The sequence below is a fragment of the Castor canadensis genome, chromosome 6, assembly GCF_047511655.1.
Source record: "Castor canadensis chromosome 6, mCasCan1.hap1v2, whole genome shotgun sequence".
NCBI lineage: Eukaryota > Metazoa > Chordata > Mammalia > Rodentia > Castoridae > Castor > Castor canadensis.
This window is the reverse complement of record NC_133391.1, coordinates 34,467,224-34,589,119: the sequence shown is the minus strand read 5'-3', so window position 1 is coordinate 34,589,119 and position 121,896 is coordinate 34,467,224. Positions and strand designations below refer to the sequence as shown.

Here is a 121,896-nt window from a genome sequence, read left to right as displayed (position 1 = left end):
GCCCTCTTTCTTCCTCTACTTTCAGCCTCCAGGAACTATCATTCTACTTTCTTTTTCTGTGACTTTGACTACTTCAGATGTCTTATATAAGTAGAAACATACAGGTAATTAATTTTTTTTTTATAATTGGCACATATGACTTGTCAAAAGCACATATCAGAATTGCATTCCTTTTTAAAGGATGGATAGTATTCCATTGTACGAATATTTTAAAATCCATTCATCCATTAATGGACACTGGGATTCTGCCATCTTATAGTTTCTGTGAGTAGTTCTATGACTATGGGCCACTTTCAATTCTTTCGGAAATACTGTTGACCCTCTATATCTGTGGGTTCTACATCCATGGGATCAACAAATTGAAGATGGAAAGTATTTGGAGAAAATTCTAGAAAGTTTCAGAAAGCAAAATTTGAATTTGCTGCATGCCAACCACTTTGCTAAATCCACACTAATGACATGCTGTGCAGGCGTACGCTGCTGTAGGCTCTCAACGTTGCGCAGATTCTCACTTTCCCTCCAGCACTCTTTCTTGAGCATGACTCGCCTTGAGTCTGGTTTGCATTCTATGTAGTTAGGCCTATGATGGTTGTATCTGTATGCCCTTTTTTACTTATCATTATTCCTTAAATAACACAGTTTAACAACTATTTTCACAGTATTTACATTGTCTTAGGTATTATACATAGTCTACAGATGATTTGAAGTATACAGGATGATGTTCTTAGGCTCTATGTAAACATTACACCATTTTATATACAGCTCTTGACAATCCATGAATTTTGCTATCTGCAGGGGTCCTGGAATCAATCTTCCATGGATATTGAGGAATGATAATACACACAGAAGTGGGAATGCTGAATCACAAGATATTTCTACATTTATTTATTTATGTACTTATTTATTTACTTATTTTGGCAGTACTAGGGTTTGAACTCAGGTCTTTGCACTTGCTAGGCAGGTGTGCTACCATTTAAACTACAACCAAGCCTTTCACTTTTAATTTTTTAAGGAAACTTCATAGTATTTTACATAGCTGCTGCACCATTTTACAATCCCACCAATAGTGTGCAAGGGTCCTGATTCCTGTTTATCTTCACCAACATTTATTATTTTCTGTTTTTTTAAACACTGGTTATCCTGACAGACATGATGTGGTATCTTGTTGTGGGTATGATTGGCCTCTTTTCCACAAGCTTGGTTGTACATGTTCTTTGAAGAATGTCTGATCAAGTCCTCTGCTCACTTATTAAATCAGGCTATTTGATACTTTTTGTTGAGTTGTAGGATTCTTTACACATTATGAATTTTAACTCCGTATCAGTTATAGGATTTAAAAATGTTTCCTCCCTTTCTACTGATTGCCTTTTAGACATCTCTTGATATCTTAAAGTTTTTATATTTGATGTAGCCCTATTTTTCTATTTTTGCTTTTGTTACATGCTTTTGATGTCATATCCTAGAAGTCATTGTCAGGTCCAACATTATGAATTTTCTATGTTTCCTCCTAGGAGCTTTATAGTTTTATGTCTGCATATGAATATCTGGCTTTCCTAACACTGTTTGCTGAAGATTCTGTCCCAGTTTAGTGGTTTTGGTTTTGTTAAAGATCATTTGACCACAAACAAAAGGGTAAATTTCTGGATTTTATATTGTATTCCAAGCGTTTGCCTATCTTTATTCTAGTACTACATTGTTTTCATTATTGTTTGAAGTCAGGAAGTGTGAATCCTTCAGCTTTGTTTTTTTTTTTTAAATAAATTTTTATTAGGATATGTTCATTATACAGGGGGGATTCGTAGTGACAATTTGGATTAGACTTATATTGTACATTATTTATTGTTTCCATTGTCTCCCCCTCAATCCCCTCCCCACCTCACTTAAAGAAATTGCTTAGTATTGGTACAAAAACAGACAGGAAGATCAATGGATCAGAATAGAAGATTTAGACATAAACCCACCCATCTATAGCCAACTGATCTTCGACAAAAGAGCCTAAAACACACGATGGAGAAAAGACAGCCTCTTCAACAAATGCTGCTGGGAAAACTGGATATCCACATGCAGAAGACTGAAACTAGATCCCTGTCTTTCACTCTGTACCAAAATCAACTCAAAGCGGATCAAAGACCTTGATATAAGGCCTGAAACTTTGAAACAACTCCACAAAGCAGTAGGAAATACACTGGAACAGATAGGTATAAGGAACGACTTCCTAAACAGAATTTAAAAGGCTTAACATCTAAGACAAACAATGAACAAATGGCACTGCATTAAGCTAAAGAGCTTCTGCACAGCAAAGGAAACAGTCACCAGACTCAAGAGACAGCCCACAGAATGGGAGAAAATCTTTGCCAGCTACTCGTCCGATAAGGGGCTAATATCCAGGATCTACAAGGAACTCAAAAAATTCAGCCCCCAAACAATGAACACCCCAATGAAGAAATGGGCACATGAATTTAACAGGGAATTTGCAAAAGAAGAGGTACAAATGGCCAGTAAATACATGAAGTGTGCAAGTTCCCTGGTAATAATAGAAATGCAAATCAAAACTTTGTTCTTTTTCTAATGAAGTAAAAAATTTGCTACTAGGGGTCCCTTGGAATTCTACATACATTTTTGGATTAATATTAAGTGATACTTTACTGTACATTTTGCTCTGATTTTTCCATTAAAATGTGCATTGAGGTAACTTCCCATATCAATATAATTACCCATGTTAAGAGAAATATACTCTTTGGAATACATTATACTATATGTGTGTAATAGAATTAGTAGGTTACATACTTAAATTCAATTACATTTTTGTTATTCTACTTATTACTTTGTGAGTATACTTATTATCTTTGAGGAGTTAGTCTGTAAGATAAATTACTAAACATAGAAATATTGGCTCAAAGATAAATACTAGGGTATAAGTTCCACAAGGGTTTATTGTTGCATCCATAGTGACTAGAACAGTAACTTATATGAGGTGCTTAATAAATATTCATGTAGTGATAAAAAGGAAACATATGCATACAAATTTTTAAGCTATAATTCTTAAACTGAGTCTCAAGACAATGAAAGACATTTTTCCAGCAGACTATATATAATAGATACTGCTGACAGAGCATCTTTCTCCCTGGCCATCTTCAAACTAATTGTGACTGTTTAACATAGTCTGGCCAATGAGATGCAAGTGGAAAACTGCCACATAGGGATTATGGGAATGAGGCCTTATGCTTTTTTAAATAAAATGAGAGAATTTTAGTGGCATACCATTGAATGTCCTTTCTTGTTCTTTCTACAAGGAAAGTAGATGTACTGTTTGAAATGTCAGTGACTCTGTCTTAAGAAGGCAAAGCAGTGAGTATGAGGAGGAAGGTCAGCTTGCTGAATAATTCAAATGATAGGAGTCTGGGTACTTACTGGCATTGGGGGGCTATTGCATCAACCTTGGAATAGCAAACTATGGACTTCTCTATTTGTTTAAGAACTGTTGGTTGCTTTTCTGTTATTTATTGCCAGAGGAATTTCTAGTTGACTCACAGACAACTGCAAAATATATTCTGGATAGATAAGTCAGTGTGACCAAAGACATGAGATTGTGACATAACATGGGGTGTTAGGCAATCTGCAAATAAAGGAAGGAGTTCAGTTTGGTTAGGACTTCGGGATAAAACTAGAGAGAGGGAGTTGGAGTCTTGTGTGCCATAAGAAGGCATTTGTATTTAATTCTGGAGGCAATTGTCAGGCAATGAATTGAATTACCCACGGGTGAAGCAAGATCACTCTGCAGGAATGCAGCGTAGGCATTGGAGATGGGCAACGGAGGAGGCTGGGACACAGTTCAGGGAGCTATTTCAGTGTTGAGATGAGAAAAAGTGAGGGTCCCAAACTCCAGTGACAACAGTAGGGAGAGGGAGAAATGTGGGCTTGAAGAATATTTGACATGACTTAATTAATACTTTAATATAAATAGGTATATCAGAGAGAGAAGTTTTATTAGTGTATTTTATCACATCTAACACACTATCAATATAAAGGACATTAATATTTCGAATTAACATACATTAATAATATGAGGCGATTTCATTGTGGTAATTTCATACATGCATACAATCTACCTTGAACAAGTTGATCCCTCCATTATGCTCCCATTCCCATTCCTCCTTTCGCCTTTTCTCAAACAGTTTTTGGTGGGTTTCGGAACGCTGTCTTCATGTATACATGTGTAATGTACTTTGATCCCTCAATAACCTTTCTTTTTCCTCTCATCTCCCTCTGATCCCCCCTCCCAGGGAGTCCCCCATATATATTCATGTCCCATCATCATTGTCGTTGTCATTGTCATCATGATTTTAAGTCTAGTTTCCACAAATGAGCAAGAATATGCATTGTTTGACTTTGAACTTGGCTTAGTTCACTCAGCATTGTGATCTCTAGTTCCATCCATCTTTCTGCAAATGACAAAATTTCATTTTTTCTTGATGGCTGAGTAATATTCTGTGGTGTATACACAAACATATACCATATTTTCTTTACCTATTCATCAGTTGTTGGGCTTCTCAGCTGTTTCAACAGTTTAGCTATTGTTAAAGCCCTTCAGTAAATGAGAATATGCAAGTATCTCTCCTGTGTACTGATTTATATTCCTTCAGATAAATGCCTAAGAGTAGTATGGCAGGGAGGGATACCATTATTGAATGTAACATTTAAAGGAGAAAAATACAATATAAATAAATTATGATATACTGATACAAAACATGCTTTGATTTCATAGATGTAAAAAGATTTGCATCAAAGAGCTAGTGAACATTGGCAATAGCTAATATTTATAGTTAGTATGTGTCAGGCATTGCGATAAACATTTTGCCTTGATTATTTCACTTACTGCATTCAAAACTTTCTGAAAAAAATGGGATTTTTCTTTCCCAGTTGAGACAATAAGCAGAAGTTGACTCTGTTTCTCACTATAGTAAATGCATGGGTGTTGCTAATGACACAAAAAAAAATCCTGTATTTGAGGATTTTTGAACCGGCTATTGAAGCTACTCAGTAGGGAGCTGGGTTAAATGTCCTTCCACCTATGGTATGGGCTCAGATGCTGCCTGGGAAGAGGAAGTGGCTGGGACTGCAGCACTCCTCTGTGGCACTCACACCCAGAGCAGCAGAGGAGCCACACGGTGAGTTGGCATTGGGGACGTCAGTGTTCCTCTCTGCCTCTTTGGTGGTAGTACATGTCCAGGGGTGGGCCATGAGTGGAGTCATGGCTTTTTTCCTGATTCCTTTAGTCACAGTGCATGCTGGGTCCAAGATCCTCTCTGCACTGTCTGTGCCCACCTGGGGGCAGAGCTTGGGCTGGAGTTGAGGAGTGTCTCAAGGCTCTCAGAATGTCCTTGTGGGTGGGGCAGCAGTAACAACTTTGGAATTCCCTATCTGTCCTGTCAGAAGCAAGCTGCAGAGTGTGGTACAGTGGAATGAGCTTTTTCTTGCTCCTGTTAGTACTGAACCTAACTGGGCCTAACTGGGGGAGGTGGGAGATGCAGAAAGGACAAACGATAAGCAAACATGCATAAAGCTGGGGCCAGGTGTGTTGGGTGCTTGGATGGAGACACACAGCAGCCTCATTGCTTTTTTACTTCTCTTTACTCTGCTTCTTTTCTTTATCTTTATTCTTTAAGGCCTTGCTTCTAAAGTCTTTCTTTAAAAACTTGCTTCTAAGGTCTTCTTTTCTGTTCTTTAAAGTCTCTTTCCTTAGACTTGCTCTGTCCCATGTTTTCTTTAGCTTTTCTTTAGCATAATCTCTCTTAAAGTCTTTGCTCTCAGACTTTCATGGTCTTACATTCCCTTTAATCTCTCTTAAAACCTTGGCCCTTAGACTTGCACTGTCCCATGTTCTCTTTAGCTTTTCTTTAGCTTAGTTTTTCTAAAGCCTATGTATAAATGTCTTGGTGCAAAAAGCTTCTCTGGTGGAGACATACCAGCCAGCGTCAGCGTCAGCCAATCAAAATCCCCAATCAAAAAGCCTCAAGTCCTCTTCAGTGAGTCTTTTATACACTGTAGTAAACAAGGAGGTTTAGAAACAATTCTTGGGGAGGGGTGTGACATTGTAACAAGAGAAACCTGTGTTCCTGCTTCTCTGAAGGGAAACAACTTAGGAAAAGCAGCTGTGCTGCATCTGCAGCTGGAGAGGTGCCAAACTCAGCTTGTAGCTTATTGGGCACAGCTGTGGTTATGTCAAGTTCTCATCTGCTTCTCAGAATCGCTCCCCACGGTGCAGTGGGAAACTGCCTGCATGCCTGCCTTCTGTTCTGGCACTTGCATGAGTCCACCTGTGGCTGGCCGCGCTCTTGGTCTCAGAGGGCAAGCACTCTAATAATCTGGTTCTTGAGGTGGTTCACTTTATTTTTCCCCATGTGTCAACAGCTGTTCAGTGAAGCACAGGGCACCCAGCAGGCTTGAATCACAGCTACTATGCTGGGTTACCCAGAACTCAAAAATGTGATTTCTCCTTACTCCCCAGCAACTTTCCTGTTAGTAAATGACATTTCCTTTATCTGATTATTCATGCCAGCCAGTCTTTGGATTTACCTTAGAGTTCCCCTTTTCTACTATTTTCTACCTGAAGCTTAGCAACAAGTCAAAAATTTGTCTCAATTTGCATCCTTGTAATCTGAAACACCATAATCTCCTGTTAGATAGGAACAGCCTCCTAATTTACCCATTCTCTTTAGAAGACCCCCAAATAAATCCTTTAAAATGAAAATGTAATTATGTCATGCTCCTGGAAATCCTTCAAAGAACTCTCTATTATGCTTCGAAAAATCCAAAATCCTTATTAAAGTTTACAAAATTATGCAGGATTCTCTACTCCCAGCCATGGACGGACTTCCTCTTTTGCTACCCATCCCCCACCCTACTCACTGTACTAGGTTCACACTGGCTCCTTTCTATTCCATTGAATGCACTAATGTTGCTTTTGTCTCAGGGACTTTGAATTCATTGGTTTCTCTTTCTGGAGCACTTAGAATTATGTACATTTTTCTTCACTTTCTTCTTTCTTCATCTATTTCTCTGTTCCAGTGTTCTTTCACAAAAGCCTTCCTTGGTCACCCTATCCAAAATAGCAGCTGTTTGCCCATTGTTTTCCCTTGAATTTTTATTCTTCCTGGCCTATGACTATAAGTCATAGATCATGTATAAAATATGACATGTATAAAATCATGTTTTATATAAATATTTCTTTCTTTCTCTCTCTCACACACATGGACACATACACATATACACATAGTATGTACAACATGTATGCATACTGGTACCTAGAAAAGTACCAGATTGTTTCTATGGGGTGAATTCAGCTATGACATATTGTAAGAACTTTTGCAAATGTCACATTATATCTCCAGTACAACAATAATAAAAAGAAAAAAGCAAACCAATATATAAAAGAGTATTGTGAATTGTCAAATGTTGGTCTTTTTTTTTTGTCAGTACTAGGGGTTTGAAGTCAGGGCCTCGTGCTTGCTAGGCAGGCTCTCTACCACTTGATCTATGCCCCCAACCCTGGTCTTTACCTTTACTTTTTCAAATGTGATTCCAATGTCCACAGACTTGTTGTCTTTTCTAGCACTGTGTTATGTACAAAACTGATAAGCATTCCCTTTGTGTGTTGAGTTAATGATAGAACATGTAGAACTGAAAAGGCTAAGTATTAAATAGGAAATGAAAATTTCTAGTAGAGAACATTTTCCAAATTAAAATTTATTTATTAGTCAGCAACTAGCTACAATAATTCAACTGTGTATTAATTTATGAATTCACTAACAAATATGGGACTCACAGTTTTCTAATTTTTGCATAAAGATAAAATGAGTTCATAAGATTGTCAGTATCATGTTAGACAATTGCTACATCTTCATCCTGAGCTACTAGAAATTGAATCCTTTTTCTTCATCTATTCACCCACAGCATTTATTAAGTGCACAGACATTTATGAAGGCAAACAGCTCTTCCCCAAAATGAAGCAGGGTTCACTATTTTTTTTGTGAACTCATGTGGCTGTAAAATATTGGCACACAGCACAGATAGTTGTGGCCTGCACTCATGAATACACATGCCATTCAGGGTGGCAACTGATGGTATGACTTTTCACAGCAAATTAAACAATGATAGTCCCAATGATATTGAAAAATTTTCAGAGTACATAAAAACAGCAACATTCTTTTTCATGAACTGGGTATAGTGTTAATATATCAATGTTAGCAAAGGTAATCCAAATGAGAGGTAATCCCACCTATGAATGTTGAGAAATACTTTAAATAAAAAGTTGGTAAACAAAATACAGTTGCACATTAAAGAATTAATAAATTTTACAATGTGACAAAGTTGATTTTATTCCATAAATATTGAAAGACATCTGACAAATCAAATACCCACTCTTTATAATAATTATCAATGGATAGTTCTGACTGTATGTAGTATTATGTAAAATTATACATGTGTAAACATTATCTTCTCCAGAAAGCCAATACAATACTTGATAAGAAAACACCATTTATAATGAATCAGAAATAAGACAAAAATCTATCTCCACTAATCTTTAAGTTTGTACTAGAAGTTTTAGCTAACACATAAAAACAAATAAATACAGATATTAACTATAAATGACAGGTAAAATTGTCACTATTTGCACGAGATGATTTTATTTCTAGAAACCACAAGAAAATAAAATATTTTATAAACAATGAGAGCTTCATCTGGACAGAAAATTTATGTGGACTGTATTTTTCAATGCATCAAGATATTTACCTGACCATGAAGACTACAATTGCAAAAATCATTATACTCAGCAAGTACATTTCCAGGAATTCAATCTACACTTAGTCTCACACATTTACAAAATGCTGGCTGTCCTGGGTTATTCATTGCAGCATTGTTTGTAGCCCAAATTTATTCAGTAAGGAGCTAGCTAGCAAACTATAGGGTGTGCTTACAATGTAAAGCTACAAAATTGTGAAATAAAAAGATGATACTCTGTGTATTAATGTGGATATGTTGAAAATATGTTAAGTGCAGATAAAAACAGTGTTTCTATCACTTTTTGTGTTAAGGGGCAAATAAGAATAATCATGCTTGCTTGGGTATCAGCAAAGAAATTTTGGCAGGCTACATAAAACACTAAGTACACAGATTACATAAAAGGGAGGAAGTGGGAATTGGGCAAATGAAAGATGAAAATGAGAGGATGCTTTTTATTGTGCCTTTGTATATATTCTAGTTTTTAAGACATGTGCATACTACCATTAAAAATATAAATTAGCCAGGTGTGGTGGTTCATGCCTGTAATCCCAGCACTCAGGAGGCTGAGGCAGGAGGATTGTGAGTTCAGGGTCATCTCCAGCTAAATAGTAAGTCCCTGTCTTGGGAAAAAAAATTAAATAAAAATTCTGAAGGAAATGAGGCAAGTTACTTCTGAAAAGTTGGTTGAGTCCTGAAAATTCTCATTCATGATATCTGAAAAGTATATTTAACTGTAGAATTTATAAATCCATAATGAAAATAAAATTGTTCATGGTGACCCACACTACAATGCCACTTTAAGGAAACAATAAGCTTATTTTGAAATCATTTATGCACTTCCTATACATAAAGTGTGCTGTAATTCCTGATGATAGAAAACCCTTAGAAAACTTAGTGAAGGACAGATGAGTAAATAAATGACACCATTCTGTACCAAGTGTCCCGAAAGAGTTGAAGGTGGAATATTGGAGAAAAGGAGAGGAGGACAACAAATCTCACAGTGGAGAAAGTTCCTGGGGATAACACCTGTGGGTCTCAACTTGAAAAGAAAAGTGGGATTTATTCAGATGATGGAAGGGAAAGAAGAGAGAACATGCGGAAATATGATAAAGCCCCATCTCATTGAGGCATGGCACACCTGTCAAGAGCAGGTGTGAGGAGCAAGTGAGAAAGAAATGGGAACAAAGAAAGGGACCATGGCCAGAATGTATGGATCTCGGGGATAAGATGGGCACCTTCACTAAAGGTTCTAAAATAAGGAGGTCATGTGATGAATTTTCTGCTTTAGTTTTATTATCTACTAACACAGAAGGAGGATTAGCAGGAATCCAGAAAAGAGACAGGCATGGTCACTTATAAGTTATTAGCTCAGTATAAATAAAGAAACCCAAAAGTCTCCATTACTGAGAATGATAAGAACAAGCAGGATTAAGAACCTGAGTGACAGAATTTTCAGGTATTAAGTGAGATGCAGAACATCATCATTATTCATTATTTCTGTAAATATTTGCTGAGAACCCAGTGTACTTGTCACTACGGAGGACAGATTCAGAATAAAACAAGAGAAGGTTGCAGGTCTCATGGAGTCTGCATTCTAGTGGATGTAGTCCAACAAGAAACATCCATGTGTACAAAAAGAATTCTTAATGAATACACTGGGAGATTAAAGCAGAGTATTATTACAGCAAGTGACTGAATTTTTTAGATTGGTGGTTCAGAGAAATGCTCATTGAGAATGTCATATTTAGAATGAGATTTGAATGACAAGAAGAAACTATGTTAAAACAATATTCAAGCAAACATAAAGGTGGCACTTCTGAATGAGAACTTGGCATATTCTAAAAGTGATATGTAGGCTAACATTTCTGGAACACTGGGAAAACATAGCAAGTTATAAAATGAAGCCAGAAAGAAAGACAGGGATGGAATCACATGGGACTTTGTAATCGTAGGTAAGGAATTTGGAATTTGTGTCCAAGTTCAATGCGAAGTTAATAGTGATTGTAAACAGAGAGCTGACATGGTCAGATTTATGTTTTAAAAGTATTATTTTGATTATTGTGGAAAAAATTAATTACAGGGGACAAAAGTATTTCAAAAGTCAGAAGGCTGTTGAAATTACAAGGAAAACATCAGAGGCAAGCAAATTTAGGCTGTTTTGTAGGTGTAGCACATAGAGAATATTGGTAGATTAGATTGTGGTGTGAGAGGAGGAGAGGAGTTAAGGATTTTATTTTGAACAGCATGGATAGAAGGGGCTAACAAAAATTCATGTAAGGAGGAGTTGGAGGAGGAGAGATTTGGTGGGCGAGGGATTGCAAAGCCAGAGTTCTGTTTTGGGCTTGTTAGGTTTAGGCTGCTTACTGGATATACAACTAGAGAAATAAAAATGTTGTGCAATATATACATGCATCTGTATTCTGCAGGTCCAGAGTGTGGTGATACTGAAGGACAGATGAGAATGTTCCCCTGAGGGAGTGATCAACTTTGGTGACAACTATTGGGAGGTCAGGGTAAGATAAGAGAGTAACATAAAAATATTTAACAAGTGGTTCTTGGTTAATGAACCAAGTTATTCTTACTCAGTCTTGACTGACCTTGTCTTTATAGAGCTTCAAGTTTAAGGTTAGGCATGGTGACTCAAGCCTATAAATCCTAGTTACTTGGGAGGCAGAGATTAGGAAGATAACAGTTCAAGGCCAGCCTGGACAAAAAGTTTGCAAGGCTCTATCTCAACCAATAGGTAGACATGATGGCACACACCTGTCATCCCAATTACAGAGGGAAGCACTAGTTAGAGGATCACACTCCAGGATGACCCAGGCATACCTATCTCATAAGTAACCAACAAAAGTAGGGCTAATGGAGTGGTTCAAATGGTAGAGTACTTGTCTAGCAAGGATGAGGACCTGGGTTCAACCTCCCAGTATTGCCAAAAGATTTTTTTAAAAAGAAAAAGAAAGAAAGAAATAGAGCTTTAAGTCCAGTGAGAAAACCAGTCAGTAGATTCATCAATAGATAAATAATGACAAATGTTTCCAGTAGGTCTTACTTATATCTCAGAAATTCAAATATCGTTTCCTAAGGAAGTCTTTTCTGATACTCAACTAGCCTCACCTCATCCTACGTCTGACATACAGTCCTTTCCATACTAACATTTGTAATGACTAATACATTCAGCCAGTCTATATATTTTAATTGGTGAATTTAATCTGTTTGCATTGAAGGCTATTATTGATAAATAAAAACATACTCATGTCATTCTTTTTTTTTCCAGTTATTTTGTTCTTTTCTTCCTCTCCTTTTGTACATCTTTGTGGTTTGGTGGTTTCCTGATTTGACAGGATATGATTCTCCATCTCTTTTGGGTATCTTCTGTGCTGTGGAATTTTAAACTTTTGCATGTTTCATGATGGTAGTTATTCATCATTGTCCTTTAATGAATCATTTCTTATAGGGCTGGTCTGGTGCTGATTAATTTTTTCAACTGTTGCTTGTCACGGAAAGTTTATTTTGTCCTTTATCGCTGAAGGATAACTTTGCTATGTATAATATTTTTGGCCTGGCCATTTTTTCTCCTTCATAATTTTGTGTATTTCATCCCACTTTCTCCTAGATTATAAAGTTTCTGTTGAGATATTTGTCATTAGGGGGATTCCTAATAAGTGAGTTGATGCTTTTCTTTGGCTGTTTTCAGAATTCTTTCTTTATTTTGCAGTTTTGACAGTTTGACTGTAATATGTTTTGGAGAGTATCTTTTTTGTCCAAATCTCGTAGGGGTCTTTTGGGTTTCCTGGAATTAGGTGTTTATTTTCTACGACTTGGGAAGTTTTTTTTTTTTTTTTTTGGCAGTTATTGAATTTTTTTTTTATACTTACCCCTTCTCTTAACCTCCTGGAACACCCATAATGTTCACTTAATGATTTTTCATAAGTTTCTAAAGCATCTTTCCTCTCTTCTTCTTTCCCTCCCCTTCTTCTTCCTCCCCACCTCCTTCCTCTCACCCTCTCTCGAGTTTTGTTTTCCCCCCAAAAACCCCTGTCTTCATGCTCAGAAGTTCTTTCTTCTGCTTGCTTGTTCTTCACTGAATACTGCTTTAACAGTATTTTTAATTTATGGAGTTCTTTTGATTGGTTCTTTTTTATGATTTCTGTCTCTTTTCTGAATTTCTCATTCATATAATGAATGTGTTCATAATTTCATTGACTTATTTGCTATATTGTTTTATATCTCAACAGGTGTCCTTGAAATCATTCTTCTGAATCTTTTTAAGGCAATTTGTTGAGTTCTTTTGTAGTCTCTTGCAAATTAGTTATTGTGTTCCTTTGGGGGCATCAAACTACCTTGTTTTTTCATGCTTCTGTGGCCCTACATTAATTTTTGTGTATCTGGTGGGTCAGATTCCTCTACCAATTTTATAGAATGGCTTTTGTGGTAAATGATTTTCTCCTGGTGAGGTGTGACCTGGTGAGGTGAGGGTGGTTGGATATTCTCTGTTGGTTTTGGTTCCTATTGTGTACTTTAGTGCAATGTCTGTGTAGCTTCTTTAGCTATAGTCAATATTGGCAATATCTGTGTGTGCCTCAGGGGCCTAAGTTGCAGGTGTTGTGAGATTGTATCATCAGCTGGGGTGCAGCTCCTTAACATGAGTCAGGTTTTCTGGCAGCTTTGAGAATGGTGCACTTGGCTGTGACTATAGTACCTCTCAGTTTCTAAGAGTTGTGCAAGGCTGGGCTACCATGGTGGGCCTGAGTGTGACACAGCATGCCCAGTAGCGGGATGGGGCTTCTGTCAGTGTCTGAAGGGTGTATGAGGGCTTCATTGTATGAGTGTGCCCATTTGGGGAAGCTGCTCACATCTGAGCCCTGTCCAGGAAATCTCATGTGACTTCCAGGGATACCCAACCAGAACCAAAGCCAGCAGAGAATAAATAACCACCTGTTCAGGGAGGTGATCTGTCCATCTTGGGACTGAGGGTCAGTGGGCAAGGACCAAGTGTTTGCTTCTCAGGGCCTCAATGGTTTGACCTTCTGAAAATGGGCTGCTCAACTGCTTCTTGTTGCCACAGGACAGTTGGTGAGATTGCCAGATTGTTTTCTGGGGACCTTGGCTGGCTGAGACACTCAGGAAAGTCTGGTTGGCTATTTTCTGGGTTTGTGCATAAGTGGGTGGGGCCACTAGTACTCTTCCCTGGGCTTTTGTGGGCAGACATGCTCAGCTTTTGTGCTGTCTGGCTATGTTCTAGAGCCAGGAGCCAGTGAATGGGGCCATCAGGCTGCTTCCCAGGAGGCTTGGCAGGCTGATTCACTCAGGGTTGGTTGCCGAGTTTCTTCTCAGGGCCACGGTGCATGGTCAGAGCCATCCAGCTGCATATGAGGTAGCAGCGGGGATGTCTGGAACTGCCTAGTTGCTTGCTAGAGCCAGGGATTGGTGGGCAGCGTCACTTGGGTGTATTTGGAGTAGCAAGTGGGTGAATATGACTATCTGACTGACTTAAAGGGGCTACTGCAGGCTGAACCACTACAGGCAGGCCATGCAGTTTCTACCTGGCAATGTGGGAGAGCAGGTAAAACCTCCTGGCTGGTTTACAGGGCTGGAGCAATGGAAATACTGGAGTGGGCTGCCTGGCTGCTTCACAGCCTTGGGTGAGCAAGGTTTCAAGATGACTCTGTGCAGAAAGAACCTGGGTAGAGAGGGCACAGTATAGGCTGGGCTCTTTCTTTAGGGCAATGTACAATTTGGTAACCTGGCAGCTCTCCAATGGGCTCAGGGCCTGTGATGGCCTCAGTGTTCTGCAACAGTAAATGCCTCAGGTGTTTGTGGCATGAGTGGGGACTTGGTGCTTAGACTTTCTGAGCCAAATGAAGTCTGTCTTTGTTTAGGGTCGATCATTAGCAACAGAACAGCAGAGGCTGTGTCTAGAGTTTAACTACTGTACCTCTTTTAAACTATTCTATTCTCTACTTACTCTAATCATTTCAGTCACTTGTCAGGTCTACTTTTGACACTTTTGCTTAGGATATTCCTTCTCAAGAAATATTTATGACATATTTCCAAATGCTGTTTGGATGAGGTGCAGTGTAGATGAGGGAGAAGAATGGTAGTGGAGAAATGCACCCCTATTAGTTAATGGGAAATTGTGCAAGGAAGACCAAGGAAGACAGAAAATTTAGTTAGAGTTCTTGTTTCTGTTTCCTGTACTTTGGTCTGGAGAGGGACAATTATGTTAGGTAATAAAAATAGGCAGAACAGAATCCCATTACTTCTCTTCTAATTTGGGACTCTGAATGTTGCCCTCTATCAGTGTAGACTGTAGCTCCATCAGTGTCCTCTAGGAGTGCAGTGTGGGTAAGTAAGAGAAGGTGAGAAGTTAACTTTCCCAGGACACTCAGTGCCTATGTGTTGTCAATGAACCTAACAATTCCCAGAGTTCTCTGGGAGGAACACAAAGACAACTGGGTTGAAGGTGAGGACCTCAAATGAGCCTGAACCACAAAGCAACAAGCAGACCATTCAGTCTAGGCTCTGTTGGAACAATAGCCATATTATTGGATGTAGGATGAAAAAGAAAGTTAGGGGTTCTATGGCAGCTGAAGTGAGACAGAGTCAGCCAGAGGGGACTTTTGGGTCTTGATCATGCTGACAGAAACCAGCTGTCTAAAGTTTCCAACAGTGCTGACTGGCAGGTGAAGAAAAGCCAGATTGGCAATAGTCAAACAGACCAAGGATGCTGATCTTTTCTACTTGGAGGAAATAGAGACTTCTGCTTTGTAGATAATGGTTTGGAGAGGAGCTGAGAAGAGATGGGGAAGAAATCTTACAATTATTGTTCTTTACTAACTTTAAATTTGGATAAGGCTAAATTTATTTTCCCTCATTGACCAGTAACTGGGGACTCTTGAGGAAGACGATAAATGACTGAACAATAAAGCAGCTATTCTTTACACATCTGGGTACAATGTGAGTTGAGTGTTACCCCATTATATACTTTGACATTTTTATATCCAATGCCTTACATCCAAAAGAATGTTTCTGTGAAGGTGGGGGTCTTAGGTCTCATGTTAAATTAATTATGTTTCCTGGTGATTACTTATTGTATTTATAACAGTTGTCCCAATGGGGGGAATATTTCAAGAGTAGATGATAAATGAAAGAAAAAATGGACTAACAAAAATAGTCTCTTATTGTTGGAGGGTATCTTAAAGAATGGAAAGGTAGCATTCAGCAGGACAGATAAAGATATAAGGAAAAGACTCAAATAGACTCTCGAGGAAAGGGCATTCGGTGAGACTCGTGGTTCTTAAGTCTAACGAACTTATTGTTAGAAAATAGAACCCCTCTGGGATGCTGTCTGCTGTCAAATCTTGGATTCATTTTTCCTCTGTTGTTTCCAATGGGAAGTTTGTTTCCAATTTCTTTGAGTGTCATTACTGGAAATGAAGGTCCTATGTGTGTATTTTTAATTTATATGAATAGTTTAATGATATATGTCTTGCCTGTTTCTTACTATTTTCAGTCATTGCTAGTTTAGTTTTAAAAGAATCTTCCTTGTTTTCACGTACGTATTTTATTGGTTGTACCTTATTAGAAAATAGCACTCTTTGGTGATTACCTTCCATATTTAATATTTTCACTTCCCAAATGATAGAAACAAGATAGTGTCCTTTGTACCACCACCACAAATTATGCTTTGATAAATGTCTTTTTACATATTGCGTTATACTTAAATAAATTCTTTTGGGGGATACATACATGAAAGTGGGATTGTTGAATCTGAGACATGTACTTAACTGACCAAATATTGCCAAAGTACACCCCAAAATGACCACATCATGCTATAATCCCATCAGAAGTACAGAAGTATCCTGAGATTGCCATCAAGGAGCTTTGGTTGGATTTTTTTTTTTTTTTCTGTTCACTGTGTTAATTTGACTGTTCTCAGGACCTTTGTCAGTAGGAGTCTTCTGGGATGAGGATCTGCTTCACAGTTCACAGATGGTGTTTCTCTTACCAGGTATATGGATGCGTGTGGCTTTCTCGAGGCCCTGAAGGATTCCTACTTGGTCACTGAATGGGTCTCTAGGCAGGTAGCACTGACCCTAGACTATAGCTTGAGGCAGTAGAAATCAAGATTTGGGATTGCTTCAGGAACTATTGCGAGACCGAGGTCTGCAGGCCTGCCTCTGGGCTCATGGTAAGCATGACTCCTGGAAGATCCCTGGGTCAGTAGACTTGTTCTCAGACCAAAGATGAGAAGGGCCGGAGTTAGTTTATGGGCTATTGCAAGGTTCCCATGACTGAAATCAGCAGACCTGCTTGCAAGATTGCTTATACGCATATCTCCCAGCAGGCCTCTGTGAGGGCAAGAATGCTCTTAGACTGCACCTAAGGAGAGCTGGGACTGAATTCAGGATCCGTTTTACCTGAATGTGAAGTAGGACAAAGAAAAAGGAAATCAGAATAAATGTAGCATAAAGTTTGCAAGAAGAGAAACCTATCCCTTCGTATGGAACATTAAATCTGAAAAATAGTAAAATTTTTCCATAGCTGGCTAAATTTTTGACAATTTTTTTATTGAAATAATATTCACATAACATAAAATTGACCATATTAAACTGCGCAGTGCAGTGTTGTCAGGGTGCTTGTGATGTTATTCAATTATCACCACTCCCTAATTATAGAATATTTCCATCACTCCAAAATGAGACCACATATTTGTTAGCAGTGTTCCTCAATTTTCAGAGTGGAAATGAATGGTTTGCTCATTCCTTTGTAACCGTAATGTACTGTTTTCTTGAGAAAATGAGGACACTGAAATAGAGATCTTCTTACCTCAGCCTCCCTAGTGCTAGGATTACAATTATGTGCCATCATGCCAAGCTGTATAATCTTTCATTTTTATGTATTAACCTATTCTGAACAATTTCTATAAATAGAATCATAATATATACTGCCTTTGGTAAGTAGCTTTTTTCAAACAGCATAACCTTTTCAAACTACATCCATGTTGTGCCATGTATCATTACTTCTTAGTTTATGTAAGTATAAATATTCATTGTATGTACATACTACACTTTGTTTATCTATTCATTTGCTGATAGATATGTAGGTTCTTTCAATTTTTTGTGTATCTTGAATAATTCTGGTATGAACATCTGTACATACTTTTTTTTGCCTGAGCATATGTTATCAGTTCTCTTGAGAATAAACCCAGGAAAGAATTGTGGGTCCTCTGGTAGCCAGAGTGTTTTCCACAGTGACTGAACCTTTTTAAATTCCTACCAGTAATGTATTCACATCTTGTCCATATTTTTACCAATGTCTGTTATCCTCTCTCTTTTTTAAAAGTTATAGCTACAGTAGTAAATGTGAAAGGGTATCTCATTATGGTTTTATTTACATTTTCTTAATGAATAATAATGCTGAATGCTGAATGTTCTCTAATGAATGGTGTTTAGTTTTAATCAAGTGTAGTTTTAAAAGTTCTTTTGGGGTGATTGTGCTTTTGGTGGTATATTTAAAACCTTATTGCCTGACCCAAAGTCATAAAGGCTTATTCTTATATTTCCTTCTAAGAGTTTTAGCTTTTACATTTAGATTTGTAACACATTTGGGGTTAATTTTTGCATATCATGTGAGTTAGGGGTCCAATCTGAATCATTTGCATGTGAATATCCAATTGTTCTAATGTTATATATTGTAAAGAGCACTTCTCTTTATTAAATGTTGTTGATACCCTTTTCAAAAATTGTTTGAAAATGCATAGATTTATTTATGGACTCTTCTTATATTATCTTTATGTTTAAAAATATAATTTTTAAAAATATAAAATATTTAAAAATATTGAAATGGCAAACTTGTAAAACCTCGATTCTTAAGCAAATATAAAAAGAACACATGCTAAAGATTTAATTTAACATACTAATGAGTAATCTGTAAAACATTGTTGTTAATTCAAAGAGCATGCAAAAAGCTAATATATTTGCATGCTATTTAGTAACAAAAAAATGTTAAATTAAGAATAATTTATTAGCAATGGAATTTTATGCAGCCATGAAGAAGAATGAAATGTTATCATTTGCTGGTAAATGGATGGAATTTGAGAACATCATTCTGAGTGAGGTTAGCCTGGCCCAAAAGACCAAGAATCGTATGTTCTCCCTCATATGCGGTCATTAGATCAAGAGCAAACACAACAAAGTGACTGGACTTTGATCACAAAATAAAAGAGAGAGCACACAAGGGAGGGGTGAGGATAGGTAAGACATCTAAAAAAATTAGCTAGCATTTGTTGCCCTCAACGCAGAGAAACTAAAGCAGATACCTTAAAAGCAACTGAGGCCAATAGGAGAAGGGGACCAGGAACTAGAGTAAAGGTTAGATCAAGAAGAATTAACCTAGAAGGTAACACACATGCATAGGAAACTAATGTGAGTCAACTTCCTGTATAGCTATCCTTATCTCAACTCACAAAAACCCTTGTTCCTTCCTATTATTGCTTATACTCTCTCTTCAACAAAATTAGAGATAAGGGCAAAATAGTTTCTGCTGGGTATCGAGGGGGTGGGAAAGAGAGGAAGGGGGCGGGGTGGGTGATAAGGGAAGGGGTGGAGTCAGGGGGGAGAAATGACCCAAGCATTGTATGCACATTTGAATAAAAAAAAAAGAATAATGTGTTAGGAAAGCTGGGCATACACACCCATAATCTGATCATTTGGAAGTGAGGCTGGAGGATCACAAATTTGAGGTCATTTGGGCTATACAGTGAGACCTTATCTCAAAAAAAAATGTGCTTTGTATAAAATTAGTTAATTCAAAGCAAGGCAAAATCTAGTGTTATTTATTCCAGAAATTTCTAGATAAAAATTATCTGCAGTATTTAAAAAAATTTTACTTCGACAAATACTTTGTTAAAATAGGCAGCTAGTTTAATCAATGAGACTCAGTATGAATTATAGAATATTTTACAGAAAAAGTTCAGTTTAATTTACACAATTTGATAAAAAAGAAAACATTCTTTTTTACTTTCAATTTTTTCACATTCAGCTGCTCTGTTTGTGGAGAGAACATTTTTGGGCCAAGGGTCATTCAACTGTATTGATGATGAAAAAGTCTTTATGTAGTTAATAGATTAATGGGTTTTTAGTGATGAAAGTTCATTTACTGGACATGGCAAGTTTCATGCTGTTGATTTAGTATATACATCACATCTTGGCACAGATTTTTCTTATGCCAAAGCTTGTTAAACAATAACTTGAATCTTTGACTTTAGTACCTAGATTATTGTTTGTTTTAACGTTATCTCACTATCATTCCTAAATTTTATAAGAATAATACCAGAAATTATTAAGTGAAAACATAAAGATGTCTCTCAGATTATTATTTAAACAACAGCAGATCCTTTATGCTTTTAAAATCATTAAGAATAAAAGTCTTCAACAATGCTTCTAGTTTGAATTAAATAATGATCAAATATTACTTTGGAGTTGGACTAATAGGTTAAAGCCTGTTAAAATCATCTGTTTCTCTACTCATGCACTGTAGTCCATAAATATTAATGACTCAGGTATTTATTTTTTGTTATGAGTCATCTTTTTATATTTTTTATGACTTCAGGAGAAACAAACAAGAAACGTTTTCCTGGAGAATCTTAACAAAAGATTTTTTGAGATAAATTCTAAGTATGACAGAAGGCTAGAAATGAAAAACTGACCCCACATCTCAGATTTTATTTTCTTTTTTCTTGTTCAAACATTGGAAATTATTAAAGACTTAAATACAATATCTGAAAAAGTAAAACTACTAAAAGGAAACAGGGAAAGGTCTATGGCATTGGTTTGGGCAAGGATATTTTTGATTTAAATTCTAAACACACAGGCAATATAGCCAGACAAATGGGATTATAGTAAACTACAGAGGTTCACCACGCAAAAAAAAAAAAAAAGAGAAGAAAAGAAAACAATGAAGAGAAAACATACAGCATGGGAGGAGATATTTGCTCTTCATCTGACAAGGAGTTAATATCCAGAAATACTTAAGGAACTCAGCACTCAGTAAAACAAAACAAAAAAAATAAACAAAACAAATAATCTGGACTGGAAGTGTGGCTCAAGTGGTCCAGTGCCTGCCAGCAAACATGAAGCCCTTAGTTTAATCCTCAGTATTGCAAGCAGCAACAATAAAAAACCCCAAACCAATAACCTAATTAAAACCTTGACAGTGGTCAATTCTTTTCCTTTCCTTTCCTTTTTTTTTTTTTTTTTTTGGATGGCACTGGGGTTTGAATTCAGGGCTTCAAGCTTGTTAGGCAAGTGCTCTACCACTTGAACCACTCTGCCAGTCCTTGGACATTTCTTGAGAGAAGAAATACAACAGGCATATGAAAAGTGACCAACACCATTAATCATAAAGAACATGCCAATCAAAACCACAATGAGGAATTGCTCCCTGGTCCCTACATCAAATGGTTTCTGGAGAAGTTAAAGCCTGAAGGTATTGTCTCCATTGTTTCTTCTCTTGGATCTGTTGGGAATTGAGAATCTGGAGTCCCAGGCTTCAGTCCTCACGATAGAACTTCCCTTCACCTCCATTTCCCTCACACTTTCCTTGTACTCCAGAGAGCATTGAGGTGGGGAGGAATGGATGGTTGAAATTTGCAGAGCTGTGATTTTGAGGGACAAAGGAACTATAGTTGTTGATTCTGGCTCTCATGAGGGACTTTACCCTAGCAACTGCCTGTGGGTACTTTCTTCAGCCAGGGTCTTGCCTGGCTTGCAGGGTTTGGGACTGCCCCTCCCAGGCCCCAGCAGGCCGTATGCTGCCACCCTTGTGTGTATGCCAAAATGTTCTCTTTTTAGGTGCTTTAAAAAACACTTAAAACTAGCCAGGTACTGGTGGCTCATGCCTGTAATCCTAGCTACTCTGGAGGCTGAGACTGTAAGGATCATAGTTCGAGGTCAGCCTGGGGAAATAGTTCATGAGATCCCATCTCCAAAATAACCAGAGTAAAATGTAGCTCAAGTGGTAGAGCCCCTGCTTTGCAAGCCTGAAGCCCTGAGTTTAAAAAAAAACCAACAACAATAACTAAATACCATTTAAAGCTGGTTGTGGTGGTACACACTCATAATCCCAGCACTCAGGAGGCAGCGGCAGGAGGATCAAGAGTTTGAGGCCAACCTGGTCTACACAGTGAGTTCAAGGCCAGCCTGAGCTACATAGCAAGACCCTCTGTCAAAAAACCAAGGGCTGAGGATATAGCTTAGTTGTAGAGCATTTGTCTAGCATTCACAAGGTGAATTGTAGCATTCACAAGGTGGGTTGTAGCCTTAGCACTGCCAAAACAAAAACTATATTGGAGAGTATTTCAAACATGTACAGTAGTAGAATAGATTAATGGCTACAAATATTTATAATTGTCAACTTTATTTAATTTTGTTGGAGGTACTGGGGATTGAATTCAGGGCCTTGTGCTTGCTAGGCAAGTGCTCTACCACTCATCTGTCTTTTTTTTTTTTTAAGAATAGAGGCTTGGAGCATGGCTCAAGTGGTAGTGCGGTTTTTAACTCAAGGCCCTGTACTTGCTGGACAAGTGCTCCACCACTTGAGCTATATCCCTAGGCCCCCAAGCTAATCTTATTACATAGTTATTTTGAAAATGCCTTTTCACATTTGGTTTATTTTGCATTGGGAATCAAACAGTGTTCACATCATTGGTCCACACTGATTTTCTGTTAACAAAATCTTGTTTTAGCTTGTCCTAGAGGGAGGCAGATACCCAGGGCTTTGAATTTCAAGCCCGCCCTGGTGTCAGCTCTTTTGATGCCCTTGGAACTTCCCACCACTGTCCAATCCAATTTGAGGAATTCTTCCCTCCCCACCTTGCAAGGGCTTCTGATAAAGGTGTGAGGGTGGGGTTGGGGGTGGAGTCTGGGCAGCACAGATGTACTGAGTGAGCCCTCACTGAATCTCTCCACAGGTCTCCACCAGCTCCTGGCTGGCTTTGAGGACAAATCAGCCTATGCACTCTGCACCTTTGCTCTCAGCACTGGGGACCCAAGCAATCCTGTGCTTTTGTTCAGGGGCCGAACCTCGGTGTGTACCCACCTGGATGCAGTTCTCTGGTGTGCAGCCAGAGGGCTCTGCAGTCCACACCCAGGGTCTTCTGGGGACAGAGTTATCAGGGCCTTCCTCTGAGACATCTCTGATCACCACAATTAAAACACTGTCTATCCCAAAACCTAGTTGACCTCTGAGGCTGGTGGTTCAGCTCCTGGTCTGATACACCCAGATCTCTCCACTGTAGGCCCCTGTAAGAAGCAGATGTACAAACTGGGCACCAGTGGCTCACTTCTGTAATCCTAGCTACTCAGGAGGCAGAGATCAGGAGGATCGAGGTTTGAAGCCAGCTCTGGGAAAATAGTTTGCAAGACACTGTCTTGAATAACACCCATCACAAAAAAAGAGCTGGCAGAATGGCTCAAACAGTAAGAGCACCTGCCTAACAAGTGTAAGTCTCTGAGTTCAAGCTCCAGTGCCACAAAAAAAAAAAAAAAAAAGTACAAACTGAACGTAACTGCTACAAAAGCTGTATTTACATCCCATACTTCCTGCTCAAATCTTATCCATCTGTCAAGGGTACAGCCTTCTTTGACTATCTCATAGCCTTTTACTCATAGCTTGAACTCAGGGCCTTCACCTTGAGTCACTCACCAGCCCTATGTTTGTGAAGGGTTTTTCGAGATAGTGTCTCACAGAACTATTTGCCCTGGCTGGCTTGGAACCACGTTCCTCCTGATCTCTGCTTCCTGAATAGATAGGATTACAGGTGTGAGCTAGAGCCACTGGTGCCTAGCTACTTTGTTTCTTAATTGTTATGCCTGTTTGGCTTGTGACATCCATTGGAGGGGAAAGCTGGGCTGCTTGTGACTACTCCAGTGCTGAGAACACTGCAGGCCCACTGTAAGAGCTCAGAAAACTTGTGGAATGGGTGAGGCTCAGAGTAGTTAACTGACTTTGGTCACACAACTCCCCACTAGCAGAAATGGAATTTGCCTTTGGTTTTGCATGACTTGGCATTTATGTGGTTAATCTCTAACACCCACCACTGCCCCTTTTTCCCCCTACCATGCTGGGGATTGAAATGGGCTTTCCACATGGAAGACAAGCACTCAACCACCAAGATACAACTCCAGCCCTATATTTTTAATTACTTTTTGTTTGTTTGTGGTACTAGGGATTGAACCCAAGGTCTTGCACATGCTAGAGAAGTGCGCTGCCACTGAGCTGTATCTCTAGACTTTTAAATTTTTTGTTTTGAGACAGGGTCTTGGTAAATTTCCCAGGCTGGCCTCAAATTTGTGATCCTCCCGTTATCAGCCTCCTGAGTAGCTGGGATTGCAGGTGTACCACACCCAGCTTTAGATTTTTTACTCTGATGACATGAAGTTTTACAACATTGGACTATAGTTTGTTCTTTGTGACATTTTCATTTTGGAATTTGCCTGTCATAGCCAGTATTTCTTGAGTTCATTGCCATGTTGGCCTCTGCTAAGTACTTTCTGTTAGGGTGTTTCATTCACCTACTAGAGGCTCCTTCGTTTATTGTTACATGCTAAGTAAGTGCTCTTACCACAGAGCCATATCCCTAGCTCCTTGTCTTGTGTTTTGAGAAATGCTGTAAGTATAGACCTTATCCTCAGAATTCAGGGCCCTTAACTTCCTATTAGAACCACATATTTTTGGTCAGTTTTTCAAACTTGACCCATTTTTCTTCAGTGAGGTCACAATTTATTAAAAGTGTAGAGAGGGAGTTTGGACCCAGAGGTTCCTTCTCCTTGCCTCACTCTGCATGTTACTTAGGTATTCAGGAAGCATTTGCAAGTACTGTAGACCCCTTGAACTACATTTTGAATAAATTGGGTTTAATCAAATTCACAAACTAACCAAACTCAAATTGGCCTCCAAATGCATCTCCAGTTACCCCTGTCCCCCTTTCCTGTGGCAGGGCCAGATTGTGGTGCCCCGAGGCTGCCGAGACTTTGGCTGGGACCCATGCTTTCAGCCTGATGGATATGAGCAAACGTAAGGAGCCCCAGTTTCTTTCCTTGGTCATGTCTTAGGTGGGCATCCTGCCCATGTGCAGACATGCGGATGGGAATGGGGAAGGCTCTGAGGGCAGCTCTGGTGGGGTGGACACAAGGAATCTATGTGGCCCAGTCCACAGCAAGGTGGAGCAGGCATCCTGGGTTCTGCCTTCAGCTGTGTGACCAGTGACTTTCTCTCTCTGGCCTTGACCTATCAAGATGTTTTGTGAGATGACTCTCTAGTTCCCTCATCTGAATTGGAAGATACTCGGTTTTGCAGCCTCTGGTGAATGCAGTGCCACATGTTCTCAGTGTTTTATACTGATCCCTCTTATTTACATGACACATAAAGGCTGTTACTGGAATTGGGCTTTCCAGGTTGGAGGGGCCTTTAGGAAATGTTGCATGAGGCCTCATGGTAGCCATACAGGGCTGAGGACATTGTGAAGTAGCACTGTCTTAATGCTCTTGGGTGTCAGAAGTGTTGTGTATCTGCACTGTCAGATTGGGTGGCCATTGGCCACATGTGGCTAGTGGCTATGGTACTGGCCAATGAAGGTCTGAAGCCTATGGGCAGGGTGTGACTTCTCACCTCACTGATGGGCTGTTGGCCTGCTGCCAGGGCCCCCCTCCCCAGTGCATTAGAGAAGACTGCTGTGTTTGCTTTTGTCAGGCCCACTGCTTCCTGTCAACAGATGACAAAGCTGATCAAACATGCAGCTCATCCCTGTCCCCAGCTTCCCTTAACAACTTTTGGCAACTAGAGCAAGTTTACTATCCTGCCATGCTCATTAATAAGGGTTTCTGTCTACAGAGGAATTTAAAACTGTCCAATTAAATTTTACAGGCTGCTAGGAGCTGGTGGCCACTGCCCTCCTTTCCTGGGACTCCTTAATCTTTGGGCTGCAGGGATGGACTGGGTATGCCCCTCCTCCAGAGGTCTGGGCTTCCTGTTCTCTGAACTGCTACTGTACTCTTTAGGTATGCCGAGATGCCCAAGGCGGAGAAGAATGCCATCTCCCATCGCTTCCGGGCCCTGTTGGAACTACAGGAGTACTTTGGCAGTGTGACTTCTGGGCCTGGAGGAGACCACTCAGGCCGGGAGACTGGGGAGAGCTAGCCTGAAACCTCCTGGGTCAGGCAAGCATCCCTCCAAGGACATCCATCAGGAGGTTCTCCTTGGTGGGGGTGTCAGGCAGCCTCACCAGCCTGATCTGGAAGAACAGCTAGTTCTGCTTAGAGGGACTCTGGGCAAGTTGATGCCTGTCTCTTGCTTTGGGAATTCAGTGATTGCTCCTGCAGCCTCCAGGCCTGGGATTCTAAGAGGACCTGAAGTGTTAAAACCAGCCTTGGCAGGATTGTTTGGATAAGAACCTCACAGTCTTTGATGTTTGGTGGTTGTTTCTTTTTTTTAATTGCAGCAAATGAAAATTCTGGAAGGCACATGTTTCCAAAATAAACTGAGCCCTGCCCCAGGCTGATGGAAAAAAAAAAACAAAAACAATTAAAATGTCTAATATAAAAGAGACAAGAAAATAACAAATGCTGGTGTGGATGTGGAGAAAGGAGAGCTCATACACTGCAGGTGGGAATATAAATTACTACTACCATTATTGAAAATAGTGTGAAACTTTCAAAGAAATAAATGTACTTTATATTTATTACATGATTCACAAGAGCCAAGAAATGGGATTAATCTATGTCCCTACCAACTAATGAATGAATAAAGACAGCATGTTACATATACACAACTGAATACTATTCATCTGTAAAAGGTTGACAACATGGTTGAGCCTAGAAGCCATTGTGGTAAGTAAAATAAAGTCCAGAAGACAAATACTGCGTGATGTCACTCATCTGTAGAGTCTAAAAAAGTCAGTCTCATGGAAGTGAAGTAGAAAGATGGTTACCAGAGGCTGGGGAAGGCAGAGGGATAGTGAGAATAAGGGAGATTGGTCAACAGGAACAAGGTAAAAGATACTGATAGATAAGAGGAATGACTTCTGGTGTTTTCTCACACAATAGAATGACTGACTTGCCAACATCAGACTGAATACTCCAAAAGAGCTAAAAGAGAGGACTTTGAATGCTCTCATGTTAAAAAAAATTGTAAATGTATGAGGTGATAGACACACTAAATACCCTGATACAAAATGTGTACATGTTGTGAAACCCTATGAATATGTAAAATTAAAAACAAAATGGACAGACTTAAGATGGTGGATTAGAGACACACAACACTTTCTTACATCTTCACACATTCGAAACAGATGAATGGATAATGGACTACGTATATGAACAACAGACTATTATTTAGGTATAAAGAAGAATGAAATTATAACATTTGCAGAAAAATGGGTGGATCTAGAGATCCTCATGTTAAGTGAATGAGCCACACTCAAAGTGAAATACCATGTTTTCTCTCATACAGAATCTGGATCCATAAATACAAGCCAATCAAGATCTCAAGAGAGGACTACTTGGGGGAGAGAGACCAGGGGATGGGGTATATGGGAGGGAGTAAATAAGATCAAAGTGCATTATATGCATGCATGGAAATCTCATAATGAAACCCCTTATTTTGTACAATAAATTAATAAAATAATAAATAAATAACAAAAATGAAAAATTAAGTTGAGTAAAAATGTATTAAATCCAAAGAAAAATTTCTTGTGTTCTCCTTATTCCACCTAATCTTTTGAGATCCACTTATTTGCTCTGATTTGAAAGACAAGAATGAACTAAGTAAATTAGGCCAATTAATAAAAATAAATAATTAAAAAATTAATTATCATTATTGTTTTAACTTATGGGGTAGAGTGGGATAATTGGATATATGTATACAATGTGCAATGATGAAATTGAGGTAGTTATATAATTGTAATTGGTGATGATAGTAGTTTCCAAAGCCTCCCATAACCAAGTAACACAAAGTAGGTGGCTTAACACCACTAAAATTTATTCTTTCATAGCTGGAGGCTAGAAGTCCAAAAATCAAGGTATTGGTCATGAATACTTTTAACATTCCAAACCAAGTCCATGCTCTTCTTAAAGTCCTAGTGGAAAATCTGTTTCATTCCCTTCTCTTAGCTTCTGTTTTTTCCATCAATCCTTGGTGTTTGCATGTTTGCCTCCATCATCACATGGAAATTTCCTGTGTATCTTTTCACATTGTCTTTCCTACTTATGAATATCTCATCCCCAGTAGGACACTAGTCATATTGTACTAGGTGACCACTACACTCCAGTATCATCTCATCTTAACTTACATCTTAATTACATCTACAAAGACCCTATTTCCATGTGAGGTTATAGTCACAGGTACTACAGGTGAGGACTACAATTTATATTCTGAGGCAATATAACTCAAACTGCAATGGGGATAATTTGTGTTTTCCTTTTAGATGATTGTTGATAGCTAGTTTTGAAAGATAAAAGTAATGATTTCCCCTTAGAGCAGATTGAATGTATAAAATGTACTTTTAAACAAGTTTTGCTTAAAGTCTTAATAATTCTTTTGGAATTCTACTTTAATTTGTCTATAGTGTTTAGTGTTTCCAAGTGTACCTCTTTTAAATAGCTTCTTTAAGTGGTGGTAAAAGTGATACCAAGATTAAAAACATTTTTCAGATAAGAAAATATTGATAAAGAAAAATAAAAAGAATTATGAATGTCATAAATTTATTCGACATACAAAATTTAGGAATTTCCAATTTCCTTTCTTCTTTCTTTCACTATATTTTCTCCTAATGTCTTTGTTCTTCATTTTGAAGACGTTTGTCTGATGAAATCTCTTTCCATTTTTAAGCATTTCCTTGCTTAGATTCTAAATAGCAGAAGAAAACAGCAGAAGAAATACTAAGAAAAGTTCTGTGACCTACTAAAAGAACACATTTTCATATTCAAATATAAATACTCAATTAAAATAAATTTAATTATTTTTAGTGATGGGGATGATCTAAGTTTTTATTTCATATTTTAAAATGGTGAGTTGGAAAATTCTATACTGTCAAAAGACTGACCCTGTCAGCTTCCTAAAGGAAAGCCTTATAGATCACATCTCTTAGGCTGTGCTGTGTGGATAATTACAGTGACATGTAATTATAGTGACCTTAACTAATATATATTTAGAAATATCTTAGAAAGGTAGGGGTGATCACAGGTATAGAATGTAAGGTAAACACAAGATGATATATGTGACAAATTCTTGAATTTACCTAGAAACAAGTCATTCCAAATACCAGTAATTACAATTTACTAGCACTTCTTTTTCTACTGAGATGTTCTATGATATATTTGGTATAATTCAATTCATAAATGATATATTAGGGCTTTGTAATGTGGAAATGAGGCACTCATCTTAGGAGGCAGCTTTAGTAGAGAAACGAGGGGCCTATTAATTTTCTTTAAATTGGTACTAAAGTTGACTGTTTATACTTTACCAGCACTGCAGGGGGCACTGTATTCTCCAATGGTGAATTCATCTGAAATACAAAAATGATTGGCCAATAAGCAGCTATTTGTAAATAACCTGTATAAATAAAGAAAAAAAAGGCATAAAGTACAGCTGCAGAGCTAATGAAAATGGGTTCTATACTAAGTTATCTGGAATGGGGGAGGAGACTAAGAGAACATTGGGAGTAGGCACAGAACTGACGGGTGCTTGTGTGTAATTGTAGGACTTTGGTAGTGCCTTTCCATAGCTGCATTTTCCCATAGGAGCTGTAGTTTTCTCTCTGGTCCTTTCCTTAATCTAAGAAGGGGATAAAATTTAACATTATAGTATACTATAATGCTGGTAAATTTGAAGTTCAAAAGCATAAGCAAATGGAAGAATTTCCCAGTATGGTACAAAATTTCTCAAATTTCATGAGATTATCCAAACGAACCTCAAAATCAGATCAAATTATAGGTCCTATATCACACATTGATACTAAGATGTGATTTCTCATTTATTGCTGTTCTCATCTTTCTAGAGTAATCAGCTCAGAACAAATGATTTTATAGAGCAATGCGAATAGAGCTGATCAAAGACTGCTTTATGATCTATTTTTAAGATCAGCCATTTTAAGAATGGCTCTAAGACTTGTTTAGGGAAAGCAAGAGAGGTTAATATACAAGAACATGATTATCCAGTGACCATAAACTCAGTTTTTCTTCCAGTGAAAAATAGTAGAGTTTTGTTTTAGTTAACATGCCTCTTTAGTAATTTAGTCAATTTTTCCTATCAAAATTCCACTCACCTGTTTCATAATAATCATAAGCTTTTACTATAGCTGGTTTTAAATTCTTTACTTGAATGTCTTGTTCCACCAAGAAGGAGAAACTCAGGATTTGCTTTGTTAGCTGGAGAGATAGGAGAACTGAATTGAAATCAAAGCTTAACTTATCTACTAGTTACTATCTTTTCTTCTTAAAATATCATCAGCCCCACAATTGTGCTATCCATCCATATAAAAACCTTGGAAAGAATGGGACATTTTTGACCTGCCCAATATACCCAATGACAACTACAGGAAGGACAAAAAATTCTATGGATACTCAAATGTACTCAGTTGAGCCCTGTTGACCAGTTCAGGTCTCATTTCCCTTTGTAGGTTTTTCCCTTTCTCACTTGTGTCTATGAAGAGCACTATTTGGAATCTCGAGGGGCTTGGCTTGTAAGAACCTCTATTAGTTCTTACAGATCTTGTATAGTCACCCAAAGTCTTACTTTTTCAAAGTAGACTAGAACGTGATTGTTGCTCACTTCAGTCCTCTGAATGCTAAGCTGACTTTGAAGCTGTTGAGAAAGAAGATAAACCAGAAATATGGAGTGAGAACACATTATACTGGGAGCAGTTTTCAAATATTTATTATCTTCATGGCCTCTCAAGACTATCCAAACTATTAATTTATATTTCTTCTGTAAAAGAAGAATAATTATTGAATCCTTGCTTTCCCTTTCTCTCTCTCCATAGATTCATACATGTACTATACATATATGCTACAAATGTATATACAGATACATATACATAATAGCATATGTACATGTATACCCCTTGATTTTCTCTATATGTATAGTTGGAAGGTAATTCAATACCACTCCACAAACCTAGATGTCTCATGGCCTTATGGAGCATAACTCACTGTATTTTTGACTTATGCCTTATACTCAATACCATATAATAATAATATCAGTTATTTAAATCATGGAAGCATACTTTAGACATTTTTGAAGGAGTATATCAATAAAACTCTTGAAAACTATACCAATAAAATTGAATTGGCATCCATAAGTATCAACATTTATCATGACATTGAAACCTGTAAGAGATTTAGGCTTTACCTTTTTCACCGATGCTTTCATAGGTATGAAGCCTGATACCATCTTCACATCAACAATGACCATGTTGGAGCTGGGTCGTTCCCCAGTGTAACTATGAAGTCAAGGTGAAGAGATAGGTTTTTTTGATAAAATTCCTTGGCATTGTTTGAAGAGAGAAGTCCACCTTCTTTATTGCTCTCATCAATTTCTGTATCTACTATATCTGTGTTGTGGTAGTTTGGACAAACCACATTTCAACTTCATTTTTTAGGTATGGAAACACCACATTCTCAACATTAGGCTTTTTCAGTAAGAGTGAAAAAATTTGATTGTTAATAAATACTACAAGATGTTCCTGTTCATTATGTATGTATGATCTTAGACAATAGAATTTCCTCACTGAAGAAAATCAATTTTACCATATTCTACAAAAGGCCTAGTTGTGGTTTAGGATTTACCTAATGTTGATGTGAATGTGGAATTTCTTCTGAGCATCTATTCCATCACAATTTTTGGGAAGTGTATCAATCTGCAGAGTGAAGTGTGCTTTCCCTTCTTTCTTGGGGAGGATGTTGTATCTTAGGGATGTCTAAAAAAATAACAAGAATAACAAATCCTTTATCTTTGCACTCAAAGAATATCACAGTCTCTTCCAAATAATTCATTCCTGCCCTCAGCACACATCTATTTATTTATTTAGAAATTCAGAAGTAACCCTGAGACTTTCTTTCTCATTTGTGGCATCCTCTAGACCTTGGCAGTCTCACCTGGAGGTACACACATCCTGATCCTGACACTGTGGTGCTGTAGTCTCCTGGAATTTCTGGCAATCCCACCTCCTGCAGCAGTAAGCGGTTGGTATCATCTATATGGAATTCTTGAGAGAAGGTCTCAGAAGATTTGATGGTGACCAAAGCTGCTGTCTTACTTTTAGTGAAAGTTGCTGCACCATATTTGGAGAGGGCTTGGAGAGCTACCACTGTATCCTGAAGAAAAGATAGGTATAGAAATCACAGGAGAGGATGACAATAGGAAAATCACACTAAATGTAAGACATCAATACTACTATCCTCCAGCACACAATGGACACTGACAGTTCAATAATTTGAACTAGGTTGAAATCTGGTTATTAATGATAGGTATTTTGATGCAAATGAAAAAGTCTTCTCATCAGATTATAATACACATATGGAAACAAGACCCCAATATATGATGCAAGCAGAGAGTATTGAAATAATTTGTTTATATAGCAATGTTTGTTACAAAAGTCATAGAAGGAAAAAAGAAACTATGTGCTAAATACTAAAAGAATACTGTAGAAGGTAAGAAATAAAGATTATACTTGAATCATGACAAGTGTTCATGAAGAGAGAAGTATCAAGGACCACCTGGAATGTTATAGGGGAAGACATGGAAATGGCAGTGAACCAAGTCCAGTTAAAGCAAAGGGATATGTCTAATTATATTTATGATTCATATTTACTGGGTAGAGGAAATATTTTGGACAAAATATTAGATAATTTTAGTCTTTGGAGAAAAGATTTATTCAGTCCCATGAAGGCATGGCTACAGCAAGATTGATCAGCCTGCACTGTTAGGGGTTCAGTAAAGAGAGCAGATACTATCATATAGAGCAGTAATCCATACATAAAATAATAAGGCTAGAATCTGGTGATGGAGGAAGGGAGAAAGTATAAATTAGAAATACCAACTGTTCAGGTATTTAATTCCTAGAACATGGTTGTATCTATGTATCTGTTACTATATTAATTTTTCTCTCTTAGAGTTTCTCCACAGACCTGAGTGGAGGAGAAGCCTCCATTGGGGTTTTGTTGCTTGATGATCCATTTCACAATACGTGATGCCACAGACAGGTCCTCTGAAGATGGGGTAGGCAGGCCAGTAAGATAGGCCAGGAGCACATAACTTGTCATCTCCACTTCAGCGGAAGGAGCCCGGGGTTGAAAATAGAATGTTGTAGTTTCCTGAACGTTCCTAGGACGTTGCCAGTGGATTGAGTCCTCTTTGAAATAGAAAAGAATAAAATATTTAGCTAGAGAATGTTTTCAAATCTAACCCATGAGTGATGATTATAATTAGAGCTCAGATAATGAAATGACATAAATAAAAAAAAAGTGTTAGTCACCATCAATCAAATCTTTGCCAAGTAAGTAAGTTAAGCTTCCAGACGACCACAAGGAGTCTTTGTGTCTATTCAAACTTGCATTGTACTAAACTTTGGCTAAATAAAACCAATAATTGCATTGGTAAAATGGTCCATTTTACCTAGAGGAATTAAGCGATGGATCAATGATAATTCTTATTGTAACTGCAATTGAGGTAGCATGAAAGCTGTGAGTTTAACCAAGGTGCTCCCCCTTTACTGATCATTTGTGATATAAGTATATTTTACCATACCAGCTCTTACCTTCTTTTATAGCCTCTCTGCCTAGTGATTCAAGCAGCACACTTCGCTTGGCCTGGTTCCTTGCCAGGGCAAAGGCATAGGCCAATAATGCCTTGGTATAGACATGACTTTCTTGGGTCTTTGAGATGGAGTCCCAGGCCATTTCCAGGCAGAAGAGAGCATTGCGGACAATGCTGTGCTATAAAGAGGGCAAGATCCAATCCTAAAATACCAGAATAAGACAAAGGAACTGTCTCCAGACTAACCCCAAATTAAAAATCCCAGTGTGTCAATGCAACATTAGAGATCAGATTAGAGAATTAACCATTCTCTGTGGCCTCCAAAAGGACTTAGTCCTTTATATTCCAGTGAAATATACTCAAATTAAATACCATGAAAGTAATGGGAAATCATTAATCTGAGATTTTCATTCCTTACATTTGTGAAGGAAATAGGGGGAAGTGCTTGTACATACAGTGACAGGCAGTGGCATCTCCAGCAGGGCAATGGTGATGTATGCAGAGAGTGTCACTTCATCATCCACCCCACCCTGGAAGGAGCAGAGGCAGAGGTTTCAACAACTCCAATGTTCACTAGCCAGTGTGAACATTATGCTTCCTCTTCCTTTCTCTTTGCCATCTTCACTAGGTAGTTTCTTTTCTTGTGCATTTTGGTTTATTCCCCACTTTCTTTTTCTACCCTAAAATTGTGGAGTCTGTTCAAGTCACTTTTTCTCATTTTTAATAATATACAAGGTTTGGGGGATTTATTTTATGCTATTTTCATTCAATGAACTACTGCTAGTTTATTGCCAGATTTCTGGGGGATTAGAGCCCACCATTCTTCCTCAAATCTTTGTCACTAGAACCAATGCATTCATAGAAACATCATTTCTTCCAGCATTTCACAATCTTCAGTGACCAGAGCAAAATTAAGAGAAAGCATCACCTTCATGGCATTGTTTAACAGTGATCCAGAACGCTGAAAACAACCACTTTCCGTTTGCCTCTGTGAGAGCCAGGTGAGAGCATTCATGATGTATGCACTCTCCACAAAGATGTGTGACTGAGCTTGAGCAAACGACTTGAGTACAAATGCAGTGAGCCTGTCCAGCAAACAAAGAGATTGAGACAGGAAGGCCACCTCGCTTTTGGAGCTCATGTTGTGTGCTGCCCTTAGACACTGATCATTGCCAGTCAGTGGAGGCCATTACTGGGGGCTGAGCAACTGATGGGGAAAGGATCCTTAAGATTTGAATATTGCCTATTGCAAACATCTGGATCTTTATTTTTAATCTCTCAGCTTTATTGATTTGCCCAGAGTTGATGGCTTTTCAGTCTTTTTATTCATTTATTTTTTATTGTTGTTCTGGGTGGGGGTACATTGAGGCATTTACAGAAGCTTTTATAAAATACCAAATATATCATACTTGAATTCTCCCCCTTCATCATTCTCCAATAGGCATCATTTTTCCATTCACACACATGTGTATACAATATTTGCACTATATTCACTCTTTTACATCCTTTCCCCACCTCTTTCCTCCTCCCACTGGTACCAATCCCCCACCCCCAGACAGGACCTGTTCCACCCTCCTGTTCTCTAATTTTGTAAAAGAAAACAAAATGACATTTTTTGTTTGTTTAAGATAGCTACCCAGGGTGTTTCCTTGTGATATTTCCATGTATATATATATTATAACCTGAATTGGTTCATCTCTTTTATTTTCCTTCTTTCTAACTTAGTACCCTTCTTACGGTGGTTTCAGTATGTTTAAAAACTTTTATTCATTCTGGTATAGATTGTAAAACAACCATATTCACCTTCTTAACTTCCTTCTTTTACCTTCTCCCTCTCATATGTGGTTGGTGGCTCAAATGATAGAACGCCTGCCTTCCAAGTGTGAAGCCCTGAGTTCAAACCCCAGTACTGCCACAAAAACCTCAAAGAATTTTCTTTTTTCTTATGAAACTCTTGCTGGGGCCCTAAGACTCTCCACCATCAAAAGTGCATTTCCTGAATGACTTTTTTTTTTTTTGCCCAACAGTCACTTTCCATCCTCTCTCACTTCTTCTTAACATACAGTGTGGAAGTTTTTTTTTTCATTTTACACAATGACACTTTTTGCCTTATATTTCCATTTGAGGGGATTCCTATTTTACAACTATCTCCAGTGCTACCAGAGCAGATAAGTTTTTAGAAATTATCTAGTTAGATTAATAAATATGTGGATTTAAAGACTAACCATCTTCCATGGAAGAATTTCATGCATTAGAAAATAGCTATTTCTAAATTCACAAGATATCATGGATCAACTGATAGCATGTGTAATTGCATCTTACCAAGTGTTTCCCGGAGTTCTACCATCACGATCTCCAAAGGTGCTGTATGAACCATCAGCATGCTTATAATTCAACTGTCTTTGATATCCTGAAAAGGAAATTTTCAGAGACTTCTGAAGTAGCAGAGACATCAGAAAAAATTATTTTTTCTTTGATACTATTGAGGAGTCATAGTGCAAGTATTGCTTATTAGGTGGCTGATGATACATTGAAATTTCTTATCATATAGTGGAATATCTCATTAGAAATCAGAAACTATGACTATCAAATCTTAATGAGAGAGAAGCCAATTTGAGTTCAGTAAAAGATATTCAGGAGCTCCTTATTAAAGATTCTTCTTTTGATGTATTCTCTCACCATTGATGAGGTAGCTGATGGCTTTGGACTTGATCTTCTCTGTCAGCTGTTGTGTTTCATTTAGATAGTTCAGGACATAGATGTTAGGGACAAAAAGGACCATATTCTGTTCTCCGCAGCCATAAGGCATCTGGAGGAGATTCTGGAGGTTTTGCATTGCAGAGCCTAGTATATCACCTGGGAAGTGAAAGTTATAAAAAATCAGAGGAACAAAGGGCTAGTTTGTGCTGGGTAAGGAAAATGTGTTACTAGATATTTGAGAGGTCACATTGTTTATGGAAGGACAACAAGCACAAATGATTATTAAAAAAAAAGCCCAAGAAGTGGAAGGCAATGCAAAAGGTGAATAAAATAGATGGTTCTAAGGTGTTCAAGAAAGTAGAGAAGGAACTGAATGGCAGATGATAATATTTTTTCCAATGTGACATGTGGTTGATAAAACTGAATTATCAATTATTTTCAAATCTTCTAGGAAGTGTTGTCATCTAGTAAATCATTTGAAGATGAGGACAGAGAGAGGTGATTCTTCTTAGTTTTTAGAGCACATCACAGCACAATACTAGCATACCATCTGTTCAACCCCATTTCTAATTAATACAAGTACAATCTTTAGTGTGGTGCTCCTCTTCTCAAACCAATGCCAAGTGTCAGGGACTTCATTAATTATGGATGGTGAGGCCCCATGCCCTTCAATTATGAAGAGGGACAACTGTTTCTCTTGGTCTGAGACTCACCCAAAACTGAATATGTTGCCCTGGCAGATCCTTCAACCACGTTTGGAGGAACTTTCAGTGACAACTTTTCTGGCAACCCGGTATCTAATAAAAGAAGATAAATACATATAAAGGAGGGAAATAAAAAGAAATGTTCTATTTTTATGAATCTTTTCCCTCTACATGATTGAGATCCAACATTTCATTTCACTTGGACATTATATAGTTTCTTTAATGCAATTCAAGTTTCTCCTAAAGCCATGATGGATTTCTCAGCAAAGTTCTTATTAGTCATGTATTTCTGTGCTATATTTTTATAGCATTCATTAAAAGCATAAACCTTATGGTATACTTACTTCCTTTTCTTCACAGCTTATATTAATGTCTACAGTTGGCAGTGTTTTTACATAATTACATTCATTCTATTAATATGTACTAAGTGTGTGATCTGTGCCAAGTTCTGTTCTAAGGGCAATGATGCTGCAATTTTCAAGACAAATTTCCTGAGCCCCTTGGAGGTTTCACTTTAGGTAAATAAAGATATATTTAGTATATAGCTACTAGAGAGAAAATGAAAGTGTTTATATGTTTATATGGTGACATAGTAAAGCAAGGCCAGTCAGGAAGTGCAACATGTGGAGAACAGGTTTCTTGTCAAAATATTCACTGGTAAAAAAGTCATATGTGAGTAGAGACTGTAAGTCAGGGAATAAGAGCTATAGATATCTAGGAAAAGGTGCTTCCAAGAAAAAGGAACCAAAAATAAAAAGACTTCAGATATTGGAGTGTGCTAGGTGTGGTCCAAGAGGTGGAAGGGTGTCAGTGTGGCCTGAACAGAGAGACTGAGGGAGAGATTAATAGTATATAAAATTATGGAGGTAGTGAGGTTTTGTAGGTAACATTAAAAATTTAGCTTTTAATATAGAGCAATATAGGAAACCTCTGAAGACTTGCATGGAGGAAGGACATGATATGATTGATCTAATATATTCTTTAAAGGATCCCTCTCACTATAGGGGAAGAATGGGAAATGATCAGGAGAAAGTTTTGAGATAGACCAGCAGAGAAAGGACCAGAGTAGAATGGATACGGTGAGAACCGTATAGAGTTTTGAAATAACTTGAGAGTGGAGCCAACTACATTTGTGAGTGGATTGTGTGTGGACTGTAAGTGAAAAAATGTAATGTATGCAACTTCAAAAGTGTTATCCTCTGCAAATTGAAGAATAAATTGTTATCATCTGAGATGCAGAAAACTTTTCCCAACAGAAGGAAGTTGTGGGGACCAACAGAACTTCAGTGTTTTGAGCATGTTAGTTTTGAGATGTATATCAAACCTGCAAGCTTAAGTACACATGATGAGTGGGCATTTATGTATTCACATGAATTTGAGATCAGGAAGGAAGTGTGCATGAATGATGTAAATTTTGGGAACTCTAGTAGGTAGTTGTTTTTAAAGCTATGTGCCTAGATGAGATTACCGAAGATGCTTCCATAGGCAGTCCTTGACTTATGATGACTTTGCTTTGGATGGTGTGAAAGTGATGAACATTCAGTAGAAACAGCTGGTTCTTCAGATGTTGAATTTGACCTTTTCCTAGACTAGTGTATGTATTATGATTCTCTCTGGTGATGCTGGGCAGCCTTAGCAAGATTCAGCTCCAGTGGACATAGGATCACAGAGGAAACAACTGTATTGCTTAACTATGATGGTCCATAGGTTAGGTGTATTAAATGCATTTGTGATTCATGATATTTTTAATTTGTGATGTTTGTTGGCTTGTAACCCTATACTCAGTTCAGGGTTACCTCTATAGGGAAGAGTTTTGTGAAAAAGAGCATTGTCTTCAAGATAATTTTAGATGGCAAATGATCAAATTTTTAAATGGTAATCTCTATATGATTATATTAATGGTATTAGTAAAACATTATTTTTATATGTAGGTTAATGACCTACAGATCCTCCTTAAATATATCAAAGTACAAGCCTGGGTACACTTAAACTGACAGTATTTATATGACTATAACTTGATAATATATAGTATTAGTGCTACATAGATATTTCAGTATTTTGAATACAGTTTTAAGAGAAGTTTGGGAAACAAAGATGTATTAGAAAGAATCCTGTCATAGGTCGACAGCTCAAGCCTTCATTATTAGTTGAGAGTTTTCAGACAAGTCTTTTAGCTTCTCTTCTTTATCCTTAAAACATGACAATAATAGTAGCACCTTCAATGCTATTTCTTTTTTATGTCTCTGAGAAAATTCAGCCCAATTGAAAGAGATTTTTTTTAATCAGGAGAGGGATATTCTTCATTGAATGTCTTTAGATTTATTCATGGAAGAGTGTAAGGGTTTTTGTTTTGTTTTGTTTTCAGAGAAAGGCATGTCTCAAAGGACATTTATTCTACAATTATATAATCTAATAAATGAATTAACATGTGAATTTAATATATTTTTTATGCTTACCTGATACACACAACAGTGTGTTGAAAGTTTCTTCCTTTTCTATTCCTTCTGGCTATGTATTGAAAGAAAAAATAGCAGGAAAATCAATCACTTTAAAATAGAGAAGGAAGTATTAGTGAATAACCAAGTTGTAGACACACCCATACCCTTGGGAATGAAATGCCACTGCCGCACGTGGATTAGATAATAGTATGGTATGTAACAGAACCTTGGAAACTCAGAGTATGTTCACATACCTCAACTATTAAGGGCTTTACTACAGTATCCTTTTGTAGAAGTTCTGGGGTTTCAGTCACCTCATTGCCACACAACTCCTGAGACTGCAGGGCTTCCACAGTAGCTGTGAAATTCACCTTCCCTGGTGAGTGAAGTTTTTATGGAATTAATCAATGATTCTATATTAATGGTTCCTTCTTTGAAGAAGTTTCCCCAATATATCTAATGGCTTTCTTCTTCTTGATCAGTATTGAAGGAGGAGGAAAAGCATGTATTGAGGTCAAAGCAAAACAAATCAAGTTATTTCTGCATAAGATAGAATTTTGTGAAGAACTTTACCACTCACCCAGAGAGTTTGGGGTCACAGCCCAGGACAGGGTTTTCCTCCCATTTCCACAGACACAATGAGATTCTTCATTTTCCTTTACTGGGATGACCAGGAAGGCAGAAGAGACCTCCAGCTGCACACTGACCTGTCCCCACCCCAAACACAAATTGATGACAGGATGAAAGCAAAGGATCAGCAGTAGGGAAGAAAAGTCGGGAGGGATGGTACAGACTAGTCCACAGCCTCTAGATGGGTTTACACAAGGTAAGTCCTATCTAATACTTTGCAGTTTAGCTGTTTGCAATAAGATAACAGAAAAACTGACAGGAATGAGGCTAAATGTCCAGGACTTGGCCTTGTGCCAACACAAGGAATAGTTGTTTCTTTAGTCAGAGTCTAAAAATTCAGTACTCTAGCTGGGCATGCAGTACATGCCTATAATTTCAGCAATCAGAAAGCTGAAGCAGGAGATTCATGAGTTCAAGGTCTCAACAATGAGACCCTATTTTAAAAAAAATTAATCAGGTAGAAATAATGTCTGAGTTTAGGAATATGCAGATAGGGAATCCTGAACTGAAAATAACCTCTACCTTGGACCTGTCAGGACGTTTTACTCTGAGTACCCATTCCTTTGCAAAATTAGGACACATTGCATTCGGCTCTGACTTAATAGTATGTTCCTCTGAAACCCTCAGTAATGAACGATGATGGGGCTCCTTCCTTGCACTCCCACTCACTTCTAGAGAAGTGCCCTTACCCGAATGCAGTGGGACAAATAGTTGAACACAGTGGCTTTGAGGGTGAAGGCTTCTCCTCGCACCACAGAGTATGGGAGAGTGAGTTCCAAGAAGAAGGGCTGGAAGACTTGAAGAGAGATTATGGGGGAAAGGCCAAGGCCCATGGTTCCAGACAAGCAGAGTGCGCTGGCCTTCCACTCCGTGATGGAGTCAGGGACCTTCACTGCTAACTCACTTTCACCTGACGAACTATGAGAGGAAAAAGATTGGTGAACGAGTCTCTTTTGTAGCACAAATCAGAGCTGTTCCTACAACTTGGTAACTCAGTAACCTAGAATGGTAAATACTAAACTTGATCTAAGGTTTGGTGCTTCTAGTGAGGGTTCTGGTAATTCTCTTTCTCTTCCCTTTCTTACTTTCCTTCCTTCCACCCTCTCTTTCTCTCTCTCTCTCTCTCTCTCTCTCTCTCTCTCTCTCTCTCTCTCTCTCTCTCTCTCTCTCTCCCTCTCCTTTCCTTCCTCCCTCCCCCTCTATGTCTTTGTAGTATTCTCTCCCTCTCCTTCCTTTCTTTCTTTCCTCATTCCCATCCATCCTTGCTCACTCCATTTCTCCTTCTGTACCTTCTTTCTTTATCTGGTTTTCTCTTAGGGGAGAGGACAGTCTCTTGCTTCCTATAATTTTAGTTATCTCAGGACCAAATTAGAAAAAAAATTGCATTGTTTAACTATTATTAGCAGGAACCACAAGCCTACATATTTACATGAAAAGAACAAAGCAGAAATAAAAGGATCAGGAACCAAGGACAGTACCAAGGATTCAAATCCTCACCTAAACTAAATTCTAGGCAACACATAACTTACTTGAGTACCACCAAGTCCCAGATCCAGGTCTCAGGGAAGTACTTCCGGACTGTCTCTCTCACTTGCATGGCCTGATCTTCTTCTCTGGGTATCACTGGGTAAATCCTTCCTGGAGCATTTGAAGCTATAGGTAAGGGTTGTGGAGCTGCTATGAGAAGACAGCACACAAGCCCAATGTGAGCCTAATTTTCATCACCAACTTCTGACAGTTGCCTAAGGTTTTATATATTTGTGTATATATATAGTATATTTATATATTATAAATATACTATATATAAATATATCATATGTATATATTCAGGGGACATTTATTACTGGGGCAAGTTACCTTACCATGTTGTTATTTTGTTCATTTATCTATTTGTCCTATAGAAAGGTGAGAGGCAAATGATCAACTTATTAGGGAAGGACAAAGAGTAATTCATACACACTTGTTTTACACTGAAATGATTATGTTTTCCATTGGCAGTGAGAGTCAAGCAAGAGGAATAAATATTAGTTCTAAACAAGATTTTAGAAATGATTTAAGAGTGAATGAGCTATGGAGGCATAAACATAAACAAATAATAGGATGTAGTAAAGGTGTTCCTTATAGACCATAGGGATCCAATAAAGAAAGAGAATCAGCTTCACTTTGGCCAGAAAAGATGTTGACCAGAATTCCTGGTGGATGAGAAGCAAAGGAGAATGTGGGAAGCATTCCAGGGAAAGGACTGTCCAAATATACTCACAGGGGTGGGAAGAGATGGTCCAGAGGGACAGTAAAAACCTTACCTCTCCAGAGTAGAATGTCTATTTGGGGGTATGTTTAACATAGTTGAGTAAATAGTTAATGCAATTATATAGTAAAACACTGGGATGGCTAGGACAAATAGATATGTTAAGGCAGGATTTAGTTAACTTGATAAAAAGGTGTTACTGCCAGCATCAGAAGATAAAAATATAATACTATGTAATTCTTATATATCCTTAATGTTATTTTTATATATTTATTATATTATTAAGTCTTTAGTTCTGATCTGTGGCGTATCACTTTTTTAGTATAATTATATATATATATACACATATATATGTGACTATGAATATATATGGCATATAAAATGATAGAATTAGACATGCTTTTTTAAAACCTTAACTAGTGTGTATATATATATGCGTGTGTGCATGCATGCATGTGTATATATTTTCAGTGCTGGAGATCACACCCATGGCCTCGTGCATGCTAGGCAAGAGCTTTACCATTGTGTTACATCCTCAGCTCTTGTTCTATGAATTCTGAAAGTAAGGAGTATGTCTGAGAAATAAGAGACATGAGAAATGTTTAATGGTGATTAACATTTCACAGTATGCAGGTTAGATTGAAATGAAGAAAGACTAGAAGCAAGCAAGGTAAATTAGAATGCTTTTCCAGTAATTTAGTTATGAAATAATGAGGGATATGTATGAGATGATGTAACTGAAAACAAAGAGGAAAGAATGACTAGCTGACAAAACCAAATGAAAATTTTGCACAGAATATTCCAGTGTATTTGGGAAAGAGTCTAATGATGGTACTATGAGTTTTTAGGCTTTCTGGATCATACCATTGCCATATTTTCTTTTAGAACTGAAAAAAGTATATACTTGAATGACATGAAATATACAAGTGATATACAAATATAGAATTGGATGGCATGAAAATTGATTAATAGTACTTTTCAGGATTTTTTAATAAAAAATGGGATCATAATTAAATTTTCTTAATTTCATACTTACAACCCCTCAATGACTTTGGTAGTCATTCTGATTTTAGATATGAAAAAATTGATTCATTGAAATGCTCAATGAATTTTGGAATTTCAAAGTCACATGGTCATAGCAGATGGGGGATGATTAAAATTGTTCCTTTGCTCAGCAAGCACTATACAGGATTTTCTTTCTCTTGGGGAAATATTCACATTCACTCTTCTGTTTTCAACAGGAACTTTATGCCTTGGGTTCCCAGGTAAATTATTTACTGTATTAGAATATGTGTCCCTTCTTTTTTTATTATTGTTGTACTGGGGGTACACTGTGGCATTTACAAAAGTTCTTACACTATATCATAGTTGAATCATTCTCCTTTATCCTTCCTCTCCCCTTTCCTGGAATAGTTTCAACAGGTGTCATTTTTCCATTCACATACATGTGTACACAGTATTTGCACAGTATTTACCCTTTTATACCTTCTCCTCGTGTCTTCCCCCCTCCCACTGGTACCAATTTCCCAGAGAGGATCTGTTTTGCCTTCCTGCTCTCAATTTTTGTAAAAAAAATGACTTTATATTACCACCCTCATTTATTGTTAGAGAAGCCATAAAAGTTACATGCAAATCTGTTCCTTCTTTTCCATGGCTGTGACTCTGAAAGATACAGTGGAGATGGTGGAATCAGCAGATGAAAGTAGACTGGTCATTACTGACTCACTATTTGGTAAGGAGCTATTCTGGAGAGATATGGGATACTGGACTCACAAGTAGCTTTTGTGTGAGCAAAAAATACTAGTGATTATAAGATTAGCCACAGAGATGTGGTGCTTGTTAGTGTCTGATCTTATAAGTAATTCAGGTGTTGAATCTATGGTAGATTGGTAGATTGGATCTGAGGTAGAAAGACTATTGAAGGCTAACACAAAAAAGCAACCAATTATGGAGAGAGAGAGAGAGAGAGAGCGAGAAAGAGAGAGAATATTACTTGTTAATAACTTGCTAAAAAAGTTGCCTCCGAGTCATGAGAACCAATGTATAGAAAAATCATTTTTTCCACCCCATCCTAGTAAGGCATCACTTTTCCCTATTATTGTAGCAGATAAATAAATCAGACCCTTACCTGCTCCTATTCCATATTCTCCTGCTCCATAGCCTGGAATCAGCCCTCTATGTGGCACAGGCGGTTGACAAAAAAGTGGCTTATTGACTTTTGCATTGGTAAAAATATTTAATCCTATAGACTGGAAAAAATATGACTTATTAAAGCATAGTGGTGCAAATTTAATAGAGCTGGAATTCACTTCTTGAATTTGTATTGAACTTTCGTTGTTTAACACGTTTGTCATAGGATCATTATGAAAATTTTGCACACTGAGGAGGAGAATAATGTAGTCACAATGGGTGACATTCATCAGGCTAGTAATATTCTTCTGATTTGTATTTTTAAGTAGTGTCTGGTATACTGTGATGCCTCTGTAGTGATTTTTATTTTTGCACCCAAGACTGAGTATTTTAGTCCTAGATGTTTTCTTCATTTCCTTTTCCTCATAAAACAAATATTTGCATCTACATATATGGATAAAGAGACAGATGGGTAGAAGGAAGGATAAATAGATCTCTTAACTTTATTGCAGAGTATTTTTGTTGCTTTTTTCTGTCATTCGAAATGATAGGGTTGTTTCTTCACAATTTAGAAAGCATTTATTAGAAGATATGCCTTTCCTTGACTATCTGTAACTAACTCATCCATTAGGGAATTTGTCCTTCCTTTTTTTTTTCCTCAGTCATCTGATTTCTTGAGTCTACCTGTTCCTCACTTTCACCTTCAATGTTAGTCACAGATAAATGCCTCTTACAGTCTTGTGTCAGAGTCACACATAGGAAACTGTGTGACTGGGGCACAGTTGTCAATCATGGTTGTGATATGAAATAGGAAAAAAGGAGTCAGAAATAAAGGCTTAAAAATTAATCAGCTAGTTAATAAACCTAAAGACTGTTCATTGCATTCCTCTGCCCCTTATTCATGATTCTGGAAGCTCCAGAAGAGAGAGATTTAAGTTATTCTCAGCTAAACTGTTAACCTCTAGCAAAAGAATGACATATGTTTTTATTCAAAGCAATTTGGAAGATTTTAGTTGTTTTTAATAGTGAGATGGCTTAACTCCTGGATAAACTTTTAATTCTGCTTAACTATAGCTAATCCCCAAAATGCATACTTTAAAAAGAGCATGACATTTATTTTGTTAATCTTTTTGTAACAAAAGGTTACTTGCAGTTTTCCTGTAATAGTGCTGCCCTAAACGTGAGGGCCAAAGTATTGCACATCTGTACTCAATCATTCATTCCTACAACAAGTACTTATTACGCAAATGACTAAATTGATAACTGCCAACAAGATACTCATACATGAGAATCTTAAGAGTCACTGAGAGATAATTAGCTTAAAAATCAATTTGACTAAGGTTTGGGGCCCTAAATGTAAGCCACTTGCTCCTTAAGATGCTGGAGAGATTCATGGGGGAAAACTGCAGATGTACAATGTAATATATACCTTTGATACTCCAATTTTATTCTGTTAATCATTGTTTTGTTAGAGCGAGGCAAGGATCACACACATTCTAGAGCTTAGAAATCCATTGATTCTCCATCTTAACAAAGACTTAAAAATCAATTTGATTATTCTTGGGGGGAAGAAGAATTACCTCAAAAACACTGTAAACATAATCATCCCTCAGGTCCTGCTTTGGTGTGTATATGATTCCATTGTGAATTATTTCTTCTGCATTGATGCATTTTTCGCCATCTTCATTCAGTTGACCTCCAAATTGATCCCTAAAGTGAGCCTTTACTGGTAACAAATTATAGACCTGTAAAGTTTGAGAGAACAAAGGGAAACTCTTTTCTGTTGCTTTATTTTAAATGTTATTAAGTTCAATATGGGATTTAAAAGATTGTGGTGTTTATTTAATATTGATAAAGAATAAAACAGAGAATCATGGAGAGATATTAAAGGTCACAGATCCTAATCCTTTTGTACAGTAGAAAGTAAGACTTAAAGAGATAAAGTGAATTGATCAATGTTGATCTGAATGTAGAAGAATATAATTAGTAGTGTTTGGGAAGTTTTGTGGGGGAGGAGATAGAGTGGAAGTTGGATAATGGGAATCAAAACACAGACAGAAGTAATAAGTGTTAGTGTTCTATAGCACAGTGAAGTGATGATAGCTCACAATAACCTATAATACTACAAAAATAACTACAAGAGCATATCTTGAGGCTCCAAAAGCACAGTAATGATAAAGAGACTGGGAGGTTAATTTCTTTGATTTGCTCAGTAAATATCATATACATGTACATGTGTATCACACTATACTGTATAAATATGGACAATAATTACATATAAATCAAAAATTTAGAAATGTTTAAGGAGGTGAAAATGCTAAACTACATAGATTTGATCATGATTTTTTTTGGACATACTGAGTTTTAAACTTAGGGTTTTGAGCTTGCTAGATAGACACTCTACCACTTGAACCACACCCCAACCCAGACTGATCATGATACACACATACATAAGTATGTATGTATATCAATTAGTCAGAATGTACTACATAAACATGTACAATTAAAATAATGATAATTAATTAAAAATATCAGAACCCATTTTAACTGAATAACGATAAAATCCAAGTCTCTGCCTCCCAGATCAAATGCCTAATTTTAAATGAAATCAAGCTATCCTTAACTCAACTAGCAAAAATGCTTTTTCTTTCTTATTATGCTTGTGTCTTCCCTTCAACAAAATTAGAGCTAAGGGCAGAACAGGTTCTGCCTGGAAGCGAGGCGGGGAAAGGGGGAGAAATGACCCAGACAATATACGCGCATGTGAATAAATGAATAAAAAATGCGTGGAAAATAAAATAAATAAATAAAAAAAGAAATTGTGGACCTAATAGAGAGGTATAATGAAAGAATAAAAGTCACTCAGAGTATGTTCTTGATACATTTTCTTTTCCCATTTTATATGATTAATGTCTTACTAAATTTTGTTTTTGTCAATTATTTTAGGACCACGGATAGCTTGAGAACAAATTAGATGCACAGGCAATTTAGACATAAGTCAGCTCCAAGGCAGTTCTTACTGTAAAACTACATGATCAGCTACAGAGAGCTCAGATCATCAGACACATCCTGGGCTCCCTGAAGACCTCATCTGGCTTCTGTCATTTCCTGTCTGACCTTCATCATGACCCCTTAACTGTTCCTGTGCTTTCATCCTAACATCATACTCTCAGCAGCAAACATGATCTTTGTAGATATCTTCATATATCAGTCACACTCCAACCCAGATTGATCATGATACACACATACATATTATATATATCAATTAGTCAGAGTATACTACATAAATATGTACAATCAATATATATATAAGTATATATATATATATATATTTATATCTCCACTGCCTTATGTAAAGCTCCTTGGTGATTTACCAACAGCAACTCTACACTATGTGAGCAGGGGATGGAAGCTCCTTTTAATTTTCTATGCCACCCACAGCCGCTACCATCCTCCTTTCTTGCCATTACATATCAGGACATTCTAAACTCACTCTGATCTCAAAGTCTTTGGGCCTGCTTTGTAATGCTCTTACTCCTTTACTTTCTTCCAATCTAAGAGGAGTCCCCTAATTCCTAGTTCAAAATTTACTCATTTTTATCTCAATGCCCTGCTTATTCCTTTTATAGATGGCACTTATCAAAGCCTGAATTATCGTATGTTTGTTTTTTTGTTGCTTGTTTGTGAGTGTAAAATGATCAGAGGATGCTGTGGGTTGTTCATCAGTAGTTATCCTGGTCTCAGAAGTGCCCATCCCAGGATCAAGATGCAGTGCATACTTGTAAAATAAATAAATGGACCATGGAGCCAGTAAACTATAGTGTTTTTTTTAGAGTGATTCATTGTAAGAAACATTTTAAAAGACAAGTTTGGAGAGTAATTCTCTTGTCTCCACTCTGGAAAACCATTAAGTGCTTGATTTCGGAGAAAGCTGAAAATCTGCATTTTTCCATACCTTGAAAGGCAATGGGTTAGGAAACAACGTTGGAAGAAATCTGGTTCAAATTCCACCTCTAGAATATATTGTTAGCATGTGCTTTCCATAATTCCTTATGTCTTAGTTATGTTTTCTTCATTCATAAAAATCAAGTGATAATACCTACCTTAAATTATTATTAATTTATTCACCCATTAAAAGTGTATTAAACAGCTGGTATACATAAGGTCCTGTGCTAGGCATGGGGAATGTCACGGAAACAATATTGCTCCCTTATTGAGACTATAACAGAAAATAAAATGAGATGATTTATGTAAAGTCCTTTGTCCAGTTACTGTTGTGGAATTTCATTGTGCCTGTCACTCTGAGGAGCTTGTTATGTGAGCATTTCGAGATATCCAAGATTGAAATGGGACTTACTGACTGTGGTGAGAGCTCAGCTTCAGGCTTTATTAGCAGCATACTCTGATCTATTGCACGGAGGGCACAAAGAGACTTAGGCGTGGCTGTGACCTGCAGATGGGTGTCCGAGGCTGGCAGACTTTGTGCTGATGAAAAAACCAAGTGAACCTGTAAAAAGAATCTGATTACAGCACCAACTTTATGAATATTGCAGTTTGAAATCTCTATTCTACTCTAGGCTGCCATGAGTCTCTTCTACACTTGCTGTCTCATTTTTTTATCTTATAGAAAGATAAAGAGATGTCTTTTCAGTCAGGGATGGTGGTTCAGGCCTGTAATCTCAGCACTCAGGAGGCAGAGGTTAGAGAATCACAAGTTTGATGCCAGCCTGGGATACATGGTTAGTTTGAGGCCAGCCTCGCCTACATAGTGAGATTCTGTCTCAAAAAAAGAAAAAAAGATGAACTCTCTCAGGAACCAATAACATCTCTGAAATAACCTAGAAATGTGGTTCCAGTTAGCTCATGGTTCATATTCCTTGTATGATGTGGGAAATGTAAATTCATTTTTATCACATTGAAATAGAATCCTGTACAGGATTGAAAACCCATAAGCTAAGAAAGATACATACACTTCTGTGGCTGACCTACTTCTGTGCACTGTCTTTGTGATGAGTGTGTGTACAGCTGACATCTCCTCCAGTTGGCAATCAGGCTCACAAGAAATTCTAAAGCAGGGTATCTGTGATAACCGTGACTGGGGATTTATTGGATCACTAAGAATTAAAAAATCTACTATGCATCCTAAGAGGTAACTGTTTCAGAATTTCAAAGAACTTTGAACAAAGAACAAAAACCAACAGAATAATAGAAAATTATATGCAATTTTTTTTAGAGATTTGATTTGCTTTGACTAGTAGAAATTCATTGGTTTCTTTTTGAGCTTAAAACTGATTTGGATTGGAATAAAGTTTCAGGATGTTTAGCTAAATAATTTATTTCTTCCAGTTCTGGGCATTGAACCCAAGACCTTGTGCTTGCAAGACAAGTATACTTGGGCCACACTGAAGTGGTTTGTATTTTGTTTTTGAGGTAGGATCTTGCTAATTTTGCCAGGGCTAGCCCTGAATTTGTGGTCCACCTGCATCTGCCTCCTAAGTAACTGGGATTACAGGAACGAGCCACTATGCCTGGCTAGCTAAATAACATTTGATTTGTGTTGGTTGAATTTAACTATAACAATCTTACTAGATGGGCAAAAGTACACAAATCTTTATGTCTCTAATTAAATACATTATTAAAACTGTGGAGAATTCTGTTTTAGAGATATTCTTATTTTAAATCAATTTAAATTCATTAAAATAAGTTTTTAAACATCCATGTCAAATGAGCAAGTAAATTATTTGGGATTATAGTTAACTGAAAATGCTATAAACCAAGAAAAGGACACGTTGGAAACCATAAAGTATTGTGCAGATTTGAAAACTGAAAGAAAAATTTAAGGCATGTTTTGACAAAGTGTTACTTAGCTATATTAATCAGTATAATCTTTAGTTAAGAATTATATTTAGTTGATTTGGAATTGTCAAAATGAATCCCCCCTGTACAACAAATATATCTTAATAAAAATAAAGGAAAACAAAACAAAACAAAAAGAATTGAGAAAAATAAACTATTTAAACCATTACATATTTAATGTGTGCAGTAAATTTTTTGTTTTTAAGGGAAGGGATTTTAAATGGTAAACATTTTTTTTCTTTCTCAAAAAAGATTGAAAAAACTTATTTAAAGTGTGTCTGTTTGAGTCTCACTTGGAATCCTTCTTCATATTCTTAGTTCACTTATTCTGTCAGGATTTCTAACTTCTAGGTTTGTTAATTAGTCACTTTAATGGATCCATTCTTTTAACTTTTTGTGGTAGTCAATAGTCAACTTTCTTCTGAGTATTGCATAGATCTTCATTTATGTTACATTTTTGGAGTTATCTTCACCTTTGACAAATGACAAGGCAAAAGGTATTTGATATGAAGAGACAGAATATAACTTCCATGGTTTTTACTTCTATGAGGAAATTTCATGGTGTTATAAAGGGATTGTCATTTGTTTTGCAAAATCAGGATGGACTCCGAGAAAAAATTTTCATTTCTCTGATTATAATTTGTAATACCTCTTTTAATTTCCAGAGTGTAAAGAGAATATTGAGTCACTAGAAAGAAACTACTGCTCCCCTGCTAGAAAGATCAAGGTGTGCTGAACACAGTGGCACAAATGACCCTTCCGAATCAACAGCAAACTCTCCATGACTAACATTGAAGACACTGAAGCAGGAAGCAGAACCATCTTCTCAGTTGGTGTGAAATACACAGAAGATCCAAATAGAACAGATACTGTGCTCTTGGACACAATCTCCAAGTTTAATAGATTTCTTAGGTGGAAGTGAAGAACGTTAAGAGTTCATTGTATATTTTTCTTAGATCATTTATATTTTAAAAATTATATAATGTAGATTTAGTTTTCATGTCAGAAATGTTCACTTGCCATAAACATACAGTAGAAACACAAAATATCACTCTCAACTTTTGGAGGAACTTGGGAGGAAGGTTTTAGGACTACTGATAGTTTTTAATGTATGCAACTTCCTTAATGTCCACATTTCAAAAACAAAGAAGAATTAAAGGACCAGCTTAATCTAAATCACTCACCTTGTTGGCAAAACAGTTTTCAATGTCAAGTTTCTGAGTGTCTGCAACAATTTCTCCATCAGGTAAAATAGTATAAATGAGTAACTCAGCAGTAGGAGCAATGTCTGATTCCACTTGAAAGGTGAAGGAGAACACCCCTTTCACTGCAAAAAGTTCAAGATTATAGATTAGGAATGCTATTCTCACTTTTATTATTTAAGAAAGGAGTTCTTAGATTATTTAACTATTCACAGTTGGAGCATGCCGCAGAGTATGTAGTCAGATTTAGTAAATATATACTGCATTAATGTATTTTAAAAAAAATAGGTTTCATTGTCTCTTCTGCTCAAGAAGAAAATAAAACCAGTGTGTGTCTCTGTTTCTAAATTAAAAAAAAATATTTAAGAGAGTCAAGAGAGGGCCAACCTAGTTTATTATAGTCAACAAAGTTATCCTTTAGAATGAAAGGAAAATGAAGACTTCCAAGATAAGAATTCATGACCAGCATTACAGAAAATACTTAAAAGGACTCCCACACCCAGAAGATGAAGCAAAATAAACATAATCATGAAGAACTTTTGTAAATGTCACAACGTACCCCCAGTACAACAATAATAAAAAAAACCAAAAGTATAAAAAAAGAGAGTGTGGGAAAGAATGAATCTCACCAGAGTGGTAGATAAAAGAATGGAAATTAAGAAATAATCAGACATAATTAATTTAGTAAGGCACCAAGCCTCTAAAATGAAAAAAGAGAGAAGAAAACAAACAAATTGTTTAAAACCACCAGAAGAAAAACAACACAATCACTGGAACTATCACATACCTTTCAGTAATAGCCCAGAATGTAAATGGTCTTAATTATCCAATTAAAATAAGCAGACTGGCTGAAGGGACTCAACAATTCATTGCCTGCAAGAATCTTATCTCACTCACAAAGGCACACACAGACTGAAAGTGAAAAGATAGAAAATGGTATTCCAAGCACATGGAATCTGAAAGGAATTAGAGTAAGTGCATTCATATCAGACAAACAGAATTTAACCAAAATCAGTCAGAAGAGACTGGAACTGAGGGCATGGCTCAAGTGGTAGAGTACTTTCCTAGCAAGTGTGAGAAGTTCAAAACATAAAACACAAAAAACATAAAGAAAGCATACTCTTTTTTTTATATATTTGCTTTTTTATTATTATTTATTATATATATTGTATATATATACATAGTATATATAGATATGTGTGTATATATATGTACAGTTGTAAATTACAAGTATCAAACATCAAAGCATTCAATTTTATAAAACACTTGTGAAAGTAAAAAGATAGACCCCAAATGTAAATTAATTATTGATTTCAATACCTCATCCTCACCAATAGATGACAAAAATTAACAAAAAAATCAGAGTTAAATTATAGTATAAATCAAATCAACATGACAGACAACTACAAAATATTCCATCCAACAGTGGTGGGGTACACATTCTTTTCATCTGTACATAGAACTTTTGCCAAATTAAATCAAATTTTAGGCTATAAAGAAGGTCTTAAACAAAAAATTGAAATAATTAGATCATAAATGAAATTAGAATTCAATAACAAGAGAAAGTACAGAAACTACACAAAAATTTGGAAACTGAACAATGCACTTTTGAATGATCAGTGGGTTATTTACTCAATCAGAAAATGAATTTAAAAATTCCTAGTTTCAAATGAAAATGGAAATATAATACACCGGAATCTGTGGAATGCAGTAATAGCAACCTAAGAGGGTATTTTGTAGGTCTTAGAAAATAGTAACAAAACAAATCTAAAATCAGTAGAAGGAAAGAAATAATAAAGACCAGAGCAGAAATAAATGAAATAGAAAAAAAATGACAAAGGACCAATGCAACAAATAGTTGGTTCTTTGAAAAGATAAACAAAATTGACAAACAGCTAAACTAACAAAAAAGAAACAGAAGGAAGATGCAAATAAATAAAATTGAGATCAAAAGAGGATATTGCAACACATGCCACAGACATTCAAAGATATCACTAGGGAACATTTGGAAAAAAATATACACCAATATACTGGAAGATCTAGAAGAAACAGACAAACTCCTGGAGTAATATGACTTGCCAAAATTGAACGAAAGGATACAAAGAACCTAAATAAGGAATAGGATTAAGTAACAGTAAAAGTCTCCCAAAAGAAAACAGGAATGAATAGATGCACTGCTTAATTTTACCAGATATTTGAAGAACTAACAACAATGCTCCTCAAATGTTCATAAAATAGAAAGAGAAGGAATCCTTCTAAACTCATTGTATGAAGTTAGTAGTACCCTGCTGACAAAAACCTGACAAGGACACAATAAGAAAGAAAACTGTAGACCAATATTCTTTCTTGATGAACATAGATGAAAAAATCCTCAATAAAATACTTGCAAATCAAACTCAATAGCACATTAAAAAGATCACATGCCATGATCAAATTGGTTTCATTCCAAGGATACAAGAATAGTTTAACATAAGCAAATCAATAAATGTGATAGAGCACATAAATAGAATGAAGACTAAAAATCATATTGTCAGCTCAATAGATGAAGAAGAATGCTCTGATAAAGTTCAACGTCTCTTTATGATAAAAACCCTGAATTAAAAGCTGTGTGTGATAGATCTTTAGCCAGCATCCTACCAACTATGGAGTAAATGACAACATTTCTTCTAAAATCAGGAATGAGACAGTGGTCCACTCACACCATTCTTGTTCAATATAGTACTAGAAATTTTAGCCAAAACAATTAGACAAAAGAAAAAATAAAAAGCATAAGATTGAAAAGGAAGTCATGCTTTCTCATCAACAAAATCGGAGAAAAAGAGAGAGGAACAAAGAGGGGGAGAACAGAGGAGGTGGTCCAAACAGTGTATACACATGTAAGTAAATGTAAAAATAATAAAAGAAAGGAAGAAAGAAAAAAATTTTGGTTTTAAAGTAAAAAAAAAAAGATTGAAAGAGAGTAAGTTAAATTATCCCTAAAAGCCTTGAGAACTCCACCGAAAAACTCTTAGAACTGCTTAACAAATAAATACTATAACAGGATACCAAATCAACCTACGAAATCTGTAACATTTCTTTCCTCAAATAATGATATTCCTAATACAGAAATCAAGAAGGCAATTCTGCTTATAGTAACCTTTAAAAAACGGAAGAGCTTACATGTTCCTGATTGGAAGACTCAGCATTGTTAAAATGGCCATTCTACCAAGACTGATCAATACAATACTCATCTAAATACCAATGACATTATTCACAAAAGTAGAAAAAACAATCCTAAAATTCATATAGAAGCACAAAAACTTCAAATTGCATCTTGAGCAAAAAGAGCAATGCTGGAGGCATCAAAATACCTGATTTTAAAATATACTATAGAGAAATTAAAACAAGAAAAAACAGTACATGAGCTAAGGTATGCCACTATATTCTACCAGCTTCCTCATCATTGAATGATAGAAGATTCCTATAATTTATAACTAGGTTCAAATTACAACATTGTTCAGGATTTGGCAAGATGAGAGGGCAAAACATAGAAAATGCTTACTGTTTCCTTGTTCAATGGACAACACATGGATTCCTGATCTGAAGATGCTTCCTCTTGCTTTGAGCTGAAGACAAATGGAAATATTTATTATTGCTTTAAAGTTTATATTTATCTTTCTTTAAATATTCACAATACATAAAAAACTCTTACTGCTTTAATTCAGAAATTATTCTTGATCACAAAATTTCTCTTCCAACATTTTCTTACGTGTGCATTAATATACTTGAAATAATAAATATATAATTTTGCAATGTTCTGTTCTTTTGTTTAATATATCAAATTTATATATTAATATTTAATACCGATCTTTCAAATTTATATGTTTCTATTAATATTTTAAGCATCTACCATATGCAAAGCAAAATAGAGTGAAGGCATATACATAGATGTAAAATATGTTTAAGTACTTCTCTATTGTTGCTTCTTTTTTTTTTTTTTGGTGGAACTAGAGTTTGAACTTGAGTTTTTTTTTTTTTTTTTTTTTGGTGTTTGCAAAGTAGGAGCTCTACTGCTTGAGCCACACCCTTGGTTCATTTTCTCTGGATATTTTGAATATGGGGTCTTGTGAACTATTTGCCCAGGTTGACCTTGAAACTTGAGTTTCCTGATCTCAGCCTCCCAAGTAGCTAGGATAATGCATGTGAGCCACCATGCCTGGTGTTTTTTTTTAGAGACAGAGTCTTACTACACAGCCCACGCTGGTCTCAAACTTTTGATCCTCTTGTCTCAGCCTCCTAAGTGCTAGGAATGCAGGCTGCACCACTAGGCCCATCTTTTTCCCCCTTTTTGTAAAACCGCAATTGTATGGTGCATTCTGTACATACTGTATACTGAAGTAAATAATGTAACTTTATTTAATTTGCATAGTAGTTCTGTGAAGTGGGTATTAACAATATCTCCAGTATTCAGGTGATATGATTGATATTTCTCTTTACAGATGAATTTTAGTAAATTATTCAAGGTCATATGACTAGGAAGAAATAAAACTGAAGTTTAAGCTGTCTTTAATATTCTATTGTTTCATAGAAGTAAGGAAATGTTACTAATAATTAATGTTTCAGTGGTGGCCAAAACATCAATGATGAATTAAAGCTTAGTAATTTCTTAGGGAGTAGTCTCTTTTCCAGCATAAAACAACAAAATTTCTATATTAACATTAATTTCTTGTAAAACCTATTACTTTAAGTGGAATTTAACAATTTTGGGTTGTGCACAATTAGTCAATGACTCCTATGCTTACCAAATAATAGAAGGTCAACTCTTTTTCATCCTTCAGGATCTGCTCATTCAAGATGTAATATGCCCGAATCGCCTGGGTTTGCCCACAAGTCAAAATACCATGAACAAGTTCAAGATGAACATAGCTCTTGCTTGGAGAAAAAAGACGATTTATAGAATGCTGTGCTTGTGAATGATATTCATCGAGCCACCAATTGTCAAAACACATGTTATTCAGCTTGTAAGTAACCTAGTAGAAAAATGAACAGGGTTTTTGTATTTAATAGCCATATCTATCTATCATCTGTCTATCTATCTATCTATCTATCTATCTATCTATCATCTATCATCATCATTTTATCAACTATCTGTCATCTGTCTAATCTATGTAATCTATCTATTATCTAATAGAATCATGTAAAATGGCTGCTCTCTCTCTCTCTCTCTCTCTCTCTCTCTCTTGCTCTGTCTTTTGGTGGGACTGGGGTTTGAATTCAGGGATTCAAGCTTGCAAAGCAAGCACTATACCTCTTGAGCCATGCCTCCAGTCCTCCTGGTTATTTTGGAAATGGGGTCTGGTGAACTGTTTTCCCGGCTGGTCTTGAACCACAATGCTCCCAATCTCAGCTAAGATTCTAGGTGTGAGCCACCAGTGCCCGGCTTCTGCTCTCTGAGATATAGCATAATCTATAGCCACATTCTCCTTAAAATCATTTAGGTTTTTTTTTTTTTCCCAGTCTTGCCTCACCCTCAGTCCTCCAAGTGCTGGCAGGCTGGCAAATCTCATTTAAGCCTTTGCTGTACTGATTCATTTATTCATTTGCTATTGAGATCAATTACCTTTTCTTAATATCCTTATGGTTGTAAACTGCCATAAGAACATTTGAATGTTTAGCACAAACTAAAAATAGCAGCATGCCAAAGAAACTGAACAAAATCAAATTGGCATCAGAATTATAAAAACATTAAAAATTTCAAGGTAATACCAAAATGATCTATCCAATGTCTCCTGGTCAAGACCATGTTTCAAGCAGAGACTACGTAAAAGTTTTCTGACACAACTTTTTGTTTCTTATGAATTAGATCTCCACATTGCTTAATTTACATGTTATTCCTTAATTGCCTTTCCTTTTATTCCTAGAGTTCACATGATTCTTGTGCATCCTTCAGCCCAGCGATCTCTGTCTTTTGGGCTCCAGATGCCCTTTTCAACTTACTGTGACTGCTGTGAAAGAAAATGTGAAGTTGGTGGTATCAATGGAAATTTCTGCCAACCCATGTTCATTAGTCGTAAAATTGGAATGGTATCCAGCCATGTCAACCCTGACAACTTTATTGGGGATTGGATCATCCTTCTCATCAAGGAGAAGAACCTAGAAAATGAAAGCTTTAGCTGGTTACAGATGTCACGCAGCAACGGCATCTTCCCCTCTGTTTCACTCACCTGTTTACCTCTTGCTCACTATTTGTCATTTATTGAAGATCTGAGAATCGTAAGGAAGACTTGTTTTGTGAGCTCTGAACTATGACCCGTCTTTTAAATATTTCAGTTCATAATTTTGAAAGCTAAATGCTATTTTATTTTGCTGTTAGTTTGAATTTAAAATAATAATTGTATATATTTCTGGGGTATAGTGTGATGTTTCAATAAACGTGTGTAATGTAGAATGATTAAGCAGAGGAGGATGAGGGAGGGAGACAGTGGAGTGAACCTAACCAATGTTCAATGTTAGGCTATTCAGAAATGTCTCAATGAATCCCCCCTGTACAATTAATGTATGCTAATAAAAATGAAAAAATATAATGATTAAATCTAGCTAATGAGCATATTCATCATTTCATTAAGCTTATGTTTTGCAGGGAGATATTTGAAATTTACCCTATAAGTTATTTTGAAATACTATCATTGGCTGTAGTCACTCTATCTTAAAATCTTTTTAACATTTTCTCTTTGAATATCTTCTGGGTACTCAAATATTTGAAAGTGGGATCACGAGCTTATCTTCCCAAATTTTCTCCATCTGTAGAGTTTTCTGTTTCAGTTTATTGTGCTTCTGTCTAGCTGATAGTTTACTCAGGAATGCTGAGGGCCCTTCTTCAGTCGTTTTCCCTCTGACATGCAGATTGCTAACTCATTGCCAGGTGTTGTTTTCTTCTTTGTCAAATATGTTTTAATCCTATCTACTTCTCTCCAAATCTGCTGTTAACCATTCTGGCTTTCAACAGCTTTGTAGTTAGTCTTCTGCTATCTGCATCTTGCTTCTTCATCATTGCTCCAAAGCATTCCTACACAGCCTGAGCTCATCTCATCATATCACTCTCCTTAAAGCCTTCAGTCACTTTTCAATCCAAAATTTATCCCATGCCCTAAAAGGCCCTTAGATCTAATATGGCTTATCAGTGGTATCCAGTAAACTCAGTTATAGCTTTTATCTTATCTGCAGTCATGTGAACACCATTTGGGTCTATGTTCTTGGAAAACTGCTTTACACCTAGGGTCTTGGCCATTTTCCCTTTTATCTTCAATTTCTGGCCAATTTATACCAATCCTTTGAGCTTTCTCATGACCTTACCTCTGCTTCAAATGGCCAAATCACATGTCTATATTTACTAATTGCCTCCCAATTTGATAAGAAATACCGGAATAAGTGAAGAAAATGTAAAATTTAAATTCAGACATGAAATTTAGCACTTAAATATTTAATTGTTTTTGGTGGTACTGGGGTTTAAACTCAGGTCTTCGTGCTTGTGAGGCAGGCACTCTGCCGCTTGAGCCACGCCTCCAGTTCTCAGCTATGAGATTTAAAATATACAGTGAGGACATTGCTAATCAACTCTCAATTTAAAGATTAGTTACTACTAAAGCAAATGTTTAAAAATTGCTTAGCAACCTTACATCTCCTACATAAAAGAAAATGAATAGTTTACTAAAATGGATTATCAGTCCTAAACTTTTCCAATATTGATATTATCAATAATAAACTCTAAAGTTGAGTAATGAAAAGAACTAACCATTTAGATGAAAGATTAGTGCTATAGTTTGGATGCTAAATGTCTCACAAATTCCCATGTGTTAAAGGATTCGATCCCAGGGTGGTACTATTGGTGGGTAGGATCAAGTGGGAGGTGCTTAGATCTTTGGGAATATATCCTCAAAGGAGATCATGGGACTCTTCCTCTTCCTCTTTCTCTTTTGCTTTCTAGTCATGAAAAGAGCAGTTTTGTTCCATCACGTGCTTCTGCCTGATGTGCTGCTTTATCAAAGGCCCAAAGCAACAGGGCGAATCAATGGACTGGGTCTTCTAAAATTGTGAGCCCAAATAAATCTTTTATTTTTATAAGTTAATTACCTCAAATATTTTGTTATAGTGATGGAAAGCTACCACAATTACATTGTTATTCTTTCTATGGAAAATTATATCACAAAAACATTATATGCAAAGAAGGAATCAAATAAAATGCAGCCAAACCACACAGAAAAAAAATGTGTTTTCAGAAGAGTGTTTTGAAGTTAATAGAATTGTGCTTTGTTTTTCTGCATTTTGTGATATTTGATTTTAAAATTTGTTAATTTGTAGTCAGTCATTTTTATTTAAAACATTTTTAAGTTTATTTAAATTTTTCTTTTTTATGATACATTTTGATTTCATGATTTAAAATTTTGTTTTTTAAAAACCTCATGCCCCTAAATATGATTATGTTGAAAAAGACAATGTACCTGTCCAAAGAACGGGAGTCCATGTCTGTAATGTGAATCCACTTTAGTAAATCTCAGTCTGCTTAGGGTATTTGTGATTTCAGATGATCCATAACCAGTTAGTTCCAACCCTGAAAAAAGTTCAAGTTGAACAGCTGTATGTATTCCAAACTCCTTTCCTATCTCAGCTTTACTCCATCATAAGAAAATATCATCTACTTTCCCTTTCCTTATTCTTTCCCTAATTTCTCTCGCTTATACTATAGACGCTATTTGACAAGCAATTTGATATTAACCTCATTTTCATATAAATCATTATTAGTATCCATCATCCCTCATTCTTGTTTGAGCAAGTATCTGACTTGTTCCACCTATATCCTTAAACTCGCATCTGCTCTGTGATATTGCTTCCTTGTTCTTTCCCTTTTTCGTCTCTGTTTTCCCCTGTGACTTTCTGCTTACAATTAGATCCTTCACATTCACCTTGGTTGGAAAACATGCTTAAATTTCTCTCACAAATACTTTTCCAGTAAGACTTTTCTTTTCACAGCATGGCTTATTCAAAGCATGACCAACACCTGGTCCTCTTCCATTCAATGAAGAGTAACCTGTATCTTTTTCTGATCATCAAGATGCCATGCTACAAAGTCCAAAAGATTCATGACTTGCCTCCGTATGGTCATCTCATCTCAGACTTCGTCATACATGAACTCTGTAGTACTTCATACTTAGAAACCACTGAAACTCTTTCACTGGTTGCATCTAAGAAATTGTACATTTTTTTCTCCTTTAGTACATGATTTCTAATTTTATTATTCTTATTTACTACTATATAGTCTCCTAAATGCAGTTGTTTCTGGTTCTTGGGGTCCTCTTTGTCCTGACTCTATCCTAAATTAATCCATGCTAAATGAGCTTAAAGCAATTGTATATACTCTTTAGACTTGGACACAAGGGCATAAATTCAGATTTACTTCTCACATTTCTACTTGGCTATAGACCTTTTTTCTTTAAAAATTATCAGCTGAATAAATTCACATTTTGATACTTTCAATTACAATCACTTATCTTTGGCACATTCTCATCACATTAGTTCTTTTTCATCTACTCTTTATCTTGGTTCATTACATTTTCTTTTCTCAGTCCCCAAATTTGTAATCTTTGGGTTCATCTTTGAATGATTTTCTGATGTATCACATTGTAACACATGTCTCATTTACCTTTTCTTTTTCATGTCTTCTAGAATTATCTTTAAAAAGTATCAATTTACTTAGTACATGCTCCTCAAATAGATCTGAAAATAGCCAATGCTTTTCAGAATCATGTCTAAACTCTTTACTGAATGGTTTCTTTTCCCCCACAGCTTAGCACCAGTCTATGTTTTCAGGTTCTTCTGAGAATGAGCCCTTTTATCTATGCATGTCCTCTTTTCTTCATCCATATCTAACCTTTCAAAATATTACTCATCCTATGCAAATCAATCCAAGCATTAATTTACCTTCTAAAGCCTTCTTCTGGCACTCTATTAGGATTGATAATTTCTCTTCATATCCATTTGTCACTTAGTTTTTATATTTCTTGTGAAAATTTTATCTTGGATACACACACACACACACACACACACACACACACACCCCTCTTCTATTTGCTTAATTCTTTGAGGACAGACCATGAAAATTTTGTAATCTAGAGATATGAAGTGTCATGCAATGGAAGTTTGATACATGTTTATTGAATTAATAAATATTTTAAAATAGTACACACCTGTTCCCTCCTCTCTGACTGTGGCTTCCACTTGTATTTTCATGTCATAACCTCTTTGCCTTAGCTGAAATATTTTAGTTTTTATGAGTTGTGTGAAACATCCTTTGTTGTCTGCCTGAAGGGAAAAAGAAAGAAATCTGGAGTCCTCTCATTTGCTATAAAAAAGTCATTTATCAGTCTATTGAAATTTTTTATTGGCCATGAAAATAAACTTTGCAGATGTTCATATTATATTTTTGGTGCTTACCCTCAGCTTCAAAAATGTCCTAAAATTCTTCATTAATCATTGAGTTATTAGTTGCCAACTTTTGCCTCCTACTTTCTCTTCTGAAAATTGGCCCCCCTACTGCCATACTTAACTCCCTAGAGTTTCCACATGTGCCATGATATTTTGCAATTACATATTTTTGCATATCTTGCTTCTCAAATGATAACATTCTTTCTCCCATTCTTACCTTGGCAAACAGTTTCTACTCCTCAGAACTCAACTCAGGCATAGCACTTTCTATGAGGCCTCTATAACTATTCCCTCTAAATATTGACTATGGGATGTATGTTCTTAACTATATTTTCTCATGTCTAGGACATTAGTAGGTGTGCACATATTCGTTGAATAGATGAATTCTTGTAGTGATCAGGTTTCCAAACTCAATGTTGGTGTCCATGTTTTAATAAAGATTTTTTTCATTTTGCACTTGTTTGCATGAGAGAATTATTATTGTTTTGTTATTACATAATAATATTAATCATATTTATTTATATGTAGATGTCATGACTCACTTGACAATAAAAGCTTAATACTACTCTTTCTAACATGGTAAAGGTTTTTGCAGTTAGAGTCTTCTTGTGATTATCGTATTGGTCAGTGTTAATCTCAGTGTTGGTCAGCTTGGTTTTCACTCTGGTCTCTTAGTTATTTGCTCACTACAGCTTTGCTAATTTTCATTTCTGTATGCATGTAGTGCCTGTTCTTACTTCCACACTATGGAGTTTTACATATCTTTTCTTTGCAATCCGTAATTTAGGTATTCCGTTTTTAATGGAACATATTCTATTACTAGATGTTTTCCCTAATTTGTCTTATTAAATCTCTTCTTTGGTAAAACTAGGGACTCCCATCTGTTGTCTTTCTAAGTCTTCCTCTCTCATCTGAAATCCATTTAGTATTCCTCAATATGCAGTTTGGAAATGCTATGTCATTTGATTCTCATACTAGCCTAATTCTTTTTTTTTTCATTCATTCATATGTGCATACAATGTTTGAGTCATTCCCTTTACCCTCTGCCCCCTCCGTTCCCCCTCACCCCCTCCCTCTCCCTTCTACCCCCTCTCTTCCAGGCAGAAATTTTGCCCTTATCTCTAATTTTGTTGACGAGAGAGTATAAACAATAATAATAAGGACAAAGCATTTTTGCTAGTTGAGATAAGGATAGCTATGCAAGGAGATTCCTAGCATTGCTTCCACGTACAAATGTGTTATATTCTAAGTTGATTCTTCTTGAACTGACCTTTTCTCTAGTTCCAGATCCCTCTCTTCTATTGACTGCTGTCCTTTAAAGTTTCTGCATTAGTTCCTTTCTAGCCTAATTCTTGACACCTGCCCCATCCTTGCATTATTTGTTGGATAAAAACTGGCTTTCAATACTTTATACTTTTATATTTTATACTTGGCATGTTGATTGCTCTTTTGATGTACTAGGGATTGAATCCAGAGCCCTTTACCACTCGAGCCATACCCTCAGCCATTGATTGCTATTTGAAGGAAATTATAAAATTGGCCAAATGAATACAATTATAGATTCATGAGTCCATTGCTCAACTGGGCTCCTGATACTACCTTACAATTTATTCCTTAATTTGCAGTTTTGCTTGACGACTGTTACAAACATGCTCTCTATTGTGTTGTATTTAGTATTATGACTCATGAAAAAATACATCTTGTATTAGTGCGCTGGGGGTGTTTTCCACATACCTGTTGGCTGAATTCTTCACAGATGTTTTGGGAATATTTTCCATGACAGACAGAACGGTATCGTGAATATCTTCTGCATGCATTAATTCTTATGAGACCAGGGACAGTCTTTCCATATGTGTATCTATAACAATAAAGTTATACATAATGTTACAAATATATACTTAATGTAATTACTTAATGTAGTTAATGTAATGTACTTAATGTTACAAATACATACTTAATGTAAATTATAGATGTTTTATCACTTGATTTAATTCATTCATACAGCCATCTTTTTCACCTAAAGAAATTGTTTTACCTTCCATGTCATTTTTCTCTCTAGAAGCATGTATTCTAAGAGGCTGTGCCTTAATTATTTAAGTGGGAAACACATTCATAACTCTAAGAGAAAGTACTTAATGAGTCTTTTCAAAATGGCTCCAAATGGAAAGTTAGCAATTTAGTTTTTCTCAGATATTGTCTCCCTCTCATTGAGTTTGACATATTTTAAGAGGATAAGTTAGATGAGAAAGAAGTAGTTATAAAACAAAAATGTGATTTATCAGTGTTATCATAATGACTCAATTTGATTCTGCCACACATGATGGAAAGGTAGGATGCAAGCTGAAATCAGTTGGTTGTTTCTTAAAGTGTGCTTTGTGGACCACCTCCATTGAAATAACCTCTAATACATGTTGGGATGTCAGATTCTTGAGTCTTGCTTCAGATTTGTGATTGGAATCTCTGCAGGTAGGGTCAAGGAACTCATGTTTTAGCTAAGCATTTCCAATAGATCTGGTGTATTCTGAAGTATGAAACCTATTGCCTGCTCAGCTATGAAGTCAGTGAGGTTTGGCCATGTGGTCCCTTGGTTTCCTCTGGTATAGTTTCCCCTTCCCTAATTCATGTAAGTGATAATAAAGCAATAAATAATTTACTTAAGTTTCAATTCATTTTTAATCTTATCTTTAGATCTGGATCAAAAGGCTTTCCCTCAGGCTGAAGGTGTGGATGAAATGGTAGAGTGCCCACATAGCAAGGGCAAAATTCAATTCCACCAAAAATAAATAAATAAGCTATCCCTCTGATGGAGCGATTTAAAGCATCAAGGCTCCTGAGTGGGATGAAAGCATAATATGTTTTTCATGCTACTTTCAAAAGCTAGAAGGAAATTTTCTCTTCTCTGTTCATATTGAGGATGTTTTAGTTCATTAAAAAGCAATCAAGAACCAGGTGCCAGTTGTTCACGCCTGTAATCCTAGCTACTTGGGAGGCTGAGATCAGGAGGATCATGGTTTCAGTCCAGAATGGGCAAATAGTTACTGAGACCCCCCCCCCCATATCCAAAATAACCAGAGCAAAATGACTGGGAGGTGTGGCTCAAGTGGCGTAACACTTACTTTGCAAGTGAGTAACTGAGTTCAAGCCCTAGTCTCACCAAAGGGGAAAAAAATGGAAATCAGGGAAGAAACAATTGTTTTTAATTCTACTATGTATATCCTGGATTTAAGGTGGAGCATATACCTAGATTCTTCTCACCTGTTTTCCATGTCTTTTCAGTTTAGGAAGTTAGGGTAATAAAGGACACAGAAGAATGCAGAAGGCATGAGTGTGAGTGCCATAGTTGGATGGCGAGGTTTAGCTTAGCTCTGAGTCTGAGCTTCATGAAGTTAGATTTATTTTAGATTTCAGAGCAGTACAGAATTGTGGCAAAGAGTTCACAGTCTACGGTCACTAAATTCAGTCTGCCATTCACTATGTGCAGTAATTTGGGCAAGTTTTAAAAATCCTCTATATGTTATATTTTAAGAAAGAATAATAATTGTTCCTATCTTACACTTAGCATAAGAATAACATTCTAATAAGTCTAAGGCACTTAAAATGCTATTGCCATTTTAAATGTCCACTGATGCTATCACTAATAGAAGTGTCATATGCTATCATCTTTGCTCCTTTGTGGGAGCATAAGCAAGCTAGAGAGAGCTATCCTTCCCCTTATTAAAATAATTCAAAAGCCAGTAACTGTAATTTAAAGTATATTGTCTCCAATAGAGTATGGAGATAGAAATGAGGTGAAAAAAATGTAACTCACAAGCCACAGACGGATACCTCAAATTCTTCCTCTAGAAAAGCAATAGTCTTGGGCATTTTTACTTGGACCTCAAATTTGGGCAAAACTGTTTAGAACAGAAGAGAAAAAGAAGTGAGAAAGGGAAGGAGATCTTGTAAGTATTAGTAATGTATTCCATTACAGAAATTTATAACATAGGATCACATGACCTGACTCTAACTATAGCAAGGAACATCTGGAACAATATGACAAGAAAATGTCACTCATTGCCATGGGTAGTTGGCATTGTGTTTACTTGTTTAAGCTGGCAATACATTTCCTAAACTTTCCTTCTCTGAGTTTGTGTAAGATTTCAGAGACAGCATGGGGAGTCCCTGCAGATCGTCATAGTTGGATGTGGTAACAGAGAGACCAGCATGTTTGGATGTCTCTTTCTCTGCCTCTCTCTCTGTCTCTGTCTCTCTGTCTCTCTCCCCCCCATATCTTCTCTTCCTAAATGCTAGCTCTGCTGACTAACAGAGATCCCTTAGGCCCACCACCAGGCACCTGGCAGGGGTCGGGCATACTGTACTGATAGCAGTGCAGAGGCAACAGCCAGCCATTATTCACCTGCATGGTCCACCCTGGCAGCTAGAGATGCCTGTGTTCCCAGAAACCTTGTAAATTCTGATTAATCCATCCTCACTAATGCTCAGAAATAGCTGGTACTCTTCTCTAGTCTATCACCTGTCCCTGCTGGAGCCATAGTTTTCTACGCTATCCCACGGTTATGAAACCTTATTCTGTGATTTTTATGGCAGTTCTGGTTAGTTTTGGGCATCATATTTTTGATTACATTCCTCAGTTATGGCATGAAATATTTACTTACATTAGAATATTTACATAAGGGATTAACTGACAAGATGGCTCTGATGTTTGATTTAGTAATTGCAGTTAATTGCTAAATCAACTGTCTTGCAGCTTAGTTGATTACTTATTGGAAGCACAGTTTAGTTGACTACTAAATTAGCATGATTTAGGAATCATAGTTGATTAGAGCAGTGTACTTATCGACTAGAAAATGATTAAATAATCCCAAGAAATACTGTTATATCATGCAGATAACAAGGCACATAATGTGTATGGTTAACACAATGTTAACATTTTATGTTTGAATAGGGTCAAAGTGGTATTTTCAGATATTTCTTGCTTCTTATTGGTTCTGTGATCTTTGGTAAGTTACTAACTTTTCCAGTATTTATATGCTTATTTGTAAAATTAATACCATAATAGTATCTGCTTGAGAGAGTTGTTATGAGGATTAAATTAGATACTGTGTGAAAACTACTTACTAAATATCCAGGTAAAGAAGATAGATTACTGATAGTCAATTATTGTATGTTAGACCTTTTCTTGTTACCTATGTGTAAAAAATAATCTCAAACACTCCAACATCATAAATGACTTATACATGTAGAATTCTTACCGTATTCATTCACTTCAAAGGAGTGCTCTATTCTTTTCCCTGACTCCTTCATCACTATGAGCTTGTAGGAACCCAGAATGGGTTCCACTGACAGTGGGAAAGAGAGCTGGCTGAGTCCTCCTTGCAGTTTAAGATTTTGCCATTGGAAAATTCGACTCCTTTTGGGATTCTAAAGACAAAAATAGAGATTCCAAGATGGCGGCTAAGGGGAGGAAGCAGAAAGCGTGCCTCCTAAAGTAAAATCTTAGAGAGATGCTGGAGATATACCTTACAGGAAAAACCACCAAAAAGAGGCAAAACTTTGACTCCTCCACACCTCCAGCCTGTGCATAACATCTCCACTCCATGTTAAACAGAGAAACCAGGAGGGCTCCCACGCTGTGGCCAGATGACAGTGCCCAGACAGCTTGGGAAGAGGCGGATCACAAAATGAGCTAAGCAGTACGCAGTACTCTCACAGACAACCCTGGGAGAGATCAGCATAGCCCCCTAGACAGACTGATCCCCACCCGGGGAAAAAGAGAAAAAAGCTGAATAATAAGCAATAACAACAAAAAAAGACACGTAGCAAAGAGGGCGGGGTGCCCTGAGTGCCAAAGTGGAGGGGGGGGAAATCCCTCACAACAAGCCAGCTGGAGAAGGCAGGAGTGGCAGCACACATCCAGCAACCAGGAGCGGGAAAGCTTGTAAAAGTGGCGGTGGGAGGAAAACTCCACAGGAGAGGGGGGAAGACCCACTTCTTACGTGAGGTGTAAATAAACACGCAGGCCTGAGAAAGCGGGTGCAGTGTCACCTCCCCCAGTGTGCTTGGAAAGGGGAATGCTTGTAGCAGTGGCTCACGCACAGGAGAACTCTGAGTAAACAAAGCCTGCGGGGCCAGGTGAGTGCTAAGCTCACCCCAGAGATCTGCATAAAAACGCCTCCAGACTTTTTTTTTCTCCCAACTTTTGATGAGACAACAACCGAACTACACCTGCATGCTGAAAAACTTACTGAACCTGTATTGCATTTCAACTTGGGACACTTGGTGGGGTTTTTTAGTTTTGTGTTGTTTTGTTTCTTTTAGTTTTTTTCCCCTTTGATGAGACAATGACAGAACTACTTCTGAGACACCATCTCCATGATTGGAGGCTGAGGGACTAACACCAAAATTATTAAGACTGAAACTTCATTGCATTTGAACTTGGAGATTTTTATTTTTATTTTATTTATTTTATTTGTTTATTTGTTTATTTATTTATTTTTATTTTTATTTTTCAATTTTTATTTTAATCCTCTCTCTGTCTCTCTAATGCCTGTTCAGTTTATTGATGATTAGTACACTGTCTCTCCCTGTTTACATCTTTGAAACTTTTTTGTTGTTTATTTTGTTTTTTCTACTTGTTTGTTTATTTGTTTTTTCCTTTTTCTTTAATTTCTTTGCTTTCCATCACCTCTCACCCTTCCATTCTGAATATCACCATTGTTATTATTACAAGCTAGAAAATACTTAATTGCACACAGTAAAGGGACAATGACAACACCAAGGGCAATGATGGGAAGACAGAAAAAACAGGGAAATTAGCTTCCTCATAGCAAAAAATTAGTGCAGAAACCAGAGGGAAATGAAGAAAACAGATACTCAGATCCACACTCCAACAAAATGAAGATAAACTATGCCAAAGAACCCAATGAAGCCAACAAGAATAATTTAAAAGAAGAAATACTACAGGTACGCAATGAGAATTTTATACAGATGATACTGGATATTGTCAACCAAAATGTACGAAGACACTCAAGAAATTCCAAGAACAAAAATAGAGAAATTGAAAAAGCAAAAGAAGAAATAAAGGAAACCATAGAAGCACTGTATAAACACCAAAGTGAAACAGAGAACATGATTAATAAAGAGGTAAATGAACTCAGTACAAAAATAGACAACACTAAAGAGGAAGTGACTCAGGATATGGAAAACTCAGAAAAAACAATGAAACAGAATTGCAAAACAAAACGGAAGGCCAATCCAGCAGAATAGAACAAACAGAAGACAGAATCTCAGAACTCGAAGATGAAATGGTAATTAAAGGAAAAACCAAAGAACTATTAATTAAACAACTCAAGACCTGTGAAAAGAAAATGCAAGAAATCACTGATCCATCAAAAGACCAAACCTGAGAATCATAGGCATTGAAGAAGGAGAAGATGTGCAATCAAAGGGAATGAGTAATATATTCAATAAAATAATAACAGAAAATTTCCCAAATCTAGAGAAATCTATTCCCATAAAGAAGTAAGAGGCCTCCAGAACACCAAATAGACCACATCAAAATAGAACTACCCCATGGCATATCATAATTAAAACAACAAGTACAGAAACTAGAGAAAGAATATTGAAGGCTGTAAGAGAGAAAACACAAATAACATACAAAGGTAAAAGGTAACCCCTCAAAAACACAGCAGACTTCCCAACAGAAACATTAAAAGCAAGAAGAGCGTGGGGTGAGATCTTCCGGGCACTGAATGAAAATAACTTCAACCCCAGGATACTCTACCCAACAAAACTATCATTCAAAATAGATGGAGCAATAAAAGTCTTCCATGATAAGCAGAAACTGAAACAGTATGTGACCACAAAGCCACCACTACAAAAGATTCTCCAAGGGATTCTGCACACAGAAAGTGAAACCCAACTTAACCATGAAAAGACAGGCAGCACCAAACCACAGGAAAAGAAAAAGCAAGAAAGTAGAGAGTAACCTCAACTTAGGTACACACAAACCTTCAAATGACTAAGACAACTAAATGACAGGAATCACCACATACCTATCAGTACTAACGCTTAATGTTAATGGACTTAATTCACCCATCAAAAGACACCATTTGACAAAATGGATTAAAAAAGAAGATCCAACAATTTGTTGCTTACAGGAGACCCATCTCACTGAAAGAAATAAGCATAGGCTTAGGATGAAAGTCTGGAAGAAGATTTAAAAAGCCAATGGTTCCTGAAAACAGGCAGGAGTAGCAATACTTATCTCTGGCAAAGTAGACTCAAACCTACATTGATCAAATGAGATAAAGAAGGACATTCCACACTAATAAAAGGGGAAATAGACCAAAAGGAAATAACAAATATCAATCTGTATGCACCCAATGTCAACACATCCAATTTCATCAAACATACCCCGAAGGATCTAAAAGCATATATTAACTCCAACACAGTGGTCATGGAAGACTTTAACACCCCATTATCATCAAAGATAGATCATCCAAACAAAAAATCAATAAATAAATCCAAGATCTAAAATATACCATAGATCAAATGGACCTAGTTGATGTCTACAGAACATTTCACCCAACTTCTACACAATATACATTCTTCTCAGAAGCTCACAGAACCTTCTTTAAAATAGATCATATCCTAGGGCACAAAGCAAGCCTCAGCATATATAAGAAAATAGAAGTTATACCGTGCATACTATCTGATCACAATGCAATAAATGTAGAACTCAATAATAAAAGTAAAGACAACAAACATGCAAACAGCTGGAAACTGAATAACTCATTCCTTAATGAACAATAGGTCATTGATGAAATAAAAGAGGAAATTAAAAAGTTCCTGGATGTCAAAGAAAATGAAAACACAACCTACCAGAACCTATGGGACACAGCAAAGGCAGTCCTGAGAGGAAAGTTTATAGCCATGAATGCAAATATTAAAAAGACTGAAAGATCCCAAATCAATGACCTAATGATACATCTCAAACTCCTAAAAAAAAAAACAAGCAAATCCCAAAACAAATAGAAGGAGAGAAATAATAAAAATAAGAGCTGAAATCAATGAAATAGAAGCCAAAAACACCATACAAAGAATTGATGAAACAAAAAGTTGGCTCTTGGAAAAAATAAACAAGATCGACAGACCCCTGGCAAACCTGACTAAAATGAGGAGAGAAAAAACCCAAATTAGTAGAATCAGGAATGCAAAAGGGGGGATAACAACAAACACCATGGAAGTCCAGGAAATCATCAGAGACTACTTTAAGAACCTATATTCAAATAAATTGGAAAATCATGATGAAATGGACAGATTTCTAGATACATATGATCATCCAAAACTGAACCAAGAGGATATTAATCACCTGAATAGATCTATAACACAAAATGAAATTGAAGCAGCAATCAAAAGTCTCCCTAAAAAGAAAAGTCCAGGACCTGATGGATTCTCTGCTGAATTCTATCAGACCTTTAAAGAAGAACTGATACCAACCCTCCTTAAACTGTTCCATGAAATAGAAAGGGAAGGAAAACTGCCTAACACATTTTATGAAGCCAGTATTACACTTATCCCAAAACCAGGCAAAGACACCTCCAAAAAGGAGAACTATAAGCCAATCTCCTTAATGAATATTGATGCAAAAATCCTCAATAAAATAATGGCAAACTGAATGCAACCACACATCAAAAAGATCATTCAACACGACCAAGTAGGCTTCATCCCAGGGATGCAGGGGTGGTTCAACATACGAAAATCAATAAACGTAATAAACCACATTAACAGAAGGAAAGACAAAAACCACTTGATCATCTCAATAGATGCAGAAGAAGCCTTTGATAAGATCCAACACCATTTCATGATAAAAGCTCTAAGAAAACTAGGAATAGAAGGAAAGTACCTCAACATTATAAAAGCTATATATGACAAACCTACAGCCAGCATTATACTAATGGCGAAAAACTGAAACCATTCCCTCTAAAATCAGGAACGAGACAAGGATGCCCACAATCTCCACTCCTATTCAACATAGTACTGGAATTCCTAGCCACAGCAATTAGGCAAGAAGAAGGAAGAAAAGGAATACAAATAGGTAAAGAAAATGTCAAAATATTTTCCTATTTGCAAATGACATGATCCCATACCTTAAAGACCCAAAAAACTCCACTGAAAAGGTCCTAGACACCATGAATAGCTAGAGCAAGGTAGCAGGATATAAAATCAATATAGAAAAATCATTACCATTTCTATACACGAATAATGAACAAACTGAGAAAGAATATATGAAAACAATTCCATTTACAATAGCCTCAAAAAAAATCAAATACCTAGATGTAAACCTAACATGGATGTGAATGACCTCTACAAGGAAAACTATAAACTTCTGAAGAAAGAGATTGAGGAAGACTATAGAAAGTGGAGAGATCTCCCATGCTCATGGATTGGTAGAATCAACATAGTAAAAATGTCTATACTCCCCAAAGTAATCTACATGTTTAATGCAATTCCCATCAAAATTCCAATGACATTTATTAAAGAGATTGAAACATCTACTGGTAAATTTATATGGAAGCACAAGAGGCCACGAATAGCCAAGGCAATACTCAGTCAAAAGAACAATACTCAGTCAAAAGTCAGGTATCACAATACCTGACTTCAAACTATATTACAAAGCAATAACAATAAAAACAGCATGGTACTGGCACAAAAACAGACATGAAGACCAGTGGAACAGAATAGAGGATCCAGATATGAAGCCAAACAACTATAACCAACTTGTCTTTGACAAAGGAGCTAAAAATATACGATGGAGAAAAAGCAGCCTCTTCAACAAAAACAGCTGGGAAAACTGGTTAGCAGTCTGCAAAAACTGAAACTAGATCCATGTATATCACCCTATATCAATATTAACTCAAAATGGATTAAGGATCTTAATATCAGACCACAAACTCTAAAGTTGATACAGGAAAGAGTAGGAAATACTCTGGAATTAATAGGTATAGGTAAGAATTTCTCAATGGAACCCCAGCAGCACAGCAACTAAGAGATAGCATAGATAAGTGGGACCTATAAAACTAAAAAGCTTCTGTTCATCAAAAGAAATGGTCTCTAAACTGTAGAGAACACCCACAGAGTGGGAGAAAATATTTGCCAGCTATACATCAGACAACAGACTGATAACCAGAATATATAGGGAACTTAAAAAACTGAATTCTCCCAAAATTAATGAACCAATAAAGAAATGGGCAAGTGAAGTGAACAGAACTTTCTCAAAAGAAGAAATTCAAATTGCCAAAAAACACATGAAAAAAATGCTCACCATTTCTAGCAATAAAGGAAATGGAAATTAAAAACCACACTAAGATTCCACCTCACCCCTGTTAGAACAGCCATCATTAGCAACACCACTAACAACAGGTGTTGGTGAGGATGCAGGAAAAAAGTGGAACCCTCATACACTGTTGGTGGGAATGTAAACTAGTACAATCACTCTGGAAAAAAATTTGGAGGCTACTTAAAAAGCTAAACATTGATCTACCATTTGATCCAGCAATACCACTCTTGGGGATATACCCAAAAGAATGTGACACAGGTTACTCCAGAGGCACCTGCACACCCATGTTTATTGCAGCACTATTCACAATAGCCAAGTTATGGAAACAGCCAACATGCCCCACTACTGATGAATGGATTAAGAAAATGTGGTATTTATACACAATGGAATTTTATGCAGCCATGAAGAAGAATGAAATGTTATCATTCGCTGGTAAATGGATGGAATTGGAGAACATCATTCTGAGTGAGGTTAGCCTGGCCCAAAAGACCAAAAATCATATGTTTTCCCTCATATGCGGACATTAGATCAAGGGCAAACACAACAAGGGGATTGGACTTTGATCACATGATAAAAGAGAGAGCACACAAGGGAGATATGAGGATGGGTAAGACACCTCAAAAACTAGATAGCATTTGTTGTCCTCAATGTAGAGAAACTAAAGCAGATACTTTAAAGCAACTGAGGCCAATAGGAGAAGGGGACCAGGAGCTAGAGAAAAGGTTACATCAAGAAGAATTAACCTAGAAGGTAACACACATGCACAGGAAATCAATGTGAGTCAACTCCCTGTATAGCTATCCTTATCTCAACTAGCAAAAACCGTTGGTCTTTCCTACTATTGCTTATACTCTCTCTTCAACAAAATTAGAGATAAGGGCAAAATAGTTTCTGCCAGGTATGGAGGAGGTGGGGGGGAGGCAGAGAGGGTGGGGGAAGGGGGAGAAATGACCCAAACATTGTATGCACATATGAATTAAACAAAAAAAAAAAACCCACAGGCAAAAAAAAAAGAGAAAAATCCAATATAAAACAGGGGTTGCAGAGTGGCTCAAGTGGTAGAGCATCTGCCTAGCAAGTGAGAGACCCCTGAGTTCAAATGTCGATACCTCCAAAAAGAAAAAAAAAAAAGAAAGAAAATTCTGGGCTGGCAGAGTGGATCATATGGTAGAATGCCTGCCTGGCAAGTGTGAGACCCTGAGTTCAAACCCCAGTACCTCAAAAAAAAAAAAAAAAAGAAAATTCAGGAAAAAAAAAGGTGAAAATATTAAGCATTTGTAGAAACAATTTAAATATGTAACTTTTGCGTAGAGAGGCAGCTTTTCAGATAAGAATGGCATTGTAAGTTAGATGATAAATGATTGGCAAATTGATACTGAAGGTATTATCAACATTTTCTAAGAATTCTAGTTTGAGAAAAGGATAGTAAGTTTTCGGCTATGAGATACTGTATATATATTTTATTTGGGTACTTCTTTTTGATATTATACATATCTGTTTTGGCCAGAAGTATTTGAAGAGTCAGTAAATTACATCATCTCAAGGAATCTTACTCCTTCATTTACATCTTATCCACATTTCTAAAGAATTTGAGATAGATAGGGAAATAGCACTTGTTTAGTTCTGGGGACAGGAAGGAGAAAGGTAATTAATGTAACCCATAGTGTTCCTCATTCCTACTGAGCTGTACAATATATTACCTACCTCAATGTGAACAACTGGGAACTGAAAAGAAAGAGAAAAATAGTATGAATGTGTGATACAGTCTAGAAAGAGAAAATCAGGACATCAGCATTGATAAAGTTTATGAACCAGTGGAATTAGGAATACTTTACATTTCTTGTCTAAACTAGGAAATGCTCCCTGTTTGAGTTACAGCACTTTGGATGCTTAGTTTGGGACATGAATCTCTTATGAAGCCATGTCTTTCTTTTTGTGAAATAACATACAAATTAAAGAAACCCAAATGAATAAAAGATCTAAATGATAATTGTATTATTGTTTTGCAATGGTATTTCTTTTGTAGATGGTATTTGTTTAGGAGAGAAATCAAATGACACTTCTTTTGTTCAATAAGAATAATGGGAATTTCTAAGAGGCCAGCTTCAAATGAGTACTTCAGTTACTTCTCAAATGCACTTGATTCCAACCATCTACATTTTTCTGGCAAGAATACTCATGAGATCCTTTTATGAAATTTAAGTATCTCTTATGTTGATCTTAGGTTTTCCAAATTAATGGGCCTTGTTTTCCTATTTCCTCAACCACACGCACTCTGAGACTCACCGTTTCATTCAATGGGTGAAAATTCACATCCATGGAGACAATGCGGAATCTCACTGAAACACAAAGATTTCCCCCATGAAGCCCCCAGTGAGAACCCTCTCCCCCAAAGTTGCCCTTGCTCATTTGGTTCCTCATACCTGTTTGTCCTGGTTTGTATATGGGTTTGTCTGTCTGGACAAAGACTGGGTTTTCTACTTGTATTATGTTCATTGGTTTCCGCTTTATGAAATGGTGGGTTGGCCCCTTTACCTGCACAGTAATGAATACTGAGGAAGATGGCATCTCTGGGATCTGCAAAACAGAAATGAGTGAAGGATCTGCCCAGACCCACTTCTGAATGTCTTACCTTTTATGATTTCTGTTTTCCTGGTAAGTCCTGGAGAATTAGTAAGGGACAAGGTCAAGAACTCTATCCTATGTTTTGTTGCTGTGAGTGTGTAAATGACACTAACAATTCACTAATTCAATTGAAGGTGAAAATATAATAAAATGAACTAATTCTTTAATACATTCATGACAGTAAAAGACATGGCATCCTTGCAATTTCCCCAAAATATGAGAGTATTAAAATAATTATTATATTTCATTTTCCAAAAGTCAATAGCAGGCATCATCAGAAAGGTGTTGGATAAGCCACTTGACCTTAAGAATCTCAGTATTTATACAAACAATATCATGAAAATTATTGATCTGAGAAGTTCATTTTAAGGCCAGGCTAAATCCTTTCTACAGCTACTATTACCTTTCAAATATTGCATTATATCTTTTGTAAGTATTATGTAAGCATATGTGTAATATGCTAATATTCTTAGAGTATTAATTTGAAATTTACTTTGTGTTCATCATTTTTCCTTCATTATAGTTTCTTTTTAATTTTTGAGAGTTGAAAAAATAAAGTATCAATTAGCACACTCTTTTTCTATTGATCCCCTTGAGTCTAGCCGGGATACTGACAGTGAAAGGGCTGCAGTAGAAGGAGTTCTTCTCCACCACCAGGTCTGTGAGGAGGTTTCTGCTTTGTGTTTCATACTCCAGAATTATGTTGAGTGTCACTGACTCATTCAGATGATTGAGGTTGACACAGGCCTTTTCAGGAATCCCAGCATACAGTCGTGATGGGACCAACACCACATATTGTCTGTGGAGAAGAGGACCAATTATGGAGGGGTTCAAAAAGCATCATTATTGTGGCTGGTTCTTAGACAATCCTCATATAATCACCAATCATAAAGCAGAGCCAGATTTCAGCAGAACCGTGTTCTTTAAGAGCCAACATAAAAGACCTGAGGAACTCAGAAAATCCACAATTAAAACACTGATGTTCCTCTCATACATTGTGGAAATATTCACAGTTAAGACATTAGAAAACCTTGAGTAAGCAATTCATGAGTTATTCTATATTTGGGATAGAAATTCCAAATTTACAAACTATGAATTAATCAATGAGTCATCATTGAAGGCATTAAAATATCTGTCTGTATGTGGCCTTAGGTTTCATGTGGACACCACAAATTTCTTTGTTCCAGGAAACAGAAAAACTACAATTAGCACATTAAAAAAAAGCTGAATTGGTTTTCACTTCAGTTTAAGAAGAAACCTTTGCCCTTTCTTCTACGGTGACTGAAGCCAACCTAAGCTGAGAAAGGCTAATCACCAGACAAGTCCACATATTTACAGAATAAAATACCACTCTTCCCTATCTCTGTTCACATTTCACTCACAGTCCCCAAGCATGCTTGTACATATCTCTCTCCTCTCTCTTTCTGAAGGCCCTATCTGGAAAACTTTTGTTTGCTTCAACCGACTTACCTCAAAAACAACTTTTCCTGTGCTGAATTGGTCAATGCCCCTTTTCTTATATCAGGTCCCATGAAGAGTTGGCTTTTCTTTGTTTTTTTTTTTTTTTTTTAATCATGGAATCCTGCAGTGCTTCTTTGCTTTGGGGCAATATTTTATTTTCTGTGCCCCATCTCTTTCTTTTCTTATACTGTGAGATATTGAGGGAAGAGTCTGAATTTGGTCTGTATATTCCCCAAACCTTATGCCAGACCCTAAAAGTTTGCTAAAGAATTGAGTGAACTGACACACAAATCCTAGTTTGTCTGGAGGTCATGCATCTGCCTTGGCCATCCCTGACTCGGGGAAAACACAGACACCAAGTCACTTCACAGTGACTAGAACACTCAGCCCATTTATGAACCATTAAAAAATTTAGTGTTTTTTATTGTTGAGCTGGGGGTGCATTGTGACATTTACAAAAGTTTGTACTTGAATTCATCTCCTTCACCATTCTCCACTACCTCCCCATTCCTGGAACAATTACAACAACTATCATTTTTCCATTTACACACATGTGTACACAGTATTTGCACCATATTCACCCTTCTATATGCTTTCCCCACTTCCTCCTCCCCTACTCCCAGTGGTACCAATTCCCCAGATAAGACCTGTTCTGCCCTCCTATTCCTTGATTTTTGAAAAGGAAAAAAAGTGACATTTTTGTTTGTTTAAGGTAGCTACACAGGGAGTTTCCTTGTGACATTTCCATGTATATATTTATTATAACCTGAATTGGTTCATTTATATTTTTCTTCTTTCTACCTTAGTCCCCTTCTATGATTGTTGAACAGGTTTAGAAATTCTATATTCATTCTTGTATAGGAATACACAAATTGTTCTTTTTTTGAGAAGGAATTTTACATTATTATTCCATAAAGTTTTGACAAGTGCCCCTGCTTTCTGTCTCTGCACATTCTAGAATTGGAGTATGTCTCCTTCCACATGAGTGATAAAAACTTACTGATTCTTTCAAGTCCTTTTGATGTAATAAAATTGCATAGGAAATCAAGAAACAAAGATCAAGAAGTAGATAGGATAAAAGGAGGATGACCTAATTTTCTGAAAATATTGCTTACGGTTTTGCAGTAGCCGAAGCATCTCTGGGAAGAAGCAGAAAAAGTAGAATCAAGACAGGCTTGGGCAGCTGAATTCCAAGTTGACTCATGGTGTAAAGAGAAACAGAAAAGAATGGGAGCCCAAACCCTTGATTCCTTGAACTCTGATCTTGTTACAGAGTCACTGGTTTTTATTTTACCTGATGGGCAGTGAAAGTAAACTGCCAACCATTTATTTTTGTAACATATTAACTACTTCACTATAAAAAAATCAATTCCAGATAAATTTGAGGGCCATCCATATTCTTTCATCCACCTTTTCAAATTTTCCAAATGCTTGAAAAGTAGTAATCTGAAGCTGATCTAGGTCATTAACCAGAACTTTAATATTTTTAAGGAAAAAAAGAAATAAATTACATGATTTGATGAAATTAATAGTCTTGACTTTAAAAATGCAATAAATGCAAATTTATGTTCCAGATCTTTTCTTGGTAAGCCAGAGTATATTATGTTTATTCACCCAAAATTCATGCTAAATGACTCAATAAGATAAGGAAATTAAATGTATCACATAATTTTAAACAAAATAAGTTTGGAAGCAGTTCCTCTACCATTTAAAAGTTAACATTTTCTTATATTTGTTTATTATAAAGAATATAGCAGTTCATTTGGTTGTAATATCTCATGTATGCATATTTATTGTTCTTAGTTTACTAACCATTAAGAATATAATGCCCAATTTATTTAATTTATTCTATAAGGAAATGACCCCTATTTGATAAACAGTCATATTTCATTTTACCTGAGTGATATGAAATATTTTACCAATAGTGGTTTACCATCCTGTTTACTTTTTAAGGGATCTTGGGATATTAGAATCTATTTTTATGGAATTATGAAAACAAAAAAGAGCCCATTGTTACATTAATATAAGTAGATCAGTACAAAACTAAAATTTGCATGTTTTCAATAGAAAACTAGTTTAAACTATGAAATATGATATGAAGATAAACATGCACTTCTGAGTATGAGGAATACTTTATTGGGCTCCCCTCTAAACTGAAGCTAAACTGACATATTCTTTTTCTGTAGTGCTGTGGGTAGAACCCAGGGCCCAGTGCATACTAGGTAAATGCTCTATCACTGAGCCCCACTCCTAACCCCTTGATAAACATTTTTGAGTATTATAATGTAAGGGGTTTAATGGACTAAAGTAAAGTATACCCACATGGGCCTACACTGAGAAACCCCTTTAAACATCAACTTAAATATTAATAAAAATTGACAGGATTATACGATATGTACTGTATATGTGTGGGGTATTGGAGGGGAGGGAGAATGAAGGAGATTAAGGTGAGAGAATATGGTTGGTGACTTTATATACTTACATAAATAGAACAAGGAAACCTCTTGCAATTGCTTTAAGTGGGGTGGAGAGAGGGTTGAGGGGGAGAGAAAATGGGCATGATGTAATATACAATTAGGTCTAATTGAATTGTCACAATGAATCCCCCATGTATAATGAATATATCCTAATTAAAAAATTAAAATTAAAATTAAAAAAGGTGACAGAGAGGTGAAGCTGATACATGTGACAATATTTGGTGAACTGTGAAACTACACAAGACATTATAATTCCAATGATGACAATAAACTATGGTGAAAAAGTCCAGTTAAATGAAAGAAACTATAATAACACACTGTGTTACTCTTTATAGTCCATAGGTGCTTACTGGATGAAGGTGGGATGCTTCTGCTTCATTTGGCTCTATCTTGCACTAAAAACTGTAAAAGCATTATTACCTCTGGACAGTTCTAAACCAATGTCATTTCCAGAGAAGTGTGTTTACAGAGCATTGAGCAATTGTGAGTGGGTTGAAAATGAAAAGTGTCCTTGTCACCTTAGTGTACATTGGGGGAGATAGAGTTAGAATCACTGGCATACATGCAGTGAAACTGAAGCTCATATGAACAGATGTAACATTAACAGTAATAGCTTTGACTAAAAAAGAAATAAGAATATTGGTTCTATTAATTTATCATAATAACTTGCGCATTAATCCTGTATATTTTCTTTCCTTGTGTATACTTTGCTTAGTTGAGAGCAGGCTGGAAAAACTGGGGACTTACAGAACACGTTTCCTTCCTTCAAGTACACCCTGGCACAGACTCAGAGAAGCAGAACAAATTATAAAAAGAATATAAAGAATGTGAAATTTTGTCTTACTAAAAGACTCATGTTTGGAGGGGCCTTGTCCCACTGAGACTATGACTATGCAATAATAAGGTGCAGTTACTATTCACTGTGCCAGTCACACAGTGTATGGTAAAGAAAATGTGAAATAGATACACAATGGAGTATTATTCAGCCCTTTAGAAGAACAAAATTATGTCATTTGCAGGAAAATGGATGAAACTAGAGATTAGCAGGTTAAGAAAACTACCCCAGACTCAAAAAGACAAATATCACATTTTCTCTTATATATAGAAACTAGACCTTAAAAAACATGACTATTGTGGGGGCAGTGGAGTAGGGAGGGAGAAAGGAGAGAGTGTTGGAGAGAGAATATAATCAAAATACGTTACATGTATGCATAAAAATTCAACAATAAAACCCATTAAATTGTGAAAAAAGGAGGGGGGAAGGACAGAAAATAAGAAAAAGTAATAGAGGGGGCAAATTTGATCCAAGTGCATTATATATATGTATGTATGTAAAGATCACAGTGAACTCCTCTGAATAATTAATGTATGCTAATGAAAATGTTTTAACATAAAAATTTAGTAACTGTTCAAAAAAAAGACTCATGTTTAATACTACACAAGGTCAATATTCAGAGATCAGCTTGATGGTCTTCTCAAATGAAATGTAATTCTTCCAGTCGTCTGTCTTTATTTGGGACCACAGGGGTACTTCCTTTAATATAGATCATTAAAAGACTCCCTAGTAGAAAATAATCTACCCAGAGCAGTCTTCTACCTCTAAGCCATCAATGGAAGTTTTGCCCAGGATGCTTTGTTTCATGCCTCCATGCACATTCCCAATCTATACCTCCCCAACTTGCTGCCTCTCTGCCTTTGGTACTTAGCTACTCTAGGCACCTTGCTTTCCTCTTGAACTTGAGTCTCTTTCTACTTCATATAAAGCCTTCTTTGTGCTTTTTGTTACCTTCTGTACTGCTCCTCTGCAAATGTTCACTTAGCTAACTTCCTTACCTCCTCTCCCCTTTGCTCACCTATCAACTTCTCAGTGTGCTCTTCCCTGACCCAGGCTTTTAAAATTACAAAGCCTACCTCTCCATCTTGTGGCACCCGTGCTCTCCTTTGTTTGCCTTTTTTATTTTTCACAGCACATGTCATTTTCTGACATATTACATAAAGCACTATGTTACATTATTATTGTCTGTTTCTCTTCATTTTATGGCAGAGATATTGTCTTGTTTTCACTGCCCCTTGTCATTGAGAACAGTATTGTGCACCAATACCAAGCATTTGATAATCATTTGCTGAGTAAATGAATGAATCATGCATTCATGATATGCCACACTTGCCTTTTCTCTCTTACAATGCATGTGAAAAGATGAATGAATAAATTGAATTCCATACATATGTTTAATATAGGGGAATGAGTTAAGACTCATCTAAGGTAATGTTGTTAGCCTTTCTGCAAGTAATCATATAATGAATTCAATTGCTTAGCTTTATCAATAGATCACAGGATTTTCATCTTCTTTTATTAACAATATGGATGGAAAATATATTTACTAATGTAAAAATATTATAAAACTATAAAAATATTAGTTAAATGTGAGAAAGTTTTCTTTTACAATCTAGTTTATTATTTTCCAAGAGAGTATTTAATTATTTATTTATTTAATTTAATTTATTTATTTTTATTGTTATACTGGGTGGGCTACATTGTGGTGTTTACAAAATTTCTTATAATATATCAAATGTATCATACTTGAAGAGAAGACATAAACATAATAAGAAAGACAAAGCATCTTTGCTAGTTGAGTTAAGGATAGCTATACAGAGAGATTCCTAGCATTGCTTCCATATACAAATGTGTTACAACCCAAGTTGATTCATCTCTAACTGATCTTTACCCTGGTTCTTGATGCCCTTCTTGTGTTGACCTCTGTCACTTTAAGGTTTCTGTATTAGTTCCTCTGGAGTGGGGACATCAAATGCTTTCATGTTTTGGGTTTTCCACCTATCACCATATACAACATTGCTGTATTTGCCCTAGATCTAAACTCTGCATATGAGGGAGAACATACAATTTTTGGTCTTCTGAGCCTGGCTAACCTTGCTCAGAATGATGTTCTCCAGTTCCATCCATTTACTTGTGAATGATAAGATTTCATTCTTTTTCATGGTTGAGTAAAATTCCATTGTGTATAAATAGCACATTTTCTTGATCCATTCATCAGTAGTGGGGCATCTTGATTGTTTCCATAACTTAACTATTGTGAATAGCGCTGCAATAAACATGGGTGTGCAGGTGCCTCTGGAGTAACCTTTGCTGCATTCCTTTGGGTATATCCCCAGGAGTGGGATTGCTGGATCATATGGCAGATCTATGTTTAAATTTTTAAGAAGCCTCCAATTTTTTTTCAAGTGATTGCACCAGCTTGCATTCCCACCAGCAGTATATGAGGGTTCCTTTTTCCCCACATACTTGCCAACACCTGTTGTTGGTAGTGTTTTTGATGATGCCTATTCTAACAGGGGTGAGGTGGAATCTTAGTGTGGTTTTGATTTGCATTTCCTTTAAGGCTAGAGATGGTGAGCATTTTTTCATGTGTTTTTTGACCATTTGAATTTCTTCTTTTGAGAAAGTTTAGTTGAGTTGCCCATTTCTTTATTGGCTCATTGATTTTTGGAGAGTTTAGTTTCTTAAGTTCCTTGCGTATTCTGGTTATCAGCCCTTTGATGTATAGCTGGCAAATATTTTCTCCCACTGTGGGTAGTCTCTTCAGTTTAGAGATAATTTCTTTTGTTGTGCAGAAGCTTTTTAATTTTATGAAGTCCCATTTGTCCATTCTTTCTCTTAGTTGCTGAGCTGCTGGCGTTCTATTGAGGAAGTCCTTGCTTATACCCATCACTTCCAGAATGTTTCCAGCTCTTTCCTGTACTAAATTTTGAGTTTCAGGTTTGATATTAAGGTCCTTGATCCATTTTGAGTTGATACTAGTACAGGGTGATAAACATGGATCTAGCTTCAGTTTCTTGCAGACAGATAACCAATTTTCCCAGCACCATTTGTTGAAGAGGCTGTTTTTTCTCCATCATATATTTTTGGCAACTTTGTCAAAAATAAGGTGGGTATAGTTGTGTGGATTCATATCCAGGTCCTCTATTCTGTTCAAAAGGTCTTTGTGTCTGCTTTTGTGCCAGTACCATGCTGTTTTTATCGCTATTGCTTTGTAATATAGTTTGAAATCAGGTATTGTGATACCTCCAGCATTGCTCTTTTTGTTGAGTATTGCCTTAGCTATTTGTAGCAGTCTTACCTCACCTCAGAACTCCAAGTAATCTTGTGGACAGAATGACCAAATACCACTCACATCAGAGCTTCTACTTATATGCTAATACCAGAATTGTACAACTAAGGAATAACTTCAGAACTTTTACCAATAGACTGAAGTTTTTGTGGTTCCTGAATTGGGTATTCTTGTTGTGTTCCTTTTTTTCTTTTTCTTTTTTATTCCTGTATCATTAACTTCATCATCATTATTCTCTTACCACTATTCTTACCCTCTTCACTTTCCCTCCTTCTCCTGTGCTACAATTCATTGTTCTCCCTCCCAAATACTCTCTCTCTCCCTCTCATCCACTCTTTCCCTGTCTTCATGTCTCCCTCCCATCCTCCCCCAACCTGCACCACACTACCTCTCCTACCTACACACCTGCTGACTAGCCTACTGTACCAACTGTACACAACCCCAGTCCCCTGCAATTCCTGACACAGATACCCTCCAGTACAACAACAGAAATTCACCCAACACACACAAGGACCACAAACCCAGCAGCCCCCATACCACTTCCCCCATCAACCCACCGCTTTTCCCACCCAACTTTTTAGTACCACCTCTATCAATTCCCCCAAATCTACAACTAGCCTAATAACTATTATCCCCCCAAACTCTGACTGTGTATAGATATTACCATCAAGGGGTTTTCTATATAATATGTAAACAACTGGTCTGGTATTGAGCCTGTGAATTTGTTATTGCTAAATTTCACCTCCAGGCTGGGACAGAAAGAGGACATCAACCTAGCTAACAACCAAGTCAGTCACAACACAAAAATTAAATCAAGGAAAAAAATCAAGCAATCAAATCCACCAACTAGCCTACCAAAAACATAGTTGTACATCACCAAATGTATCAATGGGAAGAAGAAGAAGGGATGGAAACCACTCTCCTCAAAAAAAATTCAATACAGGATTTAGTGGGAAATGAAGAAAATGGATACCCAGTTCCTGACCTCAACAAAACAATGATAAATGTCACTAAGGAGCCCAGTGACACCTATATAAAAAACCTCAAAGAGGAATTCTTGGAAGAATTCTCTGAGAAATTCATGAAGATAGTGGACATGGTTAACCAGAATGTACAAGATGCACTCAAGAAATTTGAAGATACCAAAAATAAAGAACATGTTCAGACATAGAAACAGATATAGGAACTCAGGCAGGACTTCAGCAAACATCAAAGTGAAACACCAGATATTATAAAAAGAGAGATACATGAGGTAAAGAGGACAACATAAATTATAAAAGAGGAGTTGAACAAACATATGGAAAACCTCAGCAGAAATAATCAAACAGAAATCCTGGGAATAAAAAGTCCCTTAGTTAAACAAAAAGCACAGTGGAAGGCTATTCCAGCAGACAAGAACAAGTGGAAGACAGAATCTCAGAGCTTGAAGATAAATAGAAAGTAAAGAAAAAAAAAAAAAAACAGAAGAAATCTCAGTCAAACAACTCAAGAGCTGTGAAAGGAATATACAAGAACTCAGTGACTCCATCAAAAGACCAAACATGAGAGTCATGGGCATTGAAGAAGGAGAAGAGGTGCAAGCCAAATGGATATGTAACATATTCAATAAAATAATACAGAAAATTTTGCAATCTCAAGAAAATTTTGTTCATTCAGGTGCAGAAAGCCTCCAGGACACCAAACAGACTCGACAAAAATAGAACCCCCCCACAGCATATTATCATTAAAACAACAAGCGCAGATAACAGAGACAGAATATTGAAGGATGTAAGAGAGAAAAAACAAATAACATATAAAGGTAAACCCATCAAAATAACAGCATATTTCTCAATGGAAACCTTAAAAGCATGAAAGGCATAGAGTGAGGTATTTCAGGCACTGAATGAAAATAATGTCAGCCCTAGGATACTCTACCCAGCAAAACTATCATTCAAAATAGATGGAGCAATAAAAATCTTCCACAACAAACAAAAATTTAAATGTATATGACCACCAAGCCACCACTACAAAAGATTCTACAAGGGATTGTGCACACAGAAAATGAAAGCAAACAAAACCATGAGAGGACAGGAAGTATCAAAGCACAGGAGAAGAAAAGACAAGTAATCAGAGAGTAGCATTGATTTGACTATGCACAATCAAATCCTTAAACAACAAAAACAACTAAATGGTAGGAATCACCACATACCTATCAATACTAACACTCAATTTCAATGGGCTTAACTCCCCCATCAAAAGATACCACTTGGAAAACTGGATTATAGAGGAAGATCCAACAATCTGTTGTTTATTGACAGAAATAAATACTGGCTTAGGGTGAAAGGCTGGAAGAAGATTTGCCAAACCCAATGGCCCCTGAAAACAGGCAGGAGTAGCAATTCTTGTATCAGACAAAGTAAACTTCAAACTTACATTCATCATACAAGATAAAGAAGGACACTTAATACTAATAAAAGGTACAATACATCTAAAGGAAATAACAATTATCATTGTATATGCACTCAATGTCAGTGCATCCAGTTTCATCAAACATACACTAAAGGATTTAAAAACACCAATAGACTCCAGCACAATGGTAGTGGGAGACTTTAAAACACTTCTATCACCAATAGATAGGTCATCCAAACAAAAAGTCCACAAAGAAATCCTAGAACTAAATGACACCATGAATCAAATGGACCTAACTGATGTCTACAGAATATTTCATCAAACATCTGCACAATATACATTCTTCTTAGCAGCCCATGGAACCTTCTCCAAAATTGATCATATCTTAGGATACAAACCAAGCCTCAGCAAATATAAGAAAATAGAAATAACCCCATGGACTCTATCTGCCTAATCACAATACATAAAAACTAGAACTCAACGACAAAAACAACAGCAGAAAACACTCAAATAATTTGAGGCTGAATAACACATTGCTCAATGATCAGTGGGTCATAGTAGAAATAAGAGAGGAAATCAAAATGAAAACAAAACCTACCAGAACTTATGGGACACAGAAAAGGCAGTCTTAAGAGGAAAGTTTCTATCCAAGAGCGCATATATTAAAAGGACAGAAATATCTCAAATAAACAACCTAATGCTACATCTCAAACTTAGAAAAACAAGAGCAAATAAAACCCAAATTAAGCAGAAGGAGAAAAATAATAAAACTAAGGGCCAAAATTAATGAAATACAGACCAAAAAAATCATACAAAGAATCAACAAAAAGAAAAGCTGTTTCTTTGAAAAAATAAACAAGATTGACAAACCCCTGCCAAACCTGACTAAAATGAGGGCGGAAAAAACCCAAATCAGTAAAATCAGAAATGAACAAGGGAGATTACAACAAGTACCATCGAAGTCCAGGAAATCATCAGAGACTACTTTGAGAACTTATATTCCAATAAACTGGAAAATCTTGAAGAAATGGACAAATTTCTAGATACTTATGACCATCCAAAACTCAACCAAGAGGATATTAACCACTTTAACAGATCTATAACATGTAATGAAATTGAAGCAGCAATAAAGAGTCTCTCAAAAAGGAAAGTTCAGGACCTGACAGATTCTCAGCCGAATTCTACCAGATTTCAAAGGAGATCTGATACCAACTCTCCTTAAACTTTTCCATGAAATAGAAAGGGAAGGAACACTGCCAAACTCATTCTATGAAGCCAGTGTTACACTAATCCCAAAAATGGACAAGGACACATCCAAAAAGGAGAACTACAGGCCAATCTCCTTAATGAACATTGATGCAAAAATTCTCAATAAAATAATGGCAACCAAATCCATCAACATAAGATAGATCATTCACCATGACCAAAGTTGGCTTCATCCCAGGGATGCAGGGATGGTTCAACATTACTGAGCAAAAAGAGTCATGCTGGAGGTATCACAATACCTGACTTCAAACTATACTACAGAACCATAGCAATAAAAATAGCATGGTACTGGCACAAAAACAGACAGGGAGACCAGTGGAACAGAATAGGGGACCTGGATATAAATCCACACAAGTATGCCCACCTTATTTTTGACAAAGTTGCCAAAAACAAGAGAAAAGACAGCCTCTTCAACAAATGTTGCTGGGAAAAGTGGCTATCTGCCTGTACAAAACTGACACTAGATCCATGCCTGTCACCCTGTACTGGTATCAACTCAGAGTGGATTAAAGACCTTAATATCAGACCTGAAACCTTGCAGTTAGTATACAAAAGAGCAGGGAATACTGTGGAAACAATAGGTATAGGCAAGGACTTCCTCACTGGAACTTCAGCAACTAAGAGAAAAGATAGACAAATGGGACTATATGAAATTAAAGCTTCTGCACAACAAAAGAAATGGTCTCTAAATTGAAGAGGCCACCATAGAGTGGGAGAAAATTTTTGCTAGCTATACATCAAAGGGCTGATTACCAGAATATACAGGGAGCTCAAAAAACTAAATACCCCAAAAAACCAATGAATCAATAAAGAAGTGGGCAACTGAACCAAATAGAATTTTTTCAAAGGAAGAAATACAAGTAGTCAAAAAACACATGGAAAAATGCTCACCATCCCTGGTCATAAAGTAAATGCAAATCAAAACTACACTAAGATTCCACCTCACTAGCAAAATGCTTTGTCTTCCTTATTATGCTTATGTCTTTTCTTCAACAAAATTAGTGACAAGGGCAGAACAGGACCTGCCTGGAACTGAGGAGGGGAGGGGAGGAGAGGGTGGGGGAAGAGGGAAGGGGGGAGAAATGACCCAAACAATGTATGCACATGTGAATAAATGAATAATTAAAAAAAAGACAAGATAATAACAATAATAAACAAACAAACAAATAAACAATCTCTATGGCCTGTTAGTATAAATCAGTGACAAAGCATGTACTTACAATATATAGGGCTCTAGTTTCAATTCTAGTACAATAAATAAATATTTTGTGTGTATAATTAAGGTAAAAAAAAAAAGATTCCACCTCACCCCTGTTAGAATGGCTAGCATCAAGAACACCACCACCAACAAATGTTGGCGAGGATGCGGCGTAAAAGGAATTCTCATACACTGCTGGCAGGTAAGCTGGCAAAACCACTTTGAAAAACAATATGTAGTCTCCTTAAAAAATTAAGCACAGATCTGCCATATGATCCAGCAATACCACTCCTAGGGATATATCCAAAGGAATGTGACTGAAGTTATTACAAAAGCACCTGCACACCCTGTTTATTGCAGCACTATTTTCAATAGCTAAGCTATGAAAACAGCCAAGATGATCCACTACCCACGAATAGATCAAGAAAATGTGGTATTTACACACAACGGAATTTTACTCAGTCACAAAGAAGAATGAAATTTTGTCATTTGCAAGTAAATGGATAGAACTGGAGAACATTCATCCTAAGAGAAGTTATCCAGGCTCAGAAGACCAAAAATTGCATGTTCCCCTCATATGCAGATTATAGACCTAAAACAAATGCAGTAATATTATTGGACATGGGTCACACACCAAGGGGAGAAATAGATATACACACATGGGAGAAATTGGGAAAGAAAAGGAAACTGAAAACTTGAATGTGGTTGATGTGCTCACTGCAGAGGAGTGAAAAATAATCTCAAACTCTCAAAGGCCACTAAGTGAAGGGGACCAGGAAGTAGCGAAGAGGTCTGGTAGAGATGAACCAATGTGGGTTTCAATATGCAAGTGTATGGAAGCAATGCTAGGAATCTCTCTGTATAGCTATCTTTATCTCAAACTATCAAAAATGTTATGTCTTTCTATTATTTTGCCTTCAACAAAATACAGAGAGCAAGAGGGTGGAACAGGTTCTGCCTGGAAGCAGGGGAGTGAGGTAGAGGGGGAAGAGGGAGAGGTGGCAAAAACAACATATACACATTTAAGTAAATGTAAAAATGATAAAATAAGAGAAAAAAACGATTCTAAGATTTTTCTCTAAAAAATAGAGAAAAAATAAAAATAAACCTATCATATGATCTTACTATGCCACTTTTGGGGATATACCTGAAGGAAAGCAAGTCAACATACAATTAGAGATGCCTACCCATCCATGTTTATTGCAATACTATTTACAATAGCCAAGCAATGGAAATGAGCTAGATGCCCATCAACCAATGTGTGTATGTATTTACATACATATGTATTTTACAATATTATGTATAATGGTATATTATTCAGTCATAAAGAAGAATAAAATTATGTTGCTTGCAGGAAAATGGATGGAGATAGAGATCATATTAAGCAAAATAAGCCAGTCTCAGAAAGACATATCACACATTTTCCATCGTATGTAAAATCTAGGTCTTAAAAAAGATATGAATATAAAGGAGGGAGTGTTTGTGGGCAGGACCAGCTGGGTGGGGGAGAAAGATATGGTAATATGGGTGACTATGATTGAAGTCCCTTATGTGCATGTATAAAAGTAAAATAATGAAACCCACTGACATTTTTATTTTTTGGAGGTGCACAAATAGACTTTATTCTTTAGAGCTGTTTTAAGTTCACAGTAAAAATTAACGTTTCTTACAGGGAGTTCTCATGCATACCCTGCTCTCACATTGCACAGGTTTCCCTACTGTCAATATTCCCCACCAGAGTGATTCCTTTACTACAGTTGATGAGCTTATACTGACACATCATTACCACTCAAGAGCTGTTTAGGGCTCACTCTTGGCGTGCATTCTATCAGTTTAAAGAAGTGTATCATGACATGTATCCACTGTTATAAAAATACCCTCCCCTAAAGATCCTCTCTGCATTGCTAATTCATCCTTTTCTCCCTGCTAATCCCTAGTAATCACCAATTTTTCTACCGTTTATGTAGTTTCGCCTTTTCTGGAATGTCACATGGTTTTATCCTCTTGAGTGCTACCAGAACTGAAAGAAACCAATGTGATTGGAGTGGAAAAGTAAATTAAAATAATTTCGAGAGATAGGTAGGGGCTGTTTCATGCAAAGCTTTGTACTCCAAGATAAGGACTCCATTGCTATTTGAAGAAAAATGGGAAACTACTGATGAGATCTCACTAAATGAAAAAAATTAAAAGCATACTTTTTGTTCAGAATATAGATTTTTGAGGTGTTACTTGATGGATATGAAAGCTGTCAGGGAGAAATAAGCATAATACACAGGTCTTGGGCCTGCACCAATGCTTCTGAGTGGATAATGGTATCATTACCAAGATCTGAATGACTAGGTATAGACTGAGATTTTTTGCATTGGGGGGCAGTTAGGAAAAACAAGTGACATTTGATATTTTAAGTTTGCTAATTTGAGTTATTTGTGAGATAGTGCATTAATTTTCTATTGCTGCTTTAACAAATAACTTCACCTTGTACCTTAAAACTACTCAAATTTATTCTTTCACTTTAACAGTTAGAAATAAATAAATACCTTAGGCATATGTTTAAAGATAGTTTTACTAAATTATATATATGTATATTCAATAATGACATAGTTATGAATTATCTAATTAAATTAAGTATAAACTTTTATATCCAAGAGAATTTATAGATCCATTTTTCAGAAATAATCCCTTAAATATAAACTTTTATATCCAAGAGAATTTATAGATCCATTTTTCAGAAATAATCCCTTAAATGATCACAATGGGTGGGAAGGGAAGGAGAATAACTTTCTTCCATGTTAGATTTATACTAAGAAGGAAAGTTTAATTTTGAAAGATGAGGCAAAATTACATAGATTCTTCTCAGGTTTTATTCCACAATAAATGTGTTAACATTTAAATATTGTAAAAGTCCTTGTTTTCTACAATTCCCTGAAGAATTTAAAAACACATAACAGAACCAAGTTTTTAACACATTAGAAGTTTCCACATATGACAAAATATTTTACATACTTATCTATGATTGTTCTGAATGAAGAATTTGAGACAAGGATGTGGGGTTAGATAATTCATTTCAAACATTATCCCAGGAAACAAGAGCGAGAGATCAAAGAGAATGCAAAAGAAAGGAAAAAAGCTAATTTCAGGATTTCATACTGAGCCCAGTATCTCTTTGCTCCATGAGAACCAGGGAGATGGACTTCCAGGGACTCCATGAGAAGCATTTGGACTACCTCCCAGGGCTCTGCCTGAAGGCAGGAGGAAAGAGTGTTTGTCTAGTGGCTCCAGTATGGACTTGTTGAAAGGAAGATTGTTCTTAGAACCACTGAGCCTACCCTTCCCAGTTGCAGTGGCACATAAGCCATACTGGCTACCAGAACTCCAGGGGAGGTCCTCAGACAGACATCATGAGGTTGTTGGTAGTGCTCCTGAGGGAGAATGCTGTTGGTGGGAGAATTTGACATCTGCTGCATCTCTGAAGATTCTGGATCTTTTCTTTGTGTGAAACAGTGGAAATTCTCAATGTATAGCCTAGTTCCAAAGTGCCATCTTCTTTTCCATTTTATTCCCCTTAGCCTAGAACTAGGAAGCCTTAAAAGCTATTTGCTTGCATGGTGTGTTATATTCTGCCACTGCATATTCATCTGTAACAGAGTTACAAGAAATAGTCTCACAACAATGTTCAAACAGAAGGCATCTTTGCTTACTGCCTCTGTTTAGAAATAAATTCCCCAACAATTATGCTATTATAACAATTTCTTTGCTTGAAGACTTCTAAGTATATTTGTATCCCTATCACGCTGTGTACATATATATAATCATTCTTAAGTGTTTCAGATATGAAATTTTATACGTGATACATATTAAACCTAACAGAGGTTAGTGCTACATCTTCTAGAGGATCTACAGTACCTCAAGAGCAAGAAGGACAGTGAAAACTTATTTCAATCATTTAGGTCACTGAATGATTGAGTACCCAAAGTTTGTGAACAACTATTTAATGGATAAATAGTGCTTACTATTTAGCTGGAATATTTATCAATTTAGCATGTATAAAACAGGTTACATTTTTTCACTAAAAGTTCACAAATAATTCATTGAATGTGATGACTTGACAAAACTTGTCATTTTTGTATTTTGATTACTAAAGGTATTCAACCTATACTTTTAATATCCATAATTTTTATCTAAGAGATAAAAATATTGTAGTGTGGATAGTCTTCAGTTTTAAGTTGAGACCAAATTAGAACTCTAACTCTACTGTTTACTTGTTTTCTGTCATCAGTAAAAATTTACCTTTTCTAAGACTGGCTTACAGCAACATAATAAAATCTTGGTTAAAGAAAAACAAACAAAAACATTTCAAAATACCTGACAAAGTAGCTCTAATTATATATTTTTATTTGAAAATTTCACTTTTTGAGAACATATGGATTGATAGGCTATAGCTTATTAAGTAAATAGACAGATGCCTGGTGTAGTATGTTGAAGGATAAGAGGCCAGTACAAATCAGCTTGGCCAGCAGTCAGTTTGCAACTAAGAACCTGCCAACTGATGGACACTGGAATGAGTCATCCTAAAGCATTCACTAGCTGACCCACAGAGAACTGTAGACATAGGAGCTGTTCAGAGACACAGAGCCAAGCTAGCCCAAACCAGAAACAGGGGGATCCATTTCTGATCTAGCCATTTGATGACTGATCCATCAAATCATAGGGGATAATAAACATGTACTTTGTCAGAATATCTTCATGAACCTATCAATTATCAATGTGATAATAAACACATAATTTCTGTGCCTTCTCATTCACACTAATGTATAACTAAATTGTATGTCAACATTCATAACAACTAATTCTGTTTTGCCTAAATCAATCATTTATTCAGACAGCCTACTTTCATTTATTTTCTTGTAATTTAAATGAAATTTTAGCAAAAAGACTGCCTAAGAAAAACCTTGACAGTTGTTCTCATGCATGTAGAATAAATCTCAAACTTTATTTGCTATTGAACTCTGAAGCATTTTGTATTAGATGATATGGAAAAACTATAAAACACCAAATAAGGAAAGACTTAAAGAACAGAAACTATAACACCATTACAAATTATGAAAATTGGCTTATGTCTAATTAAATGTGGACTATAAATGGCTCTAACACTAGGTAACATTCTTACCAGTTGCATAGTAATCATAGAGCTGGACAGATGCAGGCTTGATGTTGGACACAGGTGCATCTTGCTCCACAGAGAATGAGAACTGAATTTCCTTTCGAGTAACCTGGGTATAGATTAATACTATTAATCTATATATGTCTCAATTTCTCTCCATTTCAGATATTCACAATTATTTTAACAATGCTTTTTTGGTACTTATTCCCTTAGGAAATTCTTTTATCCTATTATTGCTGTACTGGGGGTACAGCAATAATGTGACATTTACCAAAGTTCTTACACTGTATCATAGTTGAATTCACCCTCTTCATCATTCTCTTTTATTCCTCCCCCCCATTCATGGAATAGTTTCAACAGGTCTCATTTTTTCCTTTTTTACATCAGCACATAATATTTTCACCATGTTCACCCTCTTATACCCTTTCCTTATATCCCTCCTACTCCCACTGGTACCAACCCCCAAACAGGTTTTAAAAACCATAAAAAGATCACACATTGTGCCAGAGGCATTGACACCAATGCACAAACCAAATCATGACAGTGAACTCACGTTGTCCAGATAGAAAAACACATGGGTAGCTTTGATTTCTACTCGTTGTACTTTGCCATCTTGTTGAAGCTAAAAATAAGCAGGAAAAATATGTTGAAAATTCAAGACTAGTAATATATACAGTTAGTTATTCAAGGTGAAATGTTCAAGGTTAATTAGTGATTTTCTTGCTTCTTTATAATGACTTGCAATGGTTCCATACTCCTCAACAATAAATATTAATTTTTGAGAGTCATTTGTTTAAGATTTTGAGAGATCTTCCTATACTTGTTTCTAATTTTCAGTCAATAGAATGATAGAGAAGAATAGAACAACTAAATACCAACTCATCTGCTTTTTTTATCTTTTAAAAATTATTTTTTAACTGAAAATAATAATTTGTATATTGTGGGGCAAAATGTGATATTTTGTTCTATCTACACATGGTAGAAAGATTCAAGCAAGATAATTAGCATATCCACTACCTTACCAGCTTAACTTTACAGTGGTGAGAATACTAAAAATCTATTCCTCCAGCAGTTTAAAAATATGCATTATTATTGATTGTGGTCACTATGTCTTGCCATATGTCTCTAAAACTCATTGCTTTAATCTAACTAAAATATTGCTCTCTCTGAACAACATCTTCCCCCTTTTAAAAATCCCCTACACTTTGGTAAATAACCATTCTCTGTTCTGTATGATCTTTTTTCTTTTCTTTTCTTTTTTATTCTCTTCTTATTTTCTCTTTCTTTCTTTTCTCTTTTTTTTAGGTGTTGCATATAAATGAGATCCTGTGTCTGGCTACTTGGCAGAATGTCCTCTAGGTTCATCCATATTGCTGTGAATAATACAATTTTGTTCTTTTTAGAAAGGCAGTTTATAAGGAAAGGGTCTAGGGTGAATATGGCGGAAATATGTGCTCATGTAGGAAAATGGAAAATGAGACTTGCTGAAATTATTCTGGGAATGAGGGAAGGGAGATAAAGGAGAATAACGGAGGGGGTGAATTTAATTATGATATGTCATAAGAACTTTTATACATGTCACAATGTACTCCCAGTACAACAGTAATATGATAATAAAAATGTAAAAAAAATATTTAAAGGCAGTGTAGCATTCAACTGTGCACAGACAGCACATTTTCTTTACCCATTCATCAGCTGTTGGGTACTTACCTTGCATCCATATTTTGGCTAATGTGTATAATGCTGAAATGAAAATGGGAGTGCAGACACCATCCTTTCTAAATACTGGCACAATGGCTTTGGATATTTTCTCAGAAGTGGGATTTCTGGATCATATGGTGATTTCACTTTTAGCTTGTAGAGGAAACTCTTTACTATTTTCCGAAGTGGCTTAACACTAATTTACATCCCCTTCAACAGTGTGCATTGACTCCCTTTTCTCCCTCTCCTCAAACTGTGATCCTCCTCATTGCAGCCCTCCAAGTAGTTAGGATTGTAAGCATGAGCCACTGGTGTCTGGCTGCTTTACCTATTTTTTAATTAGGTTATTTGTTTTCTTCCTATGGAGTTCCTTGTGTGTTTTGGATACTACTTCTTTTTTTGTATTTTTTAATTGTTGTGCTGGGGGTACTTTGTGGCATTTACAAAATTTCTTTCAATATATCAACTATATCACACTTGAATTCACCCCCTCCATCATTCCCCTGTAATCCCCCTCCCCACATTCTTGGAACAGTTTAACAGATCTTTTTTCCATTTCATACATGTGTACACAGTATTTGTTCCATATTCACCCTCCTATGCCATTTCTCTACTTCCTCCCCCCTCCCACTAGGGGGTACCAACCCCCCTAAGCAGGACCTGTTCTGCCTTCCTGTTCTCTGATTTTGTAAAAGAAAAAAATGACATTTTCTTATCATATTTAGAGTTTGTAAGTATTTCCTCCATTCTGTTGGCTGTATCTTCACTCTATTGTTTCCTTTGCTATTGAGATATGGTTTAGTTTGATGCAATTACATTTTTCTGTTTTGCTATTGTTCCCTGTCCTTATCCAAGAAATTATTGCCTGGACTATTTGATGTGATGCTTTCCCCTTATACTTTCTTCTAGTAGCTTTACAGTTCTGGGTCTTACGTTTAAGTCTTTTGTCCATGTTGAGTTGACTTTTGTATATATGATGTAAGATAAGAGTTCAATTTCATTGTTCTCTGTGTGGATATTCAGTTTGCCTAGTACAGTTAACTTTCCCCATTGTATATTATTTAGATATTTGTCAAAACTCAAATGGCTGTAAGTACTTAGGTGTATTTTTGACCTTTCTATCCTGGCTTATCTCAGATGTTGGTGTGTCTGTTATTATGCCAGTACCATGCTGTTTTGATTATTATCACTTTAGAATATATTTTGAATTCAGACCATGTGATGCCTCTGGTTTTGATCTTTGAAAGCTCAAGATTGCTATAACCCCACAGGGTCTTGTCTGGTTCAATGTGCATTCTTATATTGTGCTTTCTATTTCAGTTAAGCACACCACTGGAATTTAGTAGGGATTACACTGAATTTGTAGATTAAGATGAATGTATTGATAGTTTAATATTATTTCCTCCAGTTCATGAACATGAGATATATTTTCACTTATTTATGTTTTCTGTAATTTCTTTTATCCATGTTTTATAGCTTCCACAACATTGATTTTTTTGTTAAATTTACACTTATTTTCTTTTTTACTATAACTGAGATTGTTTTTCTTACTTCACTTTTTTTAGTGTGTAAACATGTTACTAAATTTTGTATGTTGATTTTGTAACCTGCAACTTTCCTGAATTTGTTTATCAGGTCCAACAATTGTTTTGGTGAAGTCCTTTCTATATATAAGATCATGTCATCAGAATGCAGAGACAGTTTCACTTCTTATTTTCCTTTGGTGACTTTTATTTCTTTTTTTGTCTAATTACTTACACTGGGCATCTAAAGGATGGTAATCCTTGTCTTATTCCTGATCTGAGGGAAAGCTTTCAACTTGCTGCCACCGAGTGTGATGCTATGGAAGCAATTCTGGGAATCTCTCTGTATAGCTATCCTTATCTCAACTAGCAAAAATGCTTTGTCTTTTTTATTATCTCTTATGTTTCCTCTTCAACAAAACTGGAGAAGAGAACAGAACAGGTTCTGCCTAGAAGCCAGGGTGGTGGAGAGGGGGAGGAGAGGGGCAGGGGGCAGGGGGCAGAGATGGTCCAAACAACATATACATATAGGAATAAATGAATAAACAATAAAAAACCTAAAAACAGGTGTGATGCTAGCTGTGGGTCATCTACCTGTTTTAGTTTTTTCATGATAGATTGTCTCGATGATTTAAGAATAGAAATAAATTTGAGAACTTTTAATACCATATCGTTGAATACACATGTGGTTCAAATTTCATTCCTTAAGAATTCAAAATGTCTTCTTTTTCACCAGCATAAAACCAATGTCCAACACAAAGCATAACATATTGTGGCTATTCTAGAGTTATTTTAATTAATAACATTTTAATTCTTTACCTTCTGGACTGACGATCTATCAGGTCCAAATCCAGAAAGCATCTTCACATCAATGACTGCCATGTTGGAAGAGTTGCGCCTTCCAGAATAACTTTTTTTTAAAGTACAAAATTTATAATTCAGTTAAATTTGATCATTATTGAAGAAAGCAAATACTCTTTATAGTGCTTATCATTGGGATTGGATAACGCATAATCAACTGTAATTAATGGTGTTCCAAAATGAAGAAACATATATTTCAATCCATTCCCAAATGAACTCTCTTGCTTTAGAGTTTTGAGTTCCAAAATTGAAGGACTGTATTATATTGGTTTCCAAATTAGAAACTTCAGGGAAACAAAGTTCTTAAAGAAGAATTTATAAAACATTTCGACAATTTCCCTCTCTGCTTTCTGCTTTATATTTTTAAAGCCACATTTATTTTTCCAACTGATATTATCTTACACATTTAAAGCAATTTAAATGAGATACAACATATTTCTCTAGAGAACTGAGAGAGGTTAAAAAAAGTATTACCTCGCTGAAATAATAAGGTCAAACTTTGCATCAAATAATCCTCTGCAGAAAACATTGGCTGTATTCACAGAAAGGGAAAATCCAGATGACTTCTTGGGCAGCAGGATGTTATATCTCATAGTTGTCTTGAATAAACACAAGATACATCACTTATTAACCAAAAATTAATCTTATATCTGTTAGCTCTTTATTAAAATTGCAACTTAAATATAAAAGTCAGGTTTATCTCTGTGCTTCCTACACCAATAAGTTCACATTTATTTACTGAGCTTATATTAGATACTTTTACATAATAACTCCTTTAGTATTTCCACCAATCCCATGAAGAAGATACTATTTTTAGCATACATTTTCTGAGACCCAAATGATACATTACCTGAACACTCAAATAGTATTTACTTGCACATATGCATAGCTGTCATCTCTATACACACACACAGCCATTACCTGCACACACACACACACACACACACACACTCACACACACACAGAGGCATTACCTGCACATACACACAACCATTGCCATCCACCTGGACAGTGTAGATTTCCTTAGTTGTTGGCAAAGGAATTTGTTGCAGCAGCAAACGGTTCTCATCATTCACTTGGAAGGCCTTACTAAACACTTTGTCAGAGAAAATTTGTACCAAATTTTGTCTATTCTTAGAAAAAGTAAGTCTTTGGAATAAAGTCAGAGCTTGGAGAGCCACAACGGTATCCTAAAATATAATAAGGGATATTTTATTAGCATATCCTGGAGTTAGAAATCATAGTTAATATCACTGTTACCCATTTTTAAGTTAAAATACTACCACATATTTGTGCATTTCCCATTGTTTTCTGAACTATATCTTGAACATTGCATAATTTACTAAAAATAAATGGGATTTATGGTAACATTTATGTTTATCTCTTTAATACAAACAAAACATCATATAATAGAATTAAAATGTGAGAGGAATCAAGAAAATTTTTTAAATGCCAACTAGGTTAAGTTTTATTCTAACAGATATTAAAACATATAAGGCCCAAAGTTCAATGGAAAAGAACAAAATGCCTAAAATGACAAGAAAATATATGTAATTTTATTTTCCAATAAGAGCAGCCTTTCAAATCATCGTCAAGATTCATTATTATATAAATGACATCAAAACAACTGGTTGGCCATTTAAAAAACCAAGTTAGGTTTCTATCATAATAAGTATATCAAAATATATTTTGGATTCACTAATAATTGAAATATAATTAATTAATCTATGACATATAGTATTTATATATATGTACACACTTGTATTGGATGCTGTTTTTAGCATAGTATTAGAGTGAGAACCTGAAATGGCATTATTAAATTAAGTGGAAATAAAAACAAAAATTATATATATATATATATGCATATATATAAATTGAAAAGAAGAGGAAAACTTGGCAAAGGTGTTACATGCACTAACATGGCTGAAATCTTTACTTTATTCATAAGACTTATAAATAAGCAAGAAAAAGGTTAACATCCTCATTAGGAGATGTGCAAATGACATGTGACCAGGCAATTCATCACACATGAAATAAAAGAGGACTGTAAGGCCAGGCACAGTGGCCTACATCTGTAATTCCAGCTACTAGTAAGCTGGAGATTAGGAAAATTGTGATTCAAGGCCAGAATGGGCAAAATGTTAGCAAGACTCCATCTCAACAACTAAAACAGGAAGTGGTGACATAGCCTGTGATCCCACGTATGTGGTAGGCATTGGTAGAAGGATGGTGGTCTGAGGATTGTAATCTGAGGTTCTTCCTGGCAAAAGCACAAAACCCTACCTGAAAAATAAGCATAAAAGGGCTGGAGTGTGGTTCAAGTGGTAGGATAGTTAGCTAGCTAGTGCAAAGCCCTGAGTTCACACCCCAGCACCACCAAAAACAAAACAAAACAAAACAAAGTAAAGAAGACTGTATTAAAGGAAAGCAAGTAAGTCTTTATATTTCCATTTTAAAAACTATAAAGAAATAATCTTTTGAGTAAATACTTAGAGATTGCTGCTAGATTAAATTAGTACATCTTTAAAAATTCCAGAAGACTGCAATTTAAAATAACAAGCTTAACAGTGACAAATTCATTTAATTTAATTGGTAAATGTAATACATGCATATGGAGAACTACAATGTCAATACAAAGTAGGTGCTCGATTTTCTTATACATCAAGATTTTAATTACCTTTGTGGAGGAGAATCCCCCCCAGGAATTTTGCTGCTTTGCCACCCAGTGTACAATTTGAGAAGCATAGGATAGCTCCTCCAAAGCTAGCTGTGGCTTAGAAAGTAATGCCAATAGGACATAACTGGTTGTTTCTATGTTTGCAGAGGAAGCCCGAGGGTAGAAGAAAGAGGATGACTCCTCCAGAGATACTCGCTCTTCCAGTCCCCAGTACAGTGAGTCACCTGAGAAAAAAGCAAAAGGAATTCCATAGTGTCTGTGTCAAACTTTCCATGTGTGTGGGTGTGTGGGTGAGATTTGAGGGAGGCAAACTTATCAACTGGAAATAAAGACACATGAAAGGATGATCATTACAGTACTGCAAGCCATTTTACTTGTTTAATGTGACTCCAAAACGAGGTTAAGGACACTCACCTGCTTTCTTTGCTTTTTTGCTCAGCTCATTGAAAAAGTATTCCCTTTTGTCTTTATCATTCACTAAACTGAAGGTGTAGGCCAACAGTGCCTGGTCATATGTAGTCATAGCCCTCTGCCTATAAACAGCCTCTATGCACTGGAGACCCTTTTGAATTGCCACAAACTGCAGAGGAAAGAAAAGAAAAAAAATAATTTGTGCTCCTGTAACATGTGTGTGAACACATATGCAGGTGTGCTCACCACCGAAAAACACTCAGGAATGAATGTTGTCTGTGTTGAAATGTTCCAGGGGCAAATGGCACATATTCATTTTAATTTGTGCATGGTTCACCTTCAGGGGGTGATCTAACTATTAAGAAGTATTATTTCACTGTGTGGTGGCCCACACCTGTTTGTAAGCCTAGCTACTTGAAACATAGAAATTGGTAGGACCACTGTTTGAGGCCATCCCAGGGAAAAAGTTTGCAAACCCCATCTCAACCAATAAAAGGTGGGAGTGGTGGGGCACACCTGTCATCCCAGCTATCCAGGAAGTGTAAAAAGGAGGATCTCAGTCCATGCTGGCTTGGGCATAAATGCAAGACTTTATTTGAAAAATACCTCCAGCAAGAAGGGTTGGGTTTATGGCTTGGCTCAATTGTTAAAGCACTTGCCAGGTGAGCTCAAGACCCCCAGATCAATCTCAGGACTGCCAAAAGAAAATAAGCATTATTTTATGGTATGTACGAAAATATAGTTCTAGTTTCTATACTACATTGTTGGTGTAAAATATTTTGAGTTCATAAACACAATCTAGTGGCATCACAAAGGGCTATGTACCGAGACGGGGTGATCAGCTTCAAGCAGGGCACTGATGACATATGCGGTGAGAGCGACCTCATTATCTTCTCCCTGAGTAAAACAGAGGGGCAAAATATCAGTTTCATGGAATTCATGGGAATGATGACTTTCTTTTATAAATATGGTATATTGTAAATACGAGGAATAGTTGCTTTCTTTCCATTGGGTGAAGCTTTTTCATATCTTCAAAAGGCACTATTTATAAAATTAGAAAATACTAAATGAAAATGCAAGTAATTTTAGAACTAGGAATACAGATTATAAAAATAACTCATGAGCACAAGAGGGTATTTAGACTCAAAGGAGACAAGACTGTTCTGCTAAGTTCTCATACAACCCTCAAACTGATTGTCACCCTGAAAATAATACATAAAGTGTCATGGAAAATGTGTGCTATAAAATTATAATGACTAAGAGTATAGCATAACACAGGGAGGTAGGTCAACCGATAGAACAAGTAGAGAAGCAAGAAATCCTAAGTGTAGAAAACAATATAGCAACATTGGCCCCAAAATAGGTAGCATAGTCAACAGTAATTAACAGAAAGTATGATAAGTGGTGCATTGTTTAGACCATATAAATACACGGTGCATGGATTACACAATATACTGATATTGCATGAAGCCAACAATATTCATGTAAATAAAATCAAAATCAATCCAAAGACTAAAGGACAATTACAGAGGGAAAATATTCAATGAAAGTAATCATGCAAAAGTATTTCCCTTCTGAATCAATTGACTTGTAAACAGAAACAGGCATAAAATACCTTTTTTTTGGTGCTATGTTTTTAGTTTTTTTTTTTTTTTGGTGGGATGTGGTTTGAACTCAGGGCCTCACACTTGTTAGGTAGGCATTTGAACCATCTGAGCCACTCCACCAGCCCAAGGGCTTGCTGCTATGTTTTTGGATATTTTGTTTTCATTCTTATATTGCTCACCGTTAGAGATAGTGTTGTAAGTCAGATAGATAAACTCTGTACAGAAGAAATTAAATTGGCACTATTTTACTGTTTTACATCTGGTAACTATCATAGAACCCTAAAATTTCTACCTCTAGATATCTATGCTATGTCAGTAATGACCACAGAGCACTTATTCACATGCATATGAGAACGCTTAAATAATCTTAGCCTGATTTTAGTCAACAATACTGAAAGCTGAACAAAGGAGTAACAAAGAACATAATTTGTTTTTAAAAGAGTGACACAATTTAAACAATGTATGATTTATCCATGTGATGGAGCAAATAAAGGTTTTAATTTTATGCTTTTAAATTATTTTAACGAAATGGCAAAATCACTGTATGTGATGTTAGATTTCAAAGAAGGAAGACTAAAAACTCAGTGTTGGTTAATATCAATTATTTGATTTTTGGCTTTCTGAGCCTGGCTAACTTTGCTTAAGATGATGTTCTCCAGTCCCGTCCCATCCATTTACATGAAATAAGAAGAAAGATTTTATTGGTTTTCAAGATAATTAAGTTTGTATAGTAAGTAGAAATTCCAGTCTGGTGATTTCTACCAATTTCTTCAGTGGTACTCAGGAATTCACTAAACGATCCTGATGATAAAATAGAAAAATATCAAGTAGAATTTCATCAGTACCTTTAAAACATTGTTGAAGACTTTACCAAAATTTAGGAAGCAGCCATCTGATTTCTGAGTACTAAGGAGCCAAATAAGGGTTTTGGATTGCACTTCATCATCTATAGAAATGTAACGTTTGGCTTGTGCAAATGACTTGTACACAAGTGCAGTGAGCCTGGAAAAAAATTACATAGATGCACGTTTATAACAAACATGGAGAGGCAGGTAAACTCTCACTAAAATGGGTGATTTGATACAAGTAGATTTTTTAATTTCACATCTTGAAAATTTCTTTCCAATTCTAGCCTAATGTATCTTACCAACTCATTTCTCCTTTTCAAATATCCACTCGATATGCACCTCCTTTTCCTTCACACCATTCCTCATTTGTGTCCCAGACAAAGGGTGACCAACCCCATGAGGAATTCTCAGATTCTTTTACCTGTACCTCAAGCAATAGTAGAATCACTGCATTTCCCCCACACTGTTTTCATCAAAGGACTTAATGAGAAATTACAAACAAATAATCACAAAAACATATCAGTGGCCAGGCATATGTGAGTTGAGTTCCCAGATGATAACCTGAAGTTCAGAAGGTTTAAATGCCTCATCCACACTTGATGAGCTAGGTGTATGCTTACATCACCTTGACAGAATCATCACATGTGTAGTGTGCCTTGCATATTGTTCACATGTCATCATACAGTTTCTAGGACAGTTGCCATGCTGTAAGCTCCCCAGCCCCATGTTCATATTTCTCTCTCAGTTTTATCACATTATGTTCTGATGTACTTTCTGACTTGTCTTTCCCCACTTTAAAATTCCTGAGATCAGCCAGGTGCTGGTGGCTCACATCTATAATCCTAGCTACTTGAGAGACTGAGATTCTGAGAATTAAGGTTCCAGGATAACCCAGGAAAAATATTCATGTGTCCTCGTCCATTTTTGGAATGAGTATAACACTGGCTTCATAGAATGAGTTTGGCAGTGTTCATTCCCTTTCTACTTCATGGAAAAGTTTAAGGAGAGTTGGTATTAGTTCTTCTTTGAAAGTCTGGTAGAATTCAGCTGAAAATCCATCATGTCCTGAACTTTTCTTTTTTGAGAGACTCTTTATTGCTGCTTCAATTTCATTATGAATTATAGATCTGTTAAAGTAGTTAATATCCTCTTGGTTGAGTTTTGGATGGTCATAAGTATCTAGAAATTTGTCCATTTCTTCAAGATTTTCCAGTTTATTGGAATCTAAATTCTCAAAGTAGTCTCTGATGATTCCCCGGATTTCCTTGGTGTTTGTTGTTATTTCCCTTTCTTCATTTCTGATTTTACTGATTTGGGTCTTTTCCCTCTTTATTTTAGTCAGATTTGGCAGGGGTTTATCAATCTTGTTTATTTTTTCAAAGATCCAGCTTTTTGTTTTGTTGATTCTTTGTATGATTTTTTAGTCTCTATTTCATTAATTTCAGCCCTTAACTTTATTATGTTTTCCCTTCTGCTTGATTTGGGTTTTGCTTGTTCTTGTTTTTCTAGGAGTCTGAGATGTAGCATTAGGTTGTTTATTGAGATCTTTCTGTCCTTTTAATATATGCACCATGGACAGAAACTTTCCTCTTAGGACTGCCTTGCTGTGTCCCATAGGTTCTGGTAGGTTGTGTTTTCATTTTGATTTCCTCTCTTATTTCTACTATGACCCACTGATCATTGAGCAATATGTTATTCATTTAATTAACCTATGATATAAATAATAAAGAAATTCAAACCATGTGTTTCCTTCTTCATTTCTAGGTCCAAATGAGCTATATGATCCATCTGAGTGTTTATAAGACATTTGCTTCTGATACCCTAGAACCAGAAGATAGATAATATTTTTCAGTTGCAAAGTAATTATCTAGAAGGAAAAGGTTATTAATTGAATGTTTATGTTTACTATAAGTGGGTAAATCAAGTGCTTAACAAGCAAAACAAATGGGTTCAGAGGTTTAACAAAATAAGACTTTTAAATGCTTTACCTGTGGTCAGGTAACTAATAGCCTTGGATTTTATATCTTCTGTTAGTTGTTGAGTCTGATTCAGATAGTCCAAGACATAAATATTGGGAGTGAATAGGGCCATATTCTGCTCTCCACAACCAAAAGGCATTTGGAGAAAATTCTGTAAGTTTTGCATGGTAGAACCAAGAATGTCTCCTGCAAAGGCAATCAAGTCAATATGAAGTAGTTCATAAAAACTGACGAGATAAATAATAGTAGTTTGTGTTCAAGGTCTCTCCGTTATTGACTTTTGGGATAACTATTTCTGATATTTTCAGACTTTTCCTTTCTCATCTGTTTGTTGGAGCCATACCATATAATTCAAACAGTCACCATTGGGACTATTTCCAGAGCTTAGGTGGAGACACGTTACCCAAATCAACAGAACCAAGAGCAAAAGGGCCAAAACATTTGTGGGATCAAAAGTCCTGAAAGTTCCCAAAATGAAGTAGAAAACGCCAGGCCAAACATTAATCAAAACAGATAGAAGTTGGTCCCCAAATGATAGGGCCCAATATAGCAGTATAATATAACAGCATAATTACATAACAATAATATAAATAGGTACTGTTGCAGTCTATGGGAAAACTGAGGCAGAAGGAAGTTAAAACATTTTCCAATATCATCCAAAAAAGACACGACAGAGACAGGAATGGAGCCCAGATAACAGAGCTTTAGAATTTCTGAACTCTTCCACTTCCCTGCTTTGTGTCTATCCATTCCTAGAACTTACATAACATTGCTTACTATGCATCTGGAGCCTGCAAACTTACATAAAACCATGACCTTAAGTCATGGTATTGCAGACTTACCAAGGACAGACCAATAAAGTCTAAGGGAATCTTTCACAAGATTGTCTGGCGAAGTGAGCACTATTGTTTGAGATGCCTTTGATCCTAGGAAACAGAAAAGTGAATTAATTAATTCAGGCCTCCCATTTATTTAAAAAACCATGGTTTTGACTTTGGCTAAAATTTATCTTTTCTATTAGACACTTAGTGTCGCTTTATTGATTATTTCCAACTGTAAAATAATCAGAAAAAATCAAAAGGATTTATATAATTAATCAGATTTACTTAAAACATCAAAATCAATTATAATTTAACATGATAAAAATGTTAACTTGGGAAAGCACATTAAGATTTATTGTGCATGAAAGACACATTATTTAGTTGAATTCTCATGAAGTAACCTATGGGGTATATAGACTAGATTTTTTTTAGCCCTTTGTATAAAAGAAAATGCTTAGGCACCCTCCCCCAAGAAATTAAGAGATTTAGAATGCCACATAATTGAAAATGATAAAATACAGAATGTGAACCCAGGATGTTTTACTTTGGGGTCAAGGTCATTTCCACATTGGTGTTATAGCACTCCACTACTTCAGTTTGCTCTTTGAAGTGCTAAATATTGGAAAATGACTTCTCTAATTTTAGGAGTCTCTGGTGTTTCTAACATTCAAACAAATACAGAAACAAATAGAAGTCATGGGAAAATAAATTGGATAACAGAAAAAATTCTGTTATGCTCAGATATTATTTGTAGGGCAATCTAGTTGTTGTATTTTGGAGGACAGAAAGATTTTCAGGCAATAAATATGGATCAGATCTCTAGGTAGGTAACAGATGGCTGAAGATGTGGTAATTAAAAAAACTGACAATTTTACTACGATTAAGAGAAGATTCTAGAGATCACATATATTAAGAGAAGACAATTCTACTCTGGTGGTAGTTTTTTGAGAGAAGATTTATATTTTAGTGAAAAAATCAAAATCAAATTAAGGAGTAGAGATAAGAGTCAAATAAAAACCAAGGATGTTCATATTTCTGAACTGTGGAGTAAGGAATAAGGAAGACCTAAAGTTTTAAATTTATGTTGGCTTGTAGGATGTTCAAATTTTATTATTTGGAAGTAATTTAAGCTGCCCTGGCAGCTATATTCCTGAGAAGAAAAATGATAAAATCATTAATTCCCAAAGACAAGGTTTGATTCAATGTTGCCATGCTAGTGAGACTGTGTGAAGGTGTCAACTTACCATTAGTGCAAATGAGTGAGCCCTGTGTCATCTCCTTTCGAATACCTTCGGGCTAATTGTTGGAAGAAGGAAAGAGGACAGTCACAATCAGCTTCATATATGAAAAACTTCAGAAAATTTGTGAATGATGTTTGAAAAGAACAAATCTTCCTCAAAAATTATTCCAGATAATGAATCTATGAATTCTGAAATCCAATATAAAGCTGAAATGCAAAGTTTGATTTTGTACATGGTAAAATAAGCTGAGTGTTACCAATTTTGAAAGGAAGTACTTTCTCAAAAATCCTTCAAGCTCCACAATTCTGTCACTCTATTTCAAGAAATATATCCATGTATACATGAATATATAAATGACCATATGTATGTATATACATATATACATAGCACTGGCATTTGAACTCAGGGTCTTGCACTTGCTAAGCAGGTGAAACATCACTTGAGTCATGTCCCTTCCTTTTTTGTTTTTGTTTTTTTTCCAATAGGATCTCACATTTTTGTCCAAGCTGGCCTGGACCTGTAGTCCTACTATTTATGCCTCCTATGCAGTGGGTATGAAAGATGCTTGCCACCATAGTCAGTTTACTGGTTGAGATGGATCTTGCTAACTTTTTTCCTAGACTGGCTTCAAACCATGATCCTCCTGATCTGCCTCCCAAATAGTTAGGATCACAGGTGGGAGCCACCATGCCCCACTTTAAGAATATTTGATTGTAAATATTCTCTCTACCAAGAGAAGTAAATGTCTCTCCTTGGGCTTCTTATGCAGATATTTGATCAAGTCTTGTTCTATGAACTTTGAAAGGAATACTTAACATTTCTTTATGAAGATCAGCATTTTAAAATACTGACAGATTTTTTCTTCAATGCTCATAAGTTATTTTTATTAACACATATGAATCATACATATCAGAGGGGACCAGGGTGTTATTTCAATACATGCATATAGTGCACACTGATAAAATTCAATCTACCTTTTCCACCGTCCTCCCACGACCTTCCTAATGTCTATTACTATTCTGCTTTCTAGGTCAACATTTTTTTTAGATTCTACATATGAAAGAGAACGTGTTGCATTTGTCTGTCTATGTCTGGTTTTTTTCACTTAATGTCCTCTGATTCCATCCATTTTGCTACAAGAGAAAGCATTTCATTCTGCTTTATGGAGTAATAATACTCCACTGAGTGTATATACTGTGTTTTCTTTCATCTGGTGATGGGCACCTAGCCTGATCTCGTAACTTAGTTATGTGAATAGTGCCACAATGAACATGAAGTCTGTAAGGTATACTTTGAGGTCATACCTCTACCAGCAACGGCTTGATCACTGTATCCCTCCAGCCAATATCCTGAGTCATGGATGACCCATGATCATAGCCATAATTCTGCCGGGTTGTGGATGTGACTGTGAGGTTGATTGTACCTAAAATGGCAAGAAATGTAAATGGTAGAGTTATTGGAATGGAGATTCAAGGTTGTGGTGGTGGTCTTTTTTAGACTAAGTTGAAGTAAATTGTAAAAATAATTGCAGTTTTACAGAGGAGAGAATCAAGTATGTCATGGAGAATATGAATTCTTAAAATCACAGCTTCATTCCAGTTCCTGATCTCTATCTCCAGGCATATTGGTCTTGGGTTATAAAAGAAGGACAAGTTTCTTTTTTGTTGTTGTTTTTCCTTTTTCTTAAATCTTTTTTCTTTTTCTTTTTTTATTCATTTTATTAGCATATAATAGTTGTATAGGGGGATACATTGTGATATTGACATACGTGCTTACAATGTATCTTACTTAGATTTACCCCCTCCATTGTTTTCCCTCATTTCTCCATCTTAGAACAATTTCAACAGGTTTCATCCATCAATAAGTGATGGTACTGAGAATGAAATAATTGTCTATTGTAGAGAAATAATAAAAGCTCAGGAGAATTTACAAAATATATAAAAATATACAAAAAAGGCATGTTTTACCCAGAATATGTGGTGTAACCAGCCAAGTAAAGAACTTTTTTTCATTGCTATTTATATGAGCTAGGGTGTTGGGACACTTGGCCTCTCACAGCGGCTACTGTAATAGCTCTCGGGCCTAGGTTGTCAAATCCTCAGCCTATGGATATCAGCTGGCGCGACCACTCTTGGATCTAGGGTGTGGGAACAGTCGGGCTTCACATAACAGCTAGTATTGTAGGTCTCAGGCCTCTGCTGTCTGGACTCTTCCGCCCTTGGCAGCGACTAGTTTATAACTCCAGGCCCTGGGTTGTCGGGACTCTCCATCCCTGACAGCCACTAGTCTTGCAGGACTCAGGACTAGGGTGATGGGCTTCTTTGCACTTCACAATGGCCAGTGGCATATCTGTCGGGCCAAGGGTGTTGGAAACCTCAGCCTTTGGCAGCATCTTGTCTAACAGCCCTCGAGTCAATGACAAGACAGGATCTTCAGCCCTCAGACCGCAGCCAGGGTAAGATCTCTGAGCCCTGGGGCGTTGGGAGCCTTTGTCATTAGAGAGCAGCAAGTGTGATGAGGCTTTCAGGCCCCTCAGCGTTAGATAGCAGCCAGATTTGCTGCTCTTGGGCACAGAGCATAAGGACCCTTGGAACCTGACGGTGAGATGTGTGCCGGCTCTTTGACACAGGGAGTCGTCACTGGGGCCTTCACACAGCAGCTAGTTTTAGCTCTCAGGCCTAAGGTCTCAGTACACTTGGCCTTTCACAGGGACTGTTTGTTACGGCCCTTGGGCCTAGGCTGTCTGAACCCTCTGCACGTCATAGTTGCTAGTGTTACAGGTGTAGGGCCTGAGTCCAAACCTCAGACCACGACAGCAGGTGCTGTTACAGGTCTCAGGGACACAGCGTCTGCACCCTCAGCATGGACTGTGACTGACCTTACAGCTCTAGGGTACAGGGTGTCAGAAACCTCATTCTTTCAGCAGCAGTAGTTTTCCACTCATGGGCCTTGAGTGTCAGCCTGTCAGCCCTTAGACACCAGGTAGAGAGTGGTCTTCTCTGGGTCCTAGGGTGTCGGGACCCTCAGCCTTTCACAGTACCTACTGCTAGAGCTCTCAGGCGATGGGGTTGGACCCTCGGCCATGGATGGGGGCAGGGTTCATGTGTCAGGCTGGGTTAACAAACTCTCAGTCCTAGACAGTTGCTTGCTTCAGCTCTCTGGCCTAGGGTGTCAGGACGCTCAGCTCTTACGGTGTCACGTGTCACAGCTCTCAGTGAGGTGTCAGGACTCTCATCCCTAAGACACCCGTTGGTAACACAGCTCTATGACCCGGGATGCCCAGACCTTAACCCCTAAGTGTCTGCTCTCCCGCCTAAGGTTGGATTTGACAGTGGACAGTGTTACTCCACGCAGGCTGGGAGGAGGGGCAGTGGGCCCTGTACAGAAGCTACTCTTACAGCCTTCGGCCTGGGTCCTCTGGACCCTCGACACTCACACTGACTAGTGTCACAGCTTTCAGACTTACAGTGTCACTACCCTCAAGCTGACACAGTAGGCAGTGTTACTGATCTCGCCCCTGCATCTGGAACTCAGCCACTTCTCAGTGCCTAGCATTGGTGCTCTTCAGCCTAGGGTTCAGGACCTCTGTCTTTCACAGTGACTGGTGTCAAAGTTCTCTGGCCCATTGTTTTGCTACCTTGGCCCCTGACCACAGCTAGTGTTACAGCTCTCAGGCCTAGGGTGCCATAACCCTCAGTCTTTACACGTGGGCTGCTGCTACAGTCTTGTGCCTCGGCTGTCAGCGCCCTCGGCCCTTGACAGTGACCAGTGTTACAGCTGTTGGGTCTGTGGTGCCAGGGACCTCAGCTTTTGGGCATCAGCTAGTGTCGTAGCTCTTGGGCCTAGGATCATGGTTCCATTGGCGCTTACACATCACTCAGGGTTACAGCTCTTGGGCCAAATATGGCGCTACCCCAGCCCTACAGTGACCAGTGTTACAGCTCTTGAACCTCGGCTTGGGCCCAGGTCATCAGAACCATCAGCCCTTGAGGACCGCTTGTGTTACAGCTCTGACGCCTAGGGTGTCAGGCCCCTCACACTCACCTGCTTGTTTTACAACTCGCTGGCTTAGGAAGTTGAGATCCTCAGCCCCTGACAGGGACGAGTGTGACAGCTCAGTCCTAGGCTGTCAGGACCCTCAGCTCTTAGGCAGCAGCTAGTGCATAGTGAATCCTCCCAGACCCCTGCTAGCTGTTCCTGCACTTCCAGCTGCTGCTCCTTCCCCACCTGCTCCCATGTTCTCTGAAGCTCCCTTTTCCCAGCATGCCTTTCTGCACTCCTTCCTTATCCAGCTCTGAGCCGTTTCCTCTCCACAACCATCTTCTCAACAGCTTATTTCGTGACTTATTTCCTCACAAACGGCTCCATTCTACACCCTCCTTTATTTCCAGCTCTTTCTATTTCATCTCCCCTCTTGGCTTTTATAAGACCGGACCAGAGGTGGTGATAAAAGTGCCCCAGGATGACTCAAAGAGCAAGTGCACCTTTCGCTGTGTCATCCCTCTCCCGGGACCATTTCCAGGGAGGCCTCTCTGGGGTCCACCGTTCCTTTATATCTGAGTTGGGATTCTTTTCCAGGCACCCATGGAAGTTTCTGCATTCTTTCTACTCTTCCTGATGTCCCCCTCAACAGCTTCCCCTCGTGTCTGGCATCCAATTCCAGCTTAGGATCTGCGGCGTCTTCTATTTTTCACACATGAAAAATCATCCAGCATTCAGAGCTCAGTATTTGGTCAGACAGACAAACGGTATTAAACGCTGTTGTCAGACAAGCAATCCAGACAGCTCATGCATCTGGACCGTGAGAACGTTCAGTCTTTATTGTCTTCCCAAGGGAAGCATGGCGCTGTCCTCTTCAGAAACATGAGAAACACCTGCTCTTATAGCACGCATGTCCTCTGGGATGTCACACAAATGCATCACAGCAAGAGAAAGAATTAATCCTCAGTGTGCACAATTCTGCAACGAAGACTCAACATCAACAGAACTCATGATTACAAGAAAACAGTTATCACAGGGCCATAAGGACGCTAGACATGTAAGTAGAGTGGAAGAGACCACTCAGACGTCATCATGTTTGTCAATATGCAGGCAACACCATGGCAACTCCATAGAACCACCATGTCTCCAGTTTTCTCTGAACTGTTTTATAAAACAGAGACAGTAAAACCAGCAAGAATTATGTGGTCAAGGTTCGAAATAATCCAGTAACATTTCTGACCCGTATTAAGCTTATCTACTCCAGACCTGTGGCTCTAATTTCACATTTTTCTGACTTGCTATTCACAAAACAGTTTGGGGCCTGTGTCTGCTGGCAGGCCACCCCCTGTGACCAGGTGCAGTGTCCATCTCACTGCCCTGTGTGTGGCAGCTTGTGCCACAGGGCACCAGAACACATAGGGACGGTGGTCAGTGCAGCCGTGGCTCAAACAGCCTGAGCAAAAGTGCAGTCTTCACTCCACCAGAGCTTCTTGTCGTCCTGATCACGGCTGGGGTGTCAGTGACGAGGACTGTGCTGATGATCTTGTCACGATCTGGAGGGTGAAAAGCTGGCTTTTCTCTAAGATCCTGGAATACAAGGTTAAGCTCATCTGTGGGCACAACGAGCTCCTTCCCAGGAGGCAAGATGACCCCACAGGCCATGTCAAGTCAGGGAAAAGGCTCTGGAGGCCACCCCCTCATTGCCGAGGAGGTGAACCTGTGCCTTCACCTTGTGGTGGGTCTGGACGGACCCGGCTTGACCATGACCAGGCCACACCTCAGGTCCTCCCATGATAAGCCTTGGACCAGGGCCCAGGTTGTCCCTGCCCCGTCCTCTCCAGGTCTTGTGGAATTTCTCCATGCCTTTCAGCACAGTGTAAATGCCCTTATTTGTCCTGGGAACCACACTCATCTCCTTCTTCCAATGTCAACCCCCAACGTCCCTGTCACCACCATCCTGGCCAGGATGAGTAAACAGACTCCACAGGCAGCAGGAAAGGCTTCTCCACGTCCTGGGTGGGCACTGGGATGGAAGGGTCCACAGCGTCTGGCAGCTTCTGCCCTGACTTCACACTTAGTTCAGGGTCACGTTGCTCAAGGGCACAGAGAGCAGAGCCCGTGATGACCGGGGTCTCCTCACTGGGCAGCTCCATGATCTCCAGTTCCAACTCGACCACTGCAGAGTCCTGGCGGTCATCAGCCTAGTTCACGTACGCCACCGTGTGCCGCAGCTCAGTCTGTGTGGACAGTACAGTGCTCTCAAGCCTGGGGAGAAGGAGGGCCAGAGGAGGTAGGTCAGGGGACAGAAAACCTCAAAGAGAATCCTGGAAGGAAGAAATTTGTTTGGGCTGGTGGAGTGGTTCAGTAGTACAACGCCTGTCTAGGAAGCGAGAAGCCCTGAGTTCAAACCCCAAAACCACCTAAAATACAACACAGTGAGTCTCTCTCCGGGAAAGAGCATCTGGGATTTCATAAGAAAAGAAATCTGTCGGAAGGCTAAGAGGGATGAAGAGGAGTCAGTGGCATGGAGTGGTCAGGCAAGGGGGTTTCAGGATTTCCTAAGCAGACATCAAATCGCCCTGGGCACACTGCAAGGACACAGAGGTACCTTTACTCAGCCCAAGGACATTAGGATGCTTGCTCTGCAGACTGCTAGGGCAGGTGGGTGCAGTCTCCCCCCATATCCTCAGCTCTGGTACATAACACTGGATCTGGAAAGAAAAAGGCTCCCTGAACCAGTGCTGCTCCCCATGGAGACCTCTCCCCATGTCCAGCTTCCGCTTTTTTCTACTCCCCACACCCCTCCTTTCCACACCCCTTCCCTTCTCTCTCTAATCCAGCCCCATGTACCCAAGATCCCCACCTGCTGCCGTTCCTCTGGGGAAACTGAGTCTTTCAGCCCATGGACCTGGATCAACTCAACTACCAATTTGTGGAACAGGGGCCCAACCCATACCTGTTAGCATACACGAAGGAAATCGTGTCTGGTTTGCACCTGGTTGTCCTCCTCCATGACATTGGCCGGGGAGCTGGGGAGATAAATCAGGGCAGTTGTCAGAGGAACAGCCAGGGAGCAGCTGCACCCGGGGACAGGGATGGTGCAGCAGAAAAGCCCCGGGGATCTTCATAGAGAAGGCTGGGTGGTAGAGAGGCCCGGGGGTATCAGAACATGTGAGCAGAGAGGGTCACAGAGTGCAGGCCCTGGACTCAGCGCCCAGTCCATCCATGAGAACTGTGTGGACTGGGGTCATCCAGCAGAGCCTGTCGGCAGAACGCCATGCCAGGATAGGGTGCCATGTCAGGAACAGACTTGGAGCAGCAACCTTTCCAAGCTCAGCTGAGTGCTGCCTAGGACAGGCTGGGGTCCTCACCCTGGGCTGACAGTCGGAAGGCCACCTGGAGGTGAGGGGTGGGAACTAGTTTACTGAGAAACTGAAATGGGGCTCGTTTTCCTTGGCATGGGGCTGAAGCCTCTCCTGTAGGAATTCAGACATTGTCAGAGGGATACTGCCTTTCTGTCCCAGAGTTGGCGACGGGACGGTGATGGAAGGAGTCCTTGCCAGCACCTGCCGGAGGAAGGCTCTCCTAAAACTAAAATTTGCTTGGCACCCCCCAGCTCTACAAAGTAAGAAGTCGTGAAAGCTTTTGGACCTTGGATAATATCACAGCGCTGGCCCCTAGGGTGACGACGCCATCGGTCTCCACAACACGGTCTGTGTTAGAGCTCTTTGGCCAACCGCACCCAGAGTCACAGGTGACACCATGAGTGTTAAAACTCCAGGGCCTTGTATGTGCAGCCCCTCCCCGCTGATGCTGACTCAGTTACAGCTGTCAGTCCTAAGGGGTGGTGACCTGCTGTGACAGCTCGAGGGCCTAGGTCTTTGGAACCACCAGACTTGACAGCAACCTGTGACACAGCTGTGGGGCCTACGGGGTCAGGACCACTGGTGCTTGAAAACAGTTGTTAGGACCAATGTCCTAAACCTCGGACCTTGCTAATGGGTGCGTCACAGCTCTCTGCCTTAGGATGTTGGGGTTCTCAGGTGTTTGACACTGGCTAGAGGTACAACTGTCTGGTGGGCAGTTCCGAGGAGCCTTGTCAGAGGCACAGCCAGGGAGCATCTGTGCCTGGGGACAGCAGAGAAGCATGGGGTTGGGGTTTCTCACAGAGCAAGGCCAGGTCGGAGGACAGAGGGCCAGGCGGAGCAGACCCTGTGAGCAGAGTTTCACAGTGGTCAGGCCCTCGGCTCAGTGCTGGCAGGACTCCATGGCAGGACAGGGTGACATGACTCACAGGATATCTTCAGCAAGCATCTTTGGGGGGCAGCTTTTCCAGGCCAGTGTGGGTGCTGCCCAGAAGTGGGCGGGCGTCCTCACCCAGGACACTCAGCAGGCCACCTGGGGGAACAGGTGGTTTTAGTTTGTTGAGAAACTGCAGTGAGGCTCCTTTTGTTTTGGCTGTGGCTCAAGCCTCTCCTCTAGACTTCCAGCATGCTTAGAGGGCTGGCTGTGAAATGTCACAGGATCGGGGACAGGGCAATGATGGCAGCTGTCCCCCTCAGCGTCCCTGCCTGAAACCCTGTGATGAAGGCTTTCCTTCAACCGAGCCTGCTGACCCGACGCTGCGAGGGGGCTTCCCTGTCACCCCCACCTTAGTGCTCACTTCTCTGGAACCTGTGGACACACAGCTGCCCCGTCAGTGGCAAGTAGATGGAATGGTTCCGTTGTCACAGTGTGAGCTGTGACCTCCCAGGGTCCACGTCTGGGACAACCCACCTTCCCCACCCAAGTCTCTCATCTGCACAGCAATACCGCCTCAGCTCCTGCTCCAGGACGGCCGAACTCAGCGTTCAGCCTTTAAAGTCCTGAGAGACATGGCACACTGACCAGCTGGGCTGGCACCGTCTCTATTCAGGAGGTAGCTAGTGGGCACCTATGGAATATGAGGCATGGGGCAGGCAGCGGGCTCAGGGTGAATCCTCGGGAGGGAAGTGGTCAGTGCCCTTGATTCACATAAGGAAATTGAGGCAAAGGAGACATGACAGAAGGGTCTCCCCACCCCCACACCTCCTATTTCTCTCATCCTGCTGCAGAGGCAGGACCCCATGACGCCTGCTTGGGAAATTTGCAGGTGCACAGAAGGGGGTCTTCATGTCTATGGGTCTGTGTGGGACCCCCTCCCACTTACCTTCCTATGACTGTCGGTGGAAATGCATGCTGATTCCATTCCCTGGTGGGGGCTGGAGATCCAGAAGTCCTGGGCAGAGGCAGCCACAGAACAGAACCCACACTCAAGTCCTCAGACATGCAGGCCGAGTTGCACCCTGGGAAGGCAGAGAGATGCACACAGCCCACCCAGAGCAGGAGCTGGGTTTCCCGCTTGCCCGTGTCTCTGAGTTGAACGTGGAAGTGGCTCCACCACGGTTAGGGCCATGAGGCAGGTGGGCAGGCTGCTTGTCCATGAATGAGTTTTACTTGGGGCCCTTACAGAGCAGTGGGGACCGGCACATGCTGGCCTGCCTAGGCCACCACCCATTGGTTATGTGTCCGTATACTTACAGGCAGCAAGGAGGAATCTGTGCAGGGGGGCACTTGTTTTAGAAACTGTGCCCCACTTCCCAGGAGGAAACTAACAGTGGCAGTAGGCTTTCTGCCATCAGATGAAGAACTGGTGTCTTACTCTCACTTCAGCTCGGGCGGTGCCTCTGGTCAGTCATGTTGACAGCTCTCGCACCGAGACGGCGGTGCTCACATGTAATCCAGAAGACCCCTTCTCCCACACTTGGGCGAGCAACTGTGAGGCCCTTGGTCTGTCCCTCGCAATGAAAATGAAAGCTCCCTTGCTAGAGGGTGAGAGGTTCCGGGGCAGTTGTTACATTTTGTGTCTTTTTGGCAGCTTCTCACATCCTTTGAAAAGTAAATGTAGCTCTGGGTACAGGTGGTGTAGCTAAGGTGGAGCAATTTCCTAGAACGGGCAAAGGGCCCACCTGAGAAAATGTGTGACCCAGCAGCACACAGGAAGTCAGTCAGTGTGAAGGTCTGGGGTGCTGTGGTAGTGAAACTCCAGCTTCATTCCCAAGTTTGACAAGTTCTTGTCAAGAGAAGAGGAAAGTCAAATCCCCCCAAGCTCATCCTTACTTAGCCAGTCAGGGGGCATGAACTCATCCGTGAGCAGCCCCATCCATTGTGACCTTGGAACACCCAGCTCTGGAACCCACCCTGAGCTTGGTGTGGGCTGGGAGAGGCAGGCAATGAGGCCATCAGGCCAACCTGCATAGGAATGGAACGTCCTGACGCTGTTTGCCGTTCCATCAGGACATCACCGCCTGTCCGCTGAGGTCCTAAATGACAAGTCTCGTGGGAGACCTTTCGGCAGCCATGTTTGCAGCTGCGGCCCTGGGGCACGCTGCCAGGCGCCACTCGCTGAACTTACATGGCACTTCACGCCAGACATCTGTGTGCTGGGTGACGGGAGGAGCTCACGCCCTCCGGCCCTGGCGTCCACCACCTGTACTCAGCCTCCTTCCTGGGCTCCCTGGACGAGTCCCTGCTTGGATCTTGAGTTGGCCGAGATGTTGAAAGGCCATCGGTTTTCTCAGAGTCATCTGAAAGGTGTAGCAGAAAGAAAGCTGATCGGCACCCACAGTTCTACAAAGGAACAGCTCTCTGTCTCTGCATTGAATCAGTTCTGTTTTGGTCATTTGTAAAAAGGGCTGAAGATGGATGCCAGCCAGACATTCAACTGCTGCGGGGAGGCTCCATCTTTTTCCAGGTCTCACAACATTCAGACTTGCCTTCCTTGAAGTCCACTCCACCCACCTCCCCACCAACTGGGATTACAAATCTGTGCCACACGTTTCACATTGTAATTTTGAATTGTAAGAACTTGTCACCTTTCTACTTATTTGAATTAGCAAATGTGTTCATGGAGATGGGTTGAAAAATGAAGGTACAGATTTAAAAATCTATTTACTAGGAACAGAAGACTTTTAAAAATCTTCTGTCTACTGGGAACAGACTGAATAAAGGCAGAAAATTCACCAAATACTTAGGTACAGTAACCGTCTTTTAGGTACAGTAACCATCTTTGTGATAACCACGTGACCGACCGTTCAAAGTGTAAACACACAGATCCTAACAGCTACGGAGGGTGCTGCTCGTCTGTGAGCTGGCCTACTTGTAGTAGCCCTGTGAGTAACGAGGGTGGATCATCTTCCTGCAAAGATTTTTGTACCTGTGGAAGTTACTTCTGTGGGCCAGGCGCTAAGGCATGCCTGTAGTCTCAGGTACTGGGGAGCGGGATCAAGGGAGGTACAGAGTTCAAGTTCAGCCAGGACAAATTTAGCAAGACCCCATCTCAAGCAAGAACCCAGGCATGGTGTTTCACCTGTTGTCTCACTGTGATGAAAGGCACAGCTAGTCCAACAGCAGCCCAAGGAAATCCTGGACCCACTACCTGCAGAATAGCTTAAGCACAAAAGGGCCGTGGGTGTGGCTCCAGTGGCAGAGCGACAACCGAGCAAGGACCAGCCAGGCCTTTAGTTCAAACCCCAGTGTGACAAAAAGAAAAGCAAGGACTGTGGTATTTGTGAAAATAATTTTTGTTCAAGGCTTTGCAGAAGGGTTCTTTGCAAATCATACACTCCTCCTTTTTTCTCGTGTCGGGGTGGGACCAGGGCCTCCCACAAACTCGGCTAGTGCCGAACCACCACACCTGAGGCTGTTGCCTGTTTTCGTGCAGTTACTTTTAGCATATTCACAGAGTTGTGTAACCATCAGCACAGCCTCCGTTTAGAACATCTCACCCATCCTGCACACGAAGGATTTCACACACCCCAACGCCGGGATCTACTCTGTGCTCTCGAGAGGCAGGGAGATGTGTGCAATGGACTCTCGGTGACTTTGACATGAATACACAGGACCTTCTTCACGACTACAGTCACCCCGCTGTGCGACACCTCTCCGACCTGACCCCTCCTGTGGGAAAACTCTGTCCCCTTTGGTCCACAGATTCCCTCCCCTCCCTGCCACCCTCTCCACCCCAGCCTCAGGTAATCTCTGTCCTACTGCCTAGACTCCACAGAATGGGACCCAGCAGGACTTTGTGCGGTGACAGACGACTGAGTACAGTGACTCCCTCAGCCCACAGCGTGCAGGTATACCTCACCTTTGCATTGCACCCCACAAATGTATACACCTGGGGTTTTCAATGCAAACTGACATTACTAACGGCAGACAGAATAAAATGCAGGAGCCCTGCTCACCCGCCACACTTACTTGACCCTTGGCCCGTCTCTCCAAAAGCATGAAGTTGACTTTTTCTCTTGCTGACCAGCACACAACAACAACAGAGGCCCCTGACGAATTTGGCAAGGCCACGGGCAGCTCTCCTCCACTTCTTCCTGAAGGTCGTGGTCCCTCCATGGTCATCATCTCCCTGAGTGGGCCTGATCGTGCCACTCTGGGGTTGCCCACTGGTGATGGGACTTTCTGCGCCCAGGGTGGGGGGGCGGGGGGGCAGCCCACTGGACACGCTGCCTCGCTCTCCCTTCTGACCATCGCTGGTATCATGCCGGGCATCCTGAATGCCGCAGTGGGAGGCTCTGATGTTTCTGGCCTTCGTGGGTCCCCTGCAGGTGGCTACAGCAGGCCACGAGGCTGGTCTGCGGCCCTTCTGCCTATCGCCACCTTTTTGGTGTTCCGGGGCTACCGATTTGATGACGGAGTGAAGGGCAGTTGCACTGAGTCGCCTCTGGAAGGAGTTGACAGGGTCTGTCAGGGGCAGGCAAGGAGGATCGTCACAGTCCTTGACCTCTTCCTCTTGTCTGCTGGAACTGTCCCCCTGTGGTGTCTGATGCTGGAGGAGGAGGAAGGTAGCCATAATATGATTGTAGGACTTTTTCATTAGAGAGTCCCTGATCTCCTGGGAATGATACCCCAGTCCACGCATCGTTCCCAAGACGTTGCGATAGGATTGGGTGGGGGGTATCTCCTGCCTCTGTTCTTGGTCTGCCTTTAACCAGGGGTGCTGGATGATATCAGCCACAGTGGGCCTCCCTCTGGGGTCGGCAGTCAGGATGTAGTGGGTCAGTTGTTGCACCTCTGCAGACAGGCATGCTGGAAACTGGAACGTCAGATGCCTGATCTGCTGCTCCAGCTCACAGGTGGTGTCTTCGCTAAAGGGGAGCGAGCCCGTCAGGATGTAATATAAAGTCATTCCTAGACTCCACACGTCCACGGGAGGCCCCTCGTAGGCCTTCCCATCAAAAAGTTCAGGCGCCCAGAAAACATCAGTGCCACAAAACATGAGCAATTTTTCCCCGGCTTGGACAATGGCACTGAGGCCAAAGTCACTGAGTTTCACTGAGCCACTGCCATCCACCAAGATATTCTCTGGCTTGAGGTCGTGATGCACAATGCCCTTGCTGTGACAGTAGCTCAGTGCACAGGTGATCTGATAGAACAATTTGCGAGCCTCCCCCTCCTCCACCTGGCCTTTCTCCAAGACGTAGTCATGGAGGTCTCCCCCAGAGGCAAACTCCATCACCATATACACCGATTTTTTTGATTCGATCACATGAAATAAACGCACGATGTTTGGGTGCTCTATAGACTTCATTATAGCCACCTCCGAGGATATGGAGGTGAAGCTCTGCTCCCCTTTGGAAACAATTTTGATGGCCACCTGGGCTCCTGTAACTCTGTGCTGGGCCAGTTTTACCTCACCAAACCCGCCTTGGCCAAGGGTGTGCAGAATTGTGTAATGCTTGGTGACGATGTTCTCACCAAAAAAGCTGTTCTTCACCTTCCGCTCCATCCCGTGTCCTTCTCGTCACCAGAACTCTTCAGTGGAAACACCAAACAACACCGCATATGAATTAAAAGTGGCTCACTGGGGACGTGTATCACTAGAAACACCTCCCTCAAAAGCCAGAGATCCCTGAACAAAGAACCCAAGAGGTGCTACAAGGTCCTAGGAAAATAAGAACAAATTAAACCCAAAAGCCAAAGGAAAGGATAATGAAGACCAGAGCTGAAATAAAGGAAAGGCAAACTATCCCACCACAGAGAAGTCAATGGTCCCGAGAGCTGAGCTCTGCAAGGATAAACAAATTGACAAATACTTAGCAAAACTCTGCAGAGAAAGAGAAAACACAGTTAACGACATGATTCACGGGAAAGGTGAGATGACAAGAGAAACCACTGGAGTCAAGACGACCATTAGGGAACATGGTG

General features: G+C 37.9%; 3 protein-coding genes and 1 pseudogene across 6 annotated transcripts; 1 reads left to right on the top strand and 3 right to left on the bottom strand.

The window, feature by feature from the left end:
* Positions 1-5,071: 5,071 nt before the first annotated feature.
* On the top strand, positions 5,072-27,638 carry LOC109693595 (inosine triphosphate pyrophosphatase-like). The gene is made up of 5 exons (XM_074077843.1): positions 5,072-5,168; positions 16,727-16,798; positions 22,760-22,875; positions 24,788-24,864; positions 25,848-27,638. Exons 1-5 carry the CDS (start codon positions 5,072-5,074, stop codon positions 25,984-25,986), a joined length of 501 nt encoding a protein of 166 aa, XP_073933944.1. The 3' UTR covers positions 25,987-27,638.
* An 892-nt stretch (positions 27,639-28,530) lies between these two features.
* Positions 28,531-78,654, bottom strand: LOC109693594 (pregnancy zone protein-like). Of its 4 annotated transcripts, none has more exons than XM_074076101.1 (36): positions 78,509-78,654; positions 76,548-76,731; positions 75,731-75,884; positions 75,594-75,646; positions 75,012-75,032; positions 67,219-67,387; positions 65,775-65,859; positions 63,701-63,824; positions 61,729-61,843; positions 59,986-60,095; positions 57,485-57,640; positions 56,290-56,517; positions 55,050-55,113; positions 51,491-51,633; positions 48,808-48,957; positions 46,031-46,195; positions 44,449-44,569; positions 41,602-41,749; positions 40,762-40,990; positions 40,023-40,149; positions 39,697-39,818; positions 39,461-39,512; positions 37,014-37,097; positions 36,280-36,456; positions 35,923-36,010; positions 34,529-34,685; positions 34,056-34,130; positions 33,602-33,779; positions 32,973-33,196; positions 31,941-32,159; positions 31,632-31,762; positions 31,195-31,285; positions 30,580-30,648; positions 30,110-30,212; positions 29,309-29,350; positions 28,531-28,692 (listed from the first exon to the last, which is right to left on the bottom strand). In XM_074076101.1, the coding sequence occupies exons 1-36, from the start codon at positions 78,595-78,597 to the stop codon at positions 28,670-28,672; spliced, it is 4,470 nt and encodes a 1,489-aa protein (XP_073932202.1). In that variant the 5' UTR covers positions 78,598-78,654; the 3' UTR covers positions 28,531-28,669. The 4 variants fall into 4 exon arrangements, with proteins under 4 accessions (XP_073932202.1, XP_020030546.2, XP_073932203.1 ...); XM_020174957.2 differs by having other exon boundaries at positions 41,602-41,746; XM_074076102.1 differs by having other exon boundaries at positions 41,602-41,725.
* Positions 78,655-112,982: 34,328 nt separating this feature from the next.
* LOC109693598 (elongation factor Tu, mitochondrial pseudogene) lies at positions 112,983-114,678 on the bottom strand (annotated as a pseudogene).
* A 5,242-nt stretch (positions 114,679-119,920) lies between these two features.
* Positions 119,921-121,477, bottom strand: LOC141424278 (sperm motility kinase 2B-like). The gene has a single exon (XM_074077842.1). The coding sequence runs from the start codon at positions 121,475-121,477 to the stop codon at positions 119,921-119,923; it is 1,557 nt and encodes a 518-aa protein (XP_073933943.1).
* Positions 121,478-121,896: the final 419 nt, after the last annotated feature.

Coding starts and splice junctions, on each gene's coding strand:
- LOC109693594 (XM_074076101.1), bottom strand. CDS start 78,597: ATGAGTCAACTTGGAATTCAGCTGCCCAAGCCTGTCTTGATTCTACTT. Junction 55,114..56,289: donor AGTTGACCTTCTATTATTTG/GTAAGCATAGGA, acceptor ATTTGTCTTCAG/CTCAAAGCAAGAGGAAGCAT. Junction 30,649..31,194: donor TGAAAGCATCGGTGAAAAAG/GTAAAGCCTAAA, acceptor CTTTCTCAACAG/CTTCAAAGTCAGCTTAGCAT.
- LOC141424278 (XM_074077842.1), bottom strand. CDS start 121,477: ATGGAGCGGAAGGTGAAGAACAGCTTTTTTGGTGAGAACATCGTCACC.
- LOC109693595 (XM_074077843.1), top strand. CDS start 5,072: ATGGTATGGGCTCAGATGCTGCCTGGGAAGAGGAAGTGGCTGGGACTG. Junction 5,169..16,726: donor AGCAGCAGAGGAGCCACACG/GTGAGTTGGCAT, acceptor GACTGTTCTCAG/GACCTTTGTCAGTAGGAGTC. Junction 22,876..24,787: donor TGTTCAGGGGCCGAACCTCG/GTGTGTACCCAC, acceptor TTCCTGTGGCAG/GGCCAGATTGTGGTGCCCCG.